The sequence below is a fragment of the Epinephelus lanceolatus genome, chromosome 1 (assembly GCF_041903045.1).
Source record: "Epinephelus lanceolatus isolate andai-2023 chromosome 1, ASM4190304v1, whole genome shotgun sequence".
In the NCBI taxonomy this organism is placed as follows: Eukaryota; Metazoa; Chordata; class Actinopteri; order Perciformes; family Serranidae; genus Epinephelus; species Epinephelus lanceolatus.
Window position 1 is genome coordinate 45613419 of NC_135734.1, and position 131811 is coordinate 45745229.

General features: G+C 41.5%; 2 protein-coding genes across 3 annotated transcripts; one reads left to right on the top strand and one right to left on the bottom strand.

Moving 5' to 3' along the window:
- The first annotated feature begins 23270 nt into the window (after positions 1 to 23270).
- pck1 (phosphoenolpyruvate carboxykinase 1 (soluble)) lies at positions 23271 to 28930 on the top strand. The gene is made up of 10 exons (XM_033627724.2): positions 23271 to 23399; positions 23860 to 24145; positions 24625 to 24809; positions 25100 to 25303; positions 25532 to 25719; positions 25803 to 25965; positions 26061 to 26285; positions 27181 to 27312; positions 27431 to 27526; positions 27796 to 28930. Exons 2-10 carry the CDS (start codon positions 23922 to 23924, stop codon positions 28251 to 28253), a joined length of 1875 nt encoding a protein of 624 aa, XP_033483615.1. The 5' UTR covers positions 23271 to 23399; positions 23860 to 23921; the 3' UTR covers positions 28254 to 28930.
- Positions 28931 to 58179: 29249 nt separating this feature from the next.
- Positions 58180 to 100453, bottom strand: pmepa1 (prostate transmembrane protein, androgen induced 1). Of its 2 annotated transcripts, none has more exons than XM_033626944.2 (5): positions 99966 to 100453; positions 62979 to 63133; positions 60268 to 60321; positions 59792 to 60162; positions 58180 to 59383 (listed from the first exon to the last, which is right to left on the bottom strand). In XM_033626944.2, exons 1-5 carry the CDS (start codon positions 100060 to 100062, stop codon positions 59071 to 59073), a joined length of 990 nt encoding a protein of 329 aa, XP_033482835.1. In that variant the 5' UTR covers positions 100063 to 100453; the 3' UTR covers positions 58180 to 59070. The 2 variants fall into 2 exon arrangements, with proteins under 2 accessions (XP_033482835.1, XP_033482836.1); XM_033626945.2 differs by lacking the exon at positions 99966 to 100453 and adding an exon at positions 65760 to 66110.
- Positions 100454 to 131811: the final 31358 nt, after the last annotated feature.

The window sequence follows — 131811 nt, forward strand, 5'->3', positions numbered from 1 at the left end:
TTTCATGCCTTGTCCACACAGGATGGTTTGAAAAGAGCTTTTTCCATGTGGTACATTCACAGCTGCGTTTGCTGAAAATAAATCTTCTAGTTTTCTGATAAATAATAAATATTGCAACTTCTGATCAACCCATATCAATTTCAGGCTAATAACTTCTGATTAAGTCACACCCATTTCCTGTTTGAACTCTGCCCACTCTGAATACAGATAGGGATACAGATCATTTAGCTGGCTGAACAGATACAAATACAGATACAGATTATGGTGTACTCACGCAACCATAGTTGCAATTTGAAATCAAGAAGAACAAATCCCTCTGTCAGTCCAAAGTTTCTTCTAAAGACACATCAAACCCAGCAATAATTATAATGTTGAATAATATGTTGAATTATCACAAAGTTCAAAATATGGACATTTAGGCCACACTGAAAGTGAATAATGGTAGAATCATTTCAATTATGCAGCTGCAGAGAGACACAAACTGGCTGCAACATGAAGCTTAATTGGTCAGATAATTAGCCGCTACACCAAAGCTGCTGCAACAATTAACTCCACAAATGAGGAAATATTCTGAACTCTACAGGGAGAACTGTATCCACTCCTCTCATGGTACACAGTTCCTGAGTGAAGCAACAGCTTCTCTTACAGTTTTTTACAGTTGTTTACGCACTAAAATGAAAATTTCACACAATTAACAGCTCTTTACACTCAAGAAGCAAAACACCTGTCCATAGTTGCACAACAATAAGCACAGACTCAGCTTCACACTTTTTGCAAAACATTACACACAGTGATTTGCAAAACTCTACATGCATTATCACACCTTAGACACAGATAAGGATTGTGAGGTTACTTCCTTCTCATTACAAAGCCCCTGCTTGCCAACAACCACACTAATGAACGAATTGAATAATCACATCCACCTGGTGTGGAAGCACACAGGTGCTTACTGTAAACCAAGTGGACCACATGCAGCACATTGTCGTTTGGGACAATGTATCTTTCCATTGATCTGCTCTGGTCCACAATTGGTTCCATGAGCACCCTGAATTTGCAGTCTTATACCTTCCACCATACTCCCCATTCCTAAACCCAATAGAGGAATTTTTATTTGTCTACACTTTACAGTAGTAAGAAAAACAACTATTTTGTTCTGATTTTCATTGTTGATCTGTTACTGTAACTGAGTATGGTAAGAAATAAATATTTTCAGTCTGCAGCAGTCTGCAGTTAGTGTTGTGTTTGTTTGTTGTATTTGTGTATTTTCTCTGTATACCTAAAAGTAATCATGAAGAATGTTGTGGGTTTGACAATATCTTTTTGTCATCTAAATTATCCCTTACATAAAAATGTCTGGCAAAAAAGTCTAGCACTAGACCAGCTATTTCCTAAAATAGGGGTTTTTACAAATGTATTTTGTATTGATCACTGTAGTGTGTAACTGACTGCAATAGTGTCGGATCATTTGAAGACTGTGTTAGTGAGATGAAAACAAAACAGCATTTTTATAAATATGTGTATATGTTTTGACTGAAGTGTGTCATTTTGCAGACAATCTAGGAGTTATGCAAATTGAGTGTGGTGTTTGGATAATTGTGTGAATATTTTGAAAAAAGGAGCCCTGTTTTCAAAATTGTGTGTAAACAATTGAGAAAAACTGTAAATGTTCCATTCTTGTTTTAATCCACTAGGTGTCACTGCCGTGCTTTCCAACAGAGACACCACCCTGTTTATTCTGGGCTTTGTGTCTCTCAGGATTTGCTAACTGGAACGTCCTGGTTTCAAAGTCCTTAGACTCACATCTCACCAGCTACCATGAACATTGTATGACCCAGAAGAAGCAGCTTTAAGGGATAGTGCACCCAAAAATGATAATTTAGCCATTATCTACTCACCCATATGCCGATGGAGGCTCAGGTGAAGTTTTAGAGTCCTCACAACACTTGCGGAGATCCAAGGGGAGAGGGGTAGCAACACAACTCCACCTAATGGAGGCTGACGGCGCCCCAGATTCAAACGTCCAAAAACACATAATTGAAACTACAAAATATTATGGTGGCTAAATATTAGTCTCATTACAATAAGTCTGTCTTGTCGCTGGACTGGATTGCATTATATTAAAGAGACACCAGGTGGCGCCCTAATCAAAGACTTCAGTTCTTGTTCTACTTCAGGGGTCAGTCAGTCTTGGGACGTTTATGTGTTGCTTGGCAACAGGTCAGACCCAGTCTAGATGGGGATATATTTGTGATGGCGGAGCTAAATGAATCATTTGATAAACAAACAAATCAATTTCAATTCAATTTTTTCAATTCAATTTTATTTATAAAGCCCAATATCACAAATCACAATTTGCCTCACAGGGCTTTACAGCATACGACATCCCTCTGTCCTTAAGACCCTCACAGCGGATAAGGAAAAACTCCCCAAAAAAACCCCTTTAACGGGGAAAAAAAAAACGGTAGAAACCTCAGGAAGAGCAACTGAGGAGGGATCCCTCTTCCAGGACGGACAGACGTGCAATAGATGTCGTACAGAACAGATCAGCATAATAAATTAACAGTAATCCATATGACACAATGAGACAGAGAGAGAGAGAGAGAGAGAGAGAGAGAGAGAGAGAGAGAGAGATGCAGGTAATGACAGTAGCTTACAACAACATTAATGAAAGTAATAATATTATAGTTATAGTTCTGGCTACTGTGGTACAATATGTTGAAAGTATGTATTAATATCTGACAGTATACTTGTGTGACAATAGTCATATGTGTATAATAACAGTAGAAGTATGACTAATGACTAATGATGGCAGCAGCAGCAGGAGGCATCTGGCAGGACCACGGCAGCAGCACAACCACACACGTCACACTGTCCAGGCACCGCTGCGGTATGAGTTATTCTGAGAGACAGTGGAGCACAAAGGCTCCAGAGAAGAAGCCGAGTTAGTGACATCCAGAATGGCCGAGTTAGCAAGATGCAGTAATAGGATGAGAGTGAGAGAGAGAGAGAGAGAGAGAGAGAGGGAGCCCGGTGTATTATAGGGGGGTCCTCTGGCAGACTAGGCCTAAGTCAGCCTAACTAGGGGCTGGTACAGGGCAAGCCTGAGCCAGCCCTAACTATAAGCTTTATCAAAGAGGAAAGTCTTAAGTCTAGTCTTAAATGTGGAGACGGTGTCTGCCTCCCGGACCGTAACAGGAAGATGATTCCACAGGAGAGGAGCCTGATAGCTGAAGGCTCTGGCTCCTGATCTACTTTTGGAGACTTTAGGGACCACGAGTAACCCTGCGTTCTCAGAGCGCAGTGTTCTGGTGGGATAATATGGCACTATGAGCTCTCTAAGATATGACGGAGCTTGACCATTTAGAGCTTTATAAGTTAACAGTAGGATTTTAAATTCAATTCTGGATTTTACAGGGAGCCAGTGCAGAGAAGCTAAAACAGGAGAAATATGATCTCGTTTCTTAGTTCCTGTTAGTACACGAGCTGCTGCATTCTGAATTAGCTGGAGAGTTTTTAAGGACTTACTAGAGCTACCTGATAATAGAGAGTTACAGTAATCCAGCCTTGAGGTAACAAAAGCGTGGACCAATTTTTCTGCATCTTTTCGGGTCAGGATAGGCCTAATTTTCGCAATATTACGCAGATGAAAAAATGCAGTCCGTGAGGTTTGCTTTAAATGAGAATTAAAAGACAAATCTTGATCAAATATTACTCCGAGGTTTCTTACAGTAGTGCTAGAGGCCAGAGCAATGCCATCTGGAGAAACTATGTCATCAGATAAAGAGTCTCTGAGTTGTTTGGGGCCAAGAACAATAACTTCAGTTTTGTCTGAATTTAACATCAGGAAATTGGTGCTCATCCAATTTTTTATGTCTTTAAGGCAGTTATGGAGTTTAGTTAATTGATTACTTTCTTCTGGCTTCATCGATAAATACAACTGTGTATCATCCGCATAACAATGGAAATTTATAGAGTGATTTCTAATGATGTTACCTAAAGGAAGCATATATAGAGTAAATAGGATTGGTCCGAGCACAGAACCTTGCGGAACTCCAAAACAAACTTTGGTACGTAAGGATGATTCATTACGAACGTCAACAAATTGAAAACGATCAGATAAATAAGATTTAAACCAGCTTAGTGCTGAACCTTTTAGGCCAATTAAGTGATCCAGTCTCTGCAGTAGAATTTGATGGTCAATTGTGTCAAACGCTGCACTAAGATCTAATAAAACAAGAACAGAGACGAGTCCTTTGTCTGAAGCAATCAGAAGGTCATTTGTAATTTTAACTAGAGCTGTCTCAGTGCTATGATGCACTCTAAATCCTGACTGAAATTCCTCAAATAAATTATTATCCTGGAGAAAATCACACAGCTGGTCTGCGACTACTTTCTCAAGGATCTTTGACATAAAGGGAAGATTAGATATTGGTCTATAGTTGGCTAACACCTCTGGATCCAGGGTGGGCTTTTTTAGGAGAGGTTTAATTACAGCTACCTTAAAAGACTGTGGTACATAGCCTGTTAATAGGGATATATTGATCATATCTAATATATGAGTGTTAACTAAAGGAAAGACCTCCTTAAGTAGCCTAGTTGGGATGGGGTCTAAGAGACACGTTGATGATTTAGATGAAGAAATCACTGCGGTCAATTCTTGAAGAGAAATTGGGGAGAAGCAATCTAAATATATATTAGATTCTACAGCTGTGTTTGAGGTTAGATAGGTAGGCCTACCATCTGAGGGCAGGAGGTCATGAATTTTGCCTCTAATAGTTAGAATTTTGTCATTAAAAAAGCTCATAAAATCATTACTGCTAAGGGCTAAAGGAATACAAGGCTCAATAGAGCTTTGACTCTCAGTCAGCCTGGCTACAGTGCTGAAAAGAAACCTGGGGTTGTTCTTGTTTTCTTCTATTAATGCTGAGTAATAGTTTGCTCTGGCATTGCGGAGGCCCCTCTTATAAGTTTTGAGACTGTCTGTCCAGATTAAACGAGATTCTTCCAGTTTGGTTAATCGCCAATTCCTTTCAAATTTTCGCGATATTTGTTTTAACCTACGGGTTTGAGAGTTATACCAAGGAGCAAACTTTCTTTGCTTTGTTAACTTCTTTTTAAGAGGAGCTACAGAGTCGAGCGTTGTTCGCAGCGAGCCTACGGCGCTATCAACAAAATGATCAATTTGGGAGAGGTTAAAGTCGGCACGGGAAACCTCTGTTACTGAAGGTATTGGTATTGAATTTAACGACGAAGTAATCTTTTCCTTAAATTTTGTGACAGCACTATCTGATAAACATCTAGTATAGTAACTGTTGCTGAGTGGCGTGTAATCGAGTAAAAAGAAATCAAAAGTAATCAGATAATGATCTGATAGCAAGGGATTCTGTGGAAAGACTTTTAGGTTATCAATTTCAATTCCATATGTCAGAACTAGATCGAGGGTATGGTTAAAACAGTGAGTGGGTTCATGTACACCCTGACTGAAGCCAATGGAGTCTATTAATGAGATAAACGCGGTAGCCAGGGAGTCATTATCAACGTCGACATGAATGTTAAAATCGCCTACAATAATAACTTTATCTGATTTAAGAACTAAACTGGATAAAAACTCTGAGAATTCAGATACAAATTCAGAATACGGGCCAGGAGCACGGTACACTATAACAAATAAAAGTGGCTGCGAGGTTTTCCAGGTCGGATGTAAAGCACTAAGAACGAGGCTTTCAAATGAATTATAATCTAGTTTAGGTTTAGGGCTGATTAACAGACTAGAGTTAAAAATGGCTGCAACTCCCCCTCCTCGGCCGCTGCCTCGAGGAATGTGGGTATTATTATGACTGGGAGGAGTGGACTCATTTAGACTAACATATTCATCTTGACACAGCCAGGTTTCAGTGAGACTGAGTAAATCAATATGATTATCTGATATTAATTCGTTTACTAACACTGCTTTAGACGATAGAGACCTGATATTTAACAGTCCGCATTTAATTCTCCTGTTTTGTCTTTCTGTCACAGAAGAGGTTTTAATTTTTATGAGGTTGTTATGCACAACTCCTCTTTGTTTAATTTTAGATTTAAATAATTTAGGTGGTCGGGGGACAGACACCGTTTGTATAAAACTATGAAAACTATGGCTGGGTAACTGAACTAGAAGCTCAGAGAGGCGTTTAGGACTGCAACTCTCTGTCCTGGTCTCAACTCTGGGTTGTCAGGGATTTAAATTACTAATAAAATTTGCCAGGTTCCTAGAAATGAGAGCAGCTCCATCCAAAGTGGGGTGAATGCCGTCTCTCAAGACCTGTTGTCGCATTTTACTGTTAATAAATGGCACTTGTAGAACTGTTGTATCTCTACTTTTCGCAGATGATGTTCTGTTGGCTTCATCACACAGTGACCTCCAGCATGCACTGGGGCGGTTTGCAGCCGAGTGTGAAGCAGTCGGGATGAGAGTCAATGCCTCCAATTCTGATGCCATGGTTCTCTGCCGGAAACTAGTGGATTGCCCCCTCTGGATTGGGGGAAAGTTATTGTCTCAAGCAAGGGAATTCAAGTATCTTGGGGTCTTGTTCATGAGTGAGGGTAGAATGGAGTGTGAGATGGATCGGCAATTTGGTGCGGCTTCTGCAGGCTCTGCACCAGTTCATTGTGGTGAAGAGGGAGCTGAGCCAGAAGGCAAAACTTTCAATTTACTGGTTCATCTACATCCACACCCTCACCTATGGTCATGAGCTCAAGGTAGCGACCAAAAGTGTAAGATCGCGGATACAAGCGGCTGAAATGAGTTTCCTCAGTGGGGTGGCTGGACTCAGCCTTAGAGATAGGGTGAGGAGCTCGGAGTAGATCCACTGCTCCTTCATATTGAAAGAGGTCAGTTGAGGTGTTTTGGGCATGTCCCACTGGTAGGAGGCCCCGGGGCAGACCCAGAACACACTGGAGGGATTATATATCTCATCTGGCCTGGGAACACTTTGGGGTCCCCCAGGAGGAGCTGGAAAGTGTTGCTGGGGAGAGGGACGTCTGGGGTGCTTTGCTTGGTCTGCTGCCCCCGCGACCCGACCCAGGATAAGCGAATGAAAATGGATGGATGGATGGATGGATGGAATGCTAGTAATATTCTATGATAATGATGAATTTCTTCCTCTCAAATCTATGTGGCCTGATTCAAGTGAGCCTAATCACATTTACTTACTCCTGTAAAGCTTAAAATATTGTTTTCATACATATTCCATATTTCAATTTTTTTATAATCTTGTGGGAACTGTGATTTTCCACTGCTGATGTTTGTGCAAATGTTCTGATTGCCACAGATTACAACTAATTGCACCCTGTGTCATATTATTACAGACAAGGCCCCTGCATTGTTATCAGGCACGCGGCTTTACATCAGTGTACTTGGTACTTTAACCTCTTCTACCGCAGCTGCTGTTTGCTGTAGGTATGAATCACGCATTGCATCGTTGGGACCGAAGCTGAATGACACACTTTGGTCTATCTTCTACCTGCTGCTGTCGTCACACCAGTAACACTGAAATTTACGAAAGAGTTCATCAAACTCTGAAGTACGACAAAGGCTCTGCATCACTTTAGGTCATGAAAGACTTTGTATGCTAAAATACATCTGCAACATTTTTGAAAATCAAGTAATCGTTAAGGTCATTTTAAGGCAAGAATGCCAAAAAAGAAAAAATCACTGATTCCAGTTTTCAAATGTTATTGCTGGATAACTCATCATCTCTGTTACCAGTACGAAAAAAAACATTAAAAATCACACCTGGCATTCTTAATACAGTATCAGTAAAATTGTAAAGATTCTTACAAGGACTGAATTATGTGGATTTTTGCTATTGTTAAAAAGTTGGTGTTCAAACAGTGGACCTTTTTCCATTTTGGTCCGTAGCCAGGGGTGTAAATATAGACAATACAGGTAGTGTGGTAGCGCCGGGGCCCATGGAGTCTGGGGGCCCGTAGAGAGAGTGGTTGGAGGGCCTGCTCTTGCTAGACCAGAGAACAGGCCTTTGTGAGTGATTCAACTTGCCACCTCAGAAATATGCCTGTGTTCACAGTAGAACACATGTTAAAATAAAAACGCTGTTATCTTATATATGCGCCCGAGAAGGCAAACCCATCGCTGTCATTCATTCATGCATTCATTTTCCGTAACCACTTGTCCTGCTAGCAATCGCAGGAGGGCTGGAGCCTATCCCAGCTGACACTGGGTGAGAGGCAGGGTTCACTCTAGACAGGTCACCAGACTATCACAGGGCTGACACATAGAGACAGACAACCATTCACGCTCACATTCACACCTACGGACAATTTAGAGTCACCAATTAACCTGCATGTCTTTGGACTGTGGGAGGAAGCTGGAGTACCTGGAGGAAACCCATGTTGGCATGGGGAGAACTTGCAAACTCCACACAAGGGTTCCCCCACCCCATTCTTCATACAGTATCAGCAAATTTGTGAAAATTCTTACAAGGACTGAAGAGTCCGTAGCGCCTATTATAAAGCTTAGCGAAAGTTAAGTCAGGAAGACTCTCAATCATTCAACTGCTCAACTCCAGCTTTGACTCTATTAGCTGACTATGGGCATCACCTTCAATTAATCCTACCAGATTTCGCCATGACCTCCCTGAGCCAATCTTATCATTGCTGTCAAGGTTTAAAACTGCTCACCTCTCTGTTGCTGTCAGTTGTCTTTGTAGGACGAACAGATGCAACCCTCGCCCACCTCGTTCACCTCCAGTCTTCAGCTCATCCACTGCCCATCATCCTCATCCTTCAGCCATCCTCTCTTCACCTCCACCACCGACACATCCTCACTCCGACCTCGTCACATATTGACGTTTGGTCATGGACTTTCCATATCCACATAAGATGTGCAAGGTACCCTGGGTGCGTTGGTTGTTGACGTTCTGGGACACCATGTCAAGCTCTGCCTGTTACATGCATTGTCTTTTTCAAGATACAATAAGCGCACTACATCGGTACAACACTGCAAACTGAAGTTTTTTTCCTTCAACAACAAAAACACGTGGTTGGGTGTAGGAAAAAAAAGAACAAGGTTTGGCTTTAGAATCTTACAGGATGCGAACACTGCTCTCTCGGGGGAAATATTGGTGTTTGTTGGACCCATCTACCGCCCCTCCTGTCTGCCCCACTCAGAGTATCGCCGCCTTAACTTTCATCCTTGCCCCGCCGCGTTTCCCCCTGATGCCGCCAGGTGCAGTTAAACTATGACGGCAATCAGCCACATATCATGCCGATGTTAAAGGACACTGTTTTTTTGTTGGTTTCTGACACCACAAGTCACTGCCCAAGTGCTGGATTTCTCCTACCACCAGTGTCTAGGCTCCATCAGGGGGAATATACTTAAACTAACCATGGCATCTGTGCCCTCTAAACATTTACGTCACGATGGGGATTAATCACCAACAAACTTTTCACCATTCATCATATTGTGCATTTTGTAATAGATAATTGTTCACTCAAAAATAAGTCTCTCCTGACTGAACTCCTGCAGTTTATACATTCACCCTGCACTAACTGGTGTGTTGCATTACTTCAAGGGATTTTATGAACTCACAGCCAGCTGTGTTTTCAGTTAACTGCCTGTACTTATACCCGTCCTGTTATCTGGGCTTTGTCTCTTTACAGATAGAACTGGTCAAACTCTTCCGTCCTGTGTTCATAAAACGAGTGATATAAGATTATCTCTGGATATGATATAGACTGTGCACTGTATATACTCAGTTTATGAGGTGATGTAACATACCATGAAATGAAAGGACTTTTTTTACCCAACAACACCAATAGTCGACAGCAGGGGAGTCAAACCCATTTAAGTTCATGGGCAACAAACAGCCCAGCTGAACCTGTAAAACCACTGCAGAATAGCCATAAAGGACACCATCTCCAAATGTTTCCCTTTCTTTTAGCGTAAGGAAGTACAAGTACATTCATGCTTTTACAAAACAGATAATAATCGGTCTGAGATATCATAAGAAAATGTCTCTTTTTCCACACTCAGTGAATCTTCTCCTCACCTGTGCACACATTCCCACTCCTGTATAGTAATGCTGGCATCATCACAACAAACTAAGTGAAAGCTATTGAGGAAGCAAGCGAGTTATCCCCTGCCGTTACTCTTTTATTGCAAATCTGTATCCTTTATTATGTTTTATATCTTATTGCTCAGTAAAACATTTTGAATTGCCCTGGTGTATGAACTGTGCTATACAAATAAAGCTGCCTTGCCTTACAGACCAGAGTACAGAGAACTGTGTCATGGTCAGGATGGAAAAACCTCTGAAGCAGCATTCACACAGCATCTCAGACCTTAAAAGAGCTGCTAAGGTGGAAACCTGTTAGGACTTAGACTTAAGAGTTGCTTAAGAAGAGGAGAAAATGGTGGAAACACAAAGAGGTCTGAGAAATATTCTCCCATAACACTACCCATTAGATCATGCAGGGATAATACGTGTGGTTGATGTCATTAGGGATACGCACACATTTCCCACCTAGCGCTATAACGCCAGAAAGAAAATGATCACAACACTAAGTTTCCTGGAAAAATGCCACAGTGCAGCAGTGATGACTTGAGTCGACCATACCTCTTCACTCCTAAGCTAGGACTGTCTGGAGAGTATTCTCAGAATGTTTGTGAATACGGCCCCAGGTGTGTAAAGCTATCCTGGGGGCCGACTGGACTCTTTAGCAGGTTGGATCTGACCTGTATGTTTGATGCCCCTGGTCTACAGACATGCTACCAGCTCTGTGTACTCAGGAACAGTTGTGTTTTGAGCTAAATGCTAACATACTGGTGTTTATGAGGTACAAATCTTACCATATTAAAGGGCCAGTGTGTAATATTTGGCATGGTTTATTGTCAATCTGAATCTGAATCTGAATATTCTACCCATTAATATGTTTATACAAGTGTATGATCGCTATAAAATAAAATTCGTTTGGTTTTCATAGCCTTATAATTATGCTTTTATATATATATATATATATATATATATGTGTGTATATATATATATATATATATATATATATATATATAGCAAGGGCCTTGCTTTAGAGAGGTCGCCATCTTGCGCCGCCATGTATGTACAGCAGACCGAACGGACAATCCAGCCAGCCAGAGAACGCGTTTCGTGTGTATAAATAAACCAACGAAGACAGCGGAAGGAAGGAAGAAAAAGGAGGAAACAGCAGAGAGTGTTAGTAGTTCGTCGATAGAGAGTAGTGAAAAGTTTTTTTAGTTATAAAGTTTGTGAATGGACCACACTTACCACGCAACAGGAGAGAATGAACCCGAACCGTCATCTGCGAGGAAAAGAAGATGCAACTTCACTCCTTGTGATGCACTCTCTGCTGCGCTTTTCCTCCTGATGATATATCTCCCCAACGATGGCAGCAGTAGCACCGAATCCCATTCTGTGCATTCAGCCTCTCTTCTCGCCCGCTCAGCATCAAACACATGGAGTTCCTCATCTGTATGCTCCGGCTCAAACAGGTATGGCTCTACAAGAAACTCTTCAAAATCACTACAAGAAACTCTTCAAAATCACGTTCAAAGTCGTCCATTGCAGCTACTATAGTCCGGAGATATTGCTAGGCTAAATAAACAGCTGAGCTCTGTTTACAGGCTACGCTGTCAGTCAGTGTGCGGGCTGGAGATTGGTGGAGCAGAGAGGGGAGGGGGGTCCCCACTCAGTATGGTAAACGAGTATGTGTGTAAAGGTATGAAGTGTGTCTGTTACGCTAGAAGAGTCAGAGTTTGGGACGGAGTCTTTTACACCCTGGAGTGTTACCGGAGTTTTTGGAGTGCTCAAATAAACGGGCCTTTTTCCCGAACGCTCCTCTGGTCTCCTGCTCGTGAGGGATTCATTACAATATCGTAACATGGTTTAGATTTCTAAATAAACATTCACCTCATCGCTAGATAGACCTACTCCTGAAAAACTCGTGCGCAAGGCTTTTTGTCCCTACGTGGCCGCCGTCATTTACCCGACGGGAGGGGTGAGCGAGTGAGCCCTGCAATCTAGAATTTGGCCACTGATGTCACTGTTTTCAACCCATTTTACACACTGGGCCTTTAACCATCTTACGCTGGTTTGTTAAAGGGACAGTTCACCCCCGAAATCATAAATAGTGCTATTTATCAATCTAGATTGTGTTGGTGTGGGTTGAGTGTTGGAGATACAAGACTAGGGGTGTAACGATCCATCGATGTGGATCCATATATCAATTCAAAGATCAACGATCCAATGTCATCGATGTGAAGTAAAAAACACTTATCTATATATCATCATCTTTAGGATACACCTTTATTTTGAAATTCTGTGTCAACATCAAACAGCAGCAGGCAGATGGCAAGTAGACAACACTGTTTACTCAGGAATAAAGTAGCAGTGTGGAAATGTTTGATTTTAGAGACAATAGACAAAGCACATGCCGCATGTAAACAGTGCCTTTACCAGACATTACACGACAATGCCTGGTTGGGCACATGGGCATTCTGCTCACTTCTCACGACAGAAACATTGGCTGCTCTGTCTCAATAATGTCTGACTGAATAAAGGTGCATGCAGGCTGAAATTCAACTGAGCTGTTCTGTCAGGAGATGCTGTGACTTGAACCAACAGTTTTAAAAAAAAAATAATAATAACACTGCATGTAATCTGTTAAGCTATGAGCAGAGGCAAAAAGTCAGTGAGCCGCTGGGCTGATTTATGCAAAGTAAACATGCTAAAGCTAATAAAGGGTCACTAGCAGAAAACAGCTGATTTGCCTATGAACCCTGACAGTTACGAATGAACTGACTTTGATATTTTTGTCATATGGTGTTGACGTTCGCATCTTTGCAGACTTTGTAATATCGGATCGTATCATTGTCCAAAGAGATAAAATATCGTATTGTTTTGAAACCGGTGATTTAAATGGTAAATGGACTGCACTTGTATAGAGCCTCTCACACACACATTCATACACTCATGGTGGAGGCTACCATACAAGGTGCCACCTGATGCTCAGTTTTCAGCACACTCACACACCAATGTAACAGCTGTTTGGGGTTCAGTATCTTGCTCAAGGATACTTCAACATGGAGACTGGAGGAGCTGAGATAGAGCTGCTGATCTTCCGATTAATAGACGACCCACTCTACCTCTAAAGGTGTGGACACACCAAACCGACATCAGAGAACTAGTGGCGATGAAAGCCAACTGTTGCGTTGTCTACGTTGCCTCACTTCGCCTCACTTCGCCCTGTGTCAGTTGCATTTGAACACACTACACGGACTACATCCAACGGCCAAGTGGCACGTACGTTCTGCGCCTGCGTGAGAGAGCGTAGTGACAGAGTGGTACATCCTGTCAGCCAAGGGGTTTCCTATCTGTGCAGCCGAGCACTGCAGCACCTCCACGGACTATTACATCCAGACGGTGTTTCCCGGTGTTTCCTCCGCAGGCTCCACTTCACTCAGCTGCCCGACAAACCCACTGTTTCTTCCCACTTTAACCTGAATAACAAACCAGGGTTCGGTGCTCCGTTTGGATCCAAATGGAGAGCCGGGGCTAGCTTAGAGACTAGCGGAGGCTAACTGGCTGTGCGCCCCTCTGTTATGCTGTGGCTAACACTCTGGAAGCCGCTCCCAGCTAGCTCTGGCTCTCCGTTTGAAGCCAGGGCTAGCTGGGAAGCTAGCGGAGGCTAACTGGCTGTGCTTCCCTCCGGTCATGCTGCGGCTAAAGCTCCACTAGCCTCCCAGCTAGCTCCGGTTTGTTATTCAGGTTAAAGTGGGAAGAAGCAGCAGGTCTGTGGGCAGCTGAGTGAAGTGGAGCCTGAAGAGGTTAGCCCCGGTTTAACTACAGGCAGATTCACTCGCTACAGGGGCGAGGGAATAAAACCTAAACAGCCAATCAGAGTGATCTCTTTCACCGACTAGCTCCGCCACCGATTCAACATGCTCAATCGCCGAAGCCACCGACGCCGAAGGGCCAACAGTGCAGGACACACCGCAAAAACTAGGCCGACAGATGCTCACTGACAGCACGACTTTGGTCGACAGCCGACCGTTGGCTTGGTGTGTCAGGGCCTTGAGCCACAGCCGCCTGATTACACCCCTATCAACCAACAAGATATCTGCCTTCTCTCCAATAAAATGGAACTAGATGGCACTCTGCTTGTGGCGCTCAAAGCGCTAAAAGACCCAGTTACTCAACATAATCCACACACCTTTTGTAAGCAGTTTCATGTAGGAACTTTTTTCTGTCTACAGAACTACACCCGCCAACCATATCACCAGACAGAAGAAAGCGTGCATCTGCTAATGGACATGAGGCTCATGCTCATGACAGCGCAAGGTGTAGACATTAATGGTGTTGGTTGGCTGGTGCAGTTCGGCAGAAAGAAAATAGGTCACAACAAATTTGTGGATCATCTTGAGTAACCAGGTCATGATTCCTGGAAAGAGACATTGCTGTTGAGCACCACAGGCTGAGTGCCATCTAGTTCCATTATATTGGAGAGAAGGCAGATGTCTCTATGGCTGATATCGTCAACACTCAGCAACTCACACCAAAACAATTTTGAGTGATAAATAGAACGACAGGGAAAAGGAAGAAATGCTTATTTTTGATTTTTGAATGAACTGTTCCTTAGCTTAGTTTAGGTAAATAGTACTAAATACAGAATAGAGACGAGGCTGATGGTTGTAGACTTAAGGGATCAACACAGTGGTTACAGTTCATCCTGAGGGGGATATGAATGTGTGCACCAAAGTTCATGGCAGACACGTTCATGTATGTTCATGTGAATCACCGCCTCCTCCTTCCTCTCGGAACCCTTGGCCCTCCCTCCCTATAAAAGGCTACAGCCAGTGAGCAATGGCAGCGCGTATTTTCGAAATGAAATGGCAGAGAGCAGAACGTCCACCAGGATCTGACATTACCTCTAAAGAAACTACGGTCGTTGGTGAAGAAGTTGTCGGATAAAGAAAGGGACAAAACTCGGATTAACATTGGCCTTGCATTTCCAAGGTGGAGAGCACTGCGAGAGTTAAAGGGGCTACAATCTGACTCGGAGCTAGCTCTTCTTCTCCTGGACAGGTAGCCTAAGTAACAACAGAGGAGTAGCAGAGGTAGAGGGAGGTGTGGCTCATGACACACTTTGTTCTGGTCTACAGGCAGTGCACAACAGCAAACCTAGCGGTGAAACGATTTCGCTTTTTGCCCCTTTAAATGTATCCGTTCCAAAAAGCCTTTTATTTGTTTTAGCACACTGCTTATTTTATATCTGTCTCATTTGATTATTTTTATTGTTTTTATCTTGTGTCGTCATCAGTTATTGTATTCTTTTATTTACCTCAGCGCAATTTATAAGGCAATTAGTTGCCAATCTTTGCTTATCTGCATCAGTGACGGTATTTTATCTTTATTTTATTTCTTGTTCTTTGTATTTTTCTTAAAATTGCCTCATTTTATTTGCTTGAATTCTGCATTGTTTGTAATCCGGGATCAACCGTGTAAAGCACTTTGTAAATTTGTTTTAAGGCTTTATAAATAAGGTTTATTATTATTATTATTATTATTATTATTATTATTATTATTATTTATCTCTAACTTTTTAGCTAAACTAGGGTGACCATATTTTGATTTCCAAAAAAGAGGACACTCGGCCCGGCCACGAGATACTCGTGATACTCACAGTTTACTCGAAGATGCCTTATAATTTTAATATATTTAAAGTTTATATGTATGGATAGAAAATTCAGTTATATTACAAAATAAAATCTCTCAAAGAAAGAAATTTAGATAGGCTTCTCAGAGGTTACTCAACTTGCTTTTATTATGCCTAAAATAATAATCTTTTTACAAGTTTCAATTGTACAAAAATAAATATAAATGTAAAATAAATGTAAAATCTCTGGAATGAAATAATGTCTCTTCTGTATTAGAAAAATCAACTTGTAAAATAATAGCTATCTAAGTCTTACTGGACAAATAAATAAATAATATGAAATAATGTTCTAAATAATACCTCTTCTGTATTAGAAAATCCAACTTTGAGGTCCCCGGCACCTTTATTAGACACAGAATCATATGTGCCAGCTTTGCACACGGTGCACTCAGCCTCCCATATATCCCGACTGGTCGGGACGGTAAGTTGGGAATTTTTTCTGCAGTTGATCTGTGAAGCTGTACTTGCGCTTCGGCATCTTGGAAGCTTAGAATAATGCTGCGCCGCGGGTGTCTGCTGCTTCCTCGTTGTGAGTGTTGGAGATCCGCTGATAAGGCAGCCTCTCGAGGATTACGCACACACACACACACACACACACACAAGGAAAACCGGACATTATCACCAATTTATAAACACCCCCCAGACGCCCGGTCAGGACGTGAAAAGTGGTCATGTCTGGGCAAAAGAGGACGTTTGGTCAGCCTAAGCTAAACTATAGGCTAAAGTATGACTAGATAAAGTCATGACTGAAGCTCCCATTACGAACAGTTGTACGGAGCATGCTAGTAGAGCACACAAAGGTAACAACAGGTGTTATGTGTAACAATCTGTAAACAAATATAACTGAGGAGACTTTTCCCGAAGCAGTTTGGGAAAATGTTAAGCATATATACTATGCACCCCACATCAGCCTATACAAATGATGCAGCCCTTTTCAAAACAAACACAACGCCTGAATAACCGTCTCTGCCTAAAGAGTCCCTGTTGCTAAACAAGTTCAGGTTTTTGTTTATGTTTGCTGTTCTCACAAACATTTATTCAAATTACTGCTGGAAATGTTCTCTAAGCTCCGTCTCTTACCGAACAGTTTGCATCAAATTTAGCACCGTATGATACAAGTAATGGTTGTTTTTGTAGACAAATGCCTGAATATGTTAATGTGTCAAATCAGCAGAGCTGCAAACCTACAAAACAATAATCAACAGCGAGGTCTGGAGATAGCATATCTCTCTGTGCTACTTTAACACAAAGCCCTGGCTTATGTTTGACACTGTCTCTAATATATAAGCTCATGTTATGCATATACAGTAAAGACACATCTGAGGATGTCGTAATTGCTTGGAAACATTTTGTCCTATGATGTCTGCTCTTTAACACCCAGGTCACGTGGATTGTGCCAGGATATACTGATGTTTACTGTGATGATTTTCACCACACTGCAACGTGTCATCTTCACAAATATGTGAGTGTAAATCAAAAAGGCTAAATGTTTAAAGTATAAAATATATAAATATATAATATATAAAATATATACGCAGCTATAACCTCACAGTGTCAGCTGAGGGAAATCAAGTGGACAATTAAGTGTGTCAATATTTGAGACGTTGTTGACGCACTGGTTAGATGGTAACACACATGCACACACACGCACACACACACACACACACACACAGAGCTCAGAAAACAACATTATCAGTTGTTGTTCTTGTTGTTGTTGAGCAAGTTGTTATTGATGAACTTTGCTCAGTCAGCAACGTTCTTCCGCTGTTTTTGTCCTAGAAAACTTGTAAACAGACTAAGCCACTTTCACAAACACACACACACACACACACACACACACACATAAAAGGACGAAAGGTCATGTATTTGCAGCCATGTGTTTATGTATGCATGCTTACAGGTGTATACACCAATCAGCCAAAACATGAAAACCACTGACAGGTGAAGTGAATAACTTTGATTATTTAGTTCCAGTGCATTGTTCTGCTGGGAAACCTTTGGTTCTGGCATTCATGTGGATACCACCTGACATGTTCCACCCACTCAAACACTGTTGCAGGCCAAGTACCCCCCCCTCATGGCAACACTACTCCCCAATGGCAGTGGCCCCCCAGCAGGATAATGCACCACATTGCGAGCATGGTTCAGGAATGGCCCAAGGAATGTGACAAAGACCTCAAAGTGTCAACCTGGCCTCCAAATTCCCCAGATCCCAATCTGAATGAGCATCTGTGGCACGTGCCATTAACCCACCTCACAACCCACTGGACTAAATGGATCTGCCGCCAACGCACTGGTGCCAGACACCGCAGGACACTCCCAGAGATCCTGTGTCCATGGCTCCACAGGTCAGAGCCAAGTCCGATCCAAGGAGGCCCCACCTTGACTGAAATAAAAGTACTACTGTAAATTCTCAGTGTAACAGCACACTCAGATAAGATGGGACCAGGACTGTATGACAGCACATCTACTGAATGTCTTTCTAAATAAACAGACCAAACTCCATATCTGTTTTCAAAGTATTTTCTCTGAACACGATATCTGTGTCGTCACTGTTATCAGATACCCGGGAGTTTCCTCTGTTTTTTATGTTTTATTACGACACACTGATGTTCTTGGTTCCATGACAATGTCTTCAACAGATTGTAAGAGTACAGAGAGGCTGAGATATATTAAAAATCTCTGTTCAGTAAGTTGTGTTTTAATCCTATGACACATATGAGGCCCTGTTTTATTTGATTCAGCAGATCTTACCTTCTAAAACTTTTCTATTTAAAACACTTTCACCTACATGTGGCACAATGTGCACTTTTGAACCAAGTGTTAATCTCCGAGGCTGAAAGTCCCATTTCCCAAGTTCCATTGAGATCAAACGCACAAAAGTTTTAGCAAAAATACACGTTTGAGAAATACTGAGCATACAACTGGATAAATGCGACTTGTGAGCTGTGTGACAGTTTGCAAACAGATGTTTTGATATATATTTGCAGCCTCCTTTTCTTCAGTTCATCAAGAATTTTTCCCAGATTCAACACATTTTCACTGCGTCCACGTCACATATTAATATTTGGTCATGGACTTTCCTCGTCAAAATACGACGTCCAAGGCACCCTGGGTGTGTTGGTTGTTGATGTTCTGGGACGCTGTGTCAACTTCAGTCTGTTACATGCATTGTCTTCTTTCAAAATACACTTCTGTTTTCACAGGAAATGAACAGTTTGCGTATTCTCTCTTTCAAAAGAAACACACTTTGTCGATACAACACTGCAAATTGACGATTTTTTTTTCCCTACAACAACAAACGCGTGTGGTTATATTTTGCCTACACATGCACATAGTCAGATTTAGGAAAAACAAACAGGTGAGTGACGAGTGATTCTTATACAAATGGTCATTTTATGGGTGAAACAGAAACAGTGTCTCCATACAAAGTAAAATGTCTTGCTCAGTTCAAACTTTGGCCACAATTCTTCGATAACCCAATTTAAAAAGTTTGTATATTTTCTGTGTTTGTTACTTTTTGGGCACTCTGGTGCAGCAGAACAATCTGAAAACACAACACCGATATACACCTGACAAAGCTGCTAAGTTGTTGCTCATTTACATAATCATCCCGCTGGAGTTGCTTTTAAGTCCACCTGGTGAATTGTTTTGCTCTGGTTTGCTTGTCGCCGACCCTTGAGGCAAATATCAGCCTCTTTAGCTGCTAAATTCTCAACATAACAGACAATCCATACTTGGATCATCTGATGACATGTGAGCCGCTTCCATGACAAAACTGGTAAGTTGACCCTGAGTTGAGATTCTTTTGTCACTTGCCTATCCCAGCATGCATTGGGTGAGAGGTACAGTCTGCCATGGAACTATTAAATACTTATATTATTGTACAAATGTTTCCTTCTACTACTTATGTTGCTGTCACCACCTCACCCAAAGTCTTCGTCTGTGTTCAGTGCTTTAGGTTTTTCATTCTGATGCTACAAACGTTAGCAAGCGTGAGTGTCACCAAAGTTTAGTGACCAGGTTAAAGATCCTCTGTTTTATCACTGCTGACTGTTGCACAACTGACTGAATATTGTCCATAAAACACTTGAGCAGTGGCTGTTGTGTAACTTCAAGAGCCATTATCATGCAGGTTGTTTTCCTGCCTGTTTCTCTTGTTGCGCAGCATTTAATCGGACTCTCTGTGAAGTTATGATTGGTCACTGTATCAGTGCTGAGGTCAAGTACAGGCGGGACACAACACAAGAAAAAAATCCCCAAAAAGCTGCCATATTAGCACCACTACTACTACTACTTATACCCTCCTATGATCACCCATGGTAACTACTACTGTTGGGGCACTATAATACTGCTACTACTACAAGCACAACACAGAAAAACAATTGCACTTGTTCCATCTCCTGCACCGGCAACTACAACTACTGCCAGTGGCATGCAAATGTTTGGGCACCCCTGCTCAAAATGTCTTTCCTGTGGGGATTGAAGAAGATGAGCTTGTTTCCAAAAGGCATGCAGTTAAGCAAGATTACTTTAAATTTCAATCTGTTGCAGTTTCAAAATAACAAAAAGGAAAAGGGCCTGAAGCTAGAGTTTGGGCACCCTGCATCAGTACTTAGCAGCGCCCGCTTTGGGAAGTATCACAGCTTCTAGATGCTTTTTGTTTCCAGCTCAGAGTCTTTCAGTTCTTGTTTGCAGGATTTTCACCCATTCTTCCTGCAAAAGGCTTCTAGCTCTGTGAGATTGTTGGGCCGTCTTCATGCACTGCTCTTTAAAATCTATCCACAGATGTTTAAGGATGTTCAGGTCGGTGGACTGTGAGGGTCATGGCAATCACTGTCCTGTTGTAGAAGCCATCCTTGCTTCATCTTCAGCTTTTTTACAGATGCTGTGATGTTTGCTTCTTGAATTTGCTGGAATTTAACTGAATCCATTCTTCCCTCTACCTGTGAAATGTTCCCCGTGCCACTGGCTGCAACACAAGCTCAAAGCGTGATTTTTAAATTATATATATATATATATATATATATACATACATACATATATATAATTTCTGCCCTTCTGGTGGTTTGCGGGATCTGGGGGGGATGATAGGAAGGGTTGAGGGGTTGAGTAGGTGGGGATCTGTGTGTGTGTGTATGTATGTGCGCATCTGTGTATCTCTATATCTGTGTACTTATGTGCATATGTGTAGATGCGTGCATGTGTGTAGATATGTGTATGTGTACATTGTACGTATAATTCAACATTGATGGGGTTGATATTTGTCTGCATCTTGCTTGACAGAATCGAATTTCTGACAGAACTGTAGGGCAGACTTTCTTTTCAGTCTCCTTTGGCTCTTGACCTTCTTTGTATTTCCTGTTTGTTTTTTGTTTTTTTTCATTTTGTACTGGAGCCAATGTTATATGTAATTTTTTGTGCACATAACCCCCTTATTGTGCTATTGTCTTATAAAAATAAAAGAAAAACTTGATCTCAAAAAGTTCTACTCTAACGTCATCAGTCCACAGGACTTGTGTCCAAAAAGCATCAGGCTTGTTTCGATGTTCCTTTGCAAACTTGTGACGCTGAATTTTGTGGTGAGGACGCAGGAAAGGTTTTCCTCTGATGACTCTTCCATGCAGGTCATATTTGTGCAGGTGTAGAACAGTGCACCACCACTCCAGAGTCTGGTAAATCGTCCTGCAGGTCTTTTGCAGTCAAACAGGGGTTTTGATTTGCCTTTCTAACAATCCTACCAGCAGCTCTCTCTGAAAGTTTTCCTGGTCGTCCAGACCTCCACATTTGCTGTTAACTGCCATTTCTTAATGACATTACGAACCGAGGAAACAGCTCCCTGAAAACACTTTGCTATCGTCTTATAGTCTTCTCCTGCTCTGTGGGCATCAGTTATTTTAGTTTTCAGAGTGCTTGGCAGCTGTTTAGAGGAGCCCATGTCTGCTGATCGATGGAACAAGGTTTCAGGAGTCAGAATATTTAGAAAGCTTTGAAATTTGCATCAGCTGTGCTTTCCTAACGTTGACTGAACAAGCCAGAACCCTAACAAGCTAATTAAGGTCTGAGACCCTGTTAAAAGTTGTCTGAGAGCTCAAATGTCTTGTGGCGCCCAGACTTTTGGTGCTCCTTCACTTTGTTTCAGTCTAGAATTGTACGCAACAAAGATAACACACTGATCTTGCTTAAAATGTTGAAAATCATGTCTTAGCTTTAAATTCATGCCTTTTGGAAATCAGCTCATCTTCTACTTACTTAACCACCAGGGGTGCCCAAACTTTTGCATGCCACTGTATTGAAATATACACATATATATATAGACATAAGATTCTTGGCTTTGAAATAAGCAAGATGCATTTTAATTCAGGGTCGAACTATTGTTAAATATTCAAATATATTCCTAATTTTCTGCGTATTTTTAAAGGATTTTCCGGTACAGCACAAATGTTTCCTGTAGATAATCAGCATATCAGCCTCTTCAATGACTGAGTAAAGAACTTTCCCAATCTGATTGTGAGAACTGGTACAACTGTTTTTTTACTGCTGAAACTTCTACTTCTGTATTAATACTTCTTACTTTACTGCAACACTCACTTTTACCCTTAAAGGCTGAATGTGTCTTCATTCAGAGAGTTTTTGTAACTGCTACATACACATCCATGCACATACACGCCTACACACACTCACACACACACACACATACACACACACACATTTCCCTAGCTGACCTTTGACTGCATGAGGGCAAGCCTCCGTCTGTCATCCAATAGAGTGGAGGCAGAGAAGAGGAGGCACAGAAGGTGCTGCCCCTACACACACCAGCCTGGACGCTGTCGAACGCTGTGCTTACATCACTTAGTAATGTGGGTCAAAGTTCAACAGCAGCGGGAGGTTTCCACACCCAGAGAGCAGAGAGAGACGGAAAGAATTAATGTTGCAGGATTGTTTGTCTGGTTACATCAGGGCTCTGCTTATCTGAGCTGGAAGATGATTAACAATTAAAAAGTGTTGATGAAAAGACACCCAAAAGCACTTTTTTTTAACAGCTGAGACTGTTTATTAAGAAAGTTTTGAACATGTCACCTATTTTGTTTGATTTTTCACAACACTTCTGACTCTACCCAGACTGCAGGGACGTTTGAAACAAAAAAATGAAGCATGATTTCAGTGGGAAAACAATCAAACTGTACAGCTGGGCGTTATCACTCTTACTTTCCTATTCATAGGAGTGTGTCATAGAACGAGATAGTGCCAGCAGTGGTGAGGACAAAACTGTCTGTCTTTCTCCTTGGGATCTGAGCCCAGCTATCAGTGTTCAGCCACCGGCAGAGGGAACCGGTTACGTGACGACAACGTTACGTCCCGCTGCTGATTAATAATTCACCGGCGGCCTGTAACAAAGTGTTTTGCAGATCTGCGGAGAACAACAGGTTCATGCAAATAGCCCAGAGGACAAGCCTCTCCCCCCACACCTCCTCCTCCTCCTCCCTCCCCCTCTTGTGGGACATCCCAGAGTATAAAAGAAAACTCTCACCACAGCAGATACAACTAACCAAGAGGGAGAAGGAATCCTCATCTCTTCTGGAAACAGCCAACAGACACATCATCTGATGAGGCCAAGCTAGAGGCTCTCTGCTCCTCACAAACTACTGAAGGTAACCTGATGCTCTTTATTTCCAGCGTAATATGAGGAGGGAAACGGAGGTTATCTGCAGAGGGATGCTATTACATCACACAGTCTGTCTGATCTGGAGGCTGCAGCAAATTTGATGTATTTGTTATGCAGAATAGTATAAATTAGACAAAATATAACAGCTAACAGAGTCAAGAAAGACTGAAAATGACATTTTATAAAACTTTTTTTATTATAATAATGTGCTAAACTTTTTTCTATCCTTTCTCTCTTTTACCCTCGCCATCTTTTTCTTTCCTCCAATTTGTTCGCTGCTTTCTTTGCCTCTTCCCTCATCTCTTTTTTTCGTCACCCTCTTGCTGACTTTTCCTCACCCTCATCCAATTCTCATGTCCTCTCTTCACCCTTCTCACCCCCCTTTCTTCTCCTCAATTTACCCTCTCTTTCCTTTCTTCTCCACCCCATCTGAATCTTTTCTCCAGGCTCGTCCACTCCTAGACCTCCTCTCGTCTTTTCTATCTCCGTCTATCCACACTCTTCCACCATGCCTCCTCAGCTTCCATCCCAGAACCAGAACGGTCCCAGGATCCTGCAGGGCGACCTTTGTGCCCTCAGCCCGGCGGTCAAGGAGTTTGTGGACGCCAATGTGACTCTGTGCCAGCCTGACTCCCTCCACATCTGCGACGGCTCCGATGAGGAGAACCGCACCATCCTGGCCCAGCTGGAGGAGCAGGGGATGATCAAGAAGCTCAAGAAATATGAGAACTGGTGGGTTGACTGGAGGTTGATTTGAGGTGGCTTCTGGTGTGGCAAAACATACACATTTGTTTTGAAATGTTCGAGGTATTTTGATATTTGTTGGTGGGATTGGAGGGAGTGTGACCTGGGTGAGACAGAAGAAATGATGCAAGTCTGGTTCCCGATCTGATCTGTAAACAACAACAGGTCTTAAATGGATTTTTGACTGTCAGCAGTGTATGGAGACAGTGTAACCTAATGCAACTGCCAGATTGCTCAGTCATGTTGTTGCTTAGGAAAATTTGCATAAGTTAGTCATCATCAGCTGTTGAAACAACAACATATGTGGAAAGGTCAACATTCTGACAAACCAGTAGGTCTAGTTCGTTCAGTCAGATCACACCAGCCTACCAGCAGACGTCAACAAACAACACTGCTGCAAATCCTAATGAATCAAACTTTCATTTCCTACCTCCCTCCTCCTCCTCCTCCTCCTCCTCCTCCTGTAGCTGGTTGGCCAGGACTGACCCGAGGGACGTGGCTCGTGTTGAGAGTAAGACTGTGATTGTGACCCGGGACCGGAGGGACACGGTGCCCACGCCGCTGGATGGCGGAGTCAGCCAGCTGGGCCGCTGGATGTCCCCGGAAGAGTTCGACAAAGAGATGAGTCAGCGGTTTCCAGGCTGCATGAAAGGTACAACAGAGAGCGAGGTTTAATCAGACAGGATGAAGAAATGAAAACAAAATGACAAAAGTGAATATTCTGAACAAGAGCTTAGAAATGATAAGCTGTTAAATATCACTATAATTTAGATTTGGGTAGGCAGCTAATCTAGCACTGTGACCTTTGTTTTCACTGCTGATGTGCAGTATGTGCAGAAAAATATGGATTTCATCTCAACTACTCAACTGAAATTGAGATCAAAATGAAGAACGCAGCTCCAGTGAAGCATGTTCATGATGTCTTACTGTCTCTGTCCTCAGGTCGTACCATGTATGTGATCCCCTTCAGCATGGGCCCCGTAGGTTCCCCCCTCTCTAAGATTGGGGTGGAGCTGACAGACTCTCCGTACGTGGTGGCCAGTATGAGGGTGATGACTCGTATGGGGAAGGCCGTGTTGTCTGCTCTGGGGACGGGCGAGTTCGTCCGCTGTCTGCACTCCGTCGGCTGTCCTCTGCCGCTCAAAAGTACGTCAACAAGCTAGATTGTCCGTCATTCAGCAGCACAAAAGCAGTGCTGAATACTTATGAATACTAATGAAAATGACCAGTATTGCCGTTGCACTTCTGGTATTTCAACCATGATTACTGCTTATAAATAACCCATAATACTTCAGCTATTAATACTGATTATGATGCTGTCCACTCCTTCTTCCAAGCTGTCGACTGATTCAAATAAACCAATGTGTCTTCCAGAACCCTTGGTGAACAACTGGCCCTGTAACCCTGAGCAGACGTTAATCGCCCACATCCCAGATCGCAGGCAGATCGTCTCATTCGGTAGTGGTTATGGAGGAAACTCCCTGCTGGGGAAGAAATGCTTTGCTCTGCGCATCGCCTCACGGATTGCCAAGGAGGAGGGCTGGCTGGCGGAGCACATGCTGGTAAGGGCTGAGAAGAAAAAAACAAATTCTAACATATGACTTCCTACAACAGCTTGACTAAACTAAACATGTCTCCTGATCAGATCCTGGGCGTCACCAACCCTGCTGGGGAGAAGAAGTACATGGCGGCAGCCTTCCCTAGCGCCTGCGGGAAGACAAACCTGGCCATGCTCTGCCCCACGCTGCCCGGCTGGAAGGTCGAGTGTGTGGGAGACGACATCGCATGGATGAAGTTTGACAACCAAGGTGAGGGAGTCAAGACTCAACCTGAAGTTTAAATCAACACCTCATAATAATAACACAAGCTAACACTCCTATTATTTGTTGCGCCCTGTTGCCAGGCAATCTACGTGCCATCAACCCAGAGAACGGCTTTTTCGGAGTTGCGCCCGGTACCTCAGCCCAAACCAACCCCAACGCCATGGAGACCATCAACAAGAACACCATTTTCACCAATGTTGCAGAGACCAGCGATGGCGGTGTGCACTGGGAGGGAATGGACCAGTCGCTGCCGGAGGGAGTCACCATCACTTCCTGGAAGAACAAACCCTGGAGCTCAGAAGATGGTAAGAGCGTGTTCATGTTTGAAGAGCTTGCAAAAAACAGGAGGTAATGCAAATTGTGCAGGTTAGAAAAAGAAAATTAACAAGCTAACAACACCAGAAAACAGGATGGTCAACATAGACTGTGCAAAATAATGGGCATAGCCACCATGACGTCACCTATTAGTTTATGGACTCCCGTTTTGAGGCCTTGAATTCGGCACTTTGGCCATCGCCATCTTGATCCAAGCGCTAGCTGTTAGCTAGGTTAGCACATTGCATTTACACTTATGGTTAACTGTGGTAATGCTAATGCTAATTTTTGCTAGCAAAAAAGGCATGTAAATAAAAAAATTCATCCCTTGCACAGTTGTCATCAAGGGTTTAATTAGCTATAGAGACCAAAACCATTTTTGTACCAGGCTGTAAAGGAGGGTCTATGAGGATTGTCTTGGTCTTAGAGCCAGCCTCAAGTGGCCATTAAAGGAACTGCAGTTTTTGGCACTTCAGCACTGGCTTCGTTTTTCAGCTCTGTCACTAATAATCTCAACATGCTGACTTTGATTTCAGTCAGTGGTGTAAAGATGAGCCAAAACATTTTGAAGAAGTAGGTTTTCAGTCACATTTTTTCAGATTGTGGTTATTTAATTTATCAAATCCAAAACTCAAAAATCTAATTTTCATGAATGGAGAAAAATTAAAGATTGAAAAATCTCTGTTTCAGTACAGTTAGCAAATGAGCATGCTGCTGGAGCACTTTACCTGAGTCAAAACACATTATTTTCTCTCACTGAAGAGAGAACTTTGAATAGATCAGATGGTTGGAGATGTGTTTTAAGGAGCAACGATATACATACAAAGTTATGATAAAATAAGAGAACATCACACACACTGAAAGCTTACATTTCTCCACTTCCAGGTGAACCCTGCGCTCACCCCAACTCCCGTTTCTGCACTCCGGCTGGGCAGTGTCCCATCATCGACCCACAGTGGGAATCCCCAGAGGGAGTCCCCATCGAGGCCATCATCTTCGGAGGGCGCAGACCACAAGGTGAGCAGGAACCTGGTGGAATGAGAGGAGACGACAGAGACAGTGTTCAGTGGGATTAAAAAAAAAATGAGAAAATCATTATCTTGAATCTAACTCGTGACTCTTCGTTTCCTCTCAGGTGTCCCTCTGGTGTACGAGGCTTTCAGCTGGCAACACGGAGTGTTTGTTGGAGCAGCCATGCGATCAGAGGCCACCGCTGCAGCTGAACACAAAGGTCAGTGTCTCATCTTTCTCATGAAAATATTCCTCATCCTGAGGATATGAAGGACTTATTGCTTGAATGTTTATTTGCCGCCAAACACCACCAAGATCTTCATTTGTGTAAAGTTTTAGGCTGGAAGTCGATTTAAGCGACTTATGAGTGACTTGCCCCCAAAACTGGCAAACACTAGATTGTGTCAGGACGCATTTATGTTACAGAAAATAACTAAAAAGACACTCAGTAACTCTCTCCTCTCTGTGTCCACCGTTTTTTTTCTGCAGGCAAGATCATCATGAACGACCCCTTTGCCATGCGCCCGTTCTTTGGCTACAACTTCGGCCAGTATCTCTCTCACTGGCTGAGCATGGCTGACCGCCCGGGCGCCAAACTCCCCAAGATCTTCCACGTCAACTGGTTCCGCAAGAGCCCCACCGCCGGATTCCTCTGGCCCGGCTTCGGCGACAACATCCGCGTGTTGGACTGGATGTTCAGGCGGGTGAATGGCGAGGCTGGCGCCATGCCCTCTGCCATAGGCTACCTGCCATGCAGTGACTCCCTCAACCTCCAGGGCCTGAAGGGGAACGTGGACCTGGATGAGCTGTTCTCCCTGGATCAGGAGTTCTGGCAGAGGGAGGTGGAGGAAGTGAGGAAGTACTTCACCACACAGGTGAATGATGACCTGCCTAACGAGGTGGCTCAGCAGCTGGAGCTCCTGGATCAGAGAGTGAAGCAGATGTGAAGAGGGGGGGAGGGGAGCATGTTAGCGAGTCTGAGGGAGCGTGACTGTAATCCTAGAACAGAATGTGAGTAATTCAAGAACGTCTCGTCACTGTTTGACTGAAGAACTGATTTTTATAAAGCATTCATTTTTTTTAAATGGAGCCTTACAACTTTATGAAAGATCATTTCTTCTCCAGTAATTGTTTTACTGTTGTAGGTTTTTTGATTAATTAATTAGGAATCTGCCTGTTTCAGATAATTATTCTGAAAACACTTCCTTTAAACCTGGGCTGGGGACGTCGAGATATAATTATATGAATTTATAGAGTTAACAAACAGTCCTCACTGTGCTCACCGTAAATACAACAGCCGGGTGGTTCCAGGTCAAGACTGCTGATCTGAAGAGGAAGTGTTTCCTTTCCATTCATCCACATGCTGTCATCACAGCACTCTGTTGTTCCAATGTGTTGTCTGACTGTACGTCTGAATTCTAATATTTAAAAGTAACTTATTATAAGCGCACATCACACTGTCAAATGAGTCCAGTGTTGTTTGACCCCGGACATGGGGTAAATGTTTTCTGTTCCTGTCTTTTTTTGCCTTAATTTATTTTTATACACTGTGTGTCTCTTGTTCTGTTTTGCTGTAATCTTGAACCCCAAAAAGGGGAGGATGAAATAAAAGTATTTTCAAGTATCTGGTCCAGTTGTTGTTGTTTTATTAAAGAAGGTTTCTGTTAGTATTTCAGCCAGGAACACTTTAGTCAAAGTAAACTTTATTTCCATCTGCAGTGTTATATTTGGCGGCATGGCTCTGTCCTGGGGCCCCTCTTCCTTTCCTAGGCCTATGCTGAAAGCCTCTTTCGTGCACCTATACGTGGAAACCTCCCTGCCCTTCCATGCGCCTACATGAAAAGCCAAAAGCAGAGAGAGCAGCAGCAAAGTTGCTCAATTTCTGATATTATAGGGCAGCACATCATGAGCAAAACTGAAATGTAAAACACCCAGATAGTAAAATGATATCAACTAAACATCTTGTTCACTTATCACCTGCTGTAAAAAGCACTGCAAATATAAGTAAGGAAATGTACTCATGATAAAAGTTACTAAAGGAAACATTCGTACTCGCTCTCTCATCTAATGCAATCATAGTATAGAGCAGTGGTTCCCAACTGGTTCAGCCATGGGGTCCAAGGGCTGTATTCACAAAGCTTCCTAGTGAGTTGCTCCGATTGATGTTTACTTAGAATTTCCCCTTAAAGTTCAGACAAGGTCCTTGTAAAGACAAAAGTTATTCACAGAACATCCCAGACCTTAAAAGAGCTCCTAAGGTGAAAAACTGTGAGGAGCAGGGAGGAGGACTTTTAAGAGGCTTAAGAGTTTCTTAATCAGAGGAGAAAATGGTGAAAACACAAAGAGGTCGGAGAAATATTCTCACAGTCAGCAGCTCATTTCATTTCAACTCCTTGCAGGCTCACAGAGAGGGTGTGTCTGTGACAGCCAATCACATCTGTTAAAAGAATACATCACACCTAGCAGCAGGGTCGACCACACCTCCTCACTAAGATAAAGTTTCTGTCCCTTCCTTGCTCAGAGTTGCTCTGAGAACTTTCCTAAATCACTCCTAAGCTAGGACTCAAAGTTAGGAGCTCTCTGAGAGTGTTCTAAGAATGTTTGTGAATACGGCCCTTAGTTTCTCCTTAGTCATTAGCTCAAGGTCCACACAGTTTAATACATTCAGTGTCCTACTTGTGTTTGGCCATGTTGTTGAGGTAGTTAGCTGTCTCTGTGAAGTAGCTGTCCATTAGTCACTCACTCAACAGCAGGAAATGGCACCTAAAATGCAGCTATGTGTTGGAAATTCACTGTAATTAAAAATAAAGATATTTTTTTAAACAAACTAGACATGTTTGCGAGTCACTTGTGGCCCATTCAGAACAGACCTGTGACCCACTTTTGAGCTGCAACCCACCAGTTGGAAATCACTGGTATAGAGGACAAACTTCTATGTCTAAAGAGGAATGTATTAATGTTGGGACAACAAATTTATAGCAAATGTTCTTGTTCCTTAAATGAGCATGAGAGTCACAGAAATGTCACGTTAAGAAACAACAGGCTTCATAAGGCAGTGATACTCAATTTACAGACCGTCGGGCAAAAGTGGCCTGTGATAGGGTGCTGGGTGGTTCACCGTCTACTTTATGATAAACAATGAAAATAAATTCACACTTTTTTGTAGTTTTAATGTAAATAAGGTACAAAAAGGCATCAAAACAGGGCTTGAACCCTGACAGAAGTCTATGTTAAATGACCTCAAATCCTAGAAACACCCCTGCACACAACTGATCTGTGCAAAGTGAGGACAGCAAATGTCAAAAGGTTTTAAACAATTCATGTATTATAAATACTGATGAATTTTATTAACATTTGTTTATTAACTGGCTCCTCGCCTCCCGTCATTTTCCTGAAGTGGCCCCCGGGCAAAGCAAGTTGAGTTTCCCTGTCATAAGGATGAGAGAACAGCAACAAAGTTCTCTTTGTGCTTCGTCTTTTCAAATTCAGTAATTTTGTCTTCTGTTTGTTTTCTGGTGAGCGCGTCACACTGCAGACTCTCAGAGCAGTTAGAATGGCTTTTTGTCTTCTTGATTTAAATTTCATCAGAGTTAGGACTGTAGGAGGCCACATGTGTTTGTCCCATGGTTCACCACAGCTCTTGTGTAAGACGTGAAGATAATGACGGTGACTGAAGTTAATCATCACTTACTTGTTTTTGACACCATGCGTGATCTGAATCCCGTGTGTTCCTACATCATGTCCCATGTTGCTGTGAATGTTCTTCAGTGGAGGCTTCTGGGAACAAAACACAAACAACAGTGAACTGTTACATCAGAGGCGGATCTCAATTTGACTTTTACAGATTAATTATCAGTGTGACAGATGATGTCCAACACTTATGAAGACTTTGATTTTAAAAAGACATTACTGGCATTAAAGATGGATTAGAAGTCATTATAAAGTTTTTGCCTTTTTCCACCAATATACTCTGTTTTTCCCACAGTATATGTCAGATTGTGGAAGGAAAAATAAACGCATGTAGTCAAGCTGCAGCTTCATTAAACGGCACAGTTGTGTTCCACAAGTGCACAAGAGAGAACGCAAACTGAGAAAAGGCCTCATACAATGCAAAAAAACTTCATCCTATTAAGTTATTTTTTCCTGAAACTGAGTTCTTGAAGTTTTATTTTCACATGAAAATAATCGTCTACTGTCCAAGGACTATATTCCCACCTGTTTCTAGAAATGAGAGTATTTATATTAAATGAAGGAAGAATAAGGAAGGTCACTGCACCATAATCAAGAACATTAAAACTTTATGAAAAGGTTGCAATTTTCTTACCGCAAACTTGTTTCAAGAAAACTCCAAGCATTACATTTAGTATAAAATCAAGTATAAAAGATATATAACGTTCCCCGTGATGATCATGTTCAATATATATTGATATCTTTTATACTTAGTATGCCCTCTAACACAACACATCATCCCAGTCATCAGAATAAAATGTTGACATTGTATGTGTCTGCAAACCACAGATACGTTACATTTTAATGTTTCATATGTATCATAACAAACATTTCTAGAGTGATGTATATATGAGCTGACTTTGTCATCAGGAGGTGGTGGGGATGCTGGATGGCGTGCCACTTTGGCGAGACGCCTGCCAAGCTGCAGAAAACGGTTCGAGACCAACAAACAACAAGCCCAGTTGTGATTTAGTGAATAATCACTGTGTTTCCAGCAGCTCTTCAGCCACCAGATGTGGGTGTTTTGTTGCAACCAAGATAGTGTCTCAAGAAGAGAATGTTTTCAAGCTGGAGATCGTGCTCCCAAATCAAGAGCCAAAAAAAGCTTAAACTTTCCCTAACCTTAACCAAATTGTTTTTAAAACCTAAACCTTACCACACGTTAATCACAGCATTGTTAAAATGTAAATTTTTAACGTATCCATTACATCACAACATACAAAATAGGGTTGAGTTGAATAGTTGCATGAAACAAGTTTCCAGTAGAGATCAGTATCCGTACTCATGATGAAGGACTCATTTTGGTAGCTGCTTTCAATGTCTTATTCTCGTGATCAAAAAAGACTTGAAGCTCAATCCTGAGATTGTTGTCTAATAAATAATAAATATGGCAACTTCGGATCAATTTCAGATTAAAATTAACACACCCAGACCCAACGTCAGGGTTACAGATGACCCCGGCCCAATGCCAAGGTGGGGCCCCTAAAAGAAAATCCAGGGTACAGCCAGAATAAGGAAATGAGTCATTATTAGCAAATAAAACCTGCTGTATCAGGCTACGTTTTAAAGCTATAGTGAAGACACAGATATTCTATTAAACTAGAGGACCTAAGGCATCCATTGATACCAACCACGCTATGCTATCTTGTGAGTCGAGACGTCCCAGTAGTGATGCAGGAATCATGGGAAATCTTTTGAATTCACATAAACATATACAGACAGAGTTGTGTGTCGCGCGTGCTGTTGACAGCGCGTCCCGTCTCCTGCATGTTTTGTTGCAATGACCTTGTTCATTATGTGTCTGTGTGTACGTTGAGACTCTGTTAATCAGCCTGTAGCTTTAACAGCACCAAGAAACTGACTTTCTCTGAGCAACAACAGGACTGTTTGTCTGACTGTGTCGATAGAAATTCTTCTTTGAGACAATTATTTACACGTCGTGTTCTGCCAACATCACGGAGCGTCTGAGTGTTCTGGTTTTCTAGTGGCTTCATCTGAGGAAATAATTACCTCACAGGCACACAGAGCCACACTCTGACTGCGTGTTGCAAACTGCCTGTTTTCATGAACATGTCTTATCTCACTTTTTATTAACTGTGCAGGTTATTTATCATCCATAAAGACATCTCAGTATTGTTCCTGATCCGTTATCTTCCTTCTTACTTTTCCAGGTTTTTATGATTTTGTTTTATAACTTCGTTTTACTACATGGAAGATGTACTTATGTTATTTATGATAAACAATATGTTGCCCGACTTGGAGAACATTAAACTTTGATGACATCTGTGGGGAAAATGTGTTTAATTTGCAGACACCTGATTACAACTTTATACTTTATAAACCAACACATTCTCACACCGACCTCGTCATATTTCAATGTTTGGTCATGGACTTTCCATGTCCACATATGACGCGCAAGGTACCCTGGGTGTGTTGGTTGATGACATCGTGGGAAGTTCTGACCCATCCAACACCACTCCCAGCCGCGAGCGCTTCTGTCAAGCTGGATAGAGCGGATCATACCAAACAGGAAGTCGGACATAGAAAAGACGAGAGAATCCGGCAAATTTTCAAAATAAAATAACAACAGCACGCACTGAGTGAGGAACGTGAGGAGAAAATACCGTGTTTATAATTTAAAATAACAAAATAACAAATAACTGACCACATTTTTCAATACCATAATCACTTCATTACAATTTTAATTTTGTGTCACCGAGCCTTCAGGCATAACTACATAACGCCCTCAACACACTGGACGCGTTGGTGACGCATTAGTGCGGTCCGGTGTGTCCAGGGAGAAGCCTAATGGCACGGGTGTGTGGATGTCTGTTCATCGTTTCATTCATGTCCTTATTAATGCACACTTTATAACTTGCTTGTTGGATTTATTAAAAACGAACGAATGAAAACTAAATGTCTTTGAATATCTTTATTATCATTTAAAAACGAAAATTAAAATGACCGGTAAAAATAGATTATGACCGGATTTTTATGACCCTGTCGGTCAAAATGACCAGCGATGAAAAAGTCTAGCGCAACGTCTGCCTCTCACAGTGATGAACCCACAGAGAATTATAACCAACTCTGCAGCTCTACGGAGCCTTTTAGCCCCTTTTAGGTCAAAGTTTTGGTTTACAGCACATGTACTGCCCGGTTCAGTCTGCCAGATCTAACAAACAATCTAACAAACTCACTGCACACTTCCTCCCCAGCACCAAACAGCTGACTGACAAAGTGAGAAACAAGCTAGTAAAAAAAAAAAAAAAAAGTTAAACATTTTGCAGCTAATCATCTCGCAATCATTTTTTAAGTTGGTGGACTCTGTACCAAAGATATGTGTAGAGGAGACATTGATTGTTGCCATGTTTAACCAGTCAATACTGTATCATATTAGTCATGAAAAAATACAGACTGCCCCACATAAGAGACGCTGCATGTCTGGCTGTGAGTCGTGAGGCAGTTATGGAACGTAACAAAATGGAAAATGTACCAATAACGTCATATTTTATGGTATTAATTAACAAGCTAGCTCACATTAGCTATCGGTCACGTCAGGCCCTGCCCACATTCAGCAGGAATGTCGCCTCGGCAGGTGATAGCCCCTCACCTGCAGTCACCAATGTGTGAATGAACCCTAATTCTGTGAGACCACATGAGCCCCTGCTCTTCACGCTCCGACTTCCCTCGTCACAGCCACCACCGCAAACCAAAACAAAAGCAAATAGTTAGGTAACGGCAGAGTTTGCCCAGGGCCTCGACATTGTTTGTCACCGTTTTTAATTTAAACCACTACGAGGGAAATGAAATAAATGAATCAAGTAAAAGATCTGATACTGTGTGTTACTTTATTTTGTTGTCTGTGCTGCTTGGTGATATGAAATCACTCAGCTCAGCAGAATAAAATGAGGTGAAAACAACAAGTTTCTTCATGTTTACTTTAATTATTATCTCACTCTGTGGAAGTTGTTTGTCTCGCTGAACATGAATGACACGTCATATTCAGCGAGACAAGTGCTGATATCTGTAACAACGCTGACTCGGGAGTATTTATCAGCTGTAGTGATAAACTACCACAGCTGTTATCAGTGTAAAGGTGTCAGTGTGCTGAGCTGTTCTAATGACTGCCAATTAAACATAAAAGAAATATTACTGATAACAAAGAACAAAGAACAGTCAAAGTTTTATTGTTTCCATTTTCAGAGAAATTAACTGGAGTTTATTTTTTCCTTCTTTCCTTCTTCATTTTTTGCCTCGTTTCTTTCATCCTTCATTCCTTCCTTCCTCTCTTCTTTCCCTACCTCCTTGCTCCCTTTCCTCCTGCCTTACTTCCTCCATCTCAAATGACCCCGCCTCTTGACGACCTTTGGAGTCAGCTCACTGTTCAGGTGATCAACTTACATTCTTTAATCACCTCATTCAGACATTTTAACTTCACTGGACTCGTGTTAAATCTTTTTGTCTCTTCTGCCAACTGGATCGTAAAACATTCAGACTGGCGTTTAACCAGCGGGCGGACTGCCAGACACACACTGACCGACAATATGAGAGATTGTTCCACTCACACTGAGGACCTTCATGATCGCCTTCAAACTGCTGCTAATATCTGATTCATCTGAGACGTTAGTCATATTGCATTGCCTGCATGGACATCTGCATCTGCTACAATATGATTAGATTTAGTAAATCAATGAGATAATTCATTTCAGTTGTCACTTCTTTTTGGTGACACTATTCTCAACAGATTTGGACCAAATAAACAAACTAATTTCAGCCTGATCTCACAGAACATTCTGACATATTCAAATGAAAAGGAAAGCTTTCAGACTTGACGAATAAATCAGAACCTTCCTCTGTCAGGGCCTGTGTCCACATAGCATTCATTAAAGTGCCAGTGCCAGTGCTATTTTATTGACATGCTCTGCAGTTATGTTTCTATGACAACACTATCTTGACACTAACATTAGCTAGGTAGCTGACATAACAAAAAGGTGGAGCACTCTGAAAAAAGATACTGGGTGCAACTATTTCTCTGAGCAGCTGCATGCAGCCGCATACGCTCACTCCTCATTTTCATTTTCATATCAATTGAAAAAAAAAGACTTCGGCACTGAGTAAAAAACGCTATATGGACACAGGCCATGACTGAATACTGGACCAGCAGGCCTCTGTGAGCCTGTGAGGTTAGACAGTCTCAGGGTGTCTGCAGCAACAAGGATGAGAGTGTCTACTATCTAGACCGAGACTCACCAAACCGCTATGACAGAACTAGTGGCTACAAAGCTGATCGTTGCGTCACCTCAACCGTGTTTTGGCCAAAAAGTCGTTCTTCAACACACTGCAAAAACTGTAGCCAGTGGCCAACTAGCACGTATGTTCTACGGATGTGTTAGAGGAAAGACCTCTCCATACCAGCAGGTGGCGGTAGTTTATATTCATAATTGAAAAAGGGAAAAACAGAAGACCGATGGGTTCACGACCTGAGCATAGCATTAGTTCAGGCAGGACACAATGTCAAGCTCACATCCCAGCTACATCAGCTGATCTCAAGCAGCCCAATCAACTGATGGAGCAGCTGATTGATGGAAGGGAGTCAGCTGATAGATCACATGATTCCTTTCTATACAACCAATTGGCAAATCTCATTCAAGGCGTCCTATTTAAACTGCTCTGGCCTGCCTACTGTTGCTGCTTCCTCTGCAAGCTGCTTTGCAACCCACCTCCACCCCAGCTCCTCCTTTTCATGCTGTGTCTGACTTATCAATGTCATCTCTGTCTGTCATTGATGCTGCTCTGTTCTGTTCCTGGGGGGTCTCTGCTGCTGCTCTCTTCCATGTAGGCGCATGGAAGGGCAGGGGGGTGTGCTGCTCTTTCTGCCTTAGGCTGAAGGCCCCAGAACAGAGCCATACCACCTAATATAATATTGCAAATGGAAATAAAGTTTTCTTTCACTAAAGTGGTCCTGACTGAACGCTAGTTAGTCAGTTAGCACATAAACAACATAACCTGATTTTAAAAGAACAAACATTTGCTGTACGGCAGTAAACAATGACACAAGCAATTAGGAACCATTTCTACTAAAGAGCTCTTAAAAAAATTCATTTTATCTAATATGACAAATTTGAATCGCCCCTCTTTATGTTAGTCGTTTGTTTGCTTTCCTCACAAACTGCAATTCTCTCGCTGACAGACTCTGCTACTAAAAAACAGCCAACAAGGACCAAATTGTGCCAATGGTGTGCAACACATCACAAAGACTAGAAAGACAATGACCCAACATTGATCGTCCATCAACCTTTGGCTTGGTGTGTCAGAGCCCTAAAAGGACCACAACCTGGCCCTCAGAAACAAAGACTTAAAAAAAGAGCTGATTACAGACTTCATAATGCATTTTTGGGTATTTTGGCCTTCCTGTATTTTCAGTGACTCATTTTGCAGTAAAATTGAGATGAGCTTAAAAGCTGAAGGATGAAGAAAAACTTCCATCTGTATCCACTGAGCAGAGGTGGAGCAGGTCCCCAGCTATAAGTCGACATTTCTGAGGAGCTCTCCTGGAGGCTCGACACCTCCAGCCTGGTCAACACAGCACTACAACACCCCCAAACTGTCTTGGTGGTGGATGGTGGAAGTTTTTGCCAAGACACAGGCAATGTGAGACGACGCAACAGTTGGCTTTCATCGCCGATAGTTCTCTGAAGTTGGTTTGTTGTATCTGGGTCTTTAAGCATGCCAGACGTAACACTGTGGAACAAGGGCATTTAACTTTACAGACAAGTGAAAGAATATTAAAGTTAAAATCTTCCAGCATAATGAAATCTTTCTATGACCTCAACCCAAACACTTCACTATGTCCTATTCTTGAGTCCCTGGGTGGATTGTTCTGCTGTGATGTATTTTCATGAATATTTTATGATCGACCTTCTTGTATTTTGAATAGCGCATCTTGGACTAAAGGTCATATAAAAGGCTTCATCAAATAAAGACAGACTTTGAGGTGACTCAGCCAACTGTCATATAAACTAAGTGTCTCCAACAGCAGTAAAATGTGTCGGGTTTGTTTGGGTGTCAGTGCTAACACCATCACAGCTTTCTGCACTATCAAAGGTTCAAACTTTATGACCGACGCTTGGGATAAAAACAAGTTCCTCCTCTTTACCTTGTGGCTCTGTCAGCGAGCCAGGTGCTGATGGGTGAGCAGAGTCAGTGAAGGAAGTCTTTAATGATAAGTCTGGTGATGTTGTATCTGTCTGTTACTGTCAGCAAGTCTCACAAAAAGACAAAAACTAACAATGAACTGATTCGTCCAACAAGAATTGCCTGTATATTGGTGTCCAGAAATCTTTGCTTGTTTTTGGAAAGTTAGGACATTTCAGTGGTTCTCAAAGTTTCGATAGGTGAGTGCACATTTAGGGAGCCAGCGTATGATTGAGGGTCACACAGGGCAAATGCACGTATCTCACTTCCACACAACAACTAAAATCAACCAAAATCACTAACTTTAGCTAACAGCACTAGCATTAATGACCAAATCTCGCCAATTATTGTGCCATAGTCGCCATAAACCAATAGCTTTGTACAGGTCGTCACTCCAAACCTCACAGACACTTTTAGAGGGTGCAGTTTGAGGCAGGAGCCAAGTAGTGTATTAAATGCATAGGTAGCCAGCTCCATGTCATTGGTCCGACATCCCATTAGTCCAACGTCCCGTTGTTCCGATATGTGATTATACTAGGCTATACTGTATTAGTGTACCATAGAGGATCAGCAAACGCAACAAAAGTAGGCTGCTGGTCGAGATACAAGTGTCACAGAGACGAGAGAATGAAACACCATAACCTCCTGTTATTAACTCTGGGGTCGGGGTTGTGTGGGGAGCTCTCCGTGGTGCTGAACGGCTCCCGCTGGGCGTATTTCTGTCTTGATGGTGCGCCGCGACCGGCTCTGGGTCAGCTGGGAAAGGCTTGAGGCGAAGCAGGCTCACAGCTTATGTGTTTGCCACTTTCTTTTTCATTTTAACCCACACCATGATCTTTTCCTGACCCTAACCAAGTGGTTTTTGTGCCTAAACCTAACCAGACCTTAACCACAGGGCATCATGATGATTTTGGAACAACGGGACTTCGGAGCAATGGGTTTAATATGGTCGGAACAATGGGATGTCGGACCAATGTGCTGTCGGACCAGTGGGCAGACCCCAGGTAGCCACAGTCATGTCACAATTAATTTGTGGACTCCCATTTTGAAGCCTCGAGATTGGCATGTTGACCGTCGCTACCTCGGATTGTGGAGCCATAAGCGACCGTGTTTGGAGGAGAGCATGGAGCCAACCCTAGCACTAGCTGCTAGCTTCGTTAGCACGATGCATTTACAGCTATGGTAAAATGTGATAATGCTAATGCTAATTTTCACTCATGAAAAACAGGCTTAAAACCAATAAAACAAAATGTTCTTACCAGATAAAATGTATCTGACTCCTTAGAGGGTCTTTGACGCTGTACAAGACTTTTTTTTCAGACATTAGTTAGCATTTCACTACAGTCGGTTCCCTCGTTTCAAAGTCAATGAGTTTTTGGTTTGATGCCTGAAATAAGTTCTGTGGTTAACATAAAACATGTCAGTAAATACCCAACTCGTGAACTAAGAAGCTTCTATGTGTCTTTCAAAAGGAGGTCGCTAACAAGTGGCTAAATGAGACTACAGAATGTCATCATGCCAAACCGTGCCGAACGCGGATTTACAGTCTTGTTATGGTGGTGACGTCACATCATGCAACTGTGGCATAGTTTGTTTGTAACATTAGCTTTTTACTTCTGGCAATTGCATTTAGGTGGCAATAATCATGAAAGTGGTGTTTATTCGTGAAGATTATCTTGCTGAACAAAACGTGTAGGTGTCATAAATGATTGTTTGCTGAAGAGCTTATCTCCAACAATAATCCAAAACCAAAAATCCCATGGACTTTTGATGAGGGAGCCAGTGCAATGCTAACTTTCAGGTCGGCCTACAGAAAACATCGTCCTTTGAGTACTCTACGGTAACTGACTTGCTTGGAGCCAGCCTCAAGTGGCCATTTAAGGAACTGCAGTTTGTGGCACTTCCTGCGTTGGCTTCATTTTTCAGTCACTTGATTAAATGTAGGCCACTGAAAATTAAAGTATTGAAATGGACCATGGATGGCCAAAATACAATGCAAGTATTTTGTGTCATGTACGAGGATCGCATGAAATGTGACAGTGTGTTTTAGAAGGTGAGGATATTTATGGACAAACTTTCTGCCTCATGCTGCCACCGAATAAGCTCTCAGTTTTCTGAATCACAACTTTAACAACAGTAAATATGTTCCCATAGGACCTGCTTGTTGCTGCTGAGTCACAAACAGATTATCGGTCCAGATCAGTGAGGGTTAAAGCTAAATTTTGGTAACTTTCATAATTTGCTTTATTTTATAATTTTCATATTTGCTGAAACTGTCACTATGTCCTGAGAAGTTTGCTGCGGCTGTCGGGTGGTGCTTAATTTTGGCTTGACTGTTTTCAACATGGTGGCCAGGTCACAAACTGTCTCTGACTGACGCAGCTGCCATTTAACCCGCTGACCAGTCACAGAGCTGTATTTTCCTCAACTACGTAGAGAGGATCAGACTTCCTGCTGCTCAAACCATGGAGCTCAGGTCATGTGAAGTTCCTGAGGACACGAGGAGACGCTGCCAAGCAACAGCCCCGCAGCCGAGGACGCTGGGAAAGCTTTCACTTCCACACAGTTGCTCATTCACACTCAGAGCTCTAACACTGTGGGCAAAGTGGGGTTGGCCCTTTCTCCTCAGTTTATCATGCAGGACGAAAAGTGAAGCTGGAAGAAGCCCAGAGACACACACACACACACACACACACCAATAAAACACACACTCAGTAACATCATAATCAGCTGTTTACAACTGAAGCTGTGCTAAACATTAGATTAAAGATGTGTGCACCCACATGATTATTATATGTACCATATGTGATATCCTACTTTAAATTAAGAAAATTTGCCTTGACTTTTCAAACATCCTATTTGTCTTTTTGGCGGAGGGTCTGCATAGAGCTGATGCACAAGTATAAATCTGCCTTAACATATTGTTGGTTTTTATATTTTTCATGTGACTTTTATACTATAATACTGAAAATATTATATATATATATATATATATATATATATATATAATATATATGTATGCAGAATTTTGCTGTTTGCACTGATAAGAAAAACATTTCACACTGAAAAAGGAAAAAAACAGAAATTGTGCAACTGATCTGAGCCGGAGAGATGAAGCATGAAGGGAAGTTGTGCAACGAAAGGTGGACAGGCAGTAACATCAAAGCTGAGGCCTTATCAGCCTTGTGTGTGTGTGTGTTGTTGCATAGTGGGTTACACAACTGCAAGAGGTGACACAGTGACATCACAGAGGGTCCGGTCGGACACTCACCCTCTATTTGACGTCAGCAGTGAAGCGTATCAGGGTTGGGTAGTGATTGTTCGGTGCTGCAGGGAATCCCTGGTGATGTAGAGGAATATCCTGCTGCTGCCTGAAGCCTCCACACAGCACTGAAGTGTCATCTGTGACTGACATCAATCCTTATTTAGTATGTAGAGCACTTTATTTACACTCCACTATATTATCTGAGTGCCTGAATGCTTTCTTGCCTTTATTGTAGTGCAGCTAGAGATTGATGGGAATGTGGGAACAGAGAGGTGGAATGACACGCAGCAAACGGTCGCAGGTGGGAATCAAACCCTCTGCCTATATGGGGCACAAACTAATAGATGATTGAAATTTATTTATTTGGATAAACCCCTTGAGATGCATCATCTCGTTTTTGAGGGGGTCCAGACCTATGGTTCAGACATATAACGAACATGGAACCAACAATACACAAAAACAGAAACCAAAAGACAAAACAAACAATACAGCAACATACAGCAAAGGAAAAAAAAAAAAAAAAAAAAAAAAAAAAATATATATATATATATATATATATATATATATAAGACAAACCACAGTTAACATCATGACAACATTAGGACAATACAACCATAAGAAAGCCACAATGGCCAACACTGAAACACTGAAACAACAGCAAATAATGTATATGATTAAATCACCAAATCAGAGAGGTCACACAGTTTCAATGAAAACAAGAACAGGCCACCTTAAAGTAAGGTGACTCTTGAAAATAACAAATGATGAAATAGATCTGATGTTAGCTGGTAAATTATTCCAATCTGTTGGTGCTTTAAACATAAATGATCTTCTAAAGAATGATTTATTGACTCTAGGAACAGAAAAATAGAGATGGGTAAAATGTCTGATACGATAATTTGATGTATACGGTATAAGAAACTGCTGTAAATAAGGTGGATACTTAAAATAAATACATTTATATATGAGATGTAACCAGTAAATATGTCTTCTCACATTCAATGATGGCCAGTCGAGTCTATTATACATTGTGCAATGATGGGTGAAGTAAGGGCACCTAGGACAAATCTACAGAGTCTATTATAGGTTGTATTAAGTGAAGCAAGATCAGATTTGTGAGCATTTTGATATATGACATCACAATAATCCATGATTGGAAGTATCAGTTGAGTGGCAAGTTTCTTGCGGACATTGAATGTAAAACAGTTACGGGAGCAATATAACATATTAATACCAAAGTTGACTCTCCGTAGAACATGATTTATATGAAGTTTAAAAGTAAGTTCAGAATCTAGCCATACACCGAGATATTTAAAACTGTCAACTTTATGCAATGATGAGCCGTCATTACAGTTTATAACACAACAACCAGGTTTGGATTTCAATTTTTGCTTGGTACCAAATATCATGATATAGGATTTTGGTCTATTGAGAAGAAGTTTATTACAAAATAACCATTCCTAAACTGAGGTGAAATCAGATTGAAGAGAGGATTGAATTTGTGGTATGTCAGGCCGGGATGTATATATGACGGTGTCATCGGCATAAAGTTGAACACGGCATGTAGCAAGACTTGATGGTAGATCATTTACATATATAGAAAATAACAGTGGTCCAAGAGTTGACCCCTGGGGAACACCATGTTGCAGAATAAGCAGATCAGACTGAAATCCATTCAAGACAACACACTGATGAGATGAGCTAGAGGTCGTGCCAAGTGTCTTTATTCTGAGTCTGACATCTGTTAACTTCCAAAATTTCCAAAAGTTCTGTGTTATATGGTGAACAATGTGCTCATTGTTCAAGAGGTTTTTACTTGGAGCCGATTCGTCTGCAGAGGTCTCTTCCTCTCCAAGTCAAACACATGAGGTGATTAAAACCAGTAAAACACTGAGAAAAAAAACAGTTTCACATTACAAATCAATATTTCCTCTTCCCTGTTTGGCGTGTCCACCCTGTTCTCATTCCGAGGTCATCAAATATCAACGTTTTGTCAGTGATTTCCGTGTCGAACACCTGGCGGCAAAAGCCACCTTTCGCTGACGTATACACTTTTAGGTGCAGTCAATTTGACAAAACAGCCGGACTTAACGTAAACATCAGTTTAAACGTTTAAACCTTTTGCGATGTTACGAGATGCCAGTTGGTCAGACAGCATCTGTCGCACCGGTATGATACGCAGCTGGACAACATCAGTTTAAAACGCTGCTGGAAACGACGTAATATAAGGACCTAAAAAGTCCCTTTACGACAGGTGGGAGGGGCGTTAGATGGATCCAACAAACCCTGGACTTCCACCCAGGAGCTCGCTCTTGGCTTTCTGTGTGAATGTAGAGCCAAACTATGATGTTTTTTCGAAACCTAACCACTTGCTTTTGTTGCCTGAAGATAACCATGTACTTTTGTCATCCAAGCCATTGGTTGTGGCATTCTGGATTGGACCAGGTGATTTAAACCGATAAAAACCCTGAAAAAAGCAGTTTAACATTAAAATATCTGTGTTTGTCAGACGCTGCTTGTCACGGCGCAGCCTGTTCTCATTCCGAAGTCGTCAAATACCGCCGCTTGGTTAGCGATTTCCATGTCAAACACAGACAAAAAAAGCCATCCTTTTGCTGCGGTATGATATGCCACCAGATGGCATCACTAAGAAATGCTGCTGATCAACTATGTAATTTAAGGAGCTGAAAAGTCCCTATATGGCGGGTGGGAGGGGCGGTGGATGGGTCTAACAAACACCGGACTTTCACCTTGGAACCAGGTGTTCACTTCCTGTCAAATGTTGAGCCAAACTATGCTGTTTTTTTTCCTAAACCAAACCACATGCTTTTGTTGCAGAAGGAAATAAACTTAATTACGGGATGTCTCACTAACGCTGTAAGGTTATTTTGAAGAGAACTGGATGCATCTAACGAGGAGAAACTGCACATTTCCTGTGAAAACAGAAGTGTATTTTGAAAAGACACAATGCCCCAGAATATCAACAATGAACCCGGTCTCACTCTGAAGTCACCAAAACTGGTGCTCGATCAGTGGCTTCTGGCATCAGACACTGACATAAAAAAGTCATCCTTTCACACTGGCATGATACGTGGTCCGTCTTCATTATTGTTCAATGGTGCCCGGCAGCGTCAGGGGGAACTCGGCGGGACAAAAACATTCCAAAGGCCGGTGTTGGCTTCCCGTATGATTCTAAAGCCAAACCCTGTTCTTCTTTCCTAAACCTAATCAGGTGTGTTTGTTGTTGAAGGAAAAAAACATCAATTTGCGGTGTTGTACCAACGTAGTGCTTTTATTTTGAAAGAGACTGTATGCAAACTGTACATTTCCTGTGAAAACAGAAGTGTATCTTGATAGCAGACAATGCATGTAACAGGCAGAACTTGACACGGTGTCCCAGAACGTCAACAACCAACACATCCAGGGTACCTTTCACATCATATCTCTATGTGGAAAGTCCACGACTAAACGTCCATACGTGACAACGTCGGAGTGAGAATGTGTTCCAACAACAGACGCACCCAGGATACCTATCCCATCATGTGTAGACGTCAAACTCCACTAAGCAATCAGCGACATGTGACAACTTGGGAGTGAGAATATGTTGCGTACTGGAGCTGCTAACTACAGTGAATGAATGGCCCCATCTAGAAACATGGAGGTGCAACATGGCAATCTCCATGGACAACACAACAACTCTAAATTTCAGGTGATTATACTCTGTAATTAATGTATCATACACCAATACTGTGACTGATTTCTGATCTCCACAAAGGATAAGTGAATTACTGTTAATGGTCAGGAATATTTTGAAGGTTTAGTGGGATAACTGGGACAATGGTGGAAGGAGAAAAGGTCTGTAAAATCACTCGAGTGATCTTTGAAATCTATTTCAGTGATCAGCCCACATTTTTTCATCACCTCACCTCATTCGTCATCCCATCTCCATTTTACAGTTCATCAGTAACTCATGCAACGCTTCCTCTGCTCTGCCAAGTGAGTCATAAACACCCTGCAGCCAGCAGTCAGACTGCCAACTGTGAGGCAACTCAGATAGTAGAGTGAAAGAGAGACAGATAGTAGAGTTATCGACCCATGCGTGAGGTCGTACTCTGAGGCGACAGCTGACGTAGAAACTTGGCAGGAAGAGTAAAGAGTGTAATACAGTTTAAAGTCGTTGGAATCTGATCAATAGCTGGCTGGGAGTCATTCATCCAGTGATCAGGCAGCTGCCAGCTGACACACACACTGACCTGTGGCCTGCAGAGTGTCGATCTCATGCCCATGACGGGATGATACCAAAGCCCCGCCTCCTACTGCCTTTGTTTTGAAGTCTTGATCTTACAGTGGCGTGATGGACAAACCATTTTTGCATCAATGGGAGTGAAAGTAAAATTATTTTTAAACATTATTTCAAGAAAAATTTGGAAGATAAAACCTAAGCTTTTATTATTTTACTGACAAATTACACCAGCAGGTTATTTAAAGGTTAGAGGGACAAGAGGCCTTTTTCACAGAAGACATTTTGTCGATGGCTGAATTCCATTTTGCTGCTTTGATTTCAGGATCCTGGTATTGTGCATGCTTGTTCATGATTGCACTCACCGGGACTCTTGAATAGAGCAGAGCCATTGTCAGTGTCATTACCTGTGCTTTCCTACTATGACAGGTCCAAAAAAAAGGTCCATTGACCCAATATTCCAACCCGTTCTTTTTCCGAAGTCACTGAATACAGGTGCTTGGTCAGTGACTTCCATATCAGACACAGACAAAAAAAGCCATCTTTTCACCTTGGCATGATACGCAGCTGGGGTGAGGCATCAGGAGGAAATGCGCCCTGACAACAACATGAGTTTAGGGAGTAAAAAGTCCAAGTAGGGTGGGTGGATGGGTCCAACAATCACAGACTTTCATCCAGGAGATCCAGAGTTCACTTCCTGTATGATTGTAAAGCCAAACCCTGTTACTGTTTTATAAACCAACCACGTGCTTTTGTTTTTTAAGGACAAAATCGGCAGTCTGCGACTTAGTACGTTTAATTTGAAAGAGAATGTATGCAAACTGTATGTTTCCTGTGAACACAATGCACATAACAGGCCAAAGTTGGCACAGTGTCCCAGAACATCAACAACAGATGCACCCAGGCTACCTTGCGAGCCTGGTCTCACTCCGAAATCATCGAAATTCGGTGCTTGAGCAGTGACTTGCGGCGTCAGAAACCAATGGGAAAAGGCGTCCTTTAACATTGGCATGATAAACGGCTGGTTGCCATTAGTTTAACGTTGCCCAGCAGCGTCAGGAGGAATCACAGTGAGACAAGGACGAAAGTCGAGGTGGCGAATGTCTGAGTGGGGTGGGCAGCAGCGGTGGTGGATGGGTCAAACAAACATTGACTTTCACCCAAGAGAGCAGCGTTTGCTTCCCGTATGATTATAAAGCCAAACCTGTTTTTTTTCCTAAACCTAACCATGTGTGTTTGTTGTTGAAGGAAAAAAACATCAATTGGAGGTGTTGTACCGACATAGTGCACTTATTTTGAAAGAGACTGTATGTAAACGGTAAACTTCCTGTGAAAATAGAAGTGTATTTTGAAAGAGGACAATGCATGTAACAGGCAGAACTTGACTTAAGGTGTCCCAGAACATCAACACACACACAAACGGAGAGTCCATTACCAAGCCGTCAATATGCGACGAGGTTGGAGCGAGAATGTGTTGGATGTTCAAGTACCTTACGTCAAGTCCTGGTGGGGAGGTTCAAGTCAAGTCCCAGGTTATTCTGAGTCCAAGTCAAGCCTTCTGTTTTTTGAGACCAACTGTGTTTGCAGCGGCTTTAAAGCCACCGAACATGAGAGTGTCTCAACAGAGGTAGTGCTTCAAACACCAGGGATTTAAACCAAAACATGATCCTTTCTAACCACAACCAAGTGGTTTGTGCCTAAATGTAACCACATGTTAACCACAGCGTTGCTTTAATGTAAAGTTTCACTGTGTCCACTATACATAGCAGCCTGGTTTCACTCCCAACTCGTCAAATGGCCGGTCGGTGTTAGACACAAATGAACGGAGGAACCCTCAAACTTCTGTATCAGATGCCCCTTTGTTGACACTCTGTAGTAGAAAGACCTGGACAAGTCTGCACAGAGCAGGTGGGAGCTCCAGACTTTCACCCAGGACACCGCTGATAGTGTCCCATGTGAAACCAGACATCAGGCGAGGTAACAGCTGAATGGACGGAGGCATCGCTGCTCTGCTGTTTGAATGAATAGTGATCTCTAAATCACATCCTTCCTGTCTCTGCTCAAGGAAGAGACATTTGGACACATCACGATGAGCACGGCTGTAAATCACAACAACAACAACAATGACTCAGTTCCATTTAATGTTTTCCGTAAGTCGCACCTGTAAGAACAATGACCAGGAACAGGAATGACCAGGAACAGGAACGCCTCAGTGGAATGCATTGTAGTGTCATTACAGTCACCAGTTGTTTTCCTACTGACGGATTAAAATGTCAGCTGATTAAAAACATCACCATCTCTCTCTATATATAATTAGAGCTATGATCTGACATCTTTAAGTCACACGTCAGACAAGTTTTATGAACGTCATCATCATCTCCCAAAGGGAAAATCAACATAAGATCTCTTCTTTGTCCTCGACATAACTGAGCTCATTATAACATCAGTATAAGATTTTAACCATTTCCTCATCCTCTTCATGTTCAGCTCCTGAGAAGCAGGCTTCCTCTGGCCTCGGCCTGATCCTAATTTAAGATCTTAAAATGCTCTTTCTCCTCTCTTACTGCAGTCATCTTTATATGTCTGACATAATCAGCTCTTTAGTTCACAGTAAGATCCAAAAGAAAACTTGATTGACTTATAAATGAGCCTGCACATGTTCATGAATTGTGCAGAGCAGGGGACATGCGTTTGCTGTCAGGGCCCCGAGGCTCAGAGATCTCCTTTAAGGTCCTTCTCTAAACATACTTTTATCGGAGAGCCTTTCCTGATTTTACTTGAGTTTGAAGTTCATTTAAACTCTTTCATTTCCTCAGTTTTTATCAACTCTTTTAAAAGTTGTTGTTTCCATGTCTTGTCTGTTTTAGTTATTTCCATGTAAAGCACTTAAATAAAGATTATCATTATTATTATAATAAATGTGTCTCAGTAAATTCAAGTCTCAGCTCTATTTTATCTGTTGCCAGGGTTAAGAAACTCTGAGCAGACGAACTCCTGCTGATTTATTTATTCTTGCTCCTCATTTCTCCGAACAAAACAAATCAGAATTTAGTCACCTCCCAATAAGAAGCTGATTTATTCCTGATGAGACAAAGAGAAGACGACTGTGAGCAGCAAAACTTTCCTCTCGGAAACCAAAATAATCAAATGAAGTAAAGTGATACTGTCAGAAAAAAAGCTGAAATACAAAACTTGGTAAAGGACACTATACATATTCATGTTTGGTACATTAACATTTGCAGAGGTGACTAAATAACAGAATCCTGCTTTAGAGAGAAAAAGTGCAAAATACAAAATACCACAGACCTTATTTTTTTTATGTAGGATTTTCAGTTATTATCAGTCTAAGTGGTATGTTTTTTTTTTTTTGGTCTTGTTTTGTTTTTGTTTTTGTTTTTGCGTGCATGTGTGGGTAATTTTTCTCTCTTTTCTTTTATTAATTCTCAGCCTTATGTTGCTGCACAGGAAGGAAAACTGATTATGAACCATGAAATATAGCAGGCATATTTTTCTATGGCACCAAAATTATGATAACATACTTTAAAATTCAAACCCGTACTGCAACTGTTTTTATCTATTTTTATTTATCATTGTATATCAATAGTCTTTTATCTGATGTATCACTGGGCGACTCACACATTCACATCATTTCTCACTTATAAAAAGAGAAAGAAATGTCAGCAGTACAGGAGCTTTGTAATGAGATACATGAAATGATTTGAGGAAAATAACAGATAATATATTTTCAGTTATTATGACCAGAAAATAGTTTTTGAATAACCTGATATTTGATGTTGATACTAAAATTAAAGTTTTTAAATAATTCTTACTGATTTGACTTCCACACACTCGCACCTTAACTTGTAACCTGCAGTATCTTCTTATATTTACTGTTTTATTTCCATATTTCATGTTGCCATGGTTACTCTCTTATCTTCAGTGCTCATTATCGTCATAATTTTAACCACTTCCCATATCATTTGATATCTAAAAGATAATCGTGCACAGTTATGATCTGATTTTGTGATATCGACTTGGTGTCAGTGACCTGCTGTCACTTCAGAAAACAAGCCGGAAAACAAGCCGGAAAATTACTGCACAGGGAGGCGACCGGCTTGTTTTCTTTTTCCGTCCAGCCACCTGCATGTCAACAACGGTCAGGCATTCAAAATGTTATCTCATTCCTTACTGTGCAGACAGAAAGGTCCCTGTCAGTGTTATATTGTCTGATTATTATTTTAATGGTTGACCTAACTTTAACAGTTAATTTATCAAATATATATATTTTATGAGTTGTTTTTTTAGGAGCTGCAAATCTGAATTTGCAAAGTAACCACTGAGTGCAGGTGTTGAATGATACAAAAAACTACTCACTTTGACTGCAGGAGATGAGTAAATGTACTTTGGTGCAGTTCACACAAGATGAACAGACACTTAAATACTGAACTTTAAAACAACTAAATCATGTAAAACTCAGAACATCTAAATGAAGTCTTCTTCACTGAAAGCAGAAACCACCCTCAAAGAATTCTGGGTAGAAGACAACCTCTGACAGGAAGTCACAGAAGACACAGGTGTGCATGATAAAACTAGTGATGGATGGATTTAAAAAACAAATATGAGTGACGTGCACCACCTGCTGGATGCTGGCTGACATTACACAGACCACAGCATTCATCAGCAGCTGAGGAGGAAACGTTCAGATACTCAAGTGCAGATACTGCTTTGTGTTTGTCTCTGAGTAGAGAGGACAACCCCCCCGAACCGGGATCTGAGTGTTAGTAGCTGTGGCTCCATGTACGATCCTCCACTGCAGGTCAACGGGGGCTTGTACAGGGCCAACAGCCCCTCAGGGACGATCCAACGCCACAATACTCAGTCCAGTAGAAAAGTAAACAAGCTACAGCAGTCAGTACACATGCAAAGTCACTGCTGCTGACTGGTAAAATAAAAATAAAAATAAAAAATTCATGTCCAGTCTGGTGAAGTTGTTTCTTCTCAATTTCTCATGCGAGTTCCATTATTTAAAAAAAGCAAACTGAAATTCTGGGAGAGTTTATTCACCAGTGTACCAAACAAATGATAAATAAATAACCAGAGGAGACGAGGACATATTTATAAAACTTTTTTATTTATTTTTTAAATCGAAGGCTATAACTGCAATGTGTCCGATTCATACCATGTTCTGTGACAACAACGATAAACCATTGTCTTCTGTTTGCAACAAACAGAGAAGAAAATAACAACGTAACAAACCTTTGCAACACGTAGACCATTCAATATAAATTAAAATAAACGGTTTTTAATACACAAATAAGCAATTATTATCATTGAGAATAAGTAGGCCTCTATATAAGTATGTGAGCCATGCTGTGAACAGAGAACAGACTGGAGTTACGTCAGCAGTCGTCACCTTCCTCCCTCTGCGGCGAGAGGACGATGACGAGCCTGCTGCTGAGTGTTTTACAACAGAAACAGGTCAGAGTTCCTTCATGTCTTATCTGACACACGCCACATGTAGGAATCCTGACCACGACAAACGGATCTATTGTACAAGTCCCACATTTTTAGATGCTTGCAGGATAAAACAGCTGGAAGACTTCTACAATAGTCACTGCGGTGGACAAGCGACAGAGCGCCGCCGCGTCCTGTAAGATATCGAGGCTTTGTTTAAATATGCACACATACCGACTGCAACCAAAAGAGAGTGTTTTCATATATTTTCTTCAACATTGTCGGAGGAGGAGGCGCCGTGCAGCGCTGATTCAAAGAGCAGAGCAGAAAAGAACAGGCAGAATGAGCGAAAACACAAAAAGGGCAAAACAGTTTTCTCTTACGCTTCACCTTCCTCCAGTCTGAGCAGCAACAAAACACGACTTGAACGAGTTCTTCTTTCAAACTGGTACCAGGATGTGTTTTTGTTACAACAGGAGCTGGGAAAAGGCTTCGGTAAAGCAAAGTGTTTCACCCAAGAAACAAAAAACAGAAAAGTTCAAGTCAGGTGTAACTCTTGTTGGTTTTTTTTTGTTTTTTTTTTAAGCAACAAGAGTCTTGTTTAGGATGATTCCTTCTTTGGAAATGTCTTTAACGATGCAGTGGACAGAGGACGGGGCTGTAGTGTCTTTGAATGTGTTAGATTATTATTTTTGTTGAATTTTTTTTGGCAGCCATGTTGGCTCCGGTGCTGTTTCTTATGTTGCGTTCCATTAAATGTATAAAGTGAGACAAAAATCCCAGCTGGTGGCTTCGTAGTTCCTCGAGCCAAAATTTAAAAAGCAGGAGTTTCACTGTTTCATGACCCAACAGCTGAAATCAGATGCGACTGAGCTTTTCATTTTTTCAGCACCATGACAATGTGACGCATTTGAGGTCACGCTGTGCGAAAAATACAACTTCAGTGAAGTTCATTGTAGACGTTACAACACTTAAACTTTCCGACATCCCTAGAAACACAACATTATTTATCTTTATCTCTATAGAAGCCCATACACGCCAGGAAAATGGGTAAAGAAAAACAGATGAAAAATCTGAATGATAAAACAAAAAATACTCAAAATTATTAGACACTAAGTAAAAAATAAGCCATGTATGTATGGTTTGTGTCGGACCCCCTTGAATACAAGATGGTTCATCTCAAGGGGCTAACAGCTAATAAAGGTTCAAGTAAAATTCATGTCAAGTTAAAAAAAAAATTGTGTAATTATAATTATAATTTTCCTCTAATTTTGGCTCATTAAGTCCAATTCTTTACTCAGAAAGTCCAAATTTTGAGTATTTCTGACCAAAACAACCACAACAACTCCTAAGCTGTTTCTGGAGCTTTCAATTGCATCAAACAATCTTCCTCAGCAGATTGTTTTCTCAGTTGTCATGGATATGTAGAGGTTCACATTTACATTTTCTTCAAAGCACACTAAAGATTTTTCGTCCATGTTGTCAAAATAAATCTCTGAGTATTTCTGTTTTTATCACTCCTCACATTTGATCCATTTCTCCCTCTTTCTTGACCTGAATGGGCTTCCATACATCAGGTGTATTTCATGAACACATTGGTGTCGTCTGTCAAAAGGCAACAGTACTGGAGTATTTGAGGGGAAGTGTTTTACAGACGGACGAGGTCTCCGTTGAGCCGGGACACCAGAAGGCACACATGTAGACGCTGGGCCGGGCGAGGAGAGGTGATGATTAGGGGTGCAGTGAACGAATTGGGTGAGCAGGACTTGATGTTAACATGCACAGAGACGTGTACTCGGACTCGTAAGTGCGTGGAGGAAGAGCTCGCGACTGAATGAGCGGTGGTTTGCGCGAGTTTTCGTCCTCTGACAAACGGTGAAATGGCACTTTAAAGCAGACGCACGTTGTCTTGTATTTACAGCTCCGCCCAGTGATCTGCAGCGTGTGTGTGTGTGTGTTTGTGTGTGTTAGGTAGTTTTACACTCTCAAAGTTGGTTTTACAAATAAAATAAAAAAGTGTGATCGATGGATTGAAGTAAAATGACCTTTTTTTTGTTCTCAAGTGAATAAACAACAACAATAACAACAACAATAAAAAACTTTACACTTAGCACACTACGTTAAAATGACTAATATCAAAAAGGCAAATAGTAGGTGTATTGCAACGCTCTCTGCGGCATCACTATCAAAAACATCAATCTTCATCATCCTCAATCTCATCATCATCATCCAATCATCATCATCATCATCTGAGACAGTAAGGAGGCGTGGCCCGGGATGATTGACAGCCCAAACTAGCCACTCACGTTTCGCCCGTCTCAGCGCAGGCAGGCACACTTGTACGACATAGCAACAATAATACATGAACGTTTCCACGGAGACCGACGGACAGACAGCCAATGGCAGCGAGGGCCGGTCTGAGAGGAGCTCTGTCATTGGACAGCAGGCATCTCTAGGGAACAGGAAAGCTCGTTGAGACAGGAGGAAGAAGGAGGAGGAGGAGGATGAGGGCCAGGTGTGTGTGTTAGATAAATGTTTTTGCGATCTTGTGTGGTCCACAATAAGAGTGTGTGCATGAATGAAGGTGCACCTGTGTGTGTGCAAGGTCTGGTTCTTAGGTAAGTTTGTTTAGTCTGCTCTGCGTGAGTGTGTTTAGTTTTTGTCTAGACAGCTGGAGGTCTTTCCCAGGGCAAGTCAGTGTACATTAACAGCACACACACATACACACATACACACACACACACTCTGCTCTGGGAAAAGTCCGCTGACTTTACAAAAACATTGTTGTAACTCTGCCTTCACGCTGGCTTAAAGCAAAGAGACGTGTGTGACCAGTTCAAACAGATTATTACTGACTTGGACACATTTTAGGAGACAGAGACATGATTGGTTTCAGACGTGACCGACAGCTAATGTGGGTTTCACTCAATCGACTCCACTTAAAGGGTCGCTGAAGTATTTTTCAACCTGGACCATATTTTTCCATCATTTTGTGTCCAAGTGACCAAAAAGACGAATGGTTTTTTAATTGGTCCAGTATTACCAGTATAACCAGCTGCAACATAACAACCTGGGGCAATCGTGCAATGTCACCTTGAATCCACTTGCATCTGACAGGCTCAGATTGTTATTCTAAGCGTGACAACATTATTGAAAGGATCCCAACAGAGATCTACCTTCATGTTTAACCACAAGCAGCCCTGAAATAGCCCTCGCCAAACCCACCAGACTCCATTCAAATAAACAGAGATTTTAATATCATAAAACAAACTTCATCCAATGTCAACTGAGACAAAATTAAACACAAAAAAGCCGTTTTGCTTTGTCTTCGCACTGTTCCAACAATCACTAACTCCAGTTGGGTTAAAATAAACCCTTAATCATAATAATTTGCACAGTTAGATGTTAAAATGCGCTGCCTCTATACACGCTTAAATTACTCTTTATTTAAATGGAGTCTGGTGGGTTTGACGGGACCAACTTTGGGGCTGCTTCTGGTTTAAAAAAAGGATTTTTCTCTTCAACAAACAGGTCTCTCTCTGTAGGGATTGTTTCTATAATACTGTCAGACACTTATTACACAATAATAATCTGAGTCTGTCAGTGGCAAAACAAACACTCTTAGTGGACGTAAAGGTGCACAAATGCCCCGAGCGTTTACACTGCAGCTTGTTTTGCCGCCGGCTGCAGCACTTTTTCTCAACACTGGACCAACTGGAAATGTTTTCTCTCCATTAGTCACTTTAAACATGTCAAATAGGATCCGGGTTGAAAAATAGCTGAACTTACAGTTATTAAAGAACTAAAGGGCTGTAAATCTGTTGTCTCTGCATGTAAACACACCAGCGTGTACGTGAAGGCAGTGTGTGGTGTATCAGCAGCATATATGCAGTATAATCATTTCATCTGTGTGACTAAATGTGTGATTTGTGTTCCCCTCCTCGCCCCTCCTGTCTTTTCTTTTTGTGTCGTCAGCCAGCGCAAGTTTTCCCTGAAGTGAGAGATTGATCCTACACTGTTTTACTTCTACATTAGATTAATCACTACTATCGTTTATTCTACTGTGGCGCCCTGATCAGAGCCGATCCAGCCTTCTCATACCCGCTGCAAACCCTCCAGGGCAGGGAATCGAACCATTTTGAAAAAGGGAACAGCCCAGTCCGAACACGAGTATAATACTGGCGGAGGGGAAGAGGAAAGAAAAGGAAAGAGAGGGTCAAGTTATCGAGACTTGTGTCGGGACCGGGCTCGTAATCTCAATCTGAGGTCAAAGTTGATTCACACTTTGATTGATCCACTCATTGCTCCTTTAGCTGCTTTGGGTCAAGAGATTAATTTCTTTATATCGTGATTTTTTTTCTTTAAGTGCTCGTCATTAAATAAAATATGGCAGATCAGCACAGGAACAAAAGGAGAAAGAGAGACAGGTGAATCGCTTTTGATTATTTGTCAACCTGATGTAGTTGTTGTAGTGAAGTTTAAGGCAGGATTCACACAACATAAGATTAATAACTTCCTCTGTTTATCTGAGGAAGAGCTCGTTTTGCTATGTAAAAAGAAAAATCAAAAATAATGAGGGTGATCGCTGTTTAAGAAGAGCTACAGTCGAGTCACAGAGCTGAGCATCTGTTTTTCTGAAGGGTAAATAACTGAAAATCTTTTAACAAATCCAGACAGCGGTGAGCACACACCACAATGTGTTTTGAGGATAATGTATTTCCAGAAAACTTACAAACTAGATAAAATCTGCTGCACAATAGCACAGCGACTGAATTTTTATCAAGATGATTAAAAGACTCTTTAAGGATTCTGGAACTTCAAAACAGAGCTAAGTGCTGTTAAAGGTTTTTAAAGATCACCAGGATTTATCTCTCAGACAATCAGATGTTTCGCTCTGAAACTCGTTATGACGTTATGATGACATGTGAAAGAAAAGACAAAGGATTTCAGGATTCACCGTATCAGATTAAAAAAATTATACAGTATCTTTTTTTTTGGCCTTTTGACTCTCTCCTCTCCTCGGGCTGAAAAGTTAAGCGGACTCAGTTTCAGGAGTTTTGGCTGCGGTTTGGTTCGGTCCCTGTGGAGGGCGCTGTTGCATAAAGGCTGGACTCTAAAGGGCGCCTTCACATCGATAATAGTTCAACTTCAGAGTGGAGGCTCCAACGAACACTTTTACACAAGAAACAACTAAAAGACAAAACTACAAATATGTTCTAATCTTCTACATCAGTAAGCTAAAGCTCGACCTTTAGTCCGACGCTCTCAAAGAGACTACACGAGACGAGTTGCTATTAACACTCGTGTCACTTTTCAACACTTCGGCGTGCCTAGTTTGCGACAACCCATCTCGTGCTGCGTTCAGCGCGCAAAGAGTTCTGCTCCAAAAGTGAAATATCCAAAATAAAAATACAATTAACTGCTGCTAGAAGTCGTTAAAAGTCGTTACTTCAACTGAGTATCAAACCTTGACACTTTTTTACTAATTCTTTGATAAGGTAGTTCCTAATTTTAATAAAAGTTTTTGCCAATTCCATACTGTATTTTATTTCACCAAAGTTCTTGTACTGCTGCTTGTATAACGAAAATTTAACATTTGAGAAATAAAAAGAAGGATTTTGTGGCAAAACACTTCTTTATTTCTCAAAGTAAGGCATCAAAAATGTTGTAATAGTTAGAATTTGTTTTCCACTTGAAGGATATTTAAAGTTTCAGAGCACAACTCTTTGCATCTTTTAAAATCGTGGCTCTAAAGGTCGGGGAATCTAACCTAGAATATTAAAGGGCTCTACCGTAGTTTTTATCGTCTGACGCTGGCTGACCGAAGATTGTTGTCTCGTTCCTGCTGCAGTAAAGTGCTTAGAGATGCCTGCAAGAGAAGAGACTCACCAGAGGGGACTGTGTGTGTTGCGAAGGCAGGAAAGATGAAACTGGAGGTGTTTGTGACCAAACATGTTGGTCTAATGTGTGTGTGTGTGTGTGTGTGTGTGTGTGTGTGTGTGTGTGTGTGTGTGCGGCCACAGCGGTGCACAGTCAGCGTATCACTCATTTAGGGCCTGTAGGGTGACCTGGCTCCTCCGTAGTGTACTACAGAGGGGGCGTTAGGTGTCACTGGGTCTGCATTGTGTCTCTCTCTTTTCACCCGACGAACAAAAATTCTGACATTCGAATAAAATAACACACAGCAGGATTAAAAACTCGACTACTTCCTACTCTACTCTACTGTTACATTACACATTGTCGTGATTAGTTCAGACGTCTGATCAATGTGACAGAGTCTGATCAACGTGAGCGAACTGTGCTTGGCTTGTTTGGTCGAGGTAGTGACAGCCAGCTTTGGGATTGGCAAACGATTCGGCCAATAGGATGAGAGAGAGAGAGCTACAAGCAGAGTTTCTGATTGGGCCCACAGGTTGAACACTGACTTGTGGTTAGCTCGCAGGACTCGGACGTTTGCATAAATGAGGGATTTGTTTTTTTATATATCAATGGTACAGTAACGGTTGATCCGAGTCCGTTGAACCAATCTCCCCATGATATGTTGTTGTGATAGGTCGCTGTGCACCGAGCAGGTCCGACCCTCTGGTGAGTCCCCATGGTTTCAGGTCTCTCGTTCTGTTTATGCCTCAATACACAGAGCTCCTTCACAATAAAAGTCTCTCTCACACGTTCCATCTGCGCATACTAAAAAATAGTGCAATTCTTTTCAGCAATTATATAAATAACTCTAAATTCGTGCTTTTAAGTTCGCTCTCGGTTTGCATACATGTGTGTATATATACTCAAAATGTAATAACATGTATGCAACAAAATGTTCAACGTGAAAGTTGGCAACAGATCAATGATGTTCTTTTTCTAAAACTAGACAACATATAAAAACAGAAAAAAACTTTACTCGTAACAATCTATCAAGTTTAGAAAAATACCCCTACTTTCTCTGTTTTCTCTCTTACGTCAATCATATTGCGGATTCTTTTTCTGTGGTGAACTGTCTTGTGCAAACCTTCTTTAGAAAACATAAGATAAAAAAACTAAAAAGGATTTTAGTGGCAACTCCTGCATCTGTTGGTCGATATAAGGCAGAAACCTTTAGCTTGGGGACAATTAGCACTGTGCTATGACTGGTAAGCTAGTTTAAGATAAAGCTAACTATATCTAAACTCTTTCTGGAAATATCCTAACGTGCTAACACGTCCCAGTGATACAGCTAAAGCCCGGTGCAGGAGTCGCCGCCGATGCAGTCGTGAACGTGAAACAGAACTAAACGGATGTCAAAGCAGCGAGGGGGGATTATCACTACAGGACAAAACAAAACCTTTAAGAACCAAGAAGATTGCAACGTTTCGTCATTTGCCTGGATAGAAAGATTTTCTGTAAGCGCGAAAAAGACAAACAAACAAACAAAAGGTTCTATAGAAACAAACAGAACAAGTAAATATTTATATGAATGAAGTTAGATCAGTCCAGTAGAGAAGGGACGAGGTGGCGTTAGGGAAGAAGGAGGAGGCTTCTGTAGCCGCCCTTCCCTTTGCACCTTCTGCCCTTCTTCTCTGACATCATCATCGGTTCATCTGAAGTGCTCCTTAGACAGGAAGTAAGAAGCCGTGGAACAGGAAGTACCAGATTTTCTCCTGCAACTGTGCTCTGCAGGAGCGATGTGGCTTCCAGGTGTTCTTGACGAGAAGCCAGCGTGCGCTTCTTCCCAGTCCTAGCCCGATCCGTGAAGTGGGACTACAACTACAACTAACCAGCCCTTAAACCATTCAGAGGGGTGTTACCATTCACCAGGTTGTTCCTCATTGACTACTGACCACTTCCCAAGTCGCGAGCAGACAAAAAAATCCTGGTTTTCCCACAGGCTAGGAATAAGGAAGCAGTACTGTCACACCTGCTGTGGCTTCTGGGACTTCTCCTTCGTATTCCTCACGTTTCTGTTGTCCACGCTTCCCTGCTGCTGAGGCGGAGGTCGGAGCAGGCCGTGTATGAACGAGGACGGCGGTGCTTGTGAGGACGACACAGTCCGACTGTTGTGGCTGGGGGTCAGGGACGTCGGGTGGTAGTAGTGCCCGATCACCTCGCTGTAGGTTGGCGGAGCTCCTTCTACTCGAGAGCCCTGCTTCTGGTGCCGGGACAAGGCCTCCTGGGCTTCTAACACACTGACACCTGAGTGGACACTCGGAGGAGGGGCCTGCAGTCTGGAAGCAAAACAACAACAGTCATAAACAAGAGTGATGAGAGCAGAACAGCATGAATGAAACCAACTGGAGGAGCAGAAAATGAAGGAAAACAGGCAGAATGTTGGATTAAACCAAACCCAACCCTTTTCCAGGAGCATAGGACCCATTAAGGAACTCAGGAACACATATATTTTGAATCACAGGAACCAAAGTCTAAATTTAGTTCCCTGTCACAGTAACTAACTCCAAAACAGTCAATGCCATGGGGGTGGTACTTTCTAATGGTCCTGGAACTATTGAGGTGGAGTTTAAGTTGCTGATTGACTTTTTAGCCTCTACAATTTTGTTTTGTTCACACAGAGATGGGAGCATGAAGAAATGAGAGAGAAACATTGGGAACAATCTCTTGTATAGTAACTTGTTTACCTGGCCTGCAGACAGGAGCTGGATGGGTCGAGGGGGTGGGAGTCGAACACTGTTCGGTTGGGCGGCGCTCTGACCGACTCGCGGTTCAGCTCCATCTGTTGTTCCGGGTCTCGAAGCTGCAGGGTGCAGGGGCCCTGGTAAGGCGGGGGTTCCTCCCCATCTGAGAGGCATATGGTGGGGGGGAGATCGATGAGGCTCTGGGGCAGGTAGGGGTACGTCGGCTGAAAGCGAGTCGGGGCGTAAGTGTGCTGGAAGCGCTGGGACTGGAGGGGAGGCTGGGACTGGGACTGGGACTGGGCATGCTGAGGCTCCCGCTGCAGGTAGGACGAGGGGACTCCTCTGTCTGGAGGGCGTGGGTTATACACCTGGTGCTGTGGTGAGGACGGACATCAGTTTAGTGCCGTGTCAAACTGTGTAACATTAAACTGAGTTGTTACGACATAAGTTTATTTTAGCAGATTTCTGGTTGAACTCACCTCATTCAGACCACTGCTGGTCCCCGTACCCTCAGAAGACCACAGACATCCCTCCTAAGAGACAGAGAGTAAATTCATTTTGAATTAAACCCATTTACCAAAAGTATCACGTGCCTCTATTATATACTATTTCATACTGTCATACTGCACTATATTCATGCCAATAAAGCTGATTTAAATAAAACCTACATGAGAGTAGTATATGTACTACATTAAGGGACTAATATGGCGTTACATTTGCACTGGGAGGTCTGAATTTTTAACGTTAGCACTTTCTGAAGTCAGATTTCCAACTTGTAAACTTGATATACATACAGGGTTCCCACACATTTTCATGGACACAATTTTAAAACTTTACCATGACTTTTCTTGGACCCACAATAACATTTCATGTGCATGTACGTGGGACCCTGCTCTGTTGTGCTGTGATTATACTTTTGTCCACTAGAGGGCTTCACTTACTGCAGCATCTTTATATCTTATTGATACTTTAAAATATAACTCAAATGTATTTATATATATCTATCTATTTTAATTCATCAGAGTTTTGAGTGATGCACAGTTTGTTATTTTCTCCTCATTGCTGCAGATCTTATTACGTTTTGCTGCTGAAATAACCCGTGGATAAATAAAGTTTCAGAGTGAAAACACATAATGGAAATAATTTGAAATCAGTCATGTCTCGATGCCTCAGCGAGAAGACAAAAGCAGCTCTTCACTTCTATAGAAACGTCTAGAATGAACTTTTCCAACTTTTTGTGCAGTTTTTTCTCTGGCGACAGTTTCCCTGCCTGTCTGTCTGTGTGCGTGTCTGGCTGACTGACTGACTGTATGTGTGTCAGTGTGTCTGTCTGCTAATCCAAATTAACTAGGACAATGACTCCCCTGAGCTTATCAGGAGCTGTGTGCGTGTGTGTGTGTGTGTGTGTGTGTGTGTGTGTGCGTGCGTGATAATGCTTCATCCTTTACTCATGTCTTACTTGCAGACTGGAGCCACACACACACACATCAGTGATTCAGTAGCAGGTGATTCAAGGAGCACAAGTGAAATCATATGTTTGTAGAGGCCTCAGGTGTAAGTCAGCGTGTGTGTGTGTCTCTGTGTGTGTGCATCTGTCTGTGTGTGTGTTTCTTGAAATAGTTGTTGCTGTGGCCCTTAATGAAGAAATGAGTCAGTGTGTTAGCGTTCGCCTGCAGCAGTGTTTAATCACCATGATCACATGCTGTCACTCAGAACTCCTCTGATTGTGTCTTTCATTGAGACCTGACTGATAACTCGGCTCCTCCCCTCATTCAGCACAGTGGGAAGTCTGTTTAGACCTGATCATGTTTTTACTGAATCATGTACAGTTTGTATGTCTCTATAGTGATATCTGTGTCGACTAATCATGTTCGACTGTTTCTAAATTTCACACTGATACAGGCTGCAATTTAAATGTGTATATTTAAAGGGACAGTTCACCCCTGTGCTGTTGTGCGTACTCTTCAATATAATGGAAGAAGATGGCACTGAATCTAAAAAACTCAAAGGCAATGTCTCTTTCCAGAAATCATGACCTGGTTACTTGAGATAATCCACAGATCTTTTTGTGAGCAGTTTCATGTAGGAACTATTTTCTTTCTGCCAACTGTAGAAGGAAGCGTGCATCTACTCATGGTAGAGCCCGACTGATATATCGGTCAGTCAGTTTCATCGGCCGATACTGGCCTCTCACAGGTATATCGATACTGACGTATATGTTGTCAGATATGCACCGATATGAAAAGATTTTTTTGTTTACAGAACATAATCCAGAAAATGCTTTAAGTGATTCAGCTTCCATTACGCTTCTGATCCATAATTGTTTGATGACCATATTTGAGCGATAACTGCATTAGATATCTAGATACAGATAAAGATGGATTGATAGAATATCGGCTGATCTATCAATATTAGGATTTTTTTTACTTCGTAATAGCGGCGTTAGCCCAAAAATCCAGTATTAATGGGCCTCTTAACTCCCGTCCTCGTCGGCTGAGCTGTAACGTTAGCTAGCTCAGTGGTGCTAGGTGAGCTAGCAGCAGATGCACGCTTCCTTCTGTGCAGTGATATGGGTGGTGGATGTCATTTGGTGGAAAGAAAATAGTTCCTACATGAAACTGCTTAGAATAAGTTTTGCGGATTATCTTGAGTAACCAGGTCATGATTTCTGGAACGAGACATTGCCGTTGAGATTTTCAAATGTACTTTTAGCGCTTTGAGCACCACGAGCCGAGTGCCATAGTGTAGAGTAGGCTTTATAGTTCTGTGGCATATATAGATATCTGCTATGAAAGTTAATAATGTGAGCCAGCGTTCAGTTTCACCTTAAATTAGCAGTCATTTTTACATCATTATTTTGCCACCATTTGTTCTTTGAATGACCAAAGCATTAGGCTCTGAATGTTATCCCCTTTTACACTTTGGAAAAATATGCATCTTCAAAAATCAGACAGCCATCAGGCCACACTTAAATACAAGACATAAATGTACCCGAGATTCATCAAATCAGATCCCTTAAAAAACAGCAGTATTATTAATCTTTATCTTAATTACCTTATTTTATGTAAAGAGGTCTTTTCTGTGCATTATGCTCTATTGTGTTGTACCGAAATGTAAAAGTAGTGTGGATAAATGTCATCTGGATAAAATGTAAGTATCATGACAGACTAGGTGTAACTGTGTGACTCACGTTGGCCAGTGGCAGGTGTCTCCTGCGTGCTGGGGCGTGTCTGGAAAGGAGGGAGCGTGCTGACAGGCGGTAGTGGTTCAGCAGGCAGGTGATGACCACCACCATTACCATCATCACCACCACGATCACCAGGATCTGGACGAACTCCAGCTGGGCTACAAGAACAAAACGGAGACACAGATCAAGATGAGCTCACTCGTCATGATTCATTCTGTTCACCTGTACAAAGGAAAATGACCCTGATGATGTCATAGTGATGTCAACAGGGTTATCTCCGCTTGGGCTTGGACACTACAGTTTTTCAGTTTGCAAAACATGGGCATTTCCCAGGCAGGGAGAGTCTAATGAAAAGACTATCCAGATGCATTATGGGAAGTGTAGGATGACTCAGGAGATCATGTACAGAGCAAAGCAGAGCACCTCATTCAACAGCTTACTGCTTTTTCTTTGAAGGTCAGTTAAACTTTGTGAACTAGAAAATTTAGAGAAATGCACCATCACACCTTTTTTATGTTTTACAACAAATGTTTAAGATAACGTCTCACATATACACTTTAATTTTTACGTGCTTTGGTCCTGAGAGAAACAGTATTCACTTCAGCTGAAGCAATATTGTCACATGGATACGAATAGAAGTATGACCTAACTTCCTATTAATCTTCCCACATTTGTATTAAAGTCTGTCATTACAATAAAAAGAATGACATCGGAAAAATTGTTCATATGTGACGGACACTGAATTTTAAGTCATATAAAACCATCCACAGCTGCGATCTTATTCTGGACAACCAGACAGTGATTGACATTTTTGTTTAATACATAAATATATCTATAATAGTTATTAATTATCTGCTGGGAGCTATTGATTAACCGACTTATTGACTGGAACACTTGATTTATTTATTGTTGGTTTGGGTTTCTTCATTGGATGTGGTGATAGAAAATAAAATGACTCAAATGAGCAGTTTAACATTAAAATAGTGTCTGAGTCTGGACTGTAACATGTCAGCTCAACCACAAGGTTTGTATGTTTCTGTGCTGTGAGAGAAAAAAAAGGTTTTCAGACACAGTTCAGACAGAGATGTAGTCCTTATGTAGAGGTCACACACACACACACACACACACACACAGCCAGACTAGACCAGACAGACAGGGCTAGCTTTGTTTAGAGGCAGTCTGCTCTGACCCCCCTCCTGCACCCCCCCCCCCCCCCCCCCACACACACACACACACACACACACAAACGGAGCATTTTTCTCACACTTTTTTTTTCACGGGGAGCAGGCGGAGGTCAGGGCCTAGTCAGACAGCAGAACACAGAGAGGCCTGCAGACAACACACACACACACACACACACACGCTGCAGACAGGTTTTCAGACAGTTCACACCAGTTCTCACAGTTGTCTGACCAGCTAACCAGACACACACACACAGTCAGGTGACCCTCATAACTCATTCATAAACTACTATGAATTCAACCTTTCATACATTATTCTCAGACCTGTACTCAACATGTTTACTTCCTCTGGCTTCACAACACTACTGACCAGGTCACACACTATATGAACACATGACCTCAATAAAAAAATCACCCTATAACACATGACCAACAACAGAAGTCCACAGAGCCTCAGCATGTGTGACACCAGTGGGTTAAACAGAGCAGTCATGACATGTAGAGGTCACATACTGTAGGACAAAATCACTTTGCATCAGTATATCCATATATATCACAACGCAGTACATTTTCTGGAAAGTCAGGTACAACTTTACTAACGAGGCAGCCTTAAATTTAAAAACAGATTATACATTATATAACTAATCGCTTTGTTAATAAGTAATTTACTGTAATGGTTACAGATCTCTTTGTCAGGTGTCGAGCTCATCAGGAATGCAGCTACAAGCGATTTATTTCTCCGTTAACTTTTGGAAAAGTTGCAAAAAAAATTGGTCCATAATCAATTTTTTAACAACTTAAGAAACATTTACAACTGCAGTTTTGATGGCTCATATCTGTCGCAGGTAAGATATTAATGGATTAACCAACAGGGTGACTACACATATCAGATACTCAAATTTAATGGTTTTCAAGACCTTTTAAAGATAATTTTAAATCAAATTTAAGACAGATTTTTGGATAAATCATCTTGTTTTCATTCAAACACTGTAGGTATAAATGTGAGTATGTATGTGGTCCTGTTCAGAGGTATGTTTTATGTAGGAGCATGGTTATTAGAAAAATGTGGCCTTCTACACAAGAGAACTTACAAATTAAAATTCAAGACTATTATATGACTTTCAAGGCCTAAAGTTTAGAGAATGTTAGACATTTTAAAACTTTTTAACGACCTGCAGACACCTGTTATTATCAAGTAGAGCACCAGTTGCAGGTATGGTCACCACCTGGTGGCCCAACACTCGTTCCATCTAATCATCACAATTTCCAAAAGCCTACTAAGAAATAGGATTCAAATTGCATTTTTGTCCTAACAACTATCTAAACCTTGCAGATATTCAATCTATGGAGATACAAACAACACAATAAGAGCAAATCATCACATTTAAGAAGCTGAAATCAGTCGATATTTGGCACATCAGCTTGATGAATGACTTACAGCTCATTTTCTGTCAATCAACTAAGCGATTTTAGACAACTCCAGCAAGAGAAATAACATAGACAGAGCCACAGAAAGAAATGATATACTAGCAACAGTACAGAACGAAATCCGAGATGATCAAAGTTAAATCTTTCTCTCTGTGAGCACAGATGAGAAACTCACCGCACAGTTGCGTCTGAACACAGTTGTCATGGTGGTGAGTGCCTGACGAAGGCTGCATACTCTCTCCGCTCTATAAGATCTTTGCTCAGACCGAGATTTTCTCCTGCGGATGTTTGTATTCCTGTGATAACAACCTGAGGATCCTCCCAAACTAAACACAAAACAACAAAAATAAAAGAAACTAAAAAACAAATCTTCCCGCTGTAGATAAACTTCAAACTACATGTCCTCCTGCGGATGCTCTGACACCGTGTGTGTCCTCACCGGCTGACACACACACTCTGAGGCTCCACTGAGCTTTGTCTGCAACTTTTTCTCGAACACATTCCCACACTGTCCAGACTCACACACACATATTGAGGAAACAGCTGACAACCTCCCCCCCTGCCCCACCACCACCCAATAGCTGTGAACAAAAGGGGTCAACGTGAGGGAGGAGGGGTGGGAGAGACAGAGACAGAAAGAGAGGGGAGAAATAAAGAGGGGGAGTGGTGGGAGCGTCTGGGAGACACAGATGGGTCAGAGGGACGAACAGAATAATGATGAGAGAGAGAGACGGGGGTCGGACGGGGGGACCCTCTCTACACATTAGAAATTTAAATAAATTTGGAAAACTAATTTGTTGTAAACTCATTATTTATTACAAAGAGTCTTGTTGATCCTGAGGCTTCACACCAACGCTGCTGTGTACACTGTGTTCAGCAATAATCAGGCCCCAACAGTACGTCAAAATATAAAAACTATCATTTGTAGCAGCTCTGAAGTCGTGTATGTTTTGTGGTTTTATGTACAAAACAGGTCAAATTCTAAAAGAAATACGGTTCATGATTATGAAAGAGATACTCCACTGAAAAGCTGTCCTATGAGGGTTAGAATGATCAACTCCTCTGGATTGAAAGCGCAGACACATTGCCAATAAACTGACATGAAAGTGGTGTGTTTTGTTGTGCTGTGGAGAAACTATGAGAGTTGGGAAACGGTGGGTTTTTCATGGTCTACAGACTTCAGACTTTGACTGGAGTATTTCTTTAGTGTGCACTCCATGAGCAGGGACTATTTTTCCTGTTTTTATAGGAAAGTAGTAGGTGGGTGACAAGCAAGCAACAAAAACTGCAGTTCCTTGAATGGCTACTTGAGGCTAGCTCTAAAAGTCAATCCCCATTGAGCCCCGTGTTAAAATGCCAAACTTTACAGCAGAAATAAAAATGTTTGCAGCGTGGTACAAAAAATGGTTTTGGTCTCTATAGCTAAATTCAATATTCTGTATGGGGGTGTGAATTGTAATATAACTCACATGTTTAGATTTTATTTACTTATTACAGTTGTGCACAATTAAGGATGTTGCCGCTACCACAGCAACAATATTAGCTCTTTTTCCACCAACATTTCCAGGAACTTTTATTTCCAGGAATTTATTTACCTGGGTAAAAGAATTCCTGGTAATCTGTGTGGTTTGTTTCCACCGCACCTCAAAGATCAGGAAAATGTATTGAAATCAGGCTGATGACGTGTGGGGGAGTGGTAAAAGACATAAAAAACGAGTTTGTTTTGGCATGTGCCCTATATTTAGCTCTGCCAGCTTGTCAGCTATTCTTCCATAGACTCGATCGTTTTGACTCTCCGACTCCAAGTCAAATACTCTCAATAGAGCCTGGACCTCGTTGTCCGTCCACCTTTCTTAGCTTCTCTTCTTTTGCTCCATTTTCCAAACGATCAAAACACAAACTAAGTGAAGCTTGTAGAAATGAAATGAAGTTTGCAGCCACACTGGCACGGAAGTGCAGAATGCTGCAAGTGTGTGTTCCACCAATCAGCAAATTCTTCAGCAAACAGCCCCGCCCCTCAAGAATTCCGGGGAATCTGAAAAGTCCTACCTTCCTATTAGGCACTTTTTTTCAGGGAAAGTTTGGGGTTGAGGGAAAGTTTTTTTTCCCAGGTAATTTCTGTGGAAACGCGTCAAGGTTTTTCAAATCCTGGGTAAATGATAAAAGATAAACCAAGATACTATTGGTTTGGTAACATGTCCATAACGTATCCATTGGTTTGTGGATGGCTGGTTTGAAGTCTCAAGTTCGGCATTTTGGCCATCGCCATCTTGGTATTTTGAAGCCTTAAGTGACCATATTTGGATGAAAGGCTGGAGCTGTGGAGAAGTGAGAGGTGGATCTGACTCACAGACTTTGGGCCTTAATAAAAAATATAAACTTGTGACTTATATGAAAATTCACTCCCCATACAGTTGTCATGACCGGGAAAATTAGCTAAAGAGACTAAAACTGTTTTTGTACCAGGCTGTGAACATGTTTATTTCTGCTGTAAAGTTGAGTAATTTAACATGTGGGGATTTACTCTGTCTTGGAGCCAGCCTCAAGTGGCCTTTACATGAACTGCACTTCCGTACTGGCACCATTTTTCAGCCATGGAGGCAGCCACTTTGGCACAATCCCAGATTCACAGTATGGGTGTATGTTTTGCTGTAGCTGTCACTATTTCAGTATGTTTTCTGTTGACTGTAATGCTTTAGTCCCCTAAAAAAAAGTCTTGTTTAGTGTATCGTTTAACCAAAAGAACCTCTAATGACTCAGACGTTCAGTTTTTCCAGTAAGTACATATGGTTTTATGGTTTTAAGCCTGTTTTTCGCTTCAGTATTTCTGAGGTTGTTGCTTCACAGATATATTTTAGTGCAATGTAGGAATAAATAAATGTCTAAATATAAGGTATATTTTCAGTGTCAGCTCAATAATGAGGCGTTGGACAGAAATAGTGGATTCATTTTCAGAAGGACAAGTCTGGAGCTGAGTCTGTTCCCAGCTGTAAAACATGAGGGTTAATGTGTGAACTGCTGCTTAGCCAGCAAGACACCAACTACACACACACACACACACACACATACTGAGTATGACTATGCTGTGGTTACTGAGTTCAAAACCAACATCAGACAGTCACATGGTCCAACTTCCACTTTTACACTTCCACTTTTAATTTTTGAAATATTGCAGTTACTTCCAGGAATAGATATTTTAATCATTGAAAGAAAGAAAATTCTCCACGGTCGTGGTCATTATATTTACTACTGTGGGCAAACAAAGTAAAGGATGAAGTGAAGGAAAGAAAAAGGAGAATAACACAAACACACACGAGGGAACATAAACTAAAATAATTAAATGTAAACAGATCACATTCCTCTGCTTGTTCAATAGAAGTGTTATTGTAAAAGGCGAAAAGGAACAGACACTTGAACACACTGTGATGCCAGCCTCGCCATCTGTGTGAAGCCACCCAGACCTCCACTACTGTGTGTGTGTGTGTGTGTGTGTGGCACTCTGCCTGCTGACAGCTTGTCTGTCTCTCTGTTCTGTCAGCTGGTGCTGAACTTCGTCATTCAGCCAAAAACACTCCCACAACTCTTCTCTCAGTTTCTCTTGTTTACCTCTCTCAACCTCAAACACAACAAAACCTTGTTGTCTTGTTGTTTTCCCGTCATTATACCAGATTATTACATCACCAATGCAACAGTCATCATTACTTTATAAAATGACATAATGATCCCAAACTTTCTGTTACACACACATTGATCAACCAATAATACTTTGGATTCTACTAACAAAAGTTGCTAAGCTGAATTTTACTTTTCTTCACACTTAATTTGACAATTTGATTCATTTTTCTTTGATTAAAAAATGAAAATGTACGTTAAACTTTGCTGAAACTGCCAAAAATAAGACTCTCCTGCTACGTTAACAATGAGACACAGAAAAGCTTCTTCATATTTTGTGTTTGTTTGATGATAATCACCAGATTTTTTCTCCTGACAAACATCCGTCCATCTTGTACCTTACATGTTGCTGTGCTTTCTGAGTAAAATTTTGCAAACCTGAAAAATGACAGCCTTTTTTCTTTATTGTTTCCAGGTTAATTAGATTCATAAACATTTCTCTCAGGTCTGACAGTGACTGCAATAATCAAAGTTATTCATAGGATGTCAGTTTTAGTTAATTTTGCTTTTGAAAGGCAGACACTCATTAACTGGTCACTAAATGGTTAATTTAAAAGAGGCCTTTCCTTTTACTCTGGTGCTCCTTTGACTTAATGGGCTTTAGTGCTGCATATTAAAGCACTATCCAATTAGAGGTGGTGAAATTTTAATAATGTGCCTTTTATTGTATTTCCTGTTTGCTTTGCTGACACACACTGGTCTCCACTGGGTTTCTTAACCACTCTGCACTACGCATTTGGGAGGGAGCTAAGATTAGTAAGCTAGCGGCGCAGTTCACTGGGCAATTTCTTCTGGTGACGCTTCTTGTTTACAATGTTAGCACCACTAGCTGTGCTTACAGTGCTTACGGTGGTAAGGGAGTCAACAATGCTTAAGGGGTTTTCAGGACTCAAAACTGAGCTGCTTACTCACCAGGGCGACCTGAAGGGAGGCCAAAGGGTTGGCTCGATGTTTCCACAGCAATGCTGTTGGGTTGGGACGGTGCTGCTGGCAGTAATGTCCAAATATGTGGCGCCGCTAACACTACTGTAGCTACCTCACACCAGACCCAGTAGGTGCGTGATGCAGTTGACTGAAGAGTAGCAAAATTAACCTTTAGACTGACACACGTAACAGGTCAGATATATTCTCTGTGGTTAACCCATTAATGGTTAACTACAGGGATGCATCGGTATCAGTTGCAGTAGTTGCCAAATGAGTTGTTACATATCTGCATATTAATATCAGCAAAAAATCCAATATTGTGCGTCCCTAGTTATTAATCAATTTGTGTTAAACAATGTCCTTTACACTTTCCACATTCCCCCCTGAAATAATGTATCTGTGAGTTACAACATGAACTCCTTTTATTATATCTTCCAGTTTAAGAGTCATGTATATATTTTTACACTTTGATTTAATTATTATTTTAATAGTAATTGGATCATTAATCAAAGTGTGGCCGCTTTGTAGTGGTATAGAGGAGCTTTTTCCATTCAGCTTCTCTGATTTGACGAGTCATAATTCATAGGAAAACACTTGCTGACTGTGTTTGTGTGTGTGTGTGTGTGTGTGTCTGCCAGCCTGCAGTAAAACTTGACAGCTCCCAAATGGAGAGGTCACGGTGTCAGTCAGCAGACCTCCTCTCTCCGTTTTCTCTCTATTGCCTCTCTTTCATTTCCTGCCCTCCCTCCTCCCTCCCTTACCTCACTCCTTCCATTCTGCATACTAACAGGGAAATAATCTTCTTATGTTGTTTCCATCCAGATGTTCTGCACATTGGAGGTGAATTTCCAAACGAGGGTGCAACGAGATTACATAACAATATTGATACACCATTTCTTTTCCACCTTCGCAGAGCAGAGAAACATTTTTGTGCAACATCCAGGCTCATTTTCAACCCAAAAACTCCACATAAAAATGCCTTTACTTTCTTGCCTCTTTTTCTTCTCCTGCTCCTTATTCTTCATTCCTACTTCTGTTCCTTTCCATTTTTGGGCTCTTTTTTGGCATGACAAAATAGTGTTTAATGTGTTGTGCAGATGCAACGGTGAAAAACATCCTTAAGGCCAAAACATGCATCAGTGAAAATGCATAATAACACTGTTCCTTTAACACTGAGCCAAACTGAACTCAGGGTGCACCGAGTCTGTGAAGCCGGTTATACACACCAAATACAAATAAAATACTGAATGCATGGTTTAATTTTACAAACTGAATTTTCTGACTGTTTTCAGAAATACTGAGGTTAAAAGGTATTAATCAGAAAAGTTAATTGCTTCTCTACATGATGGTTTTAAACAGCTGTCTCTACTCTGCCAGGATCTGATATTGATATTTCATATTTACTTTGAACACGTAAAAAAACACATTAAGTTCTGTTCGACAAAAAAGTCAGATTGTTGGTCCATTTATTTTTGTTTATCACTGATTTTTTTGGCATAAAACTGTAAGAAGTTTAAAAGGAAGCAAGAAATGCACGACCTGTGTAGTAGCTCCAACCTTTACAGCACCCACGTCCTTCAAAGTGATGTTGGCTTGATATGTGTCCTGATCTACATGTCTCGTGGTGTTTCTAATGATGCGTAATCAAGCCAGAGATCATTTTCCGCTTTGTTTCAGACTTCGGCAGAACAACAACTTGTTGGTTTTCTCGTGTAAGCATCTAATGGAGTCACAGAGTTGCAGAAGAAGAATGATTCAGGTCTTACTTCCTGTTAACTGAGAAATTTACTCACATTACATCCCGCTGTAGGTTTGGTCACTGAGCGCGCTGACTCATCAGCTCCTAACCTCTCTTGTTATTATGTACTGACTTACTGAGAATTTAGTGACCAGTGAAGTTAAAGGAGCGCTCACACACACTTTACCGCTCAGCTCAGGCCTGCAGAGTACAATATATGTGAAGCCTGAGTTACAAACTGGAGGTATTAAGTTTGAAAGATGTGGACATTTACCAGGATTGAAAGAAAACACTAAAAGGGTGCATTGTGGGAAATGTAGGCGCTTTTTTGGAGCTCGACAGGAGCTAAAAGTCAGGATATCTCCGCCTCTGCTGCATCAATTTTGACCGTTCTTTTTTAAACCTGTCTTTTGTGAGTCCCCTGACTTTACAAAAGTATGATACTAAATTACTTGAGTACCCCTTTAATATACATGCTCCTGTGCTCTGAGCATTACTAACCTCATCTGACAGGATATACACTTCTTGCCTTGTGCAACTTGGAAGAAAACAACAATATAACCATTTAAACATTTTCACTTCTCGGTTGTGTGGCATGAGAGAGAGACTGCTGATCTATTCCCTCCCTCTGTGGTGTTGTCTAGACAGGAGGAGGCTGTAAGCCTCGCAGGCAGGCAGACACTCCATGGTTAATCTAAAGCAATTAGCTCATTTGTCATCCGCTGCCTGCTCCCCGTCTATGCGCCTCCTCCTCCTCCTGCATTCAGCTAAAGGTCACAGGCGGTCATTGCCGAGTCAGATGGCTCAGAGAGAGCAGACAGACAGAGAGAGGGGGGTCAGGAGAATGGAGGGAAGGGTGGAAAATAGGATGATATGAGGGTAGGAGAGAGGAAGGAATAGAAAAAGACAGGGTGGAAGAAAATATTGTAGGAAGGAAGGAGGCAGGAAAAGGAAGGATAAAAGTGCGGGAGGATGCATGTAGAGGAAGGAGGTGAATCAGGGTTGGAGGTGCTGAGAGGTGAGTCTATGTAATGACTACCTGCTGCACACATTCATAGTTTTTGCATTAATTTGAATGGCTGCAAACAGACAGCAAACCTGAACAACAACATACTGTTTGTCAAGGCAGCCACAGACATTACACAAGCACCAACAGTCCAGTATGAAAACTAAAGGAAGAAGAAGACATATGACAAGTTAATCATACAGTAGTTCATAATAATGCAGTGCAGAGAGAAAACAGACAAGCGAATATTCAGATGCAGCCCTGCGCTGGATCGTTGATAAGAGACAGCCATCAGATGCTTTGTCACTGTTAGCAAAGACTCCACTCTGCAGTGCAGTCCACACGCTTTACTGAGAACCTGAGATTATACAGAGTTACGTAAGTTTTTGTTTCATGTCTCCACTTCGGTCTGTCTGTTGCACCAGCCCGAGAGAGCTGACTCACCCAGAACTCAACTGGAGCAACCTCTAGTTACCAGAGCTATAATCAAGAGCTATAAAAGCACAGATCCTATTGTACGGAGTCGCTGCACAGCCGCAGTAATTGCAAATCACACAAAGCGCTGGATTGAGTTCTCGCCAGGGGTCTGTCTGACAAGACGATCCGTGCCCTGACGTCTTTGGTTTGTATGATTTACTTGAAAAACTCTGAACTCTCCAAAACACTTCAATGTGTTCTGCAGAAAAGCTCCAACCTGCCGCCAACTGCATCGCTTTGCAGGAAGTGTTATAAATAGACCTCACATGTTGATAATTAACGTAAGGAAAATTAAGTAGAGGCTCTTTCCTGCCACAAATATCCATATATGTCCCTGTAATCTATTTCTTTTAGGGGGGAGCTGCAGCCCTCTCAGTGCTCCTGCTTCTTGCAAACACATGAGAAAAGGACAAAGAAAAGAAACAGTTCTCAAAGAGTAGATGGTAAATAGTAGGAAGAAAGGGAAGTGAGTGATAGAGGAAGGCTGAAAGAAAAAAGAAAGTTAAAGTGGAGAGAAAAGAGAGAGAAGTAAAAAATTAATGGCTGAGAGAAGGAAGGAGAAAAGGGCAGGAAGAGAGAGAGAGAAGCTTGCTAATTCCTCCCCCCCGCTCCCTTCTCAGTCCTGGGATGACTCGACAGTCTGGGTAGTCAGAAATAGCACAGACAGCTGTGTGTGTCTGTGTGTGTGTGTGTGTGTGTGTGTGTGTGTGTGTGTCTGTCTGTGTGAGTGTGTGTGTATCTGCAAGAGAGAGAGAGAGTAATAGGTCATAGGTGCACACAATTTGCTTGCTTGCCAATTTCCATGAGAAAGGCTATAGGGGTGAATTCGGGGAGGGGGGCAAGCACAAACACACGCACACACACACACACACATGCACTCTCACACACACACTCCACTGACTTTGGAAGCCACGGTCACGGTGCAGCCAACAAGTGTGGGAACTTTGGTCCACAAAACTCCCACTACTGGTTTCAACAGTGGGAAAAGAGAGAGGGAGGTGTGTGTTTGTGTGAGCGTGTCTGTTGGGTTGTGTGTGGTTGTGTGTGTTTGAGGGGGGGTCGATTATCATCCCTTCCTCATGTTTCTGTATTTCTCCTGTCTGATTCTCATCTTTCTATCTTCGCTCTGAAAGAGGAAACGTCATTTTCGACACGTCTGGTTTGGGACAACTCACTCGAGCTGGAGAATTAACCAAAGTCCTGTCACAGTAAATGTTATTCCTCATTGTCATATTGAAATACAGTAAATTCTAATGTCTGGAAAATGATCTGATAAACTCTTCATGGGTAAAACCACCAGATGGAAATGCCTTTTGTCTAATTCAGTGAATAAAAATGTGACAAATGAAAGTACCTCATCACAGTGATTTAAAAATCATATGGAAATCCCACATTGCCATAAAGCAGTCCTGATCGTTGACGGCAAAATCTCAGATCTCATGGTATTTATAAAAGTAACAGGAACAGAGTACTGCATGAATATAAAGTAGAGTAAGACAGGTTAGAATAAAGAGAGGAGATCAGAGTAGAAGAGAAGAGAAAGGAGCATTAGTCTAAATTTAGCATGCTAATCCAGGGAACTCCCATATTACACAGTGAGTCCCATCTGGAGCACTAGCTATGCTAATGCTAACAGTGAGTGGGCCACAGACTCTGATATAACATTAATATATCAAATGCTTTTTAAATACGTTCAATCTTCAGTGTGATCTTTAACATGGGCCACAGAATGCATTTCTGTGAGCTTTGTTCATGTCAGCATTTTGTGAAGCTAATTAGCTTCAGATTTCCTTCATTGACAAATTCAACTTCCTGAGCAAAGGTGCGTCTGTAGTTCATGTTTTGAGTCCACACACTACCCACCCTGCTCACATCCACATCAAAGAGGTGCATCAACAGACAGGCCGACATTAACATCCCCAAAACTGCCTTTTGTACAGTCCATCAAACACCAGCGCCTTCATTGAGCGGGGAGAATGAGCCACTGAATGAAATAAAGTGGCTGATACATCACAGAAGGTCACCACTACTCAACAGAGCTGAGTAGTATGAAAATGAGCATCGTGTAACAGTGAAGGTCGCAGTTTTGATCTTGTCATTCCGCCTCCAATTCTGTGATTCATTGTTAGTATGAGCAACACATCAGGCCGGCAACAGCAACAGCAACATGGACCGACAGCTGATTAGAGACAACTGGAGCTTCCTGCAACTTAAAGAGGAGTTGGACACATCGCTGGGGCGAATAGTGACATCTAAAGTCATTTTTAATTTAGTTTGAGGGGCACTACTTTATTAGCACTTCCTACCTTACTGTGTGAACTCATCAGAGTGATGTAATGTCACGAGAAAGAACTCAAAGAATTAAAATTTACATTATTTGTAGTTTTATTTTACAGGACTTTGGAGAACTGGGACAAATTATGTCCTAACAAAAAACCTTAAAATTATAACTCATCAACAAATTAATGCCACTTCTGGGTGAAACATTATTTTAAAGGATTTGTATATATGAAATAAATGTGATTTATAAAATATTTTGATCTGTTTTCATTTTTTTTTTTACTTCTAAAATTGCCCTGCGCCAGAACTCCCCCGTTCCGGACGAGAATTTACAACTTCAAGCAATTTTAAAAAAAAAAAAACATTTAAAGCCCTCAAAATATAAAACTAACAGTCCGTACTGATAATATTGGTGTAAAAATGTAAAATGTTTTAAAATAAATTTCTTATTTTTTGTCAACTCCATCAAATTTCTACATAAACACAACTTAATTAGGCATAAAAGAGGTTAGCTCCAGTCTCACTTCCTGGTTTCTAAAAAGGCGGAAATACTGCTCAAGTTGTGGTACACTGACTCAACCATAACAGGTCAAATCCGTAGCCCTTCTAAATTAAAACTAAATAGGACTTATGGTTTAAAATTAGTATTTTGATTAGTATAAAGAGAACTCTCAGCAACCTTTCAAAATAAAATGGTTACTCACTATGACTGCTGTGAAATTAATAAATATATAACTTTCTGTCAGCTCCGTCAGATCTTACCTCTTACATTACATATACTATTAAAAAGAAAAATCACTGGAGGTTGGCTCATTACAAGGGTTAATAGTTAATACTTTTATGTTTTGAAATACATTTCAGCCTAACTGAAGAGTAAAAATTTTGTCCCAATTCCCAAGAATGAGTGATTTCTTTCTTAATGTGTTTACTGAGGGGGACTGTGGTTTGTTTGAGGCTGAACTACAAAATATCTCCACACTGTCTGCGTCAGCTGGAATGCTCAGTAATGACCTATGATTTTCCATTCCAGCACCAGGGACATAAAAATAATGACAGAACTTGTGCCCCAGTGGCTGCTGCGAGTATCCATCAAATACTCAGTCTCTCTTTATATATGCTGTAACTTTCTCATCTTTTGTTTCAGCTGACATTTTTGCAATTAGGTCACAATTTAATGACCTAAAATGTACCTCAAGAGAGGATTTAACATTAAATGCTTAATGCAGACCACTGTGTGACTGACACAGGACATACAAAGAGACTTTAAAACAGTTTTAATGCTTGTGTTATTTCTGTTTTTTAATGTAACCACAAGCAGCAGTCTGGCTGTGCTTTAGAAATAAATACAACAAATAAAAATCAACCAGAAGCCTGGCTGCTCTGACATCAGAGACATCAGTAACATGGAGACGAAACAGACAAACGCAAACGGCACACCTAGTGCTGTAATGGACACACACGGTCATTACTGTTAACAATGGAAAAAGTGAGAGTATGTAAAGTCCAACAGGAATCACTCACAGTCACTGTGATGCACACACACACACACACACACAAACACACACACACACAGTGCTCCTCTGTGTACTAGCTGACCTGCGGAGCATTCTGTCTGAAACATATGAAAATCAAACCTCATTATCAGCTGCTTGTCTGGCTCTCTCTCTCTATGTGTGTGTGTTTGTGTGTGTGTGTGTGTGATGCTCATTAGAATTCAAGCCAGAAGGAGCTAGACAACCCCTGTCGTCTCGCACCCCCGCACACGCACACGCACACACACACGCACACACACACACACACACACACACACACACACACAGAGTCCTACGTACACAAACGCACACACTCACACAGACCTTCGTACACAAACACACACACTGTTCATTTAAATGTGAAAGAGAGAGGGAAGTCAGACAGAGTCGCAGAGGGCAGGTCACATGCAGAGGGCTGTGTGTGTGTGTGTGTGTGATGGCTGTGATCCAATGTGATACTAGACATAATAGTAATCATTAACAGTCTGCAGTGCAGGGTGTTTATGTACACACAGCCACACATTCACAGAGCATCAGGTTACTAATGGAGGTTACTGGTTAAATCCCTGCTGGCTGCAGTGAGTGCCCTCAAGCCAAGGCGTCTAAATCTAATAATCTGCTGACTGTTTCCTCAATTATGGATTAAAAATTTGGTCAATAAAACATCAGAAGACACGAGTCACGATTTTAAATTGACCAATCCTGAGTCCCATGATCCTTAGTTACTGTTGCTAAATTGGACAAGTTTGACAAAAAGAAACATGGCAATGCTGGTTTTCGTTGTTAGAGTTGGTACTTCTTTTGTTTATCTCTTATTTACTCAGTCTCTCTCCTAAGATCGCTGCCAAGTAATCTGGAACGATATTTGAGCGCTGCTTGGTATTTTGTTGCGGCATGTCATTGCTTGCTAAAATAAGGGGGCTAAAGCGCTAAAATTAGCATTAGCTGAACTGCGTGTGTGAGTCTGGCTTACCACTGAGGGTTGATGAGAAAAATCTGACACACTGGACACCATAGAAGGTAAATCTGGGGTTGATGATGTCACGTACAACATAACCTTCAATATCTCTGCAATGTTGCATGCAAGAGACTTCCTATCTTTAGCCCAGCAGCAAACGTTAGCCATCCTGCTGCTCCAAGAAGGGCTCTGGTGTGATCATACCCTTTCAGGCGCTTTATAATCCAGCCTTGAACTGCAGTGTCTTTTTGGACACTTGGAAGATAAATCCATAATCATTAGTGTTTCAGCTCTCCATTCATGTCAGGTGCTGACTACAGCCATGTTTACACGAAAACGATTCGCTGAAAACGGAATCAGTTCTCATTTTCGTTTTCAGACAACAACGTTTTGATGACAATCGCCGTGCACACAGATCTGCAAATTAGGGCAGCAACTAACGATTATTTTCATTGTCGACTAATCTGTCGATTATTTCTTCAATTAGTCAACTAATCATTTTATCAAAAAATGTGTTAAAATGTTGAAAAATGTCGGCCTGTCTCTCCCAAACCAAAAAATTATGTCATCTAATGTCTTGTTTCGTACTCACACCAAAGGGTTTAGTTCACCATCATGGGAGAGTGTGTAAAACTGACCATATCTGAACGTAAGAAGCTGCAGCAATAGTATTTTGGGTACTTTTATAGTACTTTTCTAATAAAAATGACTCAAACAGATAAGTCGACTACTAAAATAGTCACCGTTTATTTTTATAGTCGATTAGTCATCGATTAGTCGACTAATCGTTGCAGCCCTACCGCAAATACAACCAAAGACGCTGTAGAATATATGCCAGGCCAGTAGTTGGCCATGTGTAATGAAAAAACATGCGCCTGTGCACATGCGTTTCCTTCTACAGAGCGATGATGTATAAACACACAAAATGGCAACCGCAAGAACATTTGTCTTGACGGATGACCATGTGGAGTTACTACAGTAAATCTACACTTTGCTGGAGAGGCGTTGATAAATTCAACAGGGTGAGCAGCACAAACAGAGCTCGGTAGTCCGCCATTGTTGTTGTGATGGTCGACTTTCTCGCACATGCCTAGTGACTGGAACTGTACTGCACATGTGCGAAAAGTCCGTTTTCAGAGGAACTGCATATTGCAAGTTTACGTGACAATGGAGACGGTAATGTTTCCAAAAAAATTGCACTCTGGAACCCGTTTTCAAACCATTGCATTTTTAGGCAAACCCAAAACACTGCTGTCATGTACGATCAGCCAAAACACAACTAAAGTTGACTGTTTTCGGTTTTCTGTAATTCAGTAAAATTGGCCTCTAGCATCTGACCCCTTCTCAGATAAACAATTTAAAAAATCGACAGAAGCTGCAGGAACAAGCAAATTTTATCTGTACATCCACACTGACGGTTACATTCTGTGTCGTAAATCAATTTCTGAGAACTCTGCTGTCTCAAAACCATCCTCCCAAAACTCAGCTGTAGCTGAAGGTCTTAAGCCGACTCATGTTTCACAAGTCAGAATTTTGGACATCATCGATACATACGCGTTTATTTTCTGATAGTTGGACACATTCGCCTTGTGTCTTCTTCTTAAGAACATTACGGGTGTCTCAGTTACAATCACTGAGAGGGCAAAAAATATATTCAAGGACAAACCTGTTGTGCTGAAGCTGCAGGTGTGTGTGAGTGTGTGTGTTAGGTAAAGTGTGAGATCAAGCCTGCAGAGGAAGGGGATGTGGGGAAGTGTGTGTGTGTGTGTGTGTATGTGTGTGTGTGTGTGTGTGTGTGTGTGTGTGTGTGTGTGTGAGAGCCAGACATGCTGTTCCAGTCCAAACAGTGTTTTTCTGCCAAACCAAAACCAGCTCAGCCGGTCCTTACACACACACACACACACACACACGCACACACACCTGGCTAGACAAAACAATGTCTGAATGCTCTGACCCTGTGTGTGTGTGTGTGTGTGTGTTTTGGAAAATCAATTCCACATTAATAAACAATGGTAATGAATTGAAAGCACATCTAGCTGCGGCTACAGTTTGTGTGAATGTGTGGAAAACGGGCCAACATTATGAATAATGTTAACGTATTACATGGACATCTACAGCATGTGTGTTCAAACGGTTTGTGTGTTTGTGTGTGTGTGTGAGCACGCGCCATGATTCAACAGGCTGTTTTCAGTGAACTTGCATCTACACAGCTTTACTGAAAGCTCCACTAATCAATACTTTACATTAACAATAAATCAAAAAACGTGATATGATGTGAGAGGTGTCAGTCGTAGTGATGAACCCACAGAAGATTAAGACCAGCCCTGCAGCTCCACAGAGACTTTTAAGTTTGTTTCAGTTTATAGTTTTGGAAACTGTTTCCAGACATAACGCTCTAAACAACACCCTGTCGCCAAAACTTTGCTCAAGACTTGGTGGAGACCAAATGAAAGCAAAAACAAGAGTGATTACAGGTCTTAAATGCATCAGACGGTTGTTGAGTTCTGACATAGTGACATATCGTTATTAAGGAACTATTAAAATGTTTGTCATCATAAGTTCGTTTAAGGTTTATTTTAGTTAATTCAAAAAAAAATTTCTGTTGAAATCTGGTACAGTTCCACCTCTTAATCTCTGACAATCTTTCAAACGAAACAACCTAAGAAAGAAAAATAATGTTTGCTTGAACTGTTCATAAGTCACATTCACACTGGCCAAAAAGGTTGAGGAAGACTCAAGGCTGTACAAAATGAAGCCAAGCCAACGCAGAAGGGCCAAAAACTACAGTTTGTCAAATGGCCATTTGAGGCTAGCTCCAACAGCTAGTCAATCTCCATACCTAATGTTAAAATGTCAAGTTTATAGCCTGGTACATAAACCAGTTTTGGGCTCTATAGCTAAGTTTTTCTGTTCATGACAACTGTGCGGGAGTGAATTTTTATATCTCACCAATGTAAATATTACTAAGGTTTAAAGTTACGTACGATTAAGGTCATTGCCACTTTGAGGGACAGGTGGGTGCCGTCTGCTGACAAGTCGCTACCACAATGTTGGTTAGGTAATGTTACCATGGTGATAGATAGTGTTGGTGTAGCCGTGTGTTTTCAGTTCACTAAAGTCAATTGTAACATTTTGGTCGCCTAAAAAAGTCTTAATCGGCATTTGGTTGTACTAAAAGACCCTCTACGGAGTCGGATGTTCAGTTTTTCCTTTAAGTACATTTTTGTTTTGATGGTTTTAAGCCTGTTTTTCACAAGTGAAAATTAGCATTAGCATTATCACGGTTTAACTATAGCTGTAAATGCACTATACCAACCAAGCTAGCAGCTCCCGTTAGGGTTAGCTCCACCCTCTTGTCCAAATAACTTCTTGCTCCAATAATCCAAGATGGCAACAGTTAAAATGGCAAACATCCATTAATTTTAACAGTGTACGGGACCACTGTAACACACAACAGTAATATCAAAGGCTAAGATAGTTTCCTCAACACACAGCATTATATCAATACTGAAATCATTTACAATTTCATTTGTTCATATGCTTGACCCTTCGTCTGTCTACCACCACGGTGCTGCCCTCAGAAACTACAAACCAAGGACACATAGTAATGCTTTAATGCTTCCTCTCCTCCACCATCAGCTGCCTTTGAGCAGGACTGAGAAGCTTCACCTGCCTCACCGCAGCGGCTCAGCGGCCAACAGTAGAAACAGTAGAAACACCTGGCTTTGAAAAGATCTTTTCTTCCTCAAAGACTCGGCTCAAATCAGCCCGGATCCTCCGCATGAATCAACTCGCCCTCTCTTTTGTGTCTGTGCATGTGTGTGTGTGTGTGTGTGTGTGTGAGTGAGAGAGAGAGCGAGATAACCACTACTTTAGACAAAACAAATCTCTGCAGACACCCAAACAAGATCACGGTGACAAAGCTGTTCAAATGAAGCGAGGAAAGTTTAAAAAAAAAAAAAAAAAAAAAAAAGGAGAGTGTGTGAGGGAGGTGCAGTGAAGCAAAATATTTAACTGTCTGGGTATTTCAATGTTTTTCGGCAGCTCGTGGACCAGAAACAAAATTTCTGCTGGCTGGAAAACATCCCAAGTTGACGTTTATCACATGTGACGTCTGGGAAAGAACCCAACACACACCTGGAATTTCTCATTCAGTCTCTGTATATGAGATTCCCATGCACTCAAGTTCGCAGCTGACAGTGACTTACGTTGATAACGTTTCTCTACAGCATCAGTGTCAGAAATGTTTACCATGAGGGGATCTGGAGTTGAGTAATGAAGGCTTAATGGATGGATGGATGGCAAACAAGCTGGGAATCTGGCTCTGTGCCTCCGGAGCACAAAACGATATGGGCCTCATATATATGTGTGTGTTTGTGTGCCAGCTGGCAAGGCCTGCCCTCTCTTCACTGAGCGAGGTGTGGGGGGCTGTCGGACACAATGCGACCAGCGATTGTGTTGCTGATGTTGCCAAGAATCTGTCAACTCAGGTGTGACGGGAGATTTTTCGTTGGCTTGCAGTTAACTTCCTGCAACAAGACTATCCTACATGTTCTTTAAACTTTCCCAATTAGGTATTTTCCTCCACATCTTCCTCTTTTATAGATGCTCTAAAAAGAAAAGTATTTCACTCTTAAGAGGCCTTGTGCTTGAACTGGACCAACACACTGTGCTCAGAGCAACATCAGAGCGAGATGGAGTCTGACGTGATAACGGCGCTACGCTCTCAAGGCCCAAAACAGAAACAGATGCTCAAAGCTCATTTCTCTTTCAGCCAAGTCCAATACTCATTCCTATTTTAGTTTGTTTTTGGCCTCCGACAAGATTTAATCAAGGAGCCCATATCACCACAAACGTTGTGCAGACACATTCACGACATTCCTTGAAATTACAGACCTGCAGATGGAAAGTACACTTGCCCTTACTCTACATACCACTGTGAGCGCAATGCATTTCTCATGACTAATTGATTGTTTAGTCTACAAAATGTCACTGAATGGTAAAAACTGTTGTTCACGAGTTCCCAGAGTCCAAGGTGAAGTCTTACAATTGCTTGTTTTGCCTGAATCAAAACTAAAATACAATATGTCTGCATCCCGTTGTTTTATGAGTGCCAGCGTTTTTCTTTTTTCAATTATTCCCAATGAGGAGAGAGCATATGTGGCCGCATGTGGCCTGTGTCCTTCTTTCAGAGCACTCCAACCTTTTTACGTGCTCACTCTGTGCACTTCTAGTATAAAATCCATCCCGAGCTGTGTGATATGCTGGTCAGAAACGATCACAGCAGAGACAGAGAAGCCCATTTGTGGGAGTATCAAACGTTGCTGGTGACTGTTGTGCATTGTAAGCTTGTTGTTAGACTCTGTTAACGTAACATCACATCAGCTTCCTAGTTAACATTAACGTCAAGGTATTGTTGTAAATCCCACATGCAGTGCTTCTTTAAAAAGTAGAGTGATAACGTGATTGTGATGTGCACTTTTATGTATTTTGAGCCTTAAAACCATGAAATAAAGTTGACGACTGTGTCAGTGTGATTTTCTAGCCTGCTGCTCTGTCTAGACACACTGCTGCCTACCCTGTGCGTATGTTTGTTTGCGATAGTCAGAGGATTGTTGTCATGGAGGTGGAGCTTGGTTCATGTCGGGCTGGGTGTTTATAATAAGAATACCTTTTTCATTGTGCCTGTGTGTTTGAATAGTTGGATGATAATTTTCAGTAATATAAACAGAGAGGCGGGGTCAGAGTGTCGTCTGTGTGTGTGTGTTTGTGGATGCAAATGTTGTGGCCCCAGCTGTTTCCTACGGGCCAGAAGGCAAAGTGAGGCAGACGCAGTCCTCCCTGCAAGTCTGCAAGTCTGTGAGTGTGCAACCCAGTGTATGTGTGTGTGTACATGTGCACGTACAGGGGTCAAGCCCACGGTCATGAACGCCACTGTCATGTGTTGGGAGGGGGGGTTTAGAGCGTGTGCGTGTGGTTTGCAGACTCAAGTGTCTATTGTATAGACTCGGTCTGCAGTCAGAACCAGACCAGCTGACTGAGTGACGTCTCAGCCCGTGATGTTGAGGTGCGTGTATTTAAAGCACAATATGTGTGTCACTGTGTCAGGAACATGTCAGCGTTACTCTCGTGATTCTCGTGATTTATTAAATGTCTATATTTTATCTATAATATCAGTAACCGTCTCTAACTTTAGAGAATATTTTATCAACCTAAAGTTCTTTATTTACCAAGGATTCCTCAAGCAATTTGGCTTATTTGTTAAAGTAAAAGAAATAAAGTTTATATTCCCTAAACTAAGGTATTTCTAACAGTACCTAGAGCTGTCAGAATGTAAACTCAATGTGCATATTTAGGATATTTGAGCCTGTGCAACTGAGACTTTCTGATAGGCTACAACATCCTTCTAATCAGCGTATTGATGATAGCACAAACAATCAGCTCTCAATCTTTCAGTCACTATATTACATATGTATATTGGCAGCGTTGTGAGCTTGATGACTTCAAAGAGACAAATCAGTCAGTAACACCTCATCAAAGACCTCATACACACACCTAAATGTGTCTGCTGCAATCTATAAAACAAGAAAAAAATTGAACGAATCATTGAAATCAATAAATTCAGTGAGTGAAAATATCCAGAGTCACAAACTTATGTTTAACTTTTTGCAATAAGAGATAACTGGCTCAACATAATAAATCATGAAAGCAATGAGAAGTAAACTGTAGTGAAATATTACTAAATAATACAAATACACACATGCAGCACCAAAACCAGCCCCCACTGTTACTATACGAACCTTTCACCCCTCCCCCTCCCTGCCTCCTCATGACCCGACCCTTCACCTTTGCCCTCCCAGACACCCAGACTGCCTCACTTCACCCCCTCTCCCCTGCAGATGCACAGCCACGCTGGTTTCATATGCAAAAAAATCCCGCATCGACACAACAAGCATTTGCATACATACATCTGAATATCTGAATGTGTAATAGCAATTATAGGCTGCACATATGTGTGCAGACTTAAGCACTCATGAGTGTTTCTTGTTTCTTGGCACATGAGATGTGTTCAGCAGGCATATGATGACATTAAAACAGATATGTATTAGTTTAAAGGCTACATTTCTACATTTCATTTCACATTAAAACATTAAAATCAGTTGGATGAAAAGGAACTTTCAGGTAGCTAGAGTTGCGAAAAGCAAAATAACTAAAAAGTGAATTCTCTTCTCTTAAACTGGATTCTGCAGCACAAATATCTTCATTCTGTGAGCGATGAACTATTTCAGTATCACAGTTATTCTTTTCAGGCATCCGTTCATTCAGCCACTTCAAACAGGCAAAATTGTGCAGCAGCACATTCTGGTCTGGACATTTTATTTAAAAATTTAAAGCCAAAAAGCCGCTTTCCCTGCCTTGGACTGGTTAATGGACTCTTTTGACAAACTATAAGCAATTGATCATATCAACCTTTAGGTGCAACAGGACATTTTAGTCTTGCAGACACAGGTATAATTAAGGTCGCTGAAGCTGAAAGTAGGTGATATTTTTGTTTGAGAAATAACTTAAATCATGAATTTATTACCCAAACAGTTGTAGATGGATTATAAGAGTGGTGCAGGAATGAGTCCTTGAAGTCAATGGGTTTTTTGTTAGATGCCTAATATAAGGTCAGTGGTTAACGCAAGCTGAAGAGACTTTTAGCTTTTGTTCTACTATAAAAACTAGGGTTGTCACGATACTAAAATTTCAAATTAGATATTGATACCCAGGAAAATATTCAATACTCCATACCATTTTTCAATACAGCAGCAAAAAATTAAGAGGCATGTCATTTTTTAAATAAAGATCAGAACAGTAACATCAATGATAACAACAAAAAATCCCCCCAAAATAAATAACACCCAGAAACAAGAGCTGTCCATACAAATGTATTTATCTACAGCCCTGTTTATTTTCTGTGCTTCTGGTGAACTGGCACCATATTTTCGTTGCTGATCAAATAGAGTTGGTAGTTTAGGCTCAGGATGCTCCTGTTTCTACCTCACTGTGTGATCAGAGAACCAGGGGTTATGGGAGAAACCAAACGTTTTTTCAGCTTCAATCTGTGACTTTACAGTTAACATAACTTTTCAAACACACATAATTGTGTTGTCCTGTTAAACTAACATTGTTTATTAATGTTACAGACAGGCATGACTGATAAAGTTTTCTGCTTAGCTCCCACATTAATGTTAGAAGTTATATTTTAGTTTAATGCTGGCGACACCAGCTGCTCAGCTGCTAGTGAGGGGAGGGGCTGTACCTGCCGTCTGCAGCGTGCTGTGATCACTTCACTAAATATTTCCAAAGAGCGCTTTTTCCTTTATCATTTTTGACCAAAACTGGCTGCTCTGGTCTTCCTGCAGCCGCGCTGGCCATATTACAGCAACAGAAATGTGTGCACGCATGCACAGCAATGACAACAAGCCGGGTTGCAGCGAGGGCTCTGTGCCTGCCAGACGCTGCCTGCACAGGCACCCGTCGCGCGCACCCGACAGGCGCTGATGTGGCGTGCACTGTTAGTATCGATACTTTTGTAAATTAGTATTGTATCCGGATACAGCGTTTGAGTATCAATACTTTTCAGAGTATAGATACTTTTGACAACCCTAATAAAAACACATCAGTAACTACCCCACTTGTCAATTGTACTTTTAAGTGTCTCACAAAAGGAGGCTGCTGACAAGTGGCTAAATGAGACAACAGAGCGTCATCTTGCCGAACACTTTACAGCCTCGTTGTGGTGGCGACGTGATTGTAGCGTAGTTGTGAGCTTTATGCCTCTGGTAATCGCAATCCTAAAGGTGGTGTTGTGAGGATTGTCTTGCCGAACAAAACATGTAAGTATCATAAATTTCTGTTTGCCACTGGGCTGATTTTCTGTTATTACGCAAACGCCAATGGAAAAATCCCATTGGCTTTTTAACCACAGCAACACTAACTTCCGTGTCGGCCTATGAATAAGACCTCCCAGCAGGACTCTATTGTTTAATCGCTTTATTGCTTTAGGTCTAATTGAAATGTGTACCAATCATAGTGCAGCCTATTCCCATTTCCCATACAGACAACCTTACACTTACCATCTATTCCACATTAGCAGGTAACTCTGAGCAGTTCAGACTGGGCTAATTAACAAAAGCCAAAAAACACTTTAACATACTGCAACAACAACCCAACTCCAACTTCCCCCGGGCCAGACTAATTAATGAAAAACAAGACACGGTTGTTTTGACCTGCATGAACAGACTACAGTTGGAGTATTTAGAAGACCAGACAGCCATACTGGGGTTTTTTTTTCTTCTTCAGACCAATTAATTAAAAACAAGAGACAACCTTTTCCACATTGTCGCATGACGCTCTACGCATATAGCAGGCAGACAGTCATTGCCTTTATTTATAGAGCAGGCTCTCGGTCCTCAGACAGTCTCTGTATGGATTTATTCACACTGCGAGACAGACATATAGGGCCGGCTCTGACTTCAGACTAATTAATGGGACAATACAAGTCCGACAGACCACAAGGGCCTCAGCTGAACACTGTCTTGTATGCAGATTATACGCAGAGAGCACACACACAAACACACACAACCCCCAATGTGACGATGACCTTGACCCCCAGACGTGCTTGCTGCATGCATCTACATATATGCATGATGAGACCCTGATGATGACTTCTTTTTGGTTACTCTGTGTGTGTTACTGGCGTCTAGACCGAGAAACAAAGAACAGCTGAGAGGCTGAATGGAAGGAATGAAGGAAGCAAAGAAGGACGAAAGGATGGAGGATGTGGGCAAGGAAGGAAGGAGGTCAGGAAGCAGCTTTAAAGGAGGAAGTTATAGAGCTGCCAAGATGGAGGGGTAATTTTACTGGAGGTGTTCGTCCACGTTTTGTATTCCCATTTAAAATGTTTCTGTGAATGGTATCTTAGATAGATAGATAGATAGATAGATAGATAGATAGTCATAAAACTCAGTCTGAGCCGTCTAAAGTCACTCTTTGTCTCATCTTAACATTCCAACAAAACCAGACATTTAACATTATCATAAGTTCTCAGTCTTGGCTCATACAAATACTGAAGGTCAATGACGCTGTGAACACTGTCAACAACCTATAGCCTCGCTCTCTCCGGCACCAAACAAAAAGCAGCAAACTGGCTAGACAGTAAACATGAAGGGGATTTGGGAGAGGCACAAGACTGTGAACAAGTTTCACTTCTCCTTTACTATGAAAAAGAAGGAGAAACTGGCGGAGTTGTTGAGTGAACAAGTGTTCAATTCAGCGTGTGTCTGATCCACCAACTAGCACTTATTTTAATGAGAAATCTTAATTTATTTAAACAGTTTGTCTCTCATTTCCATGGTCTCCTCCCACTAAAATAGGGCAGCTAACCAACGGAGGCTGATAGAGAGTTGAGGCAACAATATCCAAAATGTTAAGTTTGTACATAAATAGAGTTTATGTTTATAGATTATATTGATGCCGAATTGATGAAAATACTGTCAACATATGACACTTTTCATCTTATGTTTCTGGGGTTATCTGATTTTAAAGACACGTGAGTATGTCACATTTCTTAAAGGAAGTTTGGCGTATTATTTTCCAGCAGGAACATTTTGGGCCTGTCCCATTTCTACCCCTTAAATCTTCCACTTGGTATTGAGTGCCCTCGTTTGCGAGATAACTCTTGATGAGGGAAGTGAGAAATATTAGGGTGGAGATCTTTCCCAAAGAAATGGGACACCACTTCATGCAAATCGGCGCGGCTGACGTGCAGGCATACGTCACGCGAAGTAGCGACACAAGATACCGGTAGTCATTCAGGTTTAAAAATGTCGGTTCCAGCGCTTGTGTTGTGGCGTGTGCTATGTTTATTCTTCTCCGTCTGATGAATCAACGGAGAAGAAATGATGAAAACAGGAGGCGCCTACGACGTCTTCTAGTTCTGATCAATTTTGTTCGGGTAAGTCGATTACGCTAGCCCAACCATCTGTTGTTTGTATAGCCTACATTCCGATCTGGGAAATTTCATCTTCCACTTCGTTGTAAGTGTGGGTCGGGGCTCCCTTGGAGTCTAGGTCGGATGTGTGTGAAGTGTTTGAAACCACTTCCACTATCTCAGTTCTGTTTTGGGACACCACTAGCCTGAACGTGAATGTGCACAACCAAGTGCAAGTGGGTATTTCTAGGGGAAGTGTGGGTATTGGGACAGGCCCATAATCTCAAAAGGAATCTAGTTGTAGTCTTGCAAATAGTGACCCTGCAAGAGCCCCAGTCTTGGCAAAATCATAAAGTGCTACTCACATTGTCTTTTATCTATTAATACATTTCTAGCATTTCAAAGTCTTTTCAGAGTCTTCTAGTGTCGACATAAGTTGCTGAATTTATTCAGAGTTGACCCAGAATTTGAAAGTGAACTGATTAAAGATGTAGATTGTCTTTTAAGTTTTGTCAATATGTCATTTTTAGTTTCCACCTGCCGTACGTGGAATTTAAGCTCTGTGGTTAGATGCTTCTTGCTAAAATGCACCCTGGGAGTTGTAGTTGTATTAAGGGGGAGATAAATGGGGACAGAAGGGCAGCAAAGTTTTCACCACGACCCAAAAAACTGGACAGGGACATTCATCTGCAAATGTTCCTCCCTGCATCAACAGCTTCTACTGATATGCTCCACTGAGGCTGTGGCTGAACTGGGCAGCTCCCAGTGTCATGTGGTACATGAAACAGGGGAACAAAGAGAAGGCAGCTGAGTCGACTTTCGGTGGATAAATAATTTCTTCTGAGACAAATTACTGTCTGTTTATCGTACACGAGGATTAAAGCGATTCTGGCTCTGGGACGATGCCAGCTGTCAATCATAGAACAAAAACAAAACACAAAAGGCAGAGTTTGATCCACACAGGCTTCTGTGAACACACTTCATGTCTGCAGCTCTGCTTTACCACAAGAAAAGGCAAATGTAGAACAGAATTTTTTTATATAATTCTAAAAAATCCTCATTTTACAACATCACACACACACGTAGGCACAAAGTCACACAGACAGGAAATTAATAGACAAGTGCCGAATAACACATGTGCACGCTTACACACACTCACACACACACGCGGAGCACTGAGACAGCCAGACAGAGAGGTTTACATAATAAGTCTAGGAGGCCAGCCAGAACAGACTCAATCATTTAATTTCCATGATTCACTGAGTGAGAGAGAAAAAGACACAGAACGAGAGACAGACAGAAGAAAGGAAAGAAAACCAATCAATGAGAAGTAAAAGACAGAGACAAGAAACACAAACAGCGCCTAATAACTGTTGGCCATGTTTGAAAAATATGACAGAACTGAACTTCTTTTCACTTTTTGTTTTTTGGAGCGCTCAGTTCCCACATGGATCTGTTGAAACGTCTCTCCCTGAAGCCCAGTGATGGAATGTAACGACACAAGCACTTTCTGAGGTATTTCACATTTTGTGCCACTTCATACTTCTGTTCCACTACATTTAAAAGCAAATACTTTTCTGGCGTACTCCACTTAACTTATTTGGTAACTCCAGTTACTTTGCAGATTCGGGTTATTAATGCAAAATGTACATCAACTCATCCAGTTTTGAGAACTGAGGTGAAAAACATGTTAAAAGCCTTCAAAATCTAAAACTAACAGTACCTACTGATAATACCGGTGTCACAAATGTATTTGTTTTAAAGTATATTTAAAATGGACGTGCTGGCCCTTCAAAGACGTGTCCCAGATTTTTGTCAAGTCCCTCAATTTCAACAAAAACATAATTAAATCAGATTTAAAAGGAGTTAGCTAAATCCTGCGGACTCCTGTCTCACTTTCTGGTTTTCAAAAAGGCAGGAATGCTGCTCAAGTTCTATTAAGCTTCCAATTTTCTGATAAATTCATTAAATAATATTGCTATTAGGTCTGTCTCAACCAGAACAGGTCAACTCTGTCACCCTTCTACATCAAAACTATATAAGATTTATGGAGTATTTTGATGAGCATTAGGTGAATTCTTACCAAGTTTGGAAAATAAAATGGTTACTCAATACGACTACTGTGAATTTAATAAATATATAACATTTTGTTAAAACATTAACTCCATCAGATTTTGCCTCTGACATCTTCTGTGTATGCTAATCAAGAAGAAATGTAATTACCACAAGGTTGGCCCAGTACAAGGTTTAACAGTCTAGACTTCTTTTAAGAGTAAATATCACAAGTGAGCAAGTAAATGATGATCTGCTATTAAAAGTTAATCTAATTAACAGTACATAAATCACCCCCACTTTTACAAGCTACAACATTAAAGTGATGTCAAAATATATGCATCAATAATTATAATATAACTGACATGACTTTGAACGGGCGATTCTGCATAATGTGTACTTTTATTTTCTGAACTGCGCAGGATTTGGTGTAGACTCATACAGAGGTAATCATCATTTATGACGCGCTCTCTGCAGTATTTATCTGCACAGACTGCCTGGATTTTTTTATTTTCTTCTTAGATTCTGTGCTTGTGATGTCGGCATGTACCGCCACAGCACGTAGGTGAGGCGGGAGCTTTACAAAAAGGTAGTGACCAGGTGCCACACCATAAGCAGCAGGCATCCCAGAGACCCAGCGCCCAAAGAATGCAAATACAGCGAGGCTAAAACATGACTGAATCTGAGATTGGCTTTTTCTTTTACTTGTGAGCGTGTTTACAACAGTCACTGACAATCCTACAAGGTATACCTTTAAGTATATTTTGATGCTAATACTTTTGTACTTAAGCACGATTTGGAATTCAGGACTTTTACTTTTACCTGAGTATTGTTACGTTGAGGTATTGCTACTTTTACTTTTTCTACTTTTTTGTTTTAAACATTAAACCTATGTTAACAATAATGAACACCAACGCTGTTCAGTTACAGTGTGTGCCTGAACTGATGTGTCTTCTCAACTCTTTGTCTTTCTTTCCATTGTTGTGTCTCCTGGCTCACTCACACTGCTGCAGCTAAGTCACAATGACGGCACATTTAAATGGCGTAAAAGTTGCTTCTGGTACGGCTATTACAGTTTGAGCGATCAAAGATGGAGCTGAACGCAGGTTGCCTCGGGATGTAGCTTTGTACCACAATTACGCTGTCAAAAGTGGAACTGGATGAAGAAAAAACACTGTTCTTATTTTTACACTGATTAGTAAACATCATCACTGTGTCACACGGGAGCTGCCGCCTGAAGAGGATGTGGAGAGTGATGTTTGTGACACATGACAGTGACAGAATGACACATGACAGTCACAAAGATGTGAGAGTGACTTTTGTTCACGCTAAAAATACAGTAACATTGTTGACTGCTGCTGCTGTTGTACACATATTAATGTCAAGTATGAGCGAATGATGTGGACGCAGTAACCAAACTTCCAAATGAAACCACGACTCAAACTACAGTGCAGCTGTTTCCACTTGGTTCCTTAGGCTCACAGGCAAACACATCTTTTGTCTATCCTTGTTCTGTTTTGTTCCCAGTGTGCAAAGCATTCAGGTAAGCAGGCCTCTTATTTTTAGCCGGCCTGACTTGCTGGTGTTTCTCTAGCTGTAATTAATTAACATTAATGCCCTGTGTCACCTGCCAAAAGGCCTCAGTGAAACTTGGCTGTTGAGCGCTCTCTGCAAGCCGGCGTCTGTGCTCGGCCAAAGACTGTACCACTCTATTTAATATCTTGTTAATATCCTCATTTTCAGGGTGTTTCTACATGTTGTTAATTGTTTCTGCCCAGAACTACATCTCAGATAAATCTTTTACTTTTAACTTTAAAGGACAGTTCATCCCAAAATCAAAAATATGTATTTTTCTCCTACTTCTAGTGCTGTATTTATCAGTACAGATTGTTCTGGTGTGAGTTGCCGAGTGTTGAAGATATCGGCCTAGAGATGTCTGACTTCTTTCCAATATAATGGCACTAGATGGCGCTCGGCCTGTGGTGCTAAAAGCGCCCAAAAAATATACGTGTTTTCCAAGAAATCATGACCCAGTTACTCACGATAATCCGCAGACCTTGTTGTGAGCAGTTTCTCATAGGAACTATTTTCTTTCTACCAAACTACACCCTTCAATTGTATCATCGCGCAGAAGGAAGCATGCATCTACTCATGGACGAGAGGCTTTTGCGAGATGTAAACAATAATAGAGTCCTCCTTGGGTGAGCTTTAACGTTAGCTAGCTCGGGTGAGGCTAGCAGGAGCAGACACTTCCCTCTGAGCACCACAAGCCGAGTGCCACATAGTTCCATTACATTGGAGATAAGGGAGACATCTCTACGGCCGATATCTCCAACATTTGGCAACTCACGCCTGAACAATCTCTACTCATACACAGCACTTTAGGTAAGAGGAAAAATACATATTTTTGACGTTAGGATGAACTGTCCCTTTAATCAACATTGAAAGCTGAGGCAAAATGAATTTTAGAAAGAGCATTAAAGGTATCAATATTCGATGAGCAACCTAAAAACAAGACCTCCATAAGTCAAGAAGTGTTAGTTAGAGGGTTCAGTGTGTTAGGGATCAAACTTGTGACTAAACAGTTAACAGGAATGTGTGTTAACCACAGCAGACGCACAGTCACAGCATGTCTTCCCTGTGCCAGACGCTGCAGTCACCTCCTGTTCATTTCAGGAACACTCTGACTCTTTCCTCGAATTCAATAATCAAAATAAATACCACTACCCTCCAGCTGAACTCACACCCACACACACACACACACTCAGACAACATTTATGTTGGCTATCGAGACAGACTGTGGAGGTGTCGGTGTCAAGACTGCCAGACATGTAGTAACAAATGTACAGGGAAACCAAGCTGCTGGTAGGAAATGATTCTTAAGAACTGATACAAGCGATGACTTCACCGCACACACACACACACACACACACACACACACACACACACACGGCCAGCCTGTGAGTAATGCTGATGTCATGTGCTTTGACTAGCAATGTCTGCCGCTCAGAACAGATGTGTTTTTGCATAATGTGTGTGTGCGCTTTTATATGTCGGAGGGTGGAACAGGTATATGTAACCCTGCAATTACAACTTCACAGATCCAGATGAGAGACAGATGAGTGGTAGTTTGAAGTGAGTCAGGGTCTCTGCAGCTCCTTCACAAGTCTGGGAAGTCTGCATTTATCTAAACTAGGAGACTTCAAAGTATTTATAAATCCAGCTGTTGCAGGTGCATGGGACGACAGGTTAAATTGAGCTCCCTTTTCATGATAATATCAAAGGTCCCATATTGCAGAAAGTCAGATTTCATGTCTTTGATACTATACAGCAGGTTTAGGTGCTATAGAAATACTGTGAAAGCATCAAAATGCTCGATCCACAGAGAAATGAATACAGTCCATATTCAGAAACTGCTGTCAGGACTTCTGTGAAGTTGTGATGTCACAATATAGACCAAATCACCATGTTTGCTTACAGTAACTTTTGGGGAGTAAACCTCTGCATCACATACATAAAATTAAGTGTCGCTAAGCAAATCCGGCTTAGCGTACGCTATGTTTTCCAGTATTTTTAACGCTTTACCCTGGCACTAGACAGCTTTTTCCAACTGGGAAATGAAGCCGCTATCTTAAAACCACCAGACTCCATTGACAAAAACAGTCATTTTACTTTGCAGAACAAAAGATGGTTGCTGGCCGATGCACAAGACCCAGAAACACTGACCAATTAGAGCAAACTGGCCTTAAAGAGACAAGCACTAAATGGAGCGTTTCAGACAGAGGGTGAATACAGGTACATTCAGACAAACAGTAGCCCCTTTTACACTGCCAGATTTGCAAGAAATGTTGGGCCATTTCGCCGGCAAGCTGCGAGCGTTTAGACACACAGAGCCCGATTGGCGAGTTGATCCGAGGTGCCCAATTTTCCGCCTCGTAGGGTAGTCATATTGGCAGAACCTTTTTGGTTTAAAAAGAACAAGGCGCTCTTCCACCACGGGAGGGGCTGTTGAAGACTTGTGGCAGGAGCTGTTGATGACGCTGCATGTGCGAGCCACTGACGGTGGACTAACAGGAAACAGCTGATAGCAGAAATGAGCAGCTAGTAGCAAGAGGGAAACACAAACCTGACAGACACTGTAAAGATGAGCAACTGTGGAGACAGCGCCCTCCTTGCCCTCGCAAACGAAGAGGCCATTAACTGTCAGATGACGGGGACAATGAAGGACGGGTCGACTTACGAGAGAATCGCCGAAGGAATGACCGCGGCTTCATTCCCACGTCATTGTTTACGTCACACGCTGAGCTACACGTTTTGTTACTTGCTCACGCCCCCCATTGCCCTGAAAAAGGCACATTCTGTATAAACAGAAGTAGGTAGGCGGCATTTTGCTGCACTACCCCGATTTTGTTTTTATACTGCCAATGCTGAAAAAAGACTGATTGGGCTTTCCTGCAAATTGTAACTAAATACGTAACTATCCTTTTCCAAAAACCAGGTAGCTGAGTTGCTGTTATGTTTTATCTAAGTGACATATTTGCTATAAAGCAGCTGTAGATCACTATTTTTCTTTGAATCCCTAGATTAGAAATGCTCATCATAAGTAATTCTCATTGTTCACAGCTTTGTGTCTTCAGTTCTGTTGTTAATCAGGTCTCACATTCAGTCTCACATCAGATGTCTGTTATAAGCTGAGAGCTTCTTTCCCAGATACTGGTCTATTTTTAACATATTCTGAAGTAAAGTCGCAGGTAAACCCTGTTTTTTTTCTATCATGTCGACATCGTCCTTTGATCACCACATCTCAAGTGCATAACGTGGATTATCCTGTGTTATACTTTCCTCCACTGTGTCTTTCATCTTTCCTGTCACGCTCCACTGCATAAAGTCCAGTGCAGCTGAAACGTCTTAAACATAACCTTGTTTTCGTAAATAAAGACTGGTGCATCATTAGCTTCAGCCTCCATACCAGGTTTCTATCAACTCCTACACAATTCTCACTTCACCAAAATGTCTCTCCATCTCTTTTCGATTATTTCGGTTTCTCTTCTGCTGACACCTTGTTCCTTGTTTCTAAAGTTTTGACATATTCTTCTCACTCCCTTCTCTCCCTGCCGTCTCTGCAGTCCTCTGTCTCTCCTCCTTTGGTTTATCTGTTTCCCTCCCTCTGCCTTCCAGACTAAACATCATGTCTGCTCTCAGACAGAGGAATTGTGTGTGTGTCTGCCTGCATTCTTATTTTGCCTTTCTGCTACAAGTTCGGGCGATCATCTGCATTACACTGATTGATTGCTATTACTATTGCTAAACCTATTGCTAAACCTATTAACGTTACAACTGCTCAGATTTATGTGGACATACTTTAATGTGCATTTGGCCACCTCGTATCCACTGATGGGAAATCTTAATGATGTACTATTTTTCAGACAATAATGTGCTTCGAGCTTTCTTGGCAGGAACAGTTTCCTGTTTCAACATGACAATACCTCCATGTGTATTTCCCTTCCATAAATGCGCTGTTTTGCCAGTCTGGTGTGAAGGAACTGATTCAACCACACTGAGCCCTTTATGATGAGCTGCAAAGCTGATTACAACCAAAAACAAGAAGGGTGGAGGCTGTTTGGAGTGGCAGGTTAATGCCTTTGGTGTTCAAACATCACATCTGGGTCTAATGTTTGGGCGTCCACATACTTGTGGTCATGCAGTATATTGCTATTACTTCCACTAACACTAGTAGTGATACTGCAATTGTACTAACGTAAAGGGGTAGTTCAGCTTTTGTAAGCAGGACACAGAAGCTGAGCGATGTACTGCTGTGGGCGGAAGCTGCAGCTAAACGCCACCAGACTCCATAGAGAAAAGCGGTTTCAGTTCCCCATCCGCAGGCAAAGCAGGGAAAACACCCAAAATTTACTGTAACCTTAAACTGATTTCGATTTTTATAGGTGGCTATAATATGTTTTGTTGCTGACCCCGTCCACAGCAGTACATCACCTAGCCTCAGTGTCGGTACCTCAAACAACCCGACTTTAAAAGATCCACACTATCCGTTTAAAGTAACACTGTCACTTCTAATCTACTAATACCCCTACAAAACTGCTGTTACTGTTACATCTCTTACTCCGACTCAGTATGCATCTGCACAGGACAAATGTCATTTCAAGTAGGCTGCATGGCGAGTACATGACGGATGACACCGGTGTGAGCCCTTCCCACACACGATTAGAGGAGCACATTACTCACTGTGTTCTCAACGATCTTTTCTTCCAAATCTAAAACTGGAAAATCATAATAAGCCTGTCAAAACATGTCCCCATCCATCCAAGAAAATCAGTTTCTAAATAAATCTTAGGTGGGAAAGAAAGGTCACGGAGTCACTGAATCACGCTTCTTTTTAAAGTCTGTAACAAACTGTTTTTCAAGCGGCAGCGCGTCACATCGTCATTTTAACACTCCTTTTAAGTTGGTGGTTGGTTGATATGTGGCCACACTGAGTTCAAATCTGCGTGGTTTCCTGTCTTGAATCATGTCGTGTGAACTGAACTCAAAGAAAGTAGTCTTGTTTTGTGAGACTGAATGCCTGCTTTAGGTTTATATTGATAATATCTTTATTATTATCTGGATAAACTGATTATTATTGGTTTATAAAATGCTTGTTTTGTCTGAGGAACACTCTAAAACCTAAACATTTTCAGTTTAGAGCTGCAGAAAGTGGATTAATTGATGAGTCGGAAGATGTGAGATTTTCACGATGCGATAATCATCTCAGAAAATATCGTGGTTTTACGCTTTAACAGAATTTATACTGTCATTAGGCTGAACAGATATTTTATTACTAATAGAAGTATGTGTAAAAGGTTTCCCCTTTGAAAATAACAAAAATAAAGTTGCATTTTTTTATGCATTATAACACGGTATACCTCAAAACAGGTATATCGCTAACCGTTTTGGACTGTTGTTCGCACAAAACAAGACATTTAAGAATGCTACGTTGGGCTTCAGAAAATTGTGAGAAATTGTTATTTTCACTTTTGTCTGGCATTTTATTGCCCAAAATATCAGCCACGTTAATTGGTAATGAAAGCAACTGTTAGCTGCAGTTTAGTCTGGTATCTTTCGGTCATTATCACATGTGACAAAATAAAATACAAAATAAAATGCTCACAATTGAGGTGCTAGAAATTAAAAAGATTTGGCACTTTTGTTTAAAATAAAAGAAACAACTGCTCATGCCGATTCTTTTTCTGTATATCCACTAATTGTTTAGATCTTCTACTCTTTTTTCTGATACTTCTACCTTTAGAAATTTGACCTGAAACACTTTTTTTTGGTCAAAAATCTGCAAGAATCCTAATTGTGAGTCAATTTTGAGCTTCTCCAGTGTGAAAATTTGCTGTTTTTCTTTGTCTTATATGAGTCTAAACTGAGTGTCTTTGGGTTTGGGACTGCTAGTCAGACAAACAACACATTTGAACTCAGTGCCTCGAACTGGGCAGACTGGGAAACTGGGAAAATACTTATGTCGACCATTTTCTGACATAATATGCATCGTCTGGTCCAAACAGTTGAATCCTGCCTGCTTTCAGCTCTGAGTCAGCCCTGCTAGTGACCTCAGCTGGACACACACACACACACACACACACACACACACACACACACAGAGCTTTCATCTGAATGACCTTTCAGTATTACGGCTGTATACATGAACAGCCTGGGAGTAGAACCCCAAACCCGGGATGGCTTTAGTGCCTTGCTTCACCAAACAGCAACACAAAGATACATACTCATATATAAACACACACACACACACATACACACACACACAAACACAAGGATTTCCCGGATACGACCACACACATGAACACGCACGCGCACCCCATACACGCGCGCATGCAGGGGCAGACGGCTAGACAGACGTCTGGCTTTGCTCGAATGACGAAGCGGCGACAAAACTTCCAGCTCCCCCCTTTTCCCACCGAACAAACCCACCTTTTCCTGCCATGTACAGCTCTCGGTGTCCCCAACGGCAACTTCCTGGCAGTTTAAACACACTTACGGTTATATTTAACCGCTAAAAACCCCACAGAGAGGGCAGGTTTTCCCCAAATGAAGCCAGTTAAGATCAAAAGCGGCAGACACAACGCCAACGGCTCCGGAACCCCACCGAAAAATCACTCAATCTGTCAAACTTCACCTCCACGGCGAACAAAACAGCTTTTAAAAAGCCTAAAACACGATAAATCTCACAAAACATTAGCTTTATCGAGTTCGGCTTTGAGGAAAGAGATGGGAAGCTTGCGGTTTTGGTTCAAGTTCAAAATCAAGAGTTATCAATCACAGACGGGTTAAAGGTTCACGGAGCATTAACGGCTTTTAATTAAGCTAGCGGTCTAAGCTAACTTTGGCTACCATACAGTTTCGTTCAAGCGGTTATCAGAAACTCAACTTACGTGTTATAACTATCATTAGATTGATTCAACATGAACACATTAGTGAGGTAAAAAGACACATACATGTCACTGAGACACGACTGAATACCACACATGACAAACAGTGACTGCTAGCTCTCCATAAACTGTAAAATGAAGCCAGTTTTATCCCTATTTTGTACTTATAAGGAGGTGTAACACAAAAACTAGCTGCTTTGACTCATTAATCCACAACCCGGAGAGTGTAGCTTCACAGTCCCGATGCACAGACACAGCCAAAGTAGCAGTCAGTGATTTAGAGACACAGAAAAGTCATGAAAATGTAAGTTACTCACTGATTTCCATGCTCTGGAGGGAGGTGTAGCGCTTGCAGTTACAAGTACAGGAGACATTGGCGGCGGTGGCGTTTAAAACACCCATCAAGTTCAACATTTAAAGCCTCCTAAAATCACACATTAATGCTCCAGGAGAGGACGACGAGGGGAGGAAAAGGCTGAGATAGAAGAGAAAGAAGAAGAAGGAGAGGAGAGCGAAAAAAGGACACACCAAACTCCCCCCAAAAAATCCTCCCTTTTCTCTTTTCTCTCCAGCCTCCTCTCCTTCCCCTCCGGTCCGTCCTCCTCCTGTCTCGGTTCTCTCCTCCTCCTCTCTCTGGTTTCTCCTCCTCTTCCTTCGAAATCTATTTATTTATCTCTCGGCGTACCGTGCAAGTGTCGGTACCGCCGTTAAATGTAGTTTTGCTGGACGTGTAGCTCAGCGCTAACTAGTTTAAATGTCCGTTGAGGGTCGTGTTGAACGGTTCCGTGTTCTCAGCCGAGTGACCGGCGACTAAACTGCTAACGGACGTCTGTCTGGTCCTGTCTGTGTCTCTCTCTCTCTCTCTCTCTCTCTCTCTCTCTCTCTCTCTGTGGCTGTCTGTCTCCAGGGATTTCTCAGTGACTCTCCCTGTCTCTCCTCCTCCCCCCTTTCTCTATCGGTGACACTGTCTGTCTGTGTCTGTCTCGCATTTCCAATTTCCACTTGCTCTTTTGGCACATCACAGTCCTGCCACACACACAGAGGGATAAAAGAAAAACAAAGGCGATGACAAGTCCAGTCAGTTTTATTTATTTAGCGCCAAAATTACACATTTGTTCCAGAGGACTTGTGCAGTCTGTAAAACAGGCAAGACCTTGAACATGGAAATGCACCAAGGGACTGTTCTCTACTTGTCACAGGAGGAGGGTGGCTGGGGTTTGACTCCTTGTTTGTTTGTTTGTTTGTTGTTTAGTCAGACACTTGACGCTAAACGCCACCTTTGGCCCTGATCACACAGACAGCGATTCTGCAGCAGGAGGCGCTTTTTTTGTAATTGTTTTTAATGAGAATGAAGCTTTTTGCTCATGGTTTTTGCGTCGCGACGAGTTTCTCAAGTCCTTTCAAGTCCTTTCAAGTCCTTGAGTGGAAAAAACTTTAACTCAACTCAAACCGCCCCTTTTTTGTCATCTTTTTTTCCCATTGACTAATCAGATGATTCTGATTCTGTGGTGGTCACGACAACACGTTTACAGTTGGTAAACAATGGAGGAGAAAATGGTGGTAGTGGCTGCAGGATACTCAGAGCTTTACGGACCGACGATAGACAGCAGGTCGTCAATCTGCCCGAGTCTGAAGTCGTCGAAATCCGGCCCTTGATAAACAAAGCCGTCCTTTCACGTCGCCATGATACACCGCTGACACTGTTACAGTTTAATGGCACTGACAAACACCGAATTTGCCATACCCTGTTCATTTTTCTGAAACCCAACCTCATGCATTTGGGGGAAAAAAACATCAATTTGCGGTATCACTTCTTGTATGTTTGCTTCTTGTTTATCCTCCCAGAAGGTCCCAGCCCATTCTAATTCACAAGTCACTCAGTGCGTTTACATGCAGCTTGAGAAAATTATTGGTTTACTCCGACTGAAACCGGACTTTTAAATGCATGTAAACAGCTTAGTCTGACTGAAATTGGACTATCCATAGCTCGACTAACACACCTAGATAATTCAACTGAAAATCGAACTACTGCTGCATATAACCGCATAGTCTGACTGGAGTCCGACTCAGTATTTTGCGCATGCACCACTTTTTCTTTTGCGGGCTTTCACCCGGAAGAAGGAGATGACGTAGCAGCAGTGCAGTAACTCCCGGAAAAACAAGCAAACAAACAAACAAACACCATGGCGACCAATAAGCAAAAGACGCACTTCTGGACGAATGAGGAAACTACATTCATGCTCCGAGGGCTAAAGTAGAAATTTATGGATGGTAGAAAAATGTGAAACGCTGGTTTAATTAAATATGTCTCTGAACAAGAACCGGAACTAGTTGAATACGCCCTATATTAAAAAGGACACAGCGCGCCTATCGAGGCGGAGTCAGACGTACTTGGGCAGAAATTCGATTTTCTCTTCTGTGTGTATACTCAGACAAGACGAGAAGTCTGACTTGACTGATTAGCCGAGCTATGAGCTTAGCTTGACTACTGCATGCATGTAAACGTACGGACTGATAACCACCTCCTTCTCAGCCACCTTTTGCAGCAGTGTGATATGCTGCTGGGTGGCGTCAGCTCAACCTGATCTCACTCCAAAGTCATCGAAATCTGGCACTTGGGCAGTGACTTGGGTGTCAGACACCGACAGACAAAGCTGTCCTTTCACGTCGGCATGATACGCGGCTGACGCCGTTTATAATTTAACCGCAATGACAAACACTGACTTTGCCAAACCCTGTTCTTTTTTCCTAAACCCAACCACTTGTGTTTGGGCGGTGTCCATTCTTGTTTGTTTGTTTGTTTCTCTGTCAGAAATCATTGAAAACCACCCCTTTGTCAGTGATTTTGGCATCAGATACCCGACGCTAAACACCATCTTTCGCAGCGGTATGATACGCCACTCCGAAATCTGGTTCTTAGGCAGTGACTTGTGGCGTCAGACACCGACGAACAAAGCCGTTCTTTCACCCGCGAGAGCCGTGTTCATGTCCCATAAGATTATCAAGCCAAACCCCCATAGGAGGCTGGACAGTCCTTCTGGGTCCAACAAACCCTGGACTTTCACCCAGGAGCCCGGTGTTCATTTCCCATACAAATGTAGAACTCATGAGTTTTTTTTAAAACCTAACCATGTGCTTTTGTTGACGTCCCTGCATTGGTAGCATTGTCCTGAAATGTCAGCAGCAGGCGCAGAAGGATACCTAATGCGTAAATCATAAACATTAAAGCAGCAATATGTTATGACTTGGGATGAGAACGTGTTGAAGCCTCAAATATTTTTCCTTGAGCCTTGGTGAGTAACTGGCAGGAAATGCATGACCCTCCCTTTGCAATATAGTAGTGATTAGATTTTTAAATCTTACCCTTTGATAGTTGAACGATAAAAGTTAAAAGTTGAAGATGCTGGTTAGTTTATGCAAACAGTTCATTTCTGGCCAAATCTTTGGCCAAAAATGAAACATAGAATGAAGTGATTTTGGTGAAATATCACTACTTGAAGCTTATATTTCATTATGGGTTTTTTTCAACAAAAGCCTTTGTCACACACAATGTGTCCAAGAACTCTCAGAAATTTAAAAGATCCAACAAAAATGTCTCAATTTTTAAATGCCTTCCAACCCAGCAGGTTTGGAGGGCATGCTTGTATGCTTCTCCCCTAAGTAAAAAAAATATTTGACATGACTTACGCTCTTTGTACTCCCACCCAACCTTGTACAGACCTCTCTGTAAAGCACATATTATGATTGACATCACTAAACAGTGATGAACATATTTTGTCATAGACCCCAGAAGGTGTCATGGAAAGAAACTGGAATTGCTAAATTGTGCTTTCACATTGACAAATTCTACGTACACATTCATGCTCACAGGCTATTTTTTTCTACTTCTCAAATTAGGCTGATAAATTGTGCACTCACATGACTGTGCTCACATATTAAAGAATTGTACACAAATGACTAACTGTACTCTCTAATTACTTAATTGGTGCTCTAAATTTTGCACACAGACAACTTGCCTACATGTTCACACATAAACACAATGTACACAAATGAGTAATTCATGCTGCCTATTTAAAAAGCCCAGTAGCAAGAAGAAAATGTTGGCACTGTACATTTCTGCAAACCACTGATACATTACCATTTACACATTTCATACACGTCATATCAACAGTCCTTCTTAAACAGGAACTGTGTAAATTTGCAGGAAAGCCCAATCAGTCTTTTTTCAGCATTGGCAGTATAAAAACAAAATTGGGGAGTGCAGCAAAATGCCGCCTGCCTACTTTTGTTCATACAGAATGCGCCTTTTTCGGGGCAATGGGGGGCGTGAGCAAGTAACAAAACGTGTAGCTCAGTGTGTGACGTAAACAGTGACGTGGGAGGGAAGCCGTGGCTGGTCAGTCCTTTGGTAGTCTGAGTGGGCGGAAGTTCGCTGCATAGATCAGCCTCTCATTGGGCGGAACAAGCCACCTGCTTAAGTCCCGCCCTACCACCTCCGGTTGTGTAGCAGTTTTCAACCGTTTTCAACACGTCCTTTACTAACTTTTGCGGTGTTTGATCTTGCGGGGATGTAGCCATTTTTCTGCCATGGTTCGCATCCTGTAGGCGATATTTTTGTGGGCATGTTACACCAAAACCTGTTTCCCCCCGGCAATATTTTTGCAAGCGCACCATTGCTGTGGCACCGCCCAGAACGATTGTGATTGGTTGAAAGAAATACAAGCAGCCGGAGCGTTTTTCCTCCAATCTTAAAGTGAGAGTCGGCCCAGCCGGTCTGGTGAGTGAGACTAGTCCTTCGGTGATTCTCTCATAAGTCGGCTTGTTCTTCACCGTCCCCGTCATCTGACGGTTAAGGTCCTCTTCATTTGCGAGGGCAAGGAGGGCGCGCAATTCCTTGTCTCCCCAGTTGCTCATCTTTACAGTGTCTGTCAGGTTTGTGTTTCCCTCTTGCTACTAGCTGCTCATTTCTGCTATCAGCTGTTTCCTGTTTATCCACCGCCAGTGGCTCGCATGTGCTGTGTCATCAACAGCTCCTCCCACAAGTCATCAACAGCCCCTCCTGTGGTGGAAGGGCACCTCGTTCTTTTTAAACCAAAAGGGTTCTGCCAATATGTCTACCCTACGAGGCGGAAAATTGGGCACCTTGGATCAACTTTCCAATCCACCTCTGTGTGTCTAAACGCTCGCAGCTTGCCGGCAAAACGATCCAACATTCGTCAAAAATCTGGCAGTGTAAAAGGGGCTAACGTGATGTAGTATATGAGCACATGATCAGGTGGAGGGATGATGGACGGTGTGTTACCGAGGCAAGACGCCTGCCAAACACGAACGAAACAACAAATCCAATTATGATTTAGCAAACCATGAATTTCCAGTGTCTTTGAAGGCTCCAAATGTGTTTTGTAACAACATGTCGCTGTTTTTCCAGCAGGGGCGGTGGCAAGAAAAGTTGTTGTTGTGAAGCAACCCATCGCTGTTTTTCCAGCGGCTTTTTAGGGCGCAGCTTTTTAGGACAGATGTATTGTAGCAACTCCTCACTGTTTTTTATCAGCAGGGACTGTAACATGAAAAGCACTTGTTCTACAGCATAGTTTTCCACTTTGTTTTTAGTGCCTAATCTTAACTACACGTTAACACACGCTACACGCTACGTAATTATGTGCAAATATAATGTATCATGTTTTGCAGAAATATACAATGCCAACATTTTTTTTTTGGAATTGGCTTAACTGAAGTTGTGCTCATGAATTAAAAGAACATAAACAGTAATGTTAAGATTTTAACATGTTTAAGGAATGTCAATACAATTTTGACATAAAAAAAATTACTGCAACTCGTGCTTTTTCCAGACCATTGAACCAAAGCAAAGACCATTTCTAGATAGAAACAGTGGTTACAATCAATCGATCAAAATCTGTGAAGTGATTTTGGTGTGGTGGCCACACTGAGTATTGCAGTTTTCCAGGATCACCACGTGGCACATATTGGCCCCAAAAAAACAATTGGTTTGGTTACCACAACCCCTCAGACATGCCTCTTTTCATGATCGGAATTTGATCCATTCAGTCTATAAACCATAGGCGTAGCCTTCATGTTTAGAACATGAACCCTAAACCCTTCATTTCTTGTATGCTCCCCACAATTGATATGAAATCTACACCCTTGCCAGTAGCATTCATAAGGTCTAGTCATCCAATTCATGTGTCAACAGGAAGTCTGAGATGGACTGGTTCAGCTGGAGAAGGACTCTAACATGCACGATTGCATTAAAGTTTTGTTGAAACGGCAAAATCTCCACCTACTGGCTTTTTTTTTTTTTTGAGTTGTCAGCTGCATGTTATTGTCCTCATCAGTGAAAATTCTGTGCACAGACAACAGAAGTTTGCTAAAAAATCTTGAATTCAAGCAACAGAAGCAACACAGCGATACCGTCTCTCTGGGGTTTCACTGACAGCTGACTCACGGTGAATATGACAGCTACTTTTATTTTTGTGTCGGTGATACAGTACAGCTGTTTCAGAGTCAGCTGCGTTTGAGAGTTGGCCAGACTTAATCTAGACAACTTCCAAAAGCTATAAGTTACCTTTCAGTGCTTAAAATCCAGCACCTTACAGCCCAGTGAAAATCTTCCACTGGTGAATCGTTGCTTTATTCACCCTTATTTTGAGTCCGTCACTGATGAAGGGTCGGGATAGGGGTGGAAAGAACTTCAGACAACACAGCATATTATATTGTTACTCAAACTATGTTGCCAAAGTACAAACCCCCTGTTCTCAGTTCACCAGGCTCAGCTGACATGCAGTCAAAAACTCATTAAGAACTTTGTCAAAAACAAAATTAACAACAGTGTTTCCAGATATCAATACTTTTAAAATAACTTATAAAATGTTTACAATCTCAGAAGTGCTATAATAGCCGACTCAAAATGTTGAATATTATTGTTGTGTGTGTGTGTGTGTGTGTGTGTGTGTCTGCAGAGCCAGACAGCATTACGTCAGCTCCATGATTGACAGGCCCCTGGGACCAATGGGGCGAGACTGTAACAGTATGTCTCATCTGAGTCAACTTTCTAATTAGGTCTGCTTGAGTTTATAGCTGCATGTTAAAGTGGTTTTATTGCCCAGCTGGACTCAGCAAAGCCCTAATCTTGTAGAGAGGAAACAATAGACATGACCTAAATTCACTGGTCAGTGTCGCACAGAGAATAAAACATTTTAAAAAGTGTATATTTTGCAAGGACAGTGTTAAAATCTGCTGATCAGAAAGAGGCAGCTCAAAGGCACTGTGGCAGAACATACAGCTGTTGAGGGGTCAAGTTTTTAACCAAAACCTCTGTTGCTAGATGTGATCATAACTAACTTTTTAAGAGTCACTTCAACTAAATTACAAAAAGAATATCTTTAGTTTTCAGTATTTTATATGTTTATACCACATTTCATACACATATCAACATTTCCGAAGAGACATAATATATAAGCTAACTTTGATCAGGTGGAGGGATGATGGATGGTGTGTCACCTGGGCGAGACGCCTGCCAAACCCGAACAAACAACAAATCCAATTGTGATTTAGCAAGCCATGAATTTCCAAAGGCTTTTGAGGAACCAAATGTGAGTGGCTCATAGAGACCTGTTTGTGTTTTTCCAGCAGCGCTGAACATAAGTGTATCGTAGAAACTCCTCACTGTTTTTCCAGCAGGGACTGTGGCATGAAAAGCAGTTGTTTTATAGCTACCTGTTGCTTTAAACATAAAGTTTCAGCGTATTCGCTACATAATAACATGCAAATATAGCTTTTAATGTCTTTAAGAGGAGACACCTCAGGTGATACCATGAAACTTTTAGCCTCTTCTCATTCCAAAGTTGTCGAATACCGCCGCTTTGCCTGTGATTTTGGCGTCAGACATGGATGTCAAAGGCCACCTTTCGCAGCGGTATGATACACAGATGGGCAGAGTCAGTTCATAACGAGGCCAGATGGTACCTGTTGCAGTGGTGATACGCCACTGGATGGCGTCAGTTTGAAACGCTGCTGTTGACGACGTCATATAAGAAGCTGGTAAATCCCTGTAGGGCAAGCAGGAGTGGTGGATGGGTCCAACAAACCCTGGACTTTCACCCAGGAGGCCAGCATAGTACACTTCCTGTATGAATGTTAAGCCAAACAGTGATGGGTTTTTTTCTTAATCTAACCACTTTAGTTACTTTAGTTATTTAAACCAAACGATGTGCTTTAGTTGACGTACCAGCATTGGTAGCAGCATCTTGAAACGTCGACAGCAGATGCTACAGGATACCTTGGGTGTAATGAAAGAAATCACTGATAAAGCAGCGATATGTGATGACATGTGATGAGAACATGTTGAAACTTCCCTCTTATCATACACAGTAAGTCAAGTATTTTTTGTATCAAAAGTTTTCTAAAGTTTTATGTTTCAATATGCACATGAGGCATTATCGTAGTTGAATATGTGCTGATTTGCACATTTTCAGAACAAAAATCTAAAGAGCAGAGTTATTGTTTCACTTTTCTTTTTCTTTTTTTACAGAGGGAATTCTGGACATCTGTTTCTTATTACTCCATAAATAATAACAGCCATTAAAAAAAATCTCCATGTTTTTAGGAATAAAATGTCATATGAAGAAACCTTCAGAATATAGACAGGAATAATATTGTAGTAATATGGTGTATATAAGCTCTATTGAAGCTAAGATTTTTGGTTCAGAATATGAGAATGCATTTTGAGAAAATGGCCTTTAAAGATACACATTTCTAAAATTGCATACATTTTTATATCAACAAAAAAAACAACTTTTTGCACAAATTTCCAAAACAGAAATCTGAACTAAAATTATTAACATTTGAATTTGTATTTTAGACATTTTCTTTCTGATAGATTTAAAGATGATTGAAGATTGTGGAAGCAAAATAGCCCAAAATCTCAAAATTGACCAGTGCGTCCAAAAAGGTGTTCTGTTACTAGGATGTCTGAGCATCACAAAGAAATGTCATAACTTCACATAATAGAACTGCTGTCCTTCTTTTTTGGCAAACTGACACTTTAACATGTTAATTTGAGTGTTACATGAATTCAAATTGAAGTTATCCAACAGAATGAGACAGGCAGACGCCTGTCAGCTCAGCCTGTGAGCACCGATCTGTGTCATCCTGTCTACCACTGATTTAAACACAATGAGGTTCAGCTAAACTTCAATAAGAGTAAAATCAGGTTCACCTCTCAGCCTGATGAGACCAACCATTCATTTCAGCTGGATTACAGGGCAGCAGCCTCATGAATAGGATGCACGCATGTAAAATAGTGTGTAGGGCCTCTGCTGCCCCCTGCTGGACTCCAGCAGCACTGATACATGTGACACCAGCAGGCCTGAGCAGAGGCTGGACACAATAATGGAGTCCTCATTGTTCTGCTGGTTCTGGACTGTCTGGAGTGAGACACTGGATCATTGTTTAAGAGATAAATATTATACATCTTCTCTCAAACTATTTCTGATCTCACCCAGCAAACAAGATGATGTTTAGCAGGTGATGTTTATCATGTTTACTGTCTTAGTTTAGCCTGTTAGCATGCTAACATTTGCTAATTGGCACAAAACATGGATGTCTTCAGAAAACTACCAATAGATGATGAGATATTTCACAGAATAAGTAAAAAGTTTGTGTTTTCAAACACCTTCTAAGGTGGAGATTTTTCAAAAATTTGGTTCCATGAGAGACAGACCATTTGGAAAACAACAACATCGTCTTCTCAATTTGCACATGTAGTTTTATTTTAGTTATTTGCACATACATGTGTATAGAAAAGACAAACTTTAAAAAGTTTAAACATTTTGCAGGAGAGGTCAGAAGTCAAAAGTGGGCTGCTCATCTGGCAGCTGCAACTCTGCCGCTATTTCCTTCCATGTTTCGTCCTTCTTAATGTGATCACAGTAAGAGCTGAAGGACGCATCATACAGCCAAAGCATCTGCTGCCACAACTCCACAAGGTTTTCCTCTCTGCTGGAATCCCACATATTTCTTTAACCATGTTTAGCCTCCAAGGTGAGCTGCTATCTGTCTGTCAGCAGTCACACTGTGAGATGGTCATCCCAAATTGTATCCCAGGCTGTCTTTGATCGCAAGACGGTCTTTGAAGACATTTGAACACATCTTTGAACCTCTCTCACTGTGTGACGTAGGACCACTGTTTTAGAGTCACGACCAAAGATATCGCTACGTTTTTGTCACGTTGGTCATCTTTCATCTGGGACAGACCAAAATCACACCGTGTATACGGGGTATGATGGCTGATCCAACATACCAAAGTTCCCAGGCTACTTAGTTTGTGAGGTGTCTCAGATTTGACTAGTGTTCCTCTTCTTTTTCCGGAGATCCACAGTACTCACATGAGGCAGGGAAAAGGTTGAACAAGGTTTATTGAGAATACAAAAAAAAAAAAACAACCAAGCCACTGACTTGATGTCCTATTTCTTTCATTCTCAAAAACTAATTACGATCTAAATCAATACTGACTTCATGTCGTCTTTTATGCACAATGTTGTCCACAATCCCTTGTCATACAACCTAAACTGTCTTATGACACCATACATAGCATAAATAACTTGTGCCTGCATTCTAACACATAAATGCAGTAAATATAAACATAACCTCAGCATAGTCCACGACCATACACCATTCAAAATATACAGAAACTGTTATGTAAGCTTAAATATCATCAGAACCTAAATGATATGTCATATCATCACAGAAACCTTTGCCAAATATAAATATGTGCTACAGTGGCTCTTACACCAGGCTTCAAACAGTGATAGTCGTACTTTAAAAGACAAAGATTTCATAATCAATCAAAGTTTCAGGGCTGCGCAGTGACACAAAATTGATAGACATGTACAAATTACAAAAAGTTTGTATTTTACAGCTGATGTTTTTTTACAAATGGATCAATGAATTGTTATAAGTCTTTGCAAATTAGAGTCATTTACAGATGTTTGTTATATAAGGATGATGTAGATGTTGATTGCAGTAATGGATGTAGGTTGCTCCACAGAGATGGTCCTCTGTATTTCACTGAATACTGCATATGGAAAGTCTGACAGTAAGGAAAATTAAACTGTTCAATCCCACATTTTTCCCAGACATAAAACTTTCCAAAACATCATTATTTTTTTCATGATTTTTTTATTTTGATGTTCCAAGACATGCTACCAATACTTGGACATCACCAAAAGCACATGACTGGGTTTAGAAAAAAAACATCTTAGGAAGTGAACACTCGGCTCCCGGGTGAAAGTCTATGATTCGTTGGAGACATCCATCTCCCCTCCTACCCACCCTACATGCACTTTCCTGCTCCTTATATTACATGGTTACCAGCAGCTTTTCAAGCTCACCATGTCCAGCTGCGCAGCAAACCGCCCTGAGAGGTGCCCATGTGGCCGACCAAAGATTATGTCTGGCTGCGTTACATACTGCCACAAAAAACTTTTTTTTGCTGTCACTATTGTGATCGATGGGACTAAATGGGTTAAAGTCCTGAGAGTGTTCATTGTCGCTTTATGTACTGAGCATGATGCTGCACCTCACGGTAGAACAGAGGCGTCTGCTGCATCCAGTTTATTTGCTCCACCTCAGCACCTGCGGTTTAAACCTTGGAACCCTGAGCAAATTGGTGTGATATTTTTTTTTTTAAATTAGGGAATAAAGCAAGGGAAAACTTTATTTAAAATTTCTATTACATTTTAAAATTATGTTAGAGAATTATTATAATTTTTTAAGCACCTTTTCCAGGTCATTTGTTTTTAAAACTATTTTTTTAAATATTATATTATATAATATATATTATATAATATTTTCTTACGTTTCTTTATTATATTTATACGTAATTGTATTATATCTTCTAATTTATAACACAATTATATATTATATATATACTATTACTATACTATTATTTGAATATATACCATTATATATATATAGTGTGTGAAATTTATGTTATTTTGTACAGATAATTTATTTTATTTTTTTATTGGATGTAACTTTTCTTTTTAAATGTTTGTCGTTTGTTTTGTTCCTTTTATTATTATCTTCTATTATTAATAGTATTATTTTCTTGTTCACTTTTTTTTGTCTGATTTCAGTGCTGTATGGTTTACATGTTCGAAATAAATTAAAAAAAAACGAATTTTTTTTCTTTTTAATTTTCTCTTTTTACTAATTTCTTGCTAATTTTGGGGTAATTTCTTCTATCTTTGCTCATTGCCTTCGTCCCATGTTTTTAAAGGACATCAAGCCAATTAGCTCAGGTTTCAAGGGGTTAAAGTCCACCAAAAAAGGACGGTTTTGGATCAGGCCAGAAGATGAGGGAACAACTTTAGAGTGAGATTGTTATTGATGAGGAGTGTATGCTGAGCATCACTCATATCTTTGAGTGTGCTCCCTCTTCCTTATATCCAACGAGAATTAACAGTGATGATATCTGCAGTAGGCGTTTTGACAAAGTTAACGTTAGCCTGTATACTTAAGCTAACGCCAGCAAGCGTTTGGAGTCATTTTTGCATTCTGATGTGGATGGAGATATTTTGTAAAGAGAAGATTGTGTGTATGGACAGAATTACTCTTTTTTAAATGGGCGGGGCAAACATTCATTTTTCAAAAATATCTGTATACATGTAGACAGAGCCTAAAATGAATGCTCTGACCACCATGGACACCTGTAGCAACTTCCATTTCAGTACCTCCATTAGTTGTATAAGTTGCATGGTGGCGATATTTTTAGTCTATGGGCGGCATTAGAAGCAGCCTGTTCCTTTGTCGGTCCTGACTGTGAGAAAATTTGTGTGAAATAATCTTTGTTTCTCAAGATGTATGTAACCGAAATAAAAGATATTCATTAATTCATTCATTCATTCAATTTGCATTACTAATTCATACTGGAGTAGTTACTGCAGTCATATGCTTTTGGGGATTTATGCAGCAATAAATATAAGAATTCATTAAGTTATCCATACAAGATTACTAGCATTGAAGTAGAACAAAGAAGGCGGCTCTTTTCTGCCCCCTTTGAATTATTTTCACTGTAATTCTGGTGCGCTTCTGTTCGTCGTCTGACCTCCGATGTAAAACAAATTCGCTCTGGCTGTTCAACACATCCTGTTTGTTTAATCTCCTCACACATACATTTGAATGTAGACAGAGCTCGTCTGTTTGTTTGTGTTGTCTTGGCACAGGCAGCAGGCTGAGACTGATAGTCGAGCTGGCAGTGAGTCAGTTTACCGTCTAAAGAGGCTGAGTCACCAAACGGACACCCAGGTGTGGTCATCCTCTGTCTCTCTTTATCGCAGCTTGTCTTTGAAGACTGAAGTGGGTGAATCATTGGGTTCAAGACTTGCTCATTCTCTACTCGTCTGACTCTCTCTGAGACTGAGTGTGTCTATTTATCATTGTCTTTTTGGTGTTGAGACTGAAAATGGCAGTGTTTTGAAAGAGGGGGCTGTGCTGGGGGTGGGGGGCTCGTTGTTTCAGGAACCGGTGAGAACATGAAATACAATCCAGGAAAGCCAGTCTGAGTAATAGATCCCTGAGACTGAAGGCTTATCTGACGCTAAAACACGACACAGCTGTTTATAACACCATGACACAGGATTTTATATCAGATTTATCACAGTGGCAATGATTTCATCCTCCACCTTGATGATTGTGAGATAAGCAGTAGAGTTATAGTGTTACAAAGTCGTCTGCCAGGAGAGTGTGCTCATGGATATTTGTCTACAACACCATAAAAATGACAGTCACGTACTAATGAATGGTTTTAGAAATGTGTTTTGGAGGAAACATTTCTGTTTGGGTTACGCTGACTGGCCAACACATTCTCACTCGGACCTCGTCACATATCGACGTTTGGTCATGGACTTTCTACGTCCAGATTCGCCATGCAAGATACCCTGGGTGCGTTGGTTTTTGACGTTCTGGGACACTGTGTCAAGCTCGTCGGTACAACACTGCGAATTTACGGGTTTTTTTTGTTCAACAACAGACAGATGTGGTTGGATTTAGGCAACAAAAACACGTGGTAAGATTTAGGAAAAAAGAACAGGGTTTGGCTTTATAATCTCACAGGACAGAGACACCGCTCTCCCGGGTGAAAGTTGGTGTTTACTGGACCCATCCACCACTGTCTGTCTATACAGACACAGTTTCGGTGCTGTTACTACTCCTGACAGATTAAATGTGAGACCACTCTGTCCCCTCCATTCCATGATTCTACCTTCTATCAACCTTATTTTTCACGGAAACATGGAGGCAAAACAGAACACAGCCAGCTTCCGTTTTTTTGTGCGACACTTCCGGTCCAGCACACAACTCAGTCAATTAAAACAACCCGTCCTGTGTTGGGAGTGTATGTCGCTGACAGAAAGAAAGAAAAGGAAAACAAAGATAGAAAGGCAGCGTACACCTCACATATTTATTTCTAACAGTTGCGCACATTTTCGGCTGGCATGCAGAAGCACCGTCTGTGTGTCTGTGTGTCGGGTGCGAGCCGCAGCTTCAGCTGCTCAGGTAGAGAGGCTGTGTAGCCCGGTGTGTTTTTTCGCTGATTCGGTTCTGCAGGTTCTCTGCTGGTACACTGGAGATGGGGATCAAGCAGTTTGTCTCACTCGGGATAGATTGTGCTTTTTTGGTTCATAGTTTATGATTGACGTGCGATTTATTCGCGTTTAGAGGGAATAAATTTCCGTTATAACGGAAATGTGGGCACAGTTATCTATATAAATTACACAGACTAACTAACTAACTGATTGACTAACATAAGCAACTGAAAATTGAAAAAAATTAGCTTGCACCGTTAGCTCTGGTAAGGGAAAGCATGAGGGAAAGCGGCTGACCGGAAGTCACGCACAAAAAACGGAAGTTAATCACTATTTACTTCCGTGTTTGAAAATAAGGTGGATACAGCACAGCGAAGCGGCATAATGGTGTGATACTCTCGCCTTAAACAGGCAGTGTAAAAGGAGCTTATGGGTCCACACCCTTAATGATGCACAATTTAAGACTTAATAACATTTAAATGATTGAGTTATATACAATTTTACCCACTGTACAGTTGTCATGAATGTTAAATTTGGCTATAGAAACCAAAACAGTTTTTGTACCAGCCTGTAAACATGTTTATTTCTGCTGTAAAATTGGGCATTTTAACATGGGGGTCTGTGGGGATTGACTGGCCTCTGGAGCCAGCCTCAAGTGGCCATATGAGGAACTGCAGTTATTGACACTTCTGTATTTGCTTCATTTTTCAGCCCCAGAGTTTTCCACTTGACTGGGGCTCTTTCAGTAGGCCTTTTTCATGGACGACATTTTGGGCCTGTCCCAATACCCACACTTCCCCTAGAAATACCCACTTGCACTTGGTTGTGCACATTCACGTTGAGGTTAGTGGTGTCCCAAAACAGAATTGAGGTAATGGAAGTGGTAAGTTCAAACACTTAAAACCTGCCCTAGATTCCAAGGGAGCCCCGACCCACACTTTCAACGAAGTGGAAGATGAAACACCTTGCGAAGTCAGCACCGCCGGCAAGTTTTGGAAAACAATTTGTTACTGTACGATCGGAATGTAGGCTGCACAAACAACAGATGGTTGGACTAGCGTAAACTAATCAGCAACTCGGTTGAACACAGCGTAAAAATATTTAAACAAATCGACTTACCTGAACAAAATCGATCAGAACTAGAAGACGTCGTAGGCGCCTCCTGTTTTCAGCATTTCTTCTCCGTTGTTCATCAGACGGAGAAGAATAAACATAGCACACGCCACAACACATCTATCTTGCGTCACTACTACGCGTGACGTATGCCTGCACGTCGGCAACACCAATTTGCATGAAGTGGTGTCCCATTTCTTAGGGAAAGATCTCTACCCTAATATTTCTCACTTCCCTAATCAAGGGTTATCTCGCAAACGAGGGCACTCAATACCAAGTGGAAGATTTAAGGAGTAGAAATGGGACTGGGCCTTTTACTTGTAACAGCAAAGCACAGGTGTGAATAATTAGATTAATGATGGCTGAATTCCATTTAGCTGCTTTTTTTTTTTCAGGTTCCTTGTCCTGTGCAGGGTCGCTCACCGTCAGGTAGTAACAGAGCCATTATTAGTGTCATAGGTAACACCTGTGCTTTTCCTACCATGACAAGTCAAAATGTCTGCTGTGGGAAAGGCCTATTACGTCATCTTAGTAAGGTAAAGTACGTCGCCTCTGTAAATCTTCAGCAGCTCGGCTTCACCTAGTGCAGAATGCTGCGGCTTGTATTTTAACTGGGACAAATCGGATGTCACATATCACCCCATTTCTTGCCTCCCTTCATCTTTTGCCAGTTAATGTCAAATTGATTTTAAGATACTTCTGATAACTTTTAAAGCTCCAAGCTTAGCACCAAGTTACATAGCTGAGCTTCTGACGACCTATGCTCCAAGACGTGACCTGAGATCCTCAAGCCTACCCTCGCTGGTCGTCCCTAGATTGATCGGTAACTAAAGGTGGGCGGGCGTTTCCCATCAAGGCCCGAGGCTCTGGATTTATAGGAAAGCTTCCCTTTTAATGCCCGATTCGTACTTTTCAGTTTGTAAGTTTTGCTTTTTATTTCCTTTTGTTGTATTTTTGCCTCTGTGCACACTATTTTCATGCCCTTTGTGAAGCACTTTGTAACCTTGTTTCGATAAGTGCTATACAAATAAAAATATGATTATTATTATCTCTGTGTTTCCCTTTTCTTCTTCAGTGAGTTAATGGCACTCGACTGGAGAATAAGTACCACCTACTATTTATCTCAGTGTGCCCTCCATTCTTGAAATCTGCAAAACAGTTGTAGATGGACGTATGCATTCATTTGCATTTTCTTTTGCTGATTTGTTTAAAATTTAAGCTAAAGTCAGATGGAAACTCAGGTGGTGTTACAGTGAGCCAGCATGCTGACACCAAGAACAGATAACCAAAACAGCTAAATGAAATTCAGCCATCATTCATTTTGACATAATACTCCAGTGTGTTTCCTCCTCTGAAGTGTCAAAATGGCTTCTGTGGAAAAACTCCTTAGGAAATAAGTCTCTAAGTTGTGTATGAGGTATCGTCTGTCTCGTAATGTCAAACTAAAATGAGGGAGTTTTCATTCCCACAAGAGGACTTTTCTTCCTCTATAACTTTTGCTTTATTTGTTTCAGTCTTCATCATCTCATTTTTCATCCGTGTGTTTGCAGGAATATGTGCATGTTTATCTCCCTCCTCCTTCCTGTATGTTTTTCACACAGTGTCAAAATGGCTTCATCCTGCGTTTGTTTCACTGTTCTCTCTCTTTCTGTGTAGCTCACATTTCACTGGTCCCCCTTCATCTTCTCCGTTAATTCCCCTACTTTCCGTGTCTCTATCCTCATCCAAATCCCTCACGCTGTAATTTTCTTTCCACTTATCCTCCTGCCTCTCTCCTTCGTTTTCAATTCAATTCAATTCGACATGCATTATTAGCGAGTGAGACAAATGCAGAATTGCCAAAACAAACTTTTTTTTTTTTACTTTTTTTATATAACTCTCTCCTTGTGTCTGTCTCTCGGCCCAGGTGTGTGGTAGTCTGTGTCTAATGCCTGGATTCGGGGTAATAGCCGTCAGAGTCTTAGGCGGTGGCCAATCCCGTTGCAGGTGGGATTAAACAGGGATTAAGCATGTTTCTCCGTGAAAGCAGACAGACAGACTAGTACTAATCTGACTTTAGCCCTGTACCAAAAAACAGCAGGCTTGAGCAGCTCCACTCTTCCGTGACTGCATTTTGTGTACTGTGTGTGTGTGTGTGTGTTTGTTCTTGTTCTTTTACCTTTATGGGAATCAAATCCCCTCTGAAGTACAGAATGATGCAGGAAGAACAATTAATTACACCTGAAATGCTGAAGTATTCATCACCAGCTGTCTCTCGAATGACGGCTTCTACAAACAACAGTTTTTAAAAATGTTCCCAGTGGAAATCTAAATCACACCAAATAAGACAATGTAATTTTGGCTAAGAATTATCGCAGTGTGTTCACTGTGATTCATTAAATATCACCACAAAGCTTTCAGCTCTTTTCAAGATAATATCATAATTCATTGAAGTGAAACTACTGAGTTCATTTATAGCTTCGAAGGATTGTGTTGTCCTGTTGCACAAAGCTCTATTGTATGTTCTAAAGTCACACAATGTTGACACCCATGTGCGATTGCAGTCACAGTTTAGGTGACGTTAGACAATAAGAAACCAGAAAAAGAACAACACTGGTCCTTCAAAACCCAAAACAGATTGTGTTTATGCCTGTGGCTCTAGTTGTTGGGTGAATGACTGTTGCTTCTCTAAAGCAAAGCCAGAACAGTGAATAAAAAAAGGCAAAGTACTGCAAGACTCAGGAATATAGAGTAGAAAAGTTGTTGTGAAGTTCTGTTGGCTTCATCACACCATGACCTCTAGCATGTACTGGGGCGGTTTGCAGCCGAGTCAGCACCTCCAAATCTGAGGCCATCGTTCTCTACCGGAAACCAGTGGATTGCCCCCTCTGGGTTGGGAGAGAGTTACTGCCTCAAGTGAGGGAGTTCAAGTATCTCGGGGTCTTGTTCACAAGCAAGGGTAGAATGTAGCTTGAGATGCTATTGTTGTTTTGTTTTGTTGTTGTTGGTTTTTTCTTGGATGTTGGTTTTGTTTGTTTATAATTTGCTACTTGTCTCACTTGTCATGTTTGTCAGGTATTGTGTTTGTGGAATTATTATTATTATTTTTTTTTTTTTTTCTTTTTCTGTAAAAAAAACAACAAAAAAACCAGAGGAAACGTAACTGTCGATTGTCAATTTCACTGTTTATTGACTGGTTTCCCAATGAACATATTTGAAAAAGAAGAATGTAGCTTGAGATGGATCTGTGATTTGGCGCAGCATCTGCAGTGATGCGGGCGCTGCACCAGACCATCGTGGTGAAGAGGGAACTGAGCCGGAAGGCAAAGCTTTCGATTTACTGGTCCATCGACATCCCAACCCTCACCTGTGGTCATGAACTCTGGGTAGTGATCCGAAAGAATGAGATCACAGATACAAAGGAAAAACAAGTTTCCTACATGGGGTGTCTGGGCTCAGCCTTAGAGATAGGGTGAGGAGTTTGGACATCTGGAGGGAGCTCGGAGTAGAGCTGCTGCTCCTTGGCATCGAAAGGGGTCAGTTGAGGTGGTTCGGGCATCTGATTAGGATGCCTCGTGGGCACCTTGCGTCAGAAGTGTCCCACTGGTAGGAGGCCCCGGGGCAGACCCAGAGCATGCTGGCTGGACTATATATCTCATCTGGCCTGGGATGGCCTCAGGATCCCCCAGGAGGAGCTGGAAAGTGTTGCTGGGGAGAGGGACATCTGAATTACTTTGCTCAGCCATTCCTGCTCTTGACACATCAAAAAAGGCATCACTTCCTGTGTGGCACTATGATTTCTGAAGGTTTATAAAATGCACTAACATGGTTTGTTGTCAGTGACAGCTCTTTTGAACAGGGGAAACTTAATACTTTATCATCAAAAATGTATTACATGTTTTCTCCACAGTGTTAATGAGCCCTGACGCAATACTTAACATGATTTACCCCAAATTCACAGGCGTGAGACATAAACGTTCTGCTGCTACTGTCCTCAGACCCTTTGAAACTGCTGCCAGTCACTGTTTATCCATCAGGCTGCGTACTGTAAGCACACTGTGGGCTCAGGATGTTGTGAAATGACCACAACTTCTTAACACCACATTATGTGGTGGTGGCACGTAATGTGTTAAAATTATGTAACAAAACCACAGAAACAATGCCAGAGGAAAGTCAGTCAGGATCCTTTGTTGTGGTGAACCCACGAAATCCCTGGTTTAATGACATCATGCAGTTGGCGGTGGTTATAGTAATAGTGCTAGGTAGTATAAAGAATGAGAAAGTCTGCACAGGAAGGAGGTCGGAATGGTGGATGGGCCACACAAACACAGGACTTTCATCCAGGAGACCACTGTTTGTGTCTCATGTGAAACTAAAAGCAAACGTTCCCTTCTTTTAACTTTACATATTTACATCCTTTGTGTTGCCTTGTCATGTTATGTGGCATAACAACATCCCTTATGTAACAAACGCAGTTATTTTAAACAAAAACACAACATTTTTCTGCAGCTTACAAAGTAGTTTTGGTTTTGTCTTGTTTTAAATAATTATCCCCAGGAATTTCCCTGTAATGGCCAAGGTAGATCATAGTTTGCATATTCCGGTATAACGAAAAATAAAATAAAAAATAAAATCCACGATAGCTAGACCGTTCTTTCGTCATGCAGCAGAAAGCAAACCTTTATATTTTACTGTGTCATCATGTTGTACGCTTGTAATTATGTCATTGTGCTATGTTACGTGTGGTGCAAAAACACGCAAAAAGTGCTAATGGAAAACCCTGACAGAGCAACACACATTTAGTTTTCATTCATTCATTCATTTTCCGTAACCGCTTATCCTGTTGGGGGTCACAGGGGGGCTGGAGCCTATCCCAGCTGACATTGGGCAAGAGGCAAGGTACACTATTGCAGGGCTGACACATAGAGACAGACAACCATTCACACTCACATTCACACCTACGGACAATTTAGAGTCACCAATTAACCTGCATGTCTTTGGACTGTGGGAGGAAGCTGGAGTACCTGGAGAAAACCCGCACTGACACAGGGAGAACATGCAAACTCTGCACAGAAGGGCTCCCCCACCCTGAGTTGAACCAGGAACCCTCTTGCTGTGAGGCGACATTTAGTTAGACATGTAGTTTTGCCAGAATTTAAATCATGCTCATGTTTGAAGAGAGAGATCTGAAATGTATCAAAAGCAGACTGTAGATTTGCCATGGCCTCATTAAGACAAGAGCTGATGGCATATAAAACAGTATCATCTGCATAAAAATGCACAGTATAATTTGGGGTGGCAGAAGTAATGTTGTTTACATGAACTGCCTCCACTATGTAATACAGTGTTAAGAGGCTGTGGTCCTTTTATTATTTTTTAAGATCATGTTAACAAGTGGTCAGGCAAACAAGCATGTTTTATGGTGCTTTCAGACATAGAGCTGTCTTGCTTTGCTCTGAATCAGGGACTAATTTTGTTCCAAAGTTGTATAATTGCCTAGAGCTGGTTCGTGTTCTCACGGCAGCATTTACAAGCGGACCAGATCAAATGCCTTGGGTGAGAAAGCTGCTCTTGATTGGTCAGAATTTCCATGTGGGAAAAATCCAGGAAGTAAAGCAAACGTTGAAGAAGAGTACACTTGCAAGATAAATGTGACACTTTCTAATGTCACAATGGAGGGACAACTACGCAGGTTGATTTTAGCGCTGCTCATCGTGGACTATATTGCTGTCATTGTTCATTTTAGTCAAACCATACAGTTTGAAAACGAGGCGCGGCTCCAACTAGAAAACAATGTTTTGATGCATTGGATGTGCTGAATGTGCATATTAAGGCAGTACAGGAGGAGGTGCACATTAATAATCCTCCAGGACTGTAACATGCTCATGTTTAACCCAAACAATGTGTCATGTGACTGCAGTTGCTTCACATCCAGGTTGGGACAGGTTTGTTTGTAACCAGACCATGTTTGAGACCACCTCTTCAAGAAGGTCTCAGTCTGGTTGTTTTGGTGCACATCCGAATGTGATTGCTGTGTTCACACCTGCCCAACCGCACTTAGGGGGCAAATGAACTTGGGTTTGATTGAACCGAACCAAACAGGGCAGGTGTAAAAGCATCCTGTGGCAAACCCTCAAAGTACAAAGGTGATTGATCTGTGGTTCAGCTTTGACCTACTGTACCTACCATACTAATGTACACTCAATTCTTCTGTGTAAAGAAGGGTTACTGACATTTCAGGCATGCACATCCACCTTTGTTAAAGCAGGTAAGATTCTAATAATAACAGAAAGCAACAATGGCATAAAGCTACAAAAATAAGAGTAGACACGAGTGGGGTTTCTGAGAAAACACTCTGATAAAAGCTTGACATTTGACTAAAATCTGTGCTTCAGGATATCATAAACAGGTTTACGCCTGGCTGCACACACACACACACACACACACACACACACGCACTGTCACCCTCTCCTCTCACTGCAGCAGCTGTGTGAGGTAATGTCTGTCTCTGTCTGTGTCTGTGCAACACCCTGCAAGAATAACAAATCCACCTCTCCCTCTGCCTCTCATCCTTTTTCTATCTCATTATCTCGCCCTCTGTCTGTCTGTCTGTCTGCCCCCCACCTTTACCTCCCTCTCTCTCTCTCCTGCGTCTACACTCTCCTTTTCCTCGCTCACTCACCCCCTTACTCCCCCGCTCCTGTTTGAGGCTAGACGCAGTAGACTATTACAAATGTCCTCTGTCGAGAAGAGATTGTGTTGTAAACAAAGAGAGAAAGAGAGGATGAGGGAAACAGGTGTGAGGAAGGGAGGCTGGAGAGGAATCACACGGGAGAGAAGAAAGACGAACAAAAGAAAAATCAAATAATTTCCATAATATCATTTGCTCTTTTAACCTGAATAGTGAGGTTTACATTAACATCACCTTCAACTGAAGCCTAAGCAAACGTGTATGGGTTTCATTCAGAGATGTTCGTTTACACTGAGGTCAGATCGAAGCCCCAGCAATCTGTTGATGTAAAGGTCAAGTCCCAAGGGGGTCAATTTAGAGTCAAGAAGCTCGGGATCAAGATGTTAGCTGTGTCAACACTGACAATAAACTGCTTCATGTTAGTTATAGATGTGAACTACGATTGAATAATAATAATTCATTCATTCATTCCATTTCCTTTACTTACCTTACCTTTTTCTAACCTCTTATCCTGTTGGTGGTCACGGGGGGCTGGAGCCTATAGAGGGGTGGGGAACACCCTAGACAGGTCACCAGACTATCACAGGGCTGACACATAGAGATAGACAACCATTCACTCACATTCACACCTATGGACAACTTTATATTTAATGTGTTGCATCTTTATTGTCAAGCAGTTTGGGCTACATCTCTTTGGCAGCTAGGTGATGCAGTGGTAGTGGTTAACATTGTCGGGTTCCTGATTTGAACCCGGGGTGGTGGAGCCCCTCTGTGTGGACTTTGCATGTTCTCCCCATGTCAGCGTGGGTTTTCTCCGGGTACTCCAGCTTCCTCCCACAGTCCATGACATGCAGGGTAACTGGTGACTCTACAGCCCCGTTTCCACTGAGCAGTTCAGTTTCCATTTCCACTGTGAAAAGTTGTGGATGGTACCAATGGAGCCGTTCTGTACCGTCCCCATGTTTGGTCCCCCCTCTGTTGGGGTACCTAGCACACAGATCTGGTACTAAAAGGTGGAGCCGTGAACACTGCAGTCTGATTGGTCAGTAGAGGACGGTCACTCTGCTCAGGGCTGAGTTGTGTCTGGTTTTGAGGCTCATGTAACCACTGTTCATACTGTGGAGAGTTTTATTAGTAAACTGTAACTGTAAAATGAAAGGATGTTTTGCTGCCTGACAACTTTGACCATTACTTTAGTTTTTTTATGACTTTCAGTAATGAGTGGGGTCAGAGGGTCGCATCAGGCTAAGGCAACACTAAACCCCTGAGCTTGCCTGAGAAGGACTAAATGCACAAATCCACTATTTTTAAATATCCCATGGAGAGAGACTCTCACTGCAGCCTGTTCTATTTTATTCTGAAAATGTCGGCGTGCAGCCTCGTTCTGTGGACGATTAACAAGGTGCAGACTGATAAAGGAGGAAATACAGTGAGTGCTGGACGGAGCAGTGAGTGACAACAACCCCGCCCACATTTAAGGGTACTGTTTGAGGTGGGAATGCTAAACGAACGTGGGATCTAGGTACCACGTCTGAAAGGTTACTGTTGGTTCCAAAGGTACCATAGAAAAAGTGTTTGGTGGACATGGATCTTAACAGACTGAAAACAAACATGAGACACTAGGGAGGGTAAACAGGAAACACAAGAGGGAGGCAAAGCCAAAACCCTAAAATATGCATGGGAATAAATTACAATTTAATTTATTTCAATATATTTCTCACTTATGCTCACATGTGCTATATAAATAAATTTGTCTTGCTTTGCCTCAGAGGCCTTGAAAAGTTGCTAAATCTAGTGAGAGAGTTTGCCATGTTGGCAACACTGAGTACACCGCTGTAGAGGAGAGGGGTGTGCTTGATTTATAGCACCAGACAAAATGAGATCATCATTACTAGACAGCACGCGCCGCAAGAATTGTTTTACCTCGATGATCTTGTTTTCATAATCAATGGAAGCCAAAATCATAATTGAATATAAGAATCAGGGGTGACCTCTGACTCACCTGGTGGAGTGTGCAGCCCATATAGGCTGAGCTCTCTGCAGCAGCCTGGGTTTGATTAAAATCTGTGGCCCACTATAATAAAGGCAAAAGGCCCTCAAAATAATCTTAAGAAACAAAAACAGAAAAGAAAGATTTAAATAATCGCCCAGTCCTGATGTTGGGATGTAGATGCACAAATACCTGTGAGTAAATTTTGTGGTGGAATTTCCCTTTAACGGCTGAAAAAGACAAGTGTGCAGAGACACATTAACAGGATGAAACCAGGCACACACACACACTCCTACACACATTATGTATGCTTTTATTTCAATCCAGAAAATGAAAAACAGCAGGCAGGCTGGTAAAATACACTCACGTTAAGATACGCACACACACACACACACACACACACACACAGACACATTGTTCAAGACAGCCAAGGACACACTTTTTTTAAAGAGACATATTACACTTAGATATGCACACACATTCAGCACACACACACACGCACACGCACACACATAGTCTGGTAGGTTATTTTCACTTCATTGCTTAATGACTAATTTTGGTGTGTGTGTGTGTGTGTGTGTGTGTAATGGATTGATGATGTCATTATATGGTCAGACTAATCTGAAGTTTGATGACTCTCATTTTCTTGCCTGTTTTGTCCGTCTTGTGCAGACAGACAGACAGCCTGCTGATGTCTCTGAGGAAATAACTGTCTCTAAAGGCTCTGACACACCGAGCCGACGGTCGACCAGTGGTGAATCTGGGCTGTCGCTGAGCCTCTGATTGAGCATTTTGAATCAGTGACAGCAACGTTGGAGCCCGTCAATGAATAGAATTACTCATAAATACACACACTGTAAAATATATGACTGTACTTTCACAGTAAATTACTGTGACATTTTACAGTAAACTGTTGTGAAATGACAGCTGTATACTGTGATTTAGCAGTATGCTCCTGTAAAGTTACTATATTTAACTTTAACCTCACAGTTAAAACCCATTACATTACTGTGATATCACAGTATATTCATGTAAATTACTAAATAAACTGTATCTTCGCAGTGTAAATACATTTAATTACTGCTTTTTAGCAATATGCTCCCATAGAATTACAGTATTTTACTGTAATCTCACAGTTTAACTCCATATATTACTGTGATTTAACAGTAAAAGTCTGAATTTGGTTAATAATCACAGTAAAAGTCTGTGAGGTAATAATAATGTACTATATTGTGAAATATTAGTTACATGTAACTTCCTGGAGATAATTTGTAGTACACATACACATATAGTACGGCGGTGAATGAAGAGGAATCTTAATGTTTTCTTTGGGTGATTTGATGAGAATGTGGATCCTTTAAATTAGTTTGAGGAGATCCTAAGGTTTGCATGTTCAACTGTGGCTCACAACTCCACAAGGTTTTCCGTTTTGCTGGAATCCTACCCAGAGTGTCATTTAGCTGCTAGGTTGGCAGCTGCAGCTCTATTTCCTTTTGTGCTTCGGCCTTCTTCTTTTCGATCATGGTAAGAGCTGGAGGACACATCATACAGGCAAGACTTCTGGTAAATGGACCTGCATTTGTAGAGCACCTTTCTAGTAATCCGACCACTCAAAGCGCTTTTTACACGAGTCACATTCACCCATAGGTGGCTGAGACTACCATACAAGGTGCCACCTGCTACCCAGTTTTTAACACACTCACACACTGATGGAACAGCCATTGAGAGCACTTTGGGGTTGGGTCAAGGATACTTCCACATGCAGACTGGAGGAGCCGGGGAATCGAAGCACTGATCTTCCGATTGGTGGACGACCCGTTCTACATCTGAGCCAGCCACAGCTGCCCACAACTCCACAAGGTTTTCGTAGATCATAACAGCAGTCACACAGTGAGATGGTCATTCCAAATTTCTGACACTGTCAGAGTTTTATCCCAGTCTGTCTTTGATTGCAAGATAGTGATAACCGCCATCCTTGAACCTCTCTCACTGTGCGACGTAGGACCACCATTTTAGAGCCACGACCAAAGAAATCGCCACGGTTCCTTCATGATGGTCATCTTTCGTCTGGGACAGCCCAAAATCGCACAGTGTATACCAGGCTGAAGTGTGTCATGCGGTGTGGGACTCATCTGGTGTGGTCCTCAGAGACTTGGTCATGACTTGGTCTTGGTTTCGGTGGCGTTGACTACGATACTGATGAAAACTGACAGAAATACTGTGGTTGTTCAAAGAATGAAAACAGAGGGTGAAAAATTTAAACTAATTTCCATACCCTCACACACCTGAACAATCTCTCTGCTCAGTGAGTTTGAATGTCTGAGTGTTGGTTTGAAAAAGTGTCGCTGTTCAACCCTCAGACAGGCACTTATATGAAAGCATCCTGTCCTTACTGTCTACTTTTCTTGACTTTTTCTTCTAAATAAATGTTGGTTTTCTGTCTGTCTTGCTAATGGACTGAAATGTAAATGACTGCCTGTCTGGATGCATTTAAATGCAAGGAAAATAAGTGAATTTGAAAACTGCAGATAATCACTCTTTCACTGCTCCCTGTATACAGACACTCCACTGTTTCCTCTGTAAACTGAGATTCCAGACACTTATTAATCATTTTGCTTATGCATTTCATTGTGTGCGGCAGAATCGTTGAATTTAAATGCTGTACCATGAATAGGGAGTGATAACGGAGACTGTGAGACATGATTTTACAGCTCTTTATCCTTCATCATGGCAGACGTCAGGTTAACAGCAGAAACGTTTAAATTACAGAGGAGTGTGTGTCTGCATGTTTTTTAGTCATCGTGATGATGTTGCATTACATTGCAGCAAAAATTGAGTCTGGTCCAATTTTTTTTTGACTGATTTAAAACCATTAACTGTTTCACTGCCTGACCATCCGTCTCACATACTCTCCAACTCAGTCACCAAACCAAAATGTCGGCATTTTATGGTTCTGCAAACCACGGTTACATTCCATCCATCGTTTCCAAAGTGATGCAGTGTATGAGCTGACCTTGTCATCAGGGGGGTGGAGGGGATGTCTAGGTGGTGTGACACCCAGGCGAGGCACCTGCCATGCTGCAGACCACTGTTGACCAACAAACAACACTGGAGTTTTTTTTAGCAAGGGCCGTAGGTCTGAATCAAACCCCGACCACTGCAAAGGACTGTTTTTACTGAGACATTACCGTGAATCTAGCTAGGATTTTGCCTCGAAAAGTTTGTCTTTTTTTCCCAAGGCATTGCTGAATTTACAGCAAGGAGAGCGTCACAAAAAGCAGTTGTTTTAAGAGAGACATCACTGCATTTCTGACTGGGATAGTGCAAATTGAGACATTGCCGCATTTCCAGAAGGTGCTTTGAAAAGTGGTTGTTGTCCACTGAGGCACTGCTGAGTTTCTAGCTGGTATAGAGCCATGAAAAGTGCCTTTTTCTGGGCGGTGTTTTGACCTCCTTTGATAGTATAGCTGTAGAGAGACAGGAAAGGTGGGAGGGGCCAGGGTGATGACATGCAGCAAAAGGCCCTGGGTCTGAGGGGATGTCTGGATGGTGTGACACCCAGGCGAGGCACCTGCCATGCTGTAGACCACTGTATAAGACCAACAAACAACACAACTGGAGTTTTGTTAGCAAGAGCCGTAGGTCTAAATCAAACCCCAACCACTGCAAAGGGCTCAGCCTATATGGGACACACAGGTACCAGTTGAGCTAGAGGTCGCTCCAAAGCAGTTGTTTTTACTGAGACACAGAAGCGTTTCAGTGTGTTTTACTGAGGCATCGCTGCAATTCTAGCCAGGCTTATGTCTCCAAAAGCAGTTGGGTTTTTTACAGGAGCATTGCTGTGTTTCAAGCAGGGATAGTGCTGCAAAAAGCAGTTGTTTGTTACCAAGACATTGCTGAATTTCCAGCAAAAAAATTTTGTTTTTTATGGAAGCGTATTTGTTTCTGTTTTTCGTTGTATTTTTTTGTTTTGTTTTTCGGGGTAATTTTTTCTGAGTTAAGAGAGCAATAGAACAGACGCTTTCATTCCTTTCTTAAGAGCTCGATATAATGAAAGCAAACATGACCCTCTTGTTTAGTTTAATCAAGTTTTACTTTGTTTTGGGTTTGAGACACTGGGAGATAGGCTACTCTTGTCTTTAGTCATATAGATGGTGTTATCATTAGTTTGTTGACTTAGAATTACTGTATTTCACTGTAATCTCACAGTTTAACTCCATATATTACTGTGAAAAACAAAAAGAAAAATACAACAAAAAACAGAAATAAAAATTACCACGAAAAACAGAAAAAAATACCCCAAAAAACAAAAACAACAACAACAAAAAACAGAAACAAAATGATCACAAAAAACAGAAACAAAATGACCACGAAAAACAGAAAACATTACTCCGAAAAACAGAAAAAAATTACTCAATAAAAAAGATTTTTTTCAATTTGTCAAGTGAATGCAATACGCTTCCGTAGTTTTTCACAGAGACTTCATCGCATTTCCAGCTGGGGCTGTGCCACCAAAAGCGGTTGTTTTTACAGAGACATCGCTGCAGTATGGCTGGGTATTTTAAGTCAATCATGATGTTTTTCAACGATAACCAAGTGGTTTTGTGCCTAAAACTAACCACACATTTACCACAGTGTTGCTGAAATGTAAGGAAACATAAAACTTCAACTTAAACTTCAAAATAATAACTTGTCCGTAGTTTTCAGAAACGTAATATGCCAACAGTTTTTCTGGCAATGGTACTCTTACACTTTTCTGTTTTGCTGTCTCGCTGTCTGTGCTCTCTAACTTTCTTGCTTGTTCACTGCTTATCTTTAAAAATAAAGGTTTGTCTGTTGCGCCGACTGTCTCACCGCCCGTCTTATTCACATCTCTCTTTGCCTCATTTCAAGTTTGAATACAGACAGAATGAGATTGCACACACACACACACATACACAGGCGTGCGTAGGAAGGTTTCTTTAGAAATTTAAAAGTCAATATTGTTTTAGTATACAGAGAATATTCTGTCACCTAAATGGCAAAGAAAAAAGTCACAGTTTAAAGGCTGAAACTGCAGCGCTGGATAAGCCTATTACAGCCTGTGTGTGTGTGTGTGTGTGTGTGTGTGTTTGTGTTGGGGAGGTTTTTGGACTCGTTGATTACTCATCACCAAGCTAAGAAACACACACACACACACACACACACACACGGAGTAAGTAAAGCCTGTGTGACTGATAGGGTTTCCTAACACAGCAGATCAGACTGTGTCTCTGTTCTGGCTCAGTGGTATTTAGCGTGTGTGTGTGTGTGTGTGTGTGTGCGCTCATTCACTCGTTTGATTTTTCTGTTTCCTTTCCTTTCTATCTCTATTTCCTCCACCCTTTCCTAGTTCCTCTCTATCATCCCTTTTGTTTATTCTGCCTTTTTTCCCTCCACATTTTTTCCTCTTATCTCTTATGTTTGTTTTTCTCTCCTCTTTTCTTTCCTTTTCCCATCCCCTTGTTCTCTCCTCTTATTATTCTCATTTCCCAATCCTTTCATTTCTTCTGTCATGTTTCCTTCCATCCTTTTCTTCCCCTTCACAAACTCTCTCTTTCTGTCTCTGACACTACACCTCTCTTTCCTTCACATCACATCACATCCTCCTCCCTCTTTCTCTTTTTTCATGCTCCGTCTATCCCCCCTCCCTCCTCATCCCTCATTATTCGGTATAATCGGTTGTCTAGACAGAAACTCCCCGCACAGATCACACCTGAGAGAGAGATGGAGGGAGCAGAGGAAAAAAGAGACAAAGAAGGAAATGAGACGGAGGAGAGAGGGAGAAAAGAGGTGGTAAAATGATTTGCTTTTTTTCCCCCCTCCTCTTTAATGCTCCAAGTGTTCGAGAGGAAAAAGCTCTCGCACAGAGAGACAGAGAGATGTAAAAAAAAAAAAGAGGGAGGAATAAGAAAGACTAAAGGGTCTGACGCACACACACACACACACACACACACACACACACACACACACAGAGGCCCTTAGAGAAACTGCAGCTTGGCAATATGAAATACACTCATTAGTTTTGTTCACTACAGTCTAGACGGGTTGATTTTACAATGAGTGTGTGTTCTTGTGTGTGTGTGTGTGTGTGTGTGTTTGTGTGTGTGTGTGTGTGTGTCTCCTCTTGTTCTTCTATCTTTGTGAGGACCGCTTTGATAGAGTGAGGACATTTTTGGAAAGTCAGGACTTTTTGGCCACATTTACAGCTGATATTCCCGTAAGATGCTACCTTGATCTGGATAAAGAAGAGGCATCTTTAAGGTTCAGTGTGAAGGATTTCAGGGATTTATTGGCAGAAATTGCATATAATTTGAATAACTATGTTGTCATTTATGATCACATGAAAAAAAAGAATTGTTGTGTTTTTGTTATCTTAAAATAGGACATTAATATCTACCTATGGAGCAGGTCCTCTTCCACAGAGTCCGCTATGTTGTTTATACAACATATCATCATACAATGGTTTGTATGATAGCCTACGAATTAGCACTCCACTAATGACGTTATGTCCTTAACTTGAAGTTACATAATTGACCTATGGATAAGCCACGCCCCCCTCCACTCACTCGGACAAAATATCAACATTCAGTGCCCGGCGCTATGGCAGGTGTCACAGTACACGGCATTTCGCAGGAGGCAATTGATGATTTTTGGAGACATAACGATCTGGGCCCTTATTCACAAAGATTCTCAGAGTCCTCTCAGAGAGCTCCTAACTTAGCCTAAAAATTCCTAGCAAGGAATCTTAGCTTAAGAGTGATTCAGGAAGTTTCTAAGAGCATTTCTGAGCAAGGTGGGGACAGAAACTTCTATCTTAGTGAGGAGGTGTGGTTGACCCCATTGCTAGGTATGAAAAAGCTGTGATTGGTTGTTACAAAAAGGAAAAAAAAAAAAAAAGAAAGAAAAACAAATACGCTCCTAGTAATGAATGGACAGTGAAATCAACCGATCATAGAACTTATTAAGAAATGTCTAATCGTGAAAATAATTTTATGTCATGATGATGAAACTCAGCAAAATTAAATGAATTGTTACGCAGCTTCAAAATGTTTGAACGTGCCTCATTCACATGCCGATTATTATATTGATTTGCTTATTGTTATGTTTACTCACCATGCTGGTAATTTTACTACTTAATCTATTTGATATTAATGGTGGACGCAGACTCAGCTGTCAGCAATTACTGTGATTGCTAGCCTCCTTGTAAAAAGCGGTTTGATTTGGCAGAATGACCAAAACAACTAATGAAATGGAGAAAAAAAGAACGAGAAAGCCGAACTGGACAGAAGAGCAGTGCCTGCTGTTGGCGCAGCTCGTGGAGGAGAACAACAGAGTTTTAAGAGGGAAATTTGGTCCCGGGATCACGGCACAAGGGAAGAGGCAGACTTGCACGATCAAGCCGGTAGCGTCTTATTAAATCACTGTCGTTCAATATACGGAGAATATCTCTCCTTCCTCTCTGTTTTTCCACTATCTTCTCTCTTTAAGACACTCTTAGGCTTCTTAAAAGTCCTCCTCCCTCCTCTTAACAGTTTTTACCTTAGGAGCTCTCTTAAGGCCTAAGATGCTTTGTGAATAACTTTTATCTTACCAAGGGAAAATTCTATGAAAAATCTTCGAATTCGAGGAATTCTAAGATTTTTCTTAGAATGACGTCACTAAGAGCTACTTTTAGTCTTAGGATTATTTGTGAATACGGGCCCAGATGTCATTGAGAAGTAACAAAAGAGCCTAAACTACGCATTGGAGGGATATTCATCATTTTA

What these genes read in the sequence shown, in the direction of transcription:
- pmepa1 (XM_033626944.2), bottom strand. Translation starts at nt 100,062, where the DNA reads ATGTTGAACTTGATGGGTGTTTTAAACGCCACCGCCGCCAATGTCTCC. An exon ending in GACACCTGCCACTGGCCAAC is followed by an intron (nt 60,322 to 62,978) that starts GTGAGTCACACA and finishes TCTGTCTCTTAG; the next exon opens with GAGGGATGTCTGTGGTCTTC. An exon ending in AGCTCCTGTCTGCAGGCCAG is followed by an intron (nt 59,384 to 59,791) that starts GTAAACAAGTTA and finishes TTTTGCTTCCAG; the next exon opens with ACTGCAGGCCCCTCCTCCGA.
- pck1 (XM_033627724.2), top strand. Translation starts at nt 23,922, where the DNA reads ATGCCTCCTCAGCTTCCATCCCAGAACCAGAACGGTCCCAGGATCCTG. An exon ending in GTTTCCAGGCTGCATGAAAG is followed by an intron (nt 24,810 to 25,099) that starts GTACAACAGAGA and finishes CTCTGTCCTCAG; the next exon opens with GTCGTACCATGTATGTGATC. An exon ending in CGCTGCAGCTGAACACAAAG is followed by an intron (nt 27,527 to 27,795) that starts GTCAGTGTCTCA and finishes TTTTTTCTGCAG; the next exon opens with GCAAGATCATCATGAACGAC.